This window comes from Lygodium microphyllum, chromosome 9 (genome assembly GCF_053477565.2).
Source record: "Lygodium microphyllum isolate KBCC chromosome 9, Lygodium_microphyllum_v1.1.10, whole genome shotgun sequence".
Taxonomy (NCBI): domain Eukaryota; kingdom Viridiplantae; phylum Streptophyta; class Polypodiopsida; order Schizaeales; family Lygodiaceae; genus Lygodium; species Lygodium microphyllum.
The window spans coordinates 19,110,250-19,254,428 of NC_141143.1; the positions used below are offsets into that span (position 1 = coordinate 19,110,250).

Here is a 144,179-nt window from a genome sequence, read left to right on the forward strand (position 1 = left end):
CAATCTCAAAAATTATGCACAAAAGGACAAAATAGCATGCACAATATTGGTAGTAATGCAAACGAAGGCCAAAATGAACCTGAATAAAAAATCAAACAATGTAGGCTCGCTTGTTGTATTTGTTGACCTATGAATGCTTATTAAATCATGTCCTAATCTAAGGAAATCAACCAAAGGGTGTCAAGGACTCGGCCAAAGAGGTGAAGCCCACTACAATACCAATTGCTAGATTGTAGGAATGCAAGTATATATCTTGGAGAAGAAGAAACTTAAGAGAGCACAACGCAAAGTGTATTGAGAGATATCAATCGAGAAGAGTTACAAGACTAAGTATGCCCTAAAAGTGAATAGGCATGTATCATGTCTGAGGGAAAAAACCCCTTATAAAGGGAAAAAAAGTGCCATGGTGGTCCTAAGTGTATTCACACACAATAGTACCAAAATAAAGTAGCATAATAAATGCTTTGGATTTCAAAGTAATCCTTAAGGGTGGCATCATCAATTATTAAGGGTGTCCTATTAAAGCTGGAGTCAATATGACACAATGTTTTTATTGGTTCCTTGAAAGATATATGCAAAAGATAGAGAAGAAATAGGGGCATGCATATGGATTGGCATGGAGGTTGATCCTACTAAAAGTGTGATGGTTTTTTGTATGATGATCCTTCCATCTCCAAGTGTAATTAGAATAATTTGGACATTTATTTAGAGAATGCTTGTGGTCATTTGGGGACAAGAAAGCGTGAAGTGCCATGTCATAGAACCATATTACTACAACTCAAGATGAAGAAGCATCATGTTTAGTCTCTAAGATCTAAGGCTATTAGGCTATGTTTCAAAATGTTATTGGGATTTTAAAGGAGATTAATATGAGCGGGAAATCTCTTGAAATGTTGTTAATTTAGATTGAAGCGGATGCATCTTGGGAATAAATCCCTTAAAGACAAGGCTAATTAGTTTTGCTTCTTGTTGTTTAAAAGGATAATGACTAGCCATGGGTTATTTTGATTAGGTTTGGATGTCCAAGTTGAAGGTTTTTTATGGAAGAGTTTTTAACTTGATCACATGTGAACATGGAGGAGCCAAATATAAGGATTCTAGATTCATATGGAGTGCAATGTCTTGTTAATTGTTTGCTTCTTCATTGGCTAATGTTAAGTGATATAGTGCTAGATAGAAAAGGGGAGATTCCTATTGTTGAAATGCATTTGGAAATTTACCCAAGCTTATGATCCTCATTTCTTCCCTATTGAGATCAAGTTTGAATTTTTTACAATATGAAATTTGATTTGCATGAAGGCCAAGACCCACTTATTTACTCCGTGTCTTCACCTTCTTTCTTTTAGATCATTTTGGCCTCTTGTCTATATACATTTTCTAGTTCTACTTGTTTTATTGAAAGGATTTAACACTTAACAAAGAAAGGTAGTGACCATTGGCTTGAGTAGAGGGTATTCCAAATAAAATGTTCTCTTGTAACCACACATTTTATGGAAGTTTCCACCAACCACAACCTTCTTGAGCCTAATGTTGTCATTTACTTTTGTAATAGCACAAAACAAATTGTTGGTCAAGCTAATGGCCTTTGTAGTAAGTGGGAGGGCTACCACTAATATGTCTCTCCTTCAAAGAGATGTGTGGTAAGTAGGAGGGTTCCCATTTCTTAGACTTTGGAAATGAATGATGGACAATATGAATCTTTGCTTTTAATAATTATAGAGAGCCATTTAAGATACAGTGGATCGAGACTCGAGTTTGGGGTGGGAGAGAGAATCTCTCCTTTTCTCTAATGAGTTGCAATATAGAGCAAAAGTAACATCTTAGTGATGTGATCCTTCGATCTAGTGTCTCTTTTTATTAAAAGTTGTCACCTATCAATAATCTTTTTAGTCACGAAGTGTCAATGCCATGTATTGATTGTAAGAAGCCGTTGCCTTTTTGGAGTAATTGATCACAAACATAGCACACGAGGCTTTATTTTTTCTCTCAAAAAAGAAAGGAAATAGTAGAATAGGTAAGAATATAGAAAATAGTTGAATAGGTAAGAAAATATGGTAAAACCTACAAAAAGAGGACCTAAAAACTTAGAAACATTTTCCATAACCAATCAAATACTAATATGTAAGTGCTTATACATCCTTAATGATTTCAATTAAATAGGTAGACTATTGTCTAATCTCTTTGGCATGACTTAAGTGTGGTAGAAAGGAGTTAGCCTACTCAATGCATTTAGAGTCTCTCCATGGAAAGAATGTATTTATAAGCATGATTTCTTATACAATGTGAAAATGCACAACCATTGTCTTTCTCTCCCATTGAAGGTGTTAATGACCTAGATTTTGTGAAATTCTTAAGATCTTTGATTGCTTTATTTGCAAATACATATGCCATATCTAGATGTGCTTTCGGATTCAATACAAGGTATTCTTGGGATTATAATGAGGAAAAGCCTCAACAACCATTTGAAACTTCATGGGGCTAGGATTCAATATTCTTCTTTGGGTAGGCAATTGATCTCAGGCTTTTTGATTCTCAACCCTTGTAGTTGTGATAATTACTTCATGTCCATGATTCAATATTCTTCTTTGGGCAGGTTATTGATCTCAGGTCGTTTGATTCCCAACCCTTTATTTGTAATATATATGTTTTTTTACGTTTTTATATGCCTTTCGATGGATGAGGGTAGTTTAGTTGTTTGGGCAAACACGAGCACATGAGCATTTGGGCAAACAAGAGCACATGAACAATTCTCATACCCACAATTCTCTTTGAACAATCGGGCAAACAAGAGCACACGAACAATTCTCATATCTACAATTCTTTTTTACTTTTGTTGGTTTTGGCATAATATTAAGGTAACCCATGTGAGGGTAGAACAATAAGGGCACACGAGCATGTGTGAGAACATTTCCTTTTGTATTTAGCATTCTTTCCTAAAAGCAGGCTCCTAATAACGGAATTCAACTTTTCTAAAAGTAAACCTCTTCGCTTAGGTTAATTGATAGTCCTTTAAAAAGAATCTTAACTCAAGTTAAATGGAGTAAATTTCTTGATGAAGATTTACCAAGCCATGAACCATTGCAATAGCATATATGCTCATTAACTAGATGTCTAAAAGTAAGCTTCTTAACTAAGGTTAAAAAATATATAAATTTTGACGAAGACTCACTAAGACATTGTACAATTGCAATAGCATATATGCTTGTTAATTAGAAGTCTAAAGTAAGCCTCTTAGCTCCAGTTAAATGGAGTAAAGTTTTGGATGAAGATTCACCAAGATATTGAACCATTATAATAGTATATATTCTCTAATGAACAATGCTAACAAACATCTATGTCATCTTTGAGGATCGATCAAATCTCTCCACACATTCATGGGGTTGCACAGTTTCCTCAAATACACAACCTAGTAGCTCCTTAATCACCTTGAGATTAGACGTGCTTGGCTTAAACCATTGGGCTTATCATAAGAAGAACTTGCAAAAGAAAGTAAGAGAGTTCATAAAGAAAGAATACAAAAACAATTGAAATACAAGGAATACCGAAGGTCCTTACGCTTGTGTCATGCTAGCCTTTTGTGGGAATCTTACAACTCGGGTGAACACGGTGTGACATGGTTTTTCTACCTATTAGCTACCTTTCCTTGAAAGTCTGGTAAAGATACGTGTGACACTACCCTTAGAATGCACAACCGACTAGGGGAAGGGGGAAGGAAGCGCTTGAAGGCTATGGCCATGAACTGGGAAAGAGTTTGCAACTGGGCTGAGTTTTCTTGGGTGGAAGGGCGAAAAAGTAAAAGAGAGAAAGAGGCAGTAGGTAGTCTCGAGGGAAGAGAGAAAACAGAGTAAAGAGAGAGTGCCAGGCTCCACCAGTTTACATGGGGTCGTGCTTGTGCGCATGTGTAGAGACAGAGAGAGAGGAGAGAGAGAGAGTGAGAGAGAGAGAGAGCGTGTGTCAGATGTCGCAGACGTATCGCAAGGCCCAGAACAATCCAATGCGGACGATGCTTCTTTTGATTCGCTCCTAATCAATCCTGCCTCTGCCCATTTCACCCTTTGCTCTTCCTCCTTCTCTGTTCCCATGATGATAATTGGTTGAAACAGTCGCGATTCCTATTCAATTTGTCACATATCGATTTCAATTTCACGGAGATTCTTCCCAAGACCGACCTGCTTTGGTAAGGATTCGCCACCACATTCTGCTTCGCTTCACGCTCCTAATTTCGCACAAGCTGCAGCAAATTCGATATGAGAGAGAGAGAGAGAGAGAGAGAGAGAGAGAGAGAGAGAGAGAGAGAGCTTCGTCTGTGAACATGAACCACGTAAGGGCCAGTTGAATTCGCTACATTTCTTGTCTCACAAGGAATTTCTATGCGAATCCTACGAATTCAACTGTATAAAATTTTCTCTTTGATCGATAGCGATTAAAATTCCTCCAATGCATGGTGGGGAAGTCCTGGTAGCGGCCTGAAAATCCGAATCTAGTAGGGCTACAGCTGAAAACAAATATCTTTCTCTGAAACATCTAGGGTTACAGCTAAAAGAGGTGCAGAACGCAGCAAGCTGGATTCTTTCTGCGACAAACTCGGCATGTCCGTATTTACAATGAGGACAGGAGCATGAACAAAAAATCTTCAAAGTAGGCTGCAGGCATCAACTTACAATAGGAGATATAGCTCACGAAGATGGTATGAATTTGCTCTACTGAAGGATTTCTTTAGGCATTGACGGCTACGACAGGCAGTGCTAGTGCTTATCTACAAGGAAACTGACATACGCACCATTGACTTATTTCTTCTCCCTGGCTCCATTTGTATTCCCTGAACTTGAGACTGCATTCAACTTTGTTGCTTACATCTTTTTCTTTTCCAGACATCATACATTCATATGGCTCTGTTATTTCAAGTGTCGTACAAATTAGCGGTTTTTGATCCATTCAACCTTACTTTTTGTCCTTTTTGCACCGCCCTCTTCCCAACCCGAATATTTGGCAGGACCTTATTGCAGGCTTTCTGTTGTTCAGGCAGACATAATAGATACAACTTTGCTGGAAGCAGGAGGTAGAGTTTTGTGATGGTGGTAAAACCCACAATGGAGGAGCAATAGCAGTCGGGTTTTTGCTCTTAGTTTCTACATGTGGACTTCGTAAGGAAACAGATGACGATGATTTGGCAATCAGTCTTCTGATGACATGAGCTCAAATTAATGCGCAGAATCTTCAGCCAAAGAGTTGGCTCCTAAAGAACAGTTTTTAGCACTGTGTCAAGGAGTAATATTTGCTAGCAAGCCAAATCCCAGTGGTGTATTCTGTCATTATCGGTTGGACAGTTCCTGTCATATATGGAAACGGTTGGCACTACTGTAGCAGCTAAACAGGGATTTATCCGAAAGCCTGCAGTGCCAGAAAAGGATCTATGTGAATCAGTCAGAAATGGAACACATGGTGATGTTGATGCTGCATTACTAGCATTGAAGCGTAATAATGGCAATATAGATGCCCGCAACAGCTTTGGGTCAACTGCTCTGCATATTGCAGTGTGGAGAAATCACATTCCTATAGTCAGGAGGCTGCTAGCAGCTGGTGCTGATGTTGACATCAGGGTACGTCAAATGTTTTACAAGTTTTCTAGTGTGTGTCTAACTTTTGATTGCAAAAAATTATGTAGATTCAGGACAGGAAAAGTGACAAGTCTGTAATTGGTTTTCAAGTGCTTGTGGGTGTACATTCATGTTTCAATGCGAAACTATCAAAGAGTGCTAATAACAACTATTGTATTTTGGTGTTTCAATCTTCTGTGGAAAGAGAAGAGGAGTAAGCTGAACAAAGTGGACAAGTATGTCTCTGTATGTTGTCTGTGTGTGCATGCATGCATTCATAGAAAGAGGGAGGTGGAGTGAGTACACATTCAATAGAAAGGAGGGTTATGTGTGTGTGCGTGTGTGGAAGAGCATACCGAACATTCTAGGGCATATGTATAGAAAGAATTAACCATGATGTAGATTTATGTTATATTAAAAATATAAATATATCCTCCACTCTCGGGCCTTGGAGTAAGTATGTCTTTATAAGTGGTTTGTGTCATATACTATATATGATATATATCTTCAAATTGCTAAATACATCCACCACACTAGTGAAGTACTCTAGAAGGTACATTGAAGGGGGGGAGGGAATGCTCTTATGGGACTAGATAGATTTCATCCAATAATATCTCTCATTAGACATTCTAACATAGAAAATAAGGTGTTTCAGTCAAATTAGCCTGGTGATTAAGGTGTTTGAGTCAAATAAGCTTGGTGGTTGGCTCCTATGGTGGGTGATAATGTCGTGAATCTTGCTATGATATCTCGTTCATAGTAGTCAAGGGTCCATGTGGATAGGGTTGCTTGTTGCACTAGATCAGTAGTGCTTGATGTGAAGATATGCTAGGGTTTCCACTAAGGAAACACAAAAAGTATGACCACGATTGAAACACAAAAGACTCAGATAGCGACATGCAAAACTCAAACCCTAAACGCAAAGTCAAAACTCAAACATAGAAACAAACACAAATAGAGAAAGAGAGAGAAGAAGAAATCTGAAGTGAATAAATGAATGTAAACGTGTACAAAATGCTTAAGGATAGAGGTGAAGAGTGCCGGAGAGTGACTTCCATCTGAGAGGAATATCGAGTGCTATAACTACAAGTTGGAGATATTTGGAGTGTGAGAAGCTGCAAAATGCTAATCACCAAGGCAAATGGAGACCCAAATGACAGCAGAGGAAGTGGAGGATGATGTAGGAGGTCACGTGAGCTGCAAAAATGCAGGTACATGCAGTTGGCAGGTGGAGATCAGCCTATTGCCAAGTTTGGAACTATAAACACAAGCTGATTTGGGTGTTGATGATGAGAAAAGTGTAGGTAGCAGCTGGCAGCTGAAAACACAGCAATATGAGGCCTCTAGGCAGCAAGGCAATAGCAGGGATGGAGACGCTAGGTGTTGGAGATGATGTGGTAGTAGTCGTGTGGGCTAGAAAGCCACTGAGTGAAAGGTTGATGGCTGAAATTGGCATGTGGGATTTGCATATAGGAGCGAGAAACTTGTGCACAAGGATGGGGCTGAATGGTGGGCAACCTATCTATTTATTGACATGGAAGGATCTTTCCAAATTAGGGTTTTGCTTGTGGCACACTAGAACTCTCTAGAATTGCTCCTTGTGTAATGGAACTTTTGGCAATTTATTGTTTTGGGGTGGTTTTAAAGAGCGAACGAGTACGCAAGGGATTCTTAACTCAACACTTGATCTAGTCACTCCTCTCGAGTGTGCTCTCATGTGAGTGTAGCTCGATGAGGCTTGTGCGATTGTACATTTGAAGAAGTGTGTAATAGCTTGGTGGATGGTACTCTTAATGCATTGTGCTATTGGCCTTCTCAATAGTGATTCCAAATGACTTACATTGGAGGAGGGAGCTTGAATATATGGGCTTAAAATAATGCCAAATATGCATCAAGTTAGCTAGCTAAATAAAATACCAATAATTAGGTTGGCTAGCATAAAACGTCCAAAATCTCATAAATGAGGCACTAGAAAAATGCCAAAAATACTCTACTGTGCCCAACCCATTGGAAGTGCATAGACTCACACATGAATCGAGATATATGCTAACAATGATATCATAACCCAAGCGTCTCTGTTTTGGTGCTATTTTTTTTGTTGTTGACTACTATTTCAGGTTTGATCCAACCTCCTCGACTGCTAGAACCTTATGTTTTGCTTAGTTGTTGTCTAGCTGGTCTAACGTTTGGGCACATAATCTTTTAGTTGGGTGGCAGCTCTCAACTGATGGGCGGCGTGTCTAACATATATTTCTAGTGCTACAACTTGCATTTTGATAGTTGCATCCTGCATTTAGATCAGCCCAGCCATCCTTCGCTCCCAGACAAAGGTGAGGGTATTTCTGTTAGCTTGCCATATTTTGTATGTTAGTTTGTCATCTCCTGGTTGTGAGTTCTTGTTAGAGTCTAGCAGGAGACTGAGAAGCTTTGTCAGTTTAGCACGATGTTGTTTTAGTGTGCGTTTCCTTTTTGAGTGGCAGTATGCTCAATTAGGGCATTTCCTATGCAATCGGCCCATTTCTTGGGCAGTCAGCCAGTTTGGGGCTGCCACTAGCAAGTTGGCGAGATCTAGAGGTTTTTGAGTGGCAGTATGCTCAATTAGGGCATTTCCTATGCAATCGGCCCATTTCTTGGGCAGTCGGCCAGTTTGGGGCTGCCACTAGCAAGTTGGCGAGATCTAGAGGTGGGGGGCTATATATATTGCAGCCCCCCTAGTCTCTGTCACTTACTTCTTCTTGCAGATTCAGCACACCCTGCTCTCTCTCCTCTCCGACATTGGTGCTGCCATCTTTTCCAGCCTGATCTGGTGCCCTCATTGATGCTCCGGGCTGCGTGTATGTAGGAACTCATCAGTCCACAGCTTTGTATTCATCTTTCATTTCAGTTAGTGCAGTATTTCTTCCTTCATTCTGTGCTTTCTGTGTGTGTGTGTGTGTGTGTGTGTTCCTTCTTTTGTTGCGCACTCTCACAATTTCCTCTAGGACTTCTCCTCGGGGTGCAAGGTCTTCCCACAATGAGGATGCGTGGGATATTTGCTACGCTTCCCCACAAAATTTGTATTGGAGTTAGACCTCTTCCCTTTCTTTTGCTTGGCTTGTCTTGTACCTGTAGATGAAGTTGCATAAGCACGGCCATGTGCACGGGCTCCGCTAGAATTTGTCTCACTACATGTGCATCTTGCTCAAGCACCAATGACACCAGCTCCTGCGAAGCGAGTGTTTCTTGGCTATGAGATGTGAGAAGCTTCGTGTAGAACACATCATGTGTTGGTGATGGAAGATGTGAGAGAAGTGTCCTAGCTAGGTTCTCCGAAGAAATGTCTATTACCAAGGGATGCAAACTCATCCCGAATCTCCTTCGTCTTGTGCATGTGATCCCTCATTGTAGGGGAATCTACAATAGACAGCTGTCATAGCATCAACTTGAGAGAGAATCGATACCTAGATGTTTGGATTCAATAGAGAGATGCCAATCACTTCCAAACCTTTGTAGCGGTGCGGCTATATGTTACATGCACGAGCACAGAATCTGCACAATTCAAAAAGAGAAAACTAAAAGAGTGGGCTCTCACATTGAACTCATCCCATAAAGCTTCCAAATCCAAGGTCACACCATCATGGGGATCCACAATAGGTTGGGGTAGAAGGATAGAAACAAAATCCCAAGGGTAATAGGTGTTGAGGAGGCACTTCATTCTGTAGGTAGTTTGTCCCATCTAGCTTCTTGGATGCACATAGAAAGGGTAGGATTGGCACTTGCTTAGGAGATGCCATCAATGCCAATTGGGGATTGGAAGCCCCAGAAGAATATAGAGGGAAGGAGTGATAGGATGGTGTTCAGTTTGAATGGTCCCAAACCACACAATCCCGCAAAGCATACATGTCAGACATAGATGTCCTTTAGAAAGTTCCTGCAAGAAAACAAAGAAGATGCTACCATTGGGATGAAAGACAACCAAGATGTGTCCCCAAAGTAATCGGGGTTTGTCGGGCCATTGTACAGAAGAAGACTGACATAGGCCAGGTAGATGGGGAGTATTTGATGCCTAAAGAAACACACAATGCCGGGCAGAGAGGTAGAGCAGTAACTGCAGATGAAAAAGGGTCTTCAACTTGTAAATGCAGCCAATCCGGGGGCTGGTAAAGGACTAAGAGTACCTGGAAGCGGAGTACCTGCAGCTGGTCTGAAAGAGAGACCACTTAGACTCGAATTGATGTGGCCCAGGTCAAAAAGAACCAGCCCAGAATGAAATGCAGCAGCAAAGAGAGAGTTTGTGTGCCTGAAAACAGGCTGGTCATGCTGCAAAATATGCTGCCTAGGCTCCTGAGGTGCTGCCAACTGAGAAACCAACTGTATTTCCTAAAACGCATATTTGCAGTTCAGAAAACAGCTGCCAGTTAAGAGCCGGACACTGTCTAGCACAGCACTGGAGAGGAATTCCCTTGATGAATTACAGGGTGCAGATGTAGGGGCAACACTAAACGCAGTAGACAGAGATCGGTTCTACACAAAACTCAGCCTGAGAGTGGAGTGTCCCTGTAAAACGCAGCCTATAATGGGCAGTAAACAGAACGCCCAGCCTGGCAGGATGCGCCCTGATGCACGCTGATGCAAAATTCAAAGTGTTGGTGGTGGTGTTCACTTGAACATCAGGTCGCCCAGCCTGTAGAGATGCTGCTCAGCTGTAAACTCAAATCTGCAGCTCCTAAACTGGTGAGCAAAATGGCTGTTTGCACGAACAAAGTGCTCCTCTTCAAAGATCTTCAGTTCCCACACGTGGCTTTGATACCATGTTAGGGTGTGCAATAGAAAGGAAAGTGAACATGAAGAGGAGTGGACAGAGAGAGAACGTAAGTGAGAGAAGGAATAATGTGACTGCAATGGCTGAAGGTACAAGGTTGCAAGAGTCAGCCCCAACTCGCAGCTCTACAACAAGGGGATAAGCGAATGAGGAGGGCTGGCTGATCACGAAGGATCAATGATGGATAATGAGAGTGGGAGCGTAGGCTGCCTATATATACGCAAACTGGGCCACAACTGGTAATAAAGTGGCCAAGCCCAAAATGTGGGTGCCTAGGATAGCCATAATTGTCCAAAAAGAAATGCACTAATGTGCCCTCCATTGAAAGTGCCTAAAGCACATAAAGTGATAGACAAATACAATGTTAGAGCTCCTAATATCCTCATATGACTTTGACTGAGGCTCACATGTAAGAGATGACTACACAAGACACACACGATTGCTAGCAATGAAGCTAGACATCGGGCTGGTGATGTTGATCATAGGCAATCGATTACAGGCTATTGCTTTCTTCTAGGTACATGTGTAATTCCTTGGAGCAACAAGAAGCAGCTTGTAGTTGCTCTTTCATCTATAGAGGCTAAGCATTGAGTGGCTTTTCCTACCACTTGTGAGAGCATTTGGCTTCGGAGGTCGTTGGGGCATAGTAGCCAAAAACATTAGATAGAAAATGTTAGAAATGTGTTTCATAAGTTTCTTTCGAGAGGGGGGTCTCCTCACTCGCACTCCGATTATCCTTTGTGTCATTTGTGACACTAGTTGCTACCATCCCGCTGGAACCTTCTGCTGGAATTGATGCATCATCACCCTTGTCCTAGATCTCGTTTGATGCTGAAGTTGTGCTCTTTTTGTTGCAAGCAAGGCCTACACCTCATTGTCCTCATGTGTAGGATGCACCAATTCTTGTAACCGAATTTTCACCTTGAAGAAGTTGGGGTCGATCTCATTTGGTCCCGTGCAATTTTGTCTCTTGCGGAGAAGCTTTAAATTTAAATTCACATAATTGAGTTACTGAGGAGATAAACAATTTCGTTTCTTTGTGTATATGGCTGCAAATAAACTCCAATATCTCTTACAAGCTCGTGATGGATAATCTTGTGAGAGAACCCTCAAGGCAATAGGCAGGAGGATTTCTGCTGTAAACCCTAAATTTTTGCAGAAATTAGGGTTTGACAACCACCTTGGGACCCATGCCTTTAGGAGAAGGCATTGTACACTGAAATCAGCACCTGAAATTCGTGGAATTGATAGGGATTTCAGATGCTAGGCCATCCATTGTGAATTGGGGCAACATTTGGCCAGTTGCTGGTTCCATTTGTGCAATTCCGGGGTGAAAATCAAGGGGCAATTGGCCCAAATTGCTTGCTGATTGTATGTACAACAATGAGCTTTTTGGAGCAGCAAAGGAGATTGTGGAATCTCAACTTGTACTCAATCCATTAGCAATTAAAGTTAAAGAAATACGGAAAGGGGCACTAGTTTTGGGGTCAACTGGGTGTCTATTGTCCAAGATTATTAAAGCAAATTATGCATTTTAATTTATGTTTATTTGTTGATTGCAATAATTAAGTGCTTAATCAGGGAATTACCACCTCTCCAAGAAGGAAGGTTGGTTTCATTGGGTAAGCTTGTACTGTTTTGTGATGTGTTGGGTTTACCATCCCTACTCTTGTCTTATGGGTCGTTACTTCATTGGCCGCCAACCCTAAAATTAACTTTTTACAAAAAAAAAAAAGTTCAATGTGGTTCCATCTTCCTTTGTAGGGCTTGGTAGGCCGTTGGGTAGCCGATGTGCACCCTTTCTCCAATGCCCTATCCTCTTTGGGGAGACTACTTGGACTCGCTTGGTAAGATAACCATCACCTTTATACTCTTGGTAGGCCATTGGGCAGCCGCCATGTACCCTTTGCTCGCTGCCATGGTTGCTTTGGGTTGGGACACCTTCGGGTAAACATCGCCAGCCTTCTCTTTTAGACTCAGTTTTGGGTCTAAGAAGGGGTGTTGAGCTAAAACATACTTTATAGCTGATTTGTATTTATAAACAGCCCCAAAACATGCTTATTTAATGAAAAACACAATTTTTGTGTGTAGTTCGAGAGAGTTTCAGTGATTGCCCAAAACCCTATTTTTTTGGGACAGCCTTCAATATCTATAAATAGATAGGTTGCCCACCATTCAACCTCATCCATTTGTGTAGATTTCTCACTCTACTGTGTGGATTCTAGCCATCAATCACCTACCATTTGCTGTCGAGCCATCATTGACCGCAGCCATAGAAACATGAAACGGGGAACGGGAACGGGGAACAGGGACGGGGACGGAGACTGGAAACGGGGACGTGGGAACGGGAACGGCATTTAAAAAATCAAAATTCATGAAAAAAAATTAATATTTCACTCATAATCCATGTGGACTCTGGAGTGTTAAAACTTAAAACCAAGGTATATAATCCACAAGGACAAATCATTTTAAGTTTTAACTTTAAGATATCATGTATTATTCTAAAACTACTAATTAGAAATTGAATTGCAACTTACAAGGCTCAAGAGGTAAGCCATTCAATTATAAATAATAAAATTCATAATACATATGCCAAAAATCATAAATGATAAAACAATGAATAATGAACTAAACTTAAAAGTCTAAGCTAAAAGAACATGCCTATGGTACCATTGCCAAAAAACTTAAAAGATTACAAATATGAAATTGAAGTCTAATCTTTGAAAGAACATGCTCATTGCCCCAAAAAAGACTGCAAATATAAAGTCTAATCTCTAGACTAAAGCAAAATGCGGCATGCCAAAATAGCCCAAAGGGCAACTGCAAGACTGCAAGACTCAAGTACAAATATAATATCGATATGGCACAACTGTCAACAACCCAAGTATCACAGTGTCATCAATGATCATAATATCATATATAATGTAAATGTGTCATGTATCATGAGACTCGTGATAAGTAAGCTAAATCAAAGATCATGATCATGATCTGAGGCTGCTCTAGCCACTCCTGAAGTGCCAGGCTCATCATCATGGGTACCATGAATTGCTGCATCTCCCTCAACATCAGCATGTGTCTCCTTTTCTTGCTGCATCTCCCACTCTGTGAATGGATCAGACTTTGTTGTCATACTGTTACATAACATCCTCAAATTAGCACTAATGAATACTAGATCGTTTGCCCTCTCCACACCAAGACGGTTCCTCTTCTTTGAAGCAATGTGAGCATAGGTACTCCACAATTGCTCCAAACAAGAGGAGCTAACTGACTGACTCAAAACACGGATGGCTAGTTGCTGCAACTCAGGATCATTCGAACCATAGTCCTCCCACCACAAAGCTGCCCCAATCTTACAGCGATCCTCTTGTGCATCCCCACAACCAAAAGAACCCCGAAAGGTCCTATAACATGAAAGCTGATCTCTGATCTTTCATCTAGTGCCATGATCAGGCACTAGACGAGACAATATAAGTCTCCATGCATCCATAACCTCACTGTCATTCTCCTGACCCTTGCCCTGGAACTCAGGATCCACAACAAATGCAGCTGCATGCATGGGTGAGCTATAGGAGTTCCACCTCGTCACAACTAAATGGTGTATTTCCTCATACGCCTCATACAAGAAAGAATAAGAAGAGAAAGAAGAAGAAGGAAGAGAAGGAAGAGGTTGGAGGTGGGAGGAGAAAGAAGAGAAAGAAGAAGAAGGAAGAGAGGGAAGAGAAGGAAGAAGGTGGCTGGGCCTAGGGGCAGGAGAACTGGGCCAGGCTGAGGCGGGAGTAGGAGAAATGGGCCAGGCGGGAGCAGGTGGGACGCAATAGAACAGGGCGCAGGCGGAAACTGGGCGCGGGCGAAAATTGGGCGTAGGTCATTTTGCCACGTGGCGTTCCCTGTCCTGTTTCAGACAGGGAACACTGCTGCGTTCCCTGTCTGAAATGGGACAGGGAACATTCCATTTTTTGGAAACGCAGTCCACGCCGGATACATGCCGGGGACGGCGATTCCGCGTGCCGGGGGGCCGTTCCGGCCGTTTCCTGTCACTATGATCGCAGCCCATCATTATTCAGCCCTAGGCGGCTTGTTTTCAGCCTTCGCCTTGTTGTTTGGACGTCTCCATCTACTACATCATCATAGTACATGATCAACATGCGTTTTTAGCATTAGGTGTCAAAATGACTAAGTGACGAGAGGGACAGTAGGGTTTGCAAAGGAAAACATAGTGTGTACGACAAACACTGAGAGAGAAAAGTGTTGAGCTAAAATATGCATTATTTGTTGATTAGCCTCGTAAACAGCCCCAAAACACACTAAAAATGCTCTTTTAGAGTAAAACCCTAAAACAGGGAGCGGTTCGAGAGAGTTCAGTGGAAACCCTAAAACAGGGAGCGGTTCGAGAGAGTTTAGTGGAAACCCTAATTTTTGGGGCACCCTTCCACATCTATAAATAGACAGGTTGCCCCCATTCAGCCATCATCCTTGTTTGCAAGTTACACCAGCCCACACACCCTCTGTTGTTGTTGGCGCCCAGTTTCCAGCCTGCAGCCCGCCTCCATCTACTGCTCAACCATTATCGATTACAACCACATTATCTTCAGCCTATCCATTGTTGTAGGCGACAGCTCTAGACTGTCCCAAACTGTTGTTCAGCCTGCTGTCCATCATCTCTAGGGTCAGCCAACATACGTTTTCAGCATTACAGGCCCTGACACTCTTAGACACTGTTTCAGCCTGCGGTTTATAGCAAACTGTGCACAGTTTCCAGCCTATGATCAATGGTACACTGTTGCATTTACTAGTTTCTAGCCTCTAGACTGCTACGTTTTGGTGACTAGCCTGCTGTCATTCACTGTTCAGCACTCCTACACTCCGACTAGTGGTCACAAACTTGGGATCCGTCTTCAGTCTGTGTCTGTGTCTGTCTCTTTGTGTCTCTGTCTTTGTGTTTTTGTCATGGTCATACACTCTGTGTGTCCTCAGTGCAAACCCTAGCAGTTTCCTTTACAAAAAGTAACACATAAGATGATGAAAGATGAATCATGTTGGTGAAATGAATCTGATACAAGGGTGCTGTAGCACAAAGAAAGTCCTGGAGTGCAAGAAGATTGCCGAAGAAGCCTTTGAGTTTGTAAATGCAGGATGAGGAGGTGTCTCCTAGGCAGGGAGACTACCGTCAAAGGGTGAGGAGTCTCTGAATTTGCAAATGCAAGGATGAAGAGTGGTACCTACGAGCAGGGAGATAGCCGATGAAGCCTCCGTCTGCAAATGCAAGCCTGATGAGGTGACGCCAGCTGCTATTGGAGTGATGTTAGAAGGGTGGGAAGAAGCTCGGAACCAAACGCAAGGTGCAACTGCCTTTGATGAAGGGGATGCCTGTTGGAGAGAGACGCAAGATAGTGAGGGACCTCCCTGGGATGCCTTTGATGAAGGGGATGACTGTTGGAGAGAGACGTGAGATAGTGAGGGACCTCCCTGGTAGCCAAACGCAAGAAGGCAGAGCCGCTAGAAGGGTGGAGGATGACCCTAGATAGGGTGGATATTGAGGCTAAGAGAGTGTGGACTCCAAACGCAAGGTGTAGGAACACAGAAGATGTTGTCGCCAACAATGGAGGATGGATGCTAGCTGAAGAGGAGCACATTGCCACCATAAATGTAGCCAATTGGGAATGAAGGCTGGCGTTGGGAGTGTGGAGATGATGGTAGGAGAGGAGAGAGAGAGATGATGGAAGAGAGAGTGCTCAGTGTCAGAAGATTGACAAAGAGAGAGGGGGAGTGCTGGACTAAAGGATCAGCCGTGATGAATGAATGAGTGAGTGGCCTATAAATAGGCATAGTCAGTCTAGGGTGGCGCCTCTTTTTGGGGTTGTAAACCCTAAACACAAAACGTAGAAATGCAAAAACGCAAACTGCGGGTGAAGGGTTTCTCAACCTTTTGGTGCTAGGCAACATGCTGTTGCCATCTCTCCCACCAAGTGATTGTTGCAGTGTTTGCCTTTTGTTGTCAAGCAGGCCATCTACATCAGCAAACACCTCTCCTATTGTTGCTTGATAGTTCTCTGTCTCAGGTGACCATTTTTCAGCCTTCTCTAGTGGTACATTGCCGTGTTTACCGGATTTCAGCTTTTGACTACTATGTTTTGGTGACCAGCTTGCTGCCCTTCATTCAGCACTCTCATCTTCGATTGGTGGTTACAACACTTAGGATCTGTCGTCTCCGGTGGATGTCATTCTCTGACACTACATTACTCTACCCTTGGACATTCAGTACACTCTTACATTCATTCACTTCATAGTTTCTTCTCTTTGTGTTTGTCTCTATGTTGAGTTTATTTGTTTTGCATTTTGCATTTAGGGTTTGAGTGTTGCCTGTCTCTGTTTGAGTCTTTGTGTGTCAGTCTTGGTCGTACATGTTGTGTTTCCTTAGTGCAAAACTATCGCATATCTTCACACATGGGTGTACACATGGTATCATCTGAAATAGCACCATGAAATTAAAAAATACTAGTGAAATTAGTAAATACCATTTATTGAATTTTATTATGGTGGAATATTTTAATCCTATCACTAGTTATTTAATAAAATAGAGATGCGCATGTCGGTTCAAAGATAGTACTCATGCCACATCTTGAATGCAAGGACATGTCCATAACACTTGTCCAAAATGCATATGGAGCTGTAAAAATGAGCATTTCAAGTTTCAAGTGTGGTAGGTCTCAAGGGGGAGCTAAGATCATATATATCAAGGAGGGATGTAGAAATGAGACTTTGAACTGCTGTATCAGCTCTAAGATAGGACGTTTGGTACTGGATTTCTTCATCTCACTCCTCCTCAGGGCCAATTCTCTTAGCAATGCTCTTCTCTTTTTAAAACTCAAGATTTCAACCCAAAGAAAATAAAATGGGCATGGAGTAGTGCCGAGACAGAGCAGCCATGATTTCTTCTCATCCCTTTGTTGGAGATTGAGGAATGGTTTTGCTGTCTAATTGCTTGTTGCAGCAAACTATAGTTTACAAGCCCAAGTCTTTGGGGACTTGCTTGAAATGGATTGTGGAAACTTAGTCTATACACGATCTACAAAACTATTGCCTATTAGGAAAGGGGTAGGGGACTTTGTATTCAAGCATGCTCTTGGTGCTTATGTTCTTGGAATGTTGAGTGTTATGTTTGATAGGTTTGGGACAGCGGGATTTGGACAAAGCTCAATAAAGTGCAGCATAAAGGCAAAAATCAAATGGGGTGATTGATTCTCAAAGACCCTTGGTTTACCTTTGATTGCATGCTACTATCAAAGTTCAAGTATGAGTTTACTGGTTTATACACATGGGCCATCTGTGTACAAGTCTCTTGTGCTCTTTCAAATTAATAAAGCCCAGCTAGCCTGTTTTTTTGTTCTTTTTTGTTGGTTTTTTGTTTTTTTTGCCCGGGGGGGGGGGGGGGGCACATTCCCAGTATCCGGGCCCTTGGTATGGTGTTGATAATGACTCCTTCTTGTGTATTTGTATTTTACCATTATAATATGATAGATTTCATGTTTACTCTAGTGGCACATTATTTAAAGTGCCTAGTTTGAACTGTTCTCAGAAATGACTGCTTGAATACCTCTCATTACTGAAGTGATTTTGTGAACAACTTGAACTTGTAACTAATTTTTATGTTGGTTTGTTGAGATGAAAGACTTACAAGGTTGTTTCAATCTATGTAATCGGATACCTTCTCAATATGCATGCCAAAGAGGGTGGCTGATAAGAGGGCAGCCTTGGTTCACTGCTGTAGTGCTCGGTATCATCTTTGAAGGACCTCCAAGTGCCTTGACCTTTGCCTATGAGTGATTTGTACAAAGGAAGAACTCCTCGCATCATTTCTCTTCGTACTTCCATGTCCTGCACCTGCCTCATCAATGTAGTCCTAGAACAATACCAAGATGGATCAAAAGTTATTTCAAGAAGATTTGGGAATTGGAACAAAATGCAATGAAAAGAAGAAATATTGGTGTCATAATAATCGACAAGACTATCAAGTCAAGACATGGTTCTAATAGCAATGAAGTATGCTCACATGGAAAAAATAGCAAAAATATGTTAAAAACACAATAAAATTTTAATAACAAGAAATTTTGTGCCAAAACAAGGGGTAGGAAAAAAGAAAAATATTTTTGTAATGAGCCACGAAGGAGTATCATGTCAAGACATAGTTTTGATGAGAATAGATGATAGTCAAATGAAAAAATAGCAAAAATACATAGGTTGGATTAATTCACCATAGGATCAAGGAGCTAAAGGGGACCAGGGTACAACCCCTATTTTTGTGCCTGACCTAGTACGACCTACCACATCGGCAGTCCGGATATTGTCCTCAACTCGGCTGCCATCTATCTATCTTGATTTTGTTCATGTGCAGTTGCTTGGCTGGTTAGGAAATTAGTGTCAGGGTTTTATGATTGTCAAGATGCGGCTGGATAGGAAATCAGTGTCAGGGTTTTATGATTGTCAAGATGCCAAGTTGCATTGGCTGAGCAGGAACAAGACACATAGTGAGACTAATGTGTTGTGGATTCTGCTCAATTTCATTGTTCTATATTGGGTTATATGTCAAAACTTACAGATTTTCTTGGAAAACTATGCTGTTACCTTCCAGGTTGTTTGCTTCATGCATGTTTGGGTTACAGTCTTTTTGCATCTTTCTAGGCAGAAAGAAGGCTGCAAGATCTAACTGGGTTCTGTTAAAAAATTCAGGATGGGGAGTCGGGATGGAGCAGTCTTCACAGGGCATTACATTTTGGTCACTTGGCCGTAGCAGGTGTATTAATTGAATCAGGTGCTAATATCTCCCTAGAGGATTCCAAGGGTCGAACTCCAATTGACCTCGTTTCTGGTCCAGTGAAGCAAGTCATATCTGTTTCAAGCAATGCAGGTAATATGTTGTTTTCCTTTTACAGTAACTGTAGGAAAGGCTGCATTGGGAGCGAGTTTTTGTAGTATTCTTGCATTTTTGGATGCCCTTTTATTGCACGGTGTAGCAACTAATAATAAAGATTGTTTGGATGTGCTTGTACATTTGCATGTGTTGGAGACCACTTGTGCATCCATATCTACCTAAATAGAAGTGTTTCACAAAGAATGTGCATGCACATGCTTATATGTGTGGGAGCATGGTTTACATGTTGTATGTGTGTGCATGGTGTGCATGCTCTCTTATCAAAAAATGTGCGCTGGCCTTCACACACACAACAACCCCCCCGACCGCCCCCCCACCAAACCCCACCCACCTTCTCTTCTTGAATTCTCATAGCCGTGTTTTTTGTAGCCTTTTGGATCCATGTGTCGTTTTCTACCTGTCTTTGAGTCTGCTTGGTTGGCCAGAGGGCCCTTTGTAAGTATTTGAATCCATTAACTCGAACGCGAGAGAGAGAGAGAGAGAGAGAGAGAGAGAGAGAGAGAGAGAGAGAGAGAGCATGCACGCGCACTATCAATCACATTCTGGTCTATGTATACTTCTCAAAATGCCTTTTCATCAGATTGAGTTCCCTTATCTGGTATGCCAGTGGCTCTGTTATAGTCTCTTCAGAAGCTTCAATGTTGAGACCTCCTGTAGAATCAGATACAACTGTTGTGCGATTGCCAATGACTGCAAGATGTCTCACCCTGGGGTGTCTATGTATGTTCCACAAGGAAAAAGCAGCATGCCTCTTGAGTTTCCCACATTAATATAAAGTATTACAAATATACGTATCTGTGTGCATGTACATGTGTGTGTGTGTGTGTGTGTTCACTCTGTATGTGTATGTGTGTGTGTGTTGCTGTGTGCATTTTGGTCATGGAGTCTGTTTCCCCTTGTCCATTGTGCACATACATGTTGGTTTACGCTATAGTGTTTCACACAAAGACAAAGCATGTATTGTAGGTTCTTGAGCCTAGTTAAATGTTTTAATGCTTGCAGAGAGACTGATCAGGGTAATATTGAATGTCTTTTGAAGTCTAATTAATGACCAGCTGAGTGGATGATGCTAGTGTGCCTCCCATCAGTAAATTTATAGTGCAGTCTTTCTCTGTAGTAGACAACCAAGCAACTACCAAAATTAAAAGAAATATGCATTTGTGGTGAGTGTTTTCCTTACTCATTGAAAGTATTTCATGTCAGGTGGAACAGAGGTATTCAGCTGGGGCAATGGTGCCAATTATCAGCTTGGTACTGGCACAGCTGGGATTCAGAAGTTGCCATGTAGGCTGGATAATCTTCAAGGACTTCATGTGACTGCAATTGCTGCTGCAAAATTTCATAGTGTTGCTGCTACTGCAGATGGGCAGCTTTATTCTTGGGGTTTTGGCAGAGGAGGGCGGTTGGGTCATGCTGATTTCCATATACACAGGTCTCACATGACACACACACACACACACACACACACACACACACACACACACATGCATGTGCACACAAAATGTTGCATGCACACCCATTTCCACTTATGAACAGTGGAATAGGATGATCAATTGACTTTAGATATTGCAAGTGTTACCGTTATAACATTTTTGAATTTGTAAATTGTTGTTATTAAAGTGAAACATTAGTTTCATTACTTAGCCCTCTGGGAGAAAATCTGAGACTTACATTTCTTTCGTGGCAATTATGTGGGTGCTTACATTCATGTCCCTAGGGGTAACAACTTTCAAATCCCTAGTAGAAATCGAGCACAGACACCTCTTGAATGAACAGTGTGGCTGCCACACTTGTGGACCCATTGGACATTGCAGAGCAGCTGTTGATTGGTGCAACCTGCAATACATGTGCAGTTCTGAACAGGTTCGAACAAGTTTGTGGGCCCTGGGACAAGTTAGAGCAGTTTGCCTCACTAGACCTAGAAAGGTGGACAGCGAGATGAATCATCTCTCTCCTGTTGTTGAGAAGCCTGCAGGTATTCAATCAGTGAAGGCTAGCTGGACAAGACGTGTTAGTTTAGGCTTTGAAATATAATGTTGTAGATATTGAAGTTCATGAGAACTGAGTGTCATCAAATGCGAATAACATTCATTTAGCATGGCATGCATGGGCAAGCATTGATATAGGGAAAATATGAATTCCTTGATTAGTGTAATGAAAAATAAATGTAACACTGTATTTCTATATTGGTTTTCCTTTTGATAAACATTTCTTTTTGATAAGGAAAAATGATCAATTGACTTTGTTAGAATTTGCAGTGTTACAAATGAATACTAGTGAACCGACAATTCATATATTTTGATGAGGAAATAATGGATTGGGATTGCCCAGTGTATGCAGAAGTTAGAACCTAGATAAATGTACATGTATGCCTTTATAGGCACAAATGGCCATAACTCTTGTATGAGCTCACTTAGAAAAGCAAAACGATTACCTTCAATAAGACATGATTGTAAACTTAAGGGACTAACTGCATTATTTCAAAAGATTACCTTCAATAAGACATGATTGTAAACTTAAGGGACTAACTGAATTTTTTCTATTTGTCGTTTGGTAGAAGCATCACATTCAGGTTGCACTATCTTTTTATTTTAGTTTCCTTTATGGGGGACAAACATTATTAGAGAGCTTGAATAAGAAAAAATGCATTTACGTGGTGGTTTTGATACCTAACATTTTATTTGATTTCACAGTCTTAGTTGATACCTAACATTTACATGGTGGCTTTGATACCTAACATTTTATTTGATTTCACAGTCTTACTTGATAAATCACATATGCGTATTCTAATTTGACCAACTTGTATATATGAAATCATGGCTGTAATAATAGAGTGGAGAATCATGTCTGCCTTTGAATTCTCCTCACCTCTAGGTGTGTGTGTTTGGGGGACATTCAAGAGTGCTTTTATTTCAATATTGCAAATTGAGGGGTTCAAAATTCTCCATGTATAGGGTCTTCATGATGCCGTGGCTCTATGGTGGGACATCTACCTATGAGCAGGTTTATTCTTTTAAGGAGTTTTAGAGAGAGAGACATATTGTGGGAAGAGAGATGATTCTTCAAATGCAAGAAAGAAGGCCACAAGTTTCACATGGCACTTGACAAAGGGGTTGGTCCAAGGAAGTGATTGTGACTTGGCAATGCACATAGCTTAAAGTCCTCAATTTGAGACCATTAACCATTGTGGCCTCATTTGCTTGAATTTAATGTGTCTTTATTGCTTGAATTTGCTCTATAAGACTGGATGGGCCATAGTGTTTATGATTTCTTTTGGGATGTGCAGCTAGAAAGCCTCTTGCAGGTCTATAGATCGTGTCATGGATCTTTAGAGGTTTTTCCTGCAATTGGGAGAGACAAACAATATATGATCGTGGTTGCTAGGGATTGTCAGCAATATGACCATGTATATGCATTGGGAATGAGATTGTTTAGTTTGTAGTGCATGTCTCTTGTTGGAGGGTATCTTTATAGAATTGAGACTTTAAGTTTTGGTAGTGCAAATGATTCTTTGGGTCATTATGGTAATGTATATCTTTAGGCAAGTTATTACTCTTTAGCATGCATCCAGCCATTTTCATAAGTGTGTTTTCACCCCACTCCATTTTGTTGTGGGGAGTAAGGAATGGTAGATTGGTGATGAATGCCATGAGATGCAAGATAATTTGAGAATTGCTTTGAGAGAGACTCAACCCCCCTATAAGTGCAAATGATCTGAATGCAAGGACCACAGTGGTTCTTCATCAAAGCAAAATTTTTGAAACATGAGAAAACTTGACTTGGATTTGCTACCACAAACTTAAGTGAATTTCAACTAGTCATCAATAAGTGTGAGAAAACAATAGAATCAACCAATAGACTTGGTTTGCATAGGACCGCAAACATCATTGCAAAGAAGATGGAATTTGGAGGAAGCACCAACATGTGCATCTTTAGGAAAAGATAGCCTATGCATCTTACCAAGATGACATCCTTCACATATGTGATTGTTGGGGATGTGGACATCGGGACCATATCATCAGATTGTAGCTTCAGCAATGAACAAAAATATATGTGTTCAAGCCTCTGATACCGTGAATGAGCAACTTGCCATTAATAAGCAACTTGGGACCATATCCTCAGATTGTAGCTTCAGCAATGAACAATAATTTATGTGCTCAAGCCTCTGATGCCATGAATGAGCAACTTGCAGTGAATCCTGAGCTGATAAGGTACCATTGATATAGTTTTCACCGATCTACTGATCATAAGAGTCAAGCTGATAGAGACCTTTAATCAAAATGCTGGTCAGGACGGTGGAAAAAGATACCCGATCATCATAAACTGCACACTGAGGGCCTTGAAAACAACTTACGAGCTGGAAGTTGCAATGGCTGAGATAGATGTAAGATAATGCCTAGCTCATAGAGTATATCTTGCAAAATCATAGGAGTGCCAACAAGAGTAACAACTTGCACAATACTGCCTTTGACTCCAAATTAGGCATTGTTGTCACGTATAACTTTGCCCCCCCTATGTACATAAGAAATAGAGAGGAATAATTTTCTGCATGAAGTAATGTGCTTAGAAGCACCATTATTGAAATAGAAAGTAGAATACTGCAAAATGCAGTTGTTTGGGGAGTCTTTGGGGCTGTGGAATGCAAAATGTGACAGCTGTGCTGCAAAACACAGATGTGGAGAATGGCGACCAGCAGCATGGCCTGAAATGATGATGACCAGCAGTGGGGCTTTATAATGATGATGACCATCAACAGCAGCTGATGGTGATCAACGGAAGCAGCAGTTGTTCCTATCTCTAACATGATGAGGGATCATGATGATGGCTGGCAGTAGGGTGCTGATATGGGCTGAATGCAGTGGCAATGGATGCGAATGGCAAAGGCTTTGTCAAGAAAAGTGATGACAATAGGCATGGATTCGTGATAAAGAACTGCCCTGCGCTCTTTCCTTTTTATAGAACTTTTTGTGCGAGTTTTCCTATAGAATCTTCTAGAGTCTTTGTCTTTGGTCTTGTCTTTGGATTTTAAGGTTTGCGTTTTGTGGGAGTGAGAAAATTAGGTCAAATTTTGATGGGCCCAATTGTAGCTTAACAAATTTTCCTGCTATCTGAAAATGAATTTTTTGAGAGCTGTTTATCTTTTCATGTGTGTTTTGTTTTGCTATGCCTTTCGTGCTATAGTGCTGAAGTATTTAATACTTTTGGACGTGCAGTGGGCAGTGGGCAGATGGCAGTGCTTTAGTGTTAAGTTTGTTATTTTTGGTGGATGTGCAGTGGGCAGATGGCAGTGATAACCCCTCGGCTTGTGGAATGTGGTTTGGTTGCTCGTCGAGTCAAAATGGTTGCAGTAGCCAAGCACCATACAGTTGTGGCTACAAATGGTGGAGAGGTGTTCACATGGGGTTCAAATAGAGGTAGATTTTCTCTCTTTTCATGTCCTAGTATCACAAGCATTTTGATTGACTCGTGTGAATGCCCATTTGTGTCGTCATCTCATTTGGCTTTGTCAAACTTATGTAGTCTACTTTCTAGGGATTTCTAGTCATTGATATGTTGTATCATAAAGGACGAGCTTTTCATGAAAAGTGTACTTAATTTTTATTTTGCGTTTGTCATGGAACTTCAATTTGTCCTGCAGTTAACATTGTTGAGCCTTTTTCTAACCCACACAATCCTTTATAAGCTGCTCTTATTTATTACAAAGGCCCATAGACACAGCAGTTTGAGGCTTGTAGAATTATCAGGCATGATTTTGTTTCAGTTCAATGAAATTTCAGAACAGATTTTTGCTACTTTTTTGTGGGGAGGAGAGTATATGGCAGGAAAAAAAAATTAGTGGGGAGGAGGGAAAGAAATTTTTTTCGTGTTTTGTACATCCAAAGTATGTTCCTAGGTGCATTTAAATTCTCCAAGACCTTGGTAGCCTATATTTTCTATGCATGTTAGCCATGTAACATTTATAATATTAAAAACCATTATTGTATGGTAGAGAATGTGGAAATTGAATATTCATTTATATTTTGTGTGGAATGTTGAGACGAACATATTCTGTTAGAAGGGTGTCAGATCCAGTTTGAAGAGCAACTGATGCTCAGATACAAGTTTTTCATGCTACAATTGTGCTCAGAATAGTGAACTTTAGAATATGAGCTGTATTGGAATTTTGAGAAGAAATCTTTTCTATGAACTACATGCTTTTTAGGTGTGAAAAATCCTATTGTTTGCAGTGGTAGTACAATGCAGAATTTTTTCTTCTGTTGTAGGTCTGATTTCAGTAACATAAGTTGTACTGTCATGTCTATTAGAGGCATGGATGAAGAACCAGCACATGGTGTTCTATGCTTCTGCCCTAGTTGTGGTCTTTTTGGGCCACATTTAGGATCTGAGAAGGGGTTTTGACACAGTCATTTCATCCTTGTGATCTCACATTTAGTGACTCAGGGAGCCTAAGGTCCTCTTTCCATGTTGTACAAGAGTAAGATTACAGAGAGACTAGGTCTCTGAATAATCTTGGTGATCATCAACCCTCACATAGATGGTCTCACCCATATCCTGCAAGAGATAAGTCCCATTAGGATATGCTTATTTAACCGCAAATGGTCCTTCCCATCATGAACCTAGTTTGGAAAGTGATATCCAAACTGCTGTCTTATCTGAGAACTATCGTTTCTATAACGATCCCTTTGTCCTTAATCTGCTCATTAAACCACATCTTTCTCCTTTCTGAAATCTGCTCATAGCGCTTTATTGTCTCTCTAGACAATTGCAACAAAGGTAAGCTTAGCATCTGTTAGTATCATACATGCTCACATGTGTGAACACCCCTTTTGTGGGGGGGGGGAGGTGTAAAATGTGTGAATACCTTTTACACATCCCAGCATTTTACAAGGGTCAAAAGTTTTGGGCAAACACTAGGCCTATATAATGAAGCCCTAACCATTGCACTTTCATCAACAACTATCACATCAATCTATTCAGCTTGTTGTGTACTTGCAAGAGTTCTCTCTCTCTCTCTCTCTCTCTCTCTCTCTCTACTGAACCCAACAGTGGTATCAGATCAGTAGAACTGATCTGTCCATGAGCCTTGAACCCAACAGTGGTATCAAATCAGTAGAACTGATCTGTCCATGAGCCTTGATGAAGCAGCCTGCGAGTGCATCTCATGAGCTGCCGTTCATAATACAGCAGCAACAGTAGCAGAAGTAGAGGAGGAGGAGGAGGAGGAGGAGGAGGAGGAGGAGGAGGAGCTGCCCCTCGAGACTTGGCTCCTAACAGCAGCCCCAACACGTCATCAGCATGTGCATCCTGTCATACTCTGCTGCGCACCACACCTGCAGCTGCCCAGCTCCATGTCTTCAGCTTGAACATTGTGGAGTCTGTTGCTTGCTCACTAGTCTCCCGTGTCATGTCATCTGGCTGTCAAATCTTCCACCAGGTCTGTTTACGCGGCTTGATCCGCCCCTGTGACCTGTGCCCATCCTGCCTGACTCATCACACAGCCATTGCAGCTGCCCTGCTACGTTGTGATGTCCTTTCCGTTGACCTCAGCCCTGCTGTACGTCATCAGCACTGAGTCGTGATTATTGACCTGCACAGGTCACATCACAACGCCCATCAGATTTGCATTGACATGTTTGGCACTAAAATAAGGTCTTTTAATTAAACCGTACTCGATTAAGATTAAGATTTCTTTTCTTTTTTAGGGGCAGTTCATATGAATTTGGGGCTTTGCAATTTGCTTGAAATTTCACAATAAAAATTTGGGCCTTTTCAAATTTGAGCCCAATTTCTTCATGAAAATTTGGGCCCTCTCCATGGCATCTACCATCAAGATGTCAAGATATGGTATCATAATTGGAAAATTCTCAAGCGTCGGGTTCTCCATTTGGAAGACAAAGATTCAACTCATACTTATGTGAGAAGGTGCATGGAGGATCATATCCACTAAGGAGCCGGAGCATGTTTGGGACAATCCACAACTTCACTAGAAATGGCTCAAGAAGAACAAGAGTGCACTCGCCATCATTAGGTTCGGTCTCTCTAACAACATTCTTGACCCCCCTAAGGAACTGCAAAATCCTCATGGTAGCTTTGCCAATGTACCATCTTGGGTTCACTCATGAACCGAGCCAAGAGACCTACAGGGAAGCATGAATTGACCCGAGTGCTAAGAAGCCAAATCAAGGACCCTATCAAGTGTTTGTAGCAAGTAGTATCCATTGCTGGAGAATCTTTATGGGTTGTAGCCTTCTAGTTTGGATCCATAGGAGTAGAAATGGCCTTACATCCCTCCATCTCAAACGTGGCCAAAAGTTCCTGCACATACCATTGTTGGGAGATGAAAATCCCCCTCGGAGTTTGCTAAATCTCATGGCCTAAAAAGAAATGAAGAATGCCCATGTTTGTCATCTTGAACACATCCTATAGTGCTACCTTAGTCTCCTTGACCTTCTGGGCATGGTCACCTATCAAGATAAGATCATCCATATAAAGCATAAACAACACGTATCCTCCTACTGAGTTGTGGACATAAAACTGGGGATCGGAAGAGGAATGTCGATATCCCAACTTTCCTTAGAGGAACAATCTATCTTCTCGTTCCAAGCATTTGGAGCCTATTTGAGGCCGTAAAGAGCCTTCTTCAACTTGTACACCTATCCATCTGATGAGGAAAAGCCAGGAGGATGATCAACATAGATCTCCTCCTTCAAATCACCATTGAGAAAGGCAAACTTCACATCAAGCTGATAAACTGGCCATTTCCTATGGTTAGGTAAGGCAAGAATGGCTCTAATGGTAGCCATTCGAGCTGTAGGTACAAAGGTGTCACAGAAATCCACCCTTGGCCACTGTACGAAGCCCTTTGTAATGAGTTGTACCTTGTGCTCATCCAAAGTTCTATCACTATGATATTTGGTCTTGAAGACCCATTTTACATCAATCACCTTCCTATGAATGGGTCGAGGCACAACATCCCAAGTGCCATTTTGCTCAAGCATCCAACTCCTGCTCGAGCCATAGCCTTTTTCCAATGTTGTGATTGCAAAGCCTCCTTCATGGAGGTGGGCTCCCTCTCCTGTATGGCATGAGTCATCAAACAATAGTTAGAACAAACAAGATCGGTAGCATGTGCCTTGTTCCTCCGAGACTACCGTGGTCCATCTTGTGGTTGCCACTCCTAAGGGACTCCCTTAATCCATGAACCACAGTGTGTGTCTCGTGCCCAAAGAGGAGGAGGCCAGATCCCTCCTCTACGTGCACCATTTGTTGAAGTCTTTGGTATAGCCATTGGCGGTGGTGCAGGCGGGGAAGCCGGTGGGAAAGTAGTATCCTCATCCGAAGATCAAGTATTTGCATGAGGTGCAGGCTCTGAAGGTACAGTCACTGGCGCCCAACTATCTCATGGATCTCCAAGCATGGGGTGCTTCTCATCCCTCTCTAAGGTTGGAACTTCCATGAATCAAATATCTCAACTCATGTGGATATGCCGTTTAATGGTATCACACAAATGATAATTGTAGGATTGCAAGTTGTAACCCACAAACACTTGTCATGGGAAGTTGCTTCAAATTTATCACGTTGTGTCTTTGGAATGTGGACATAGGCGTCAAACCCAAAAACCCTGAAATTAGAAACTTCAAGCTTAGACCCAAAATATGCCTCATAGGGTGTCATACCAACAACGGCCAAAGTGGGGGATCAATTTATGATGTGGATTTTAGTAGCCACAGCCTTAGTCCAAAGACATGGAGGTGTCTGTCTATGCTCCATCATGGTGGGAGCCATCGCAATCGCACTTTGGTTCTTTTGCTCTAACATGCCATTCTTTTGAGGCGTGTTTGTGTTTGCAAACTCTTGGGGGATATAACGATTTGCACAAAACCAGCAAGCTCATTAGAAACAAGTTCTCCACCCTTATCCGATCGTAATATCTTCAGTTTTTGGTGTGATTGGTGCTTCTCAAAGAGCAACCAATCCTTGAAGTGGGAGAACGCCTGGGAGTTCAATTGCAAAAGGTAAGCCCATGTAATCCTACTAAAATCATCCACAATTAGCATGAAATACAAGTTCTCTTTAAGGGACTTCGTCCTCATAGATCCACACAGATTTGTAGTTTGTAGATACAAGCTCCAAGGGTGTTGAAGATCGCCTCAAAGCCTTGCTGGGAATGGTATCACAATATTGTTTCCCATGAATGAAGGATACACATGGCTGCTGGCTCACCACAATGTCGGAGAGACCTCAAACAAACTGTCCCCTAGAAGCCTTCCGAAGGTAATCATAATGTAGGTGGCCAAATGGAGCATGCCAAAGCTTGGATTGTATGTGAGAGAGAAGAAGGGGAGAGGTCTAAGGTAGAAGGAGACTTGAGCTTGTAGACTCCATTTTTCTCGTATTCATAAGTAAGCACTTGTCTTGATCCACATTTAAGAACATGAAAAGAGTCCTTGTCAAACTCAACCAAGAGGCCGAGGGTACAAATCTTGTGTACCAAAAGCAAATAGTAACCTAAGCCCTTGGGATATAGAAGAGCTATCACTGATGAGAATCTGTCGATGCGAAGGTTGCAAATATGCAACACCTTTTGCAGGAGTAGTCATGTGTCGAGAGGCACCACTATCAACAATCCACTCACGAGGGTGTGGGCCCATCAACACAGCATCAAAAGCCCTAGGGGATTGATCCCTCAATCACCTCCAAGTGGAGGAAGGCAGTCGATGATGGAGCAGCCACCCCTCCTGAATCCTTTGAAGACTTCTTCTTCTTCTCCTTGTCGGGGCAATCCTTCTTCTAGTGACATGTCTTGCCACAGATGTGACAAGTCGAATACTTTTGTTTGCCCTTCTTTGATTTGTCCTCCTCCTTTTGGTCCTTTCCTTCTTCTGAGAGGATTAACCTATCAATGCCTCCGATTTGGAAGCATTCTATCGTTTTCATTGCTCCTCTTGGTCCAAAACCACAAGGACCAACTCTTCCCAACTAAGAATCTCTGTCCGCCCTAAAGCAATCAAGGCAGAGTAAAATAAATTGGATCAGGCGGTAATTGAGAAAGAAGAGTTATCACCATGTTGTTCGTGGTAATCACCTTCCATGTTAGTGGTGTAGTTAAGACCCATTGAAATGAGTTTTGTCATTGAATGAGTTTTTGGCAGATGAGGAGCTAGAATCATGAGGTGCCAATGGAGGTGACAAGTGTGATGTGGTGGTGGAGAATAAGGAGGGGGATAAAAAGGGTAGGTAGAAATAGTTTGCTGATGTCCAATGAGTACTGATTGTTGCGGAGACACTGGAGTAGAAGTGTTTCCATAAGATGTCGAAGGTGGAGCTGGAGACACTCAGACACAGTAGCTGTGTCTAAGAGTTGGCTAGGGCACAATAGAATGACCAAGTGGTCTACTAGGTAATGCCATAGAAGCAAACTGTGGTACCAAATGATCCACACTTGAAGAATGCCCTAGAGGGGGAAAACTCGAAAGTGTGTGTGTGGGAGGATGATCTCCCATCATGGATACACCACCTGAATAGGAGAGGAGTGCTAAAGGCTGTGCGTAATGGAGGACCCCTTGGTGTGGTGTGTGGTGGAAACATAGGTGCACTTAATGGAGACTGAAAGGAATATGCAGAGGAAGATGAGGAATGGATGGGTGGGAGTCCAAATGGATTTGTAATGGGTGAAGATGTGGGAAACATCATTGGTTCCTTTTGTCCATTAAATCAACAAAATGAGATATACTTGCTCTAGTATGACCACGAGAAACAAAATTATTTGAAGGAAAAGGACGAGAAGGGATACTTATAAGTTCTTGCTTCTTTTTGTTACCTTGTTTGGAGTTTTTGAAGAAATATCTATCTTCCTCATTTACTTCCAAACCAAAATATGTTGTTATTGTCCCTTATTCAAGGGGATCTCTCGAACCACGAGGAATTGAAGAATGAGATATCATAGAATCAGAAACAAGATTGTGCATACCTGACATTGGAGAAAAGAAGTAAGATGGAATTGATATGTAATTTATGCCAGTTTCCACTTGAGGATGGCTAGTCTAAAGTGGAGATTCCGTCGTACTTGCATGGTCAATAGTTCTATGCACTGAATCTAAAGGAGGAAACTCAAGCTGACCTTCAATCTGCTCTTGAGCCCTATGCATAAGGATGAGATCGTACTCGGCGGTTGAAATTGTTAGCCTACTCTATTTCATTCTTAGTCTGTCATCTCTTGGTTGTGAGCTCCTATTAGAGTCTGGCAGGAGACAGAGGAGCTCTGTCAGTTTATGTGTTGCTGATTTTTGTGTGCATTCCCTTCTCGGGTGGCAGTCAGCCTTTATTGGCTGCTTTTTGTGCCAGTCGGCCAGATTAGGGCCAGTCAGCCAGCTTTTGGGCCAGTCAGCGAGTTTTAGGGCTGGCGGCCAGTTTTAGGGCTGGGGGACTATTTATAGCAGCGCCCCCCCCGCCCCCATCAGTCCTTATTCTGTCCTTCAGATTCAGCGCACTCTCTCTCCTCTCCCACTCTGGCATCGGTTCTGCCCTTGTTCCCAGCCTGATCTGGTGCCCTCACTAACGCTCCGGGCTGCGTGCAGGGACTGATCAGTCCATTTCAGAGTATTCAGCATTTCAGTCAGTGCAGATCTTCTTCCTTCATTCTCTGCTTTCTCTCTGTCTCTCCTCCGTGTTCGTGTTTCTTCTTCCGTTGCGCACTCTCACATGGTATCATCGCCTAATTGAGAGCACGGAGGTCTTCATCGATTGGAGAGCCACCACACCACTCTTCTGCTGCTGCCGCCTCATCTCCAACAGCCAAGGCGGCCCTTCCAGAAAGTCAACATCCTTGCATTTGCTGTAGGCGCCCCCTCCACAAACTGCCATGTCATCAACCACCTCTTCCTGCTTGCGTTTTCAGTCAGGGCGGCCCCTCCTACAGCTGGGCGACACTCCTCCAGCCTGCGCCTTGCTGTTCTGACTGTCGTTCCATCTCCAGGCGGCTCTTTTCCTACTGGCGACCTATTCCCAGGCTGCGTTTTGGTGCTGGCGGTTTCTGTCTTGGTGATCTTCTTCATCAGACAACCTTGCGTTTTGCAGTTCCAGGTGTCACTAGGCCTCCCTAGCCTGCGTTTTGGTGATTGGTGACCATACTGCTGGTCATTCTTCGGCATCGGCAACGTTTTTCTTGGGTGTTTGGTGTTTTGCAGATTGGAAGATGTCTTACCAGTTTTCAGGCTTTGACGACTCAGAGGATGAGCTCCTCTCTCATCATTCCTCTGAGCGGAGACGGGATTATCAGCCGTTTCGACAACGGGAGAAGACTCCTTGCACTCGTCCCTCTTCAGTCCATGCATCTCAGAGGGTTCCCTCTACCGTGAAGGTTCCATCCATGAAGACTGCTTCAGATTTCCGGATGCCTTCCTTGATTCCCTCTATCCAGGTGCCTATTCTCCCTTCCTTTCCGAAGGAAGATAAGTTGGATGGTTCCAACTACTCCCTCTGGTCGTGCAAGGTGGAGTGCATCCTTGATACATTCGACCTATGGGAGCTTGTTTCTTCACCCATCGACCGTCCCCCCGTGGATCCGTCAGATGGAGCCTCTATGGACCGTGCTGCCTTGTGGGATAGGCTCAACTCTCGAGCCCGTTCCTTTCTGTTTATGAGTCTTCATGACTCGATTCTTGTACATGTTCATAGGTTAAAGACCGCGGCGGAAGTGTGGAAGAAGCTTGCATCTTTGTATTAGCATAAGACGTTTGCCCACAAGATTTCTTTGGAGAAGAAGTTGCGGATGCTTAGTCATGATGATTCTTCTTCTATGAAGGAGCACATCACGAAGATGGAGGACATGCGAGGCGAGCTAGCCTCTCTTGGTTGTGTGATATCATCTGAGGATATGGCGATGATTCTCTTGACTCAGTTGCCATCACCCCGATATGATGTCTTCTACACCAGCCTCATCACCTCGAGGACCCGCGAGAAACTCCTATGGGAGGAACTTTCCTTGCTTGTCTTGGAGCATGACCAGCGACTCAGAGAGGTGGGAGCCAGTGGCTCCACCAAGGCTTTTACTGCAGGTACAGTTGGCGGCAAGAAGAAAAAGCAACAGGAGGAGAAGGCCAAGGACAAGAAGGAGAAGGCCAAGAAGAATGCGAAGGAGAAGAAGCCCAAGTGTCCATAGTGTGGGAAGGGCACTCATCCCAAGGAGAAGTGTTGGCAGAAGTACCCCCATTTGAAGCCCAAGGAGAAGGACTCGAAGGCTGCCCCATCCACGATAGAGTCTGCGTTTGTGCATGTCTTTGTTGAGGAGGATATAGCCCTAGCTTCTACCACTGAGGAGAAGCCTTGGCTCGTGGATAGCGGAGCATCTTCTCATATGACCTTTAGACAGGATTGGCTTCAGGATCTTCGTTCCAGAGGGGGCATCGTCACCATTGGTGACAATTCTATAGTTCCTGTTCGAGGCGTGGGGACGCTACCTATGTTTTCTGACAGGAGGTTTTCTTCCGCCAAAGTTCTTTATGTACCCGATTTGGGCTTTAACCTATTGTGTGTGCATGGTCTTACTCAGCTAGGTACCCGAGTCATTTTCACATAGGATGCAGTCACAGTGGAGGATGCTTCTATAGGTGATGCTCTTTGGACAGGTCCACAACAAGGTGGGCTTTATAAGCTCACAGACTTGGCTGTGAGGGCTTCCCACGAGCTTGGGCTGCTTTGGCATGCTGGTTATGGTCATTTGAACCTTGATTCTATTTGTCAGGCTTCTCGGAGGAAGATGGTGGAGGGACTTCCAGATTTCCCTCCTCTTCACACTTTGTGCCCTAGCTGCTTGAGGGGCAAGCAGCATCGGTAGCCTCACCCACAGGTTGCTTCTAGCAGGGCTACTTCTCCGCTTGAGTTGGTTCACACCGACCTTTGTGGACCTATGGGCACGGCCTCCCTTGGGAAGGCCAAGTATTTGATGCTGATTGTGGACGACTTCAATCGTTATGTGTGGCCTTATTTCTTGGAGTACAACAGCGAGGCGTACTCCCGTTTCTGCGAGTGGAAGGTGTTTGTGGAGACACAAACAACTTCCAACGTTCGTGGTATACGAGCTGATCACGGTGGCGAGTTTACTTCTCACCCTTTCTCTCAGTTTTGCAGGGATCACGGGATTCGGATGGAGTATTCCCATCCGAACACACCATCTGAGAAAGGTGTGGTGGAGCGTGCGAATTGGACCATGGTGGAGATGGCCTGATCTATGTTGGGGAGCATAGGATTCTTCCTCATTTCCTTTGGGGTGAGGCAGTCCCTACAGCGGTGCATATTCGCAACCGCTCTCCGACTTCGGCATTACCGGACATGACTCCCTATGAGGCTTTCTTTGGGAGGAAGCCTTCCGTGTCCCACTTTCGCATCTTTGGCTGTGATGCTTTTGTCCATGTGGACAAGAAGAAGAGGAAGACGAAGCTCGACTCTACGTCGAGCCAGCTTATCTTCGTGGGCTATAGCATGACCACGAAGGGATATCGGCTCTACAACCCAACGACACGGAAGATTGAGGTGAGTAGGGATGTGACCTTTGATGAGGCTTCGGCCTCCGACGATCCGATTGATGGTTCTATTCCAGGGGTCCCCCCCCCCCCCCCCACCCAAAACCCCAAACCACCACCTTCTCTCCCTTCTCTTCCTTCCAGGATACCTCTTAGCACCCCTCCTTCATCGACTCCTCCCATTCCTCCTCCTACTTTGGCTTCCCCTCCCCCTTTGGCGGATGTAACTCCTTCTTCGAGTTCTTCCACCCCTTCAGTCTCCCCTCCGGAGTCTTCTAGGAATCCACCGCCATCTAATGGGGAGGCTTCTTCAGATGAGGAGGATCTACCTTCCCTTGGTGAGGGGGAGTCCCTCTCAGAGACAGGTGCTTTACAGGTTCCGGAGACTACTCGGTCTCCCTCGCAGCAGGAGGAGTCTCTTAGATTTCCTTTGTGGTATCGCCGGCTTATGCAGGATTCAGGTGTTACTCACTTTCCTGCTTCTTCTACAGGTCCACGCAGATCCACCCGCTTACAAGCCCAGCGGGATAGTTCACTCTGTGTGAACTATGCTCTTATGTCTCAGATTTTTCAAGATTCAGAGCCTTCCATAGTGGAGGAGGCTCTTGCATAGGATATTTGGAGATAGGCTATGCAGGTAGAGCTCGATTCCATTTGAGCGGAACCATACTTGGGAGCTTGCACCACGTCCCAAGACACGGAAGGTGATAGGTGTGAAATGGGTCTTTAAGACCAAGTATCTTGTAGATGGCTCCTTGGACAAGCACAAAGCTAGGCTTGTTGCCAAGGGTTTTGCACAGAGAGCAGGTTTGGACTACTTTGAGACTTTTGCTTCTACAGCTCGGATGTCTACCATTCGAGTTATTTTGGCTCTTGCAACTCACCACCGTTGGCCTGTTTATCAGATGGACATCAAGTAAGCCTTTCTGAATGGCGTCCTTGAGGAGGAGATCTATGTTTCACAGCCTCCTGGCTCTCTTGTGCAGGGGAAGGAGGATCATGTCTACAGGCTGCGGAAGGCCCTTTATGGCTTGAAGCAGGCTCCTCGTGCTTGGTACCAGCGGATTGACCGCTTCTTTCTACAGAGTGGTTTTCGGCGCTCCGATCATGACCCCAACCTCTACTTTAGGGTTGTGGGTTCTCTTTGTGTTTTGCTTATCTTGTATGTAGATGATCTTATTATTACAGGGAGTGACACTTAGCAGGTGGAGCATACTCGGGCTATTCTACGGCAGGAGTTTGACATGATGGATCTAGGGATCCTTCACTTCTTTCTTGGTTTGGAGATCTATCAGATGGCACAGGGCATTTTTATCTCGCAGCATAGGTACATCTCCGAGCTTCTTTCGGAGTTTGGTGTGGCCGAGAGTCGGCCTATTTCATGCCCCATGGACCCTGAGTCCAAGATTTTGGCAGATGGAGTCCCCCTTACAGATGCCACTCGCTACCGGTGCCTTGGTGGCTCTCTTATCTGGCTTATTTACACTAGGCCGGATATCTCTTTTGTGGTGGCTTTGTTGTCTTCTTTTATGAAGACTCCTACACAGGATCACTGGAGGGCAGCCTTGCGTGTTCTTCGGTATTTACAGGGGACTCGATCCTATGGGATCATGTATGGAGATGGGATTACTCTTTCTGGATGGAGTGATTCTGATTGGGCAGGTGATGTGGGTTCGAGATGATCCACTACAGGTTATGCTTTCACCCTTGGATCTAGTGCTGTCTCTTGGAGCAGCAAGAAGTAGCCTACTGTGGCACTTTCTTCTACAGAGGCCGAGTATTGGGCCTTATGTTCGACTGCTATGGAGGCAATTTGGCTCCATCGCTTGATGGCGGAGATTGGCTTTTCCCAGACAGGACCTACGGAGCTGTGTGTGGACAACCAGAGTGCCCTTGCTCTGGCCAAGAACCTGGTGTTTCATGCTCGCACGAAGCACATTGAGGTTCAGTATCACTATGTTCGAGAGCGGATCGTGGATTCGGAGCTGGCGGTGGCCTATTGTCCCACGGCGGACAATGCGGCTGATCTCTTCATGAAGCCTTTGCCTCAGGCTTCTTTGCTTCATCACAAGCGGTTGTTAGGTCTTCAGACCCTCCCAAGATCTGAGAGGGGGTGTTAGCCTGCTCTATTTCATTCTCAGTCTGTCATCTCCTGGTTGTGAGCTCCTATCAGAGTCTGGCAGGAGACAGAGGAGCTCTGCCAGTTTATGTGTTGCTGATTTTTGTGTGCATTCCCTTCTCGGGTGGCAGTCAGCCTTTATTGGCTGCTTTTTGTGCCAGTCGGCCAGATTAGGGCCAGTCGGCGAGTTTTAGGGCTGGCGGCCAGTTTTAGGGCTGGGGGACTATTTATAGCAGCCCCCCCCATCAGTCCTTATTCTGTCCTTCAGATTCAGTGCACTCTCTCTCCTCTCCCACTCCGGCATCGTTTCTGCCCTTGTTCCCAGCCTGATCTGGTGCCCTCACTGACGCTCCGGGCTGTGTGCAGGGACTGATCAGTCCATTTCAGAGTATTCAGCATCCATTTCAGTCAGTGCGGATCTTCTTCCTTCATTCTCTGCTTTCTCTCTGTCTCTCCTCCGTGTTCGTGTTTCTTCTTCCGTTGGGCACTCTCACAGAAATCTCCTATTGTTGATGGACTCATGGTAGTCCAAAGTTTCTCCACCCATGCTAGATCTAGCAGGGGCAAGCTGGGAGGTCTACTCTTGCTCTCTTCTTGACATACTTGGTACGGATTCTGGAGTGGTGTGTGGGTATTCAAAGTCATTTGAACCTTCTGTTGTTATTGCTTTTGCGTATGAGCTCTCTGATCATGTCCAAGGTTTCTCAAAGAGAACTTGGCTCTGATACCATGTGATGAGATGCTCTAAACACCAAAACATACTACTAATCGTATGACAAAGCACAAATTGATAATATAGAACACAACTAGAGTTAGGGTAATTCAGAGAATGAACACAGATAATAGTGAATATACAATGCTCATGCAACAAACACACTATGCAGAGAGTGAATATTGTATAACAACCTCTTGTATCTCAAGGATTAAGGTAGGGGTAATGTGCTGGAGAGTGAGTCGTACTTCGAATGGATCTTAAAACGCAGCAAGGCAGCCTCCGAGTATCGAATACCAACAAATGCAGCCAAGGAGGGCTAGATTTGATGCAGACAACAGTGCAGGAGAGAGAAAGACTAAAAACGCAAGTGAGGAGCAAGAAAGACTAAAAAGGCAGGTGAGGAGAGAGAAAACAGCAAAACACAGCCTATTTAGGCTGGGTGACAGCTACAAGAGACAGAAAACTACCAAATGTAGTCAACAAAGGCTGGCCAACAGTTTGCAGGAGAAGGTGGCAGCTGAGGAGAGAAAACTGTGAAGGCGGCAGCTCTAGATAGTAAGCGCAAGCTGGTTGATGATGTGGCAGGTTAGTAACAAGAAGGAAAACTAGCACGAGTAGTCAATAGGCTGAGATCAGCTCCGAACAGTGTGTGGTAGGCTGGAAACAGGCGCTAGACTGTTGTAGACAACAATGGCCAGCTTGGACCGTGATGTCTTCTACGTTTGGAGTGTGGATAGCAAGTTGAAAGACCTGAAATCTACAAAAACGAGATTAAGGGAGAGTGGTGGGCTGCATGCCTGTTTATAGAAAGTTTGGGGCACCCAAATTAGGGTTTTGCATATGGGACACTAACTCTCTAGGATTGTGTTTCTTTTTAAAATAAAAGGTTTTCTTCATTAATTAAGCATGTTTTGGGGGTCTTTAAGTCAAGCTAATGCGTTTTTAGCTCAACAGGGTGGGGGGACTTGCTAGTAATCATTCTGCATGTAGACGATATGCTACTTACTGGACCAAATGAGCATAAAATTGCAGATTTCAAAGACACTACTATTTGGGAATTCAATTCACCCAAAATCAGCATGGTATTATCATGTTGCAATCGCAGTATGTGGATAAGCTCTTGCATAGGTTTAATATACAAAGTTGCAAATCTCTGTGTACTCCTATGGAGCTAGTGCTAAAGCCGTCTATGCATGATGGTAAAGAGAGATGTTTGATGTTGCAATTTAGAACTAGGCTATTGGCTAGCCGTCTTATCTATCTTTGTGACACGTCTTGACATACAACATGCAATATCCTAGGTGACAAGGTTTATGCACAACCCACAGACAATGCATTAGCAAGCTGTTAAGCGGATCTTCAGATATTTGCAAGGTATGTAGTCATATGCATTATTAATTTCCGAGGGGGGAGACTTGCACCTACAAGCTTCCAATGATTTAGATTGGATTTAGACACTAGGCAGCCTACTAGTGGACATTGTTTCTTTTTGGGTTGCTAATGCATTGTAGCTAAGGAAGAAACAACCTACAGTGGCTACCTTTGACTTATGAGGCTAAGTATAGGGCAGCCTTCATAGCAACAATGGAATGTGTATGGCTGCATAGTTTGTTGTCTAATCTACAGATTTCATTGGAGGGTCCTACACCCATTCTTTCTAATAGTCAGAGTGCTATTGCGGCTGCATGAAATCCTATGTTTCATGTCCGCATGAAACGCATTGAGGTACATTACCATTATGTCAGAGAGAGATGCTATACAGGAGAGATCAGTTTGATGTATGTTTCTACATAGGAAAATGTTGCTGACATTTTCACCAAAGCACTACCTTGAGAGAAGTTTGAGGCTTTTCGAAAGTCCTTGATCTTGCTACCCTTTGGTGATTGATGTTCTTGTACTTCCATCACATTGGCATTGTAGGGGGGGTGTTAGAATTTGCCAATTCTATGGATAGTACCCAATGTTTTAGTTATTAGTTTGCAATGTGAACACAAGTAAAGTAACAAGTTGTGTGACTACATTTAGAGTTAGTACTAGAGTTAGTTGACTCCAGTTGAATTATGGGTTAGGTCTACCTTAGACCTAAGTTGTAGTTTCATTCCATTATCTTTCAGTCTAACAAGTACACTTTCTGTTTTCAGCTCTCACACATTGTCTACTGTTCATTCTCTCATTTCTCTCTCGTTCATCCTTAGGTGGCTGTTTTCAACATTCTCTTCTTGGGGATGCAAGTCAAATCTCAATTGTACTAGTATTGTAGAATACAACTTAAAGAAATGCCACAAGGGGCACCAGTTTTGGGGCCAATTGTGTGTTGGCTGTCTCTCATAATTGGCAAAGTGTCAATTTTATTTGTTTGTTAAATAATTGCTTGCTGTTATTGCTGGTTAATCAGGTAGATCATCACGCTCTCTGTAAAGACTTGCTTTAGTTTCACTTTTTGATGGATGATATTTCACTAGTTTTTCGGATTTCATTTTTTTGTTGTTTTGGCTATGTATGTGTCAATAGAGGGACAGCTTGGCTATACGTCTGTTGATACTCAGGCAACTCCTCGGCGGGTTACATCCTTGAAATCCAAAGTGGTGGCAGTTGCAGCTGCTAACAAACACACTGCTGTTCTAACTGATGTTGGAGAAGTTTTCACGTGGGGTTGTAATAGGGAAGGGCAGCTTGGCTATGGGACATCCAATTCTGCTTCAAATCCAATTCCCAGAGCAGTGGAGTACTTGAAGGGAAAGAACTTTTCAGCTGTATCAGCAGCGAAATACCATACAGTGGTTTTAGGCTCAGAGGGGGAGGTAAGCTATTTGAAAGTTAATGGAGCAACAGTTTAGTCTACACAAAATATACTTTTACTCAGTCTACTGTAGATTGTATTTGGATGGTCCATAGGTGGGTTTTCCATTTGTAAAGTGCTTATCAAAATTCTTATTCAAATGATGGATTGTTTAATGTTCCATAGGTCTTTACGTGGGGATACAAAATGGTAATGCCAAAGCGAGTACTGATTGCAAGGAACACAAGAAAGGGTGGTATGATGCCTTTAAAATTTCATCAAGCAGAGCGTCTTCATGTTGTTGCGATAGCAGCTGGCACCACTCATAGCACTGCCCTATCTGAGGATGGTCTTATTTTCTACTGGGTGTCCTTTGATCCACATCTTCGCTGTTATCAGGTTGGGTTGAGCCACAATATGGATATTTCTATTAGGTGCATCCATTCCCATGTTGTGTTTTGACATGTGCATGCACAGGGTGTGAAGCTTGTAATCATGCTGTGTATGTGCATCTGCTTTTCTTGTGTATCTGTATGTATGGAATCTTTATTTGTTCATGCACGTATGTGCTGAAGCGTGTGTTTACAGATTAATCCTATATGACTGTCAGTGACTGAAGAGATAGACCAGCTGCACTTCTTTCTTTTCCCCTTCTTCTTTATTGTAACCTATGAGTATCTTTCACATTGTTTGAACTTAAAAAACTGTGGTTAACAAAAAGCAACTGCATGTGTGTGTGTAGCAACTTAATCGTGTGTGGCATCTCCTTGAGGTTTCCTTTTGTATAGATTGTTATTTTTACAAGTTAGCCCTATAACTTGAGAGAGCTTGATTCATAGGAAGCTTGATAAACATCACCTTATTGCATTGAACTTGAGCTGAGTATATCATTACATATAGCTTTCTTTCTTCATAATGCTTATGGGATCACACACTCTTATTCTATGGGCTCCAAGTTTACATGCACACAAAAGATTGGTTATGAATTTGTGAGCCTTATACCTGGGCGTCTATTCTATAGAGCTCCAATACAAGGGTTATAGATAGATGGGATTAATTGATTTTTGCATAATGCTTTTTGGTGGTTCAGTTGAGTTAATGCAATTGGATTGCTGCTTTGATTTCATTCCTTTTTTGTCTGCCAGCTTCTTTGCAATATTCACACTTTATACCTGTGTTGATTTTGCTTCACTTTGAGAGTGCCTCTTATTGCCACAATTTGACATAGCTTTGCTTTGCATTACTGGAGAAACGTGCTGCATCTCTATCTGTGGTGGTAGTAGCAGCATCATCCTCCCTTCAATTCCTTTTGTTTAACAAGAGTGTATATGTAATGGTCTGGGGGTGGTGAGGTCATGGTGCTAAAGTGAAATCGATAGATAAATTTTGTTGCTTATTTGTTCCAAGGAGATATGCTGAAGCCTTATAATTGTGCCACTAGGGGATTACACACCCTTGCTATGTGTGCTTCAAGTGTACATGCACACAAAAGATTGGCTATGATTTTGTGACCCTTAATAAATACTTTGGTGTCTATTCAGTAGAGCTCCATCACAAGGCTCATATATACATTTAGATAAACAGTTTTTTGTGGTTCTGTTGAGCCAATGCAATTGAATGGCTGCTTTAATTTCATTCTTGTTCTTTTTTTGTTAGCTGCTTTGCTATATTCAGGCTTTGTACGTGTGTTTCATTTTGCTTCACTTTGAGACATCCCCTTATTGCCACGATCGTACACAGCTTTATATTGCATTACTGGAGAACATGCTGCATCTCTATTTGCGGTGGTAGTAGCAGCATTTACATCATATTATGTTATTTATATTGTTTATATTTTACTTCAGTGGAGTCTTTGACATCTAACTTCAAACCACAGAACTTAGAAGTCTATCTTTAGGTGCATCTCCTTATTCTTGGCCTTTGCTCCAAATATCTTGTTGAGTTATCCCCTCTTATGTCCTTATTGGTTGTGTGTTTACAACAGAAAATGATCTAAAGGTGCATCTCACCAGTCCCGCAGGGCCTTTTTTTAGTCCTCTCTCCTTCACCCAAAACATTAAGCGCACTTGAGATTAGTAAAATAGCTCGATATATTTATTGCCAAACGTGACAATGGTTAGGAGAAAGGGAAACAAAGAAAAGCCCTATGATGAACTTGGAAAAACACGTCCTTGTGACATATGTCGGCATTGACAACCTGAGGCCCCTCATACCATTGATCTTGTTAGGAGGAAGTAGGACATTGCATTTGTGAAGAGCAAGAAGAGGTAAGGAGAAAGGGGGCAACCTTGTCTAACTGATCACTCTTGGCAGAACTTTGCACCTTTCCTTGCCCTATAGTCACTTGGTTGTTAGCTTACCTGTAAAGTGCTGAGACCCCACTGATCCACTACTAGGGAAAGCCAAGCCAAGCCATGATGCCCTCCAAGAAATCCTAGGCCACCATGCCATAGGCCTTCTCAAAGTCCACAAGATGCACTACAACCTTTGTTGAGAAACCTTTCACCCTTCACCCGCAGTTTGCGTTTTTGCATTTTTGCGATTTGCATTTAGGGTTTGCAGCCCCAAAAAAGGGCGCCATCCTAGACTGAATGTGCCTATTTATAGGTCACTCTCTCACTCATTCTTTACGGTTGATTCATTCAGTCCATCATCTCTTCTCTCTAGCCTCTTCACTACCCTCACACCCCTTCGGGAGGACATTGTGGTTCGTGGTTCGTGGCTGTCTTCATCATCTTCCTTGTGCTACGGCACCCTTGTTCCCTTGTATCACATTCACTCCATGATTCAAAACAACATCATTCCATTCATCAGAGTTCCTTCTCTCTTCTCTTCTCTTCTCCATGTTTGCCGAGCGGCGAGTTCACTCCGTGTTCCTCCCTGCAAACCCTATTGTCTTGCTGGTATGTCATCTTTTGATAACCTTTGCTCACTATGTTGGGCTTGCTCTATAGCCTTGAAGAAGGTGAAAATGTTGACCAAGATGCTCCAAATCTTGGACAAAGCCTATCTGTCTATCATATATGATGTATGGAAGGATGTGGGTTAAAGTTTGCTACTAATCATCTTTGACAATGCCTTATAAGCCATTGACTATAAGGTAATTGAGTGCCATTGGGTGAGCTCTAGTTAATCTCTCCCATTTGGGAAGAGACACTAGACCAAGAGATAGACAATTTGATGTCCTCCTAAAGCTGAAAATCATGGCCAATCTTCTAGTTTCATTTACATTTTTATTTTTTGAAAGTTTAGAAAAATTTGATGATTTTAAATTTTTAATGGGAACCCCCCTTGACGTTGAGGATATTGCTTGCTTGCAATGGTGTTGCTAAGTATTGGACTCTTGGTGGGTCATTTTATGTTCGATGGAGAAGGTAAAGGATCCGATTGACTTTCATTGTGTCATCAGAGGCTTTGATTTAATGGCAGCAGGCTTAGATTTAAAAAGCCCCAAACTCGCCAAGGTGAATGTGCGAAAAATTTGGCTTGAAATAAAAAGTATGTATCTCATTTTTAAAATGCCCCTTACAAGCAAAGGTTTAACTTTAGGAGAATAAGGTTTAATGAAAAATTTAGCTGATGGTGTAGTGAGTGATTGATGATGTAGTGCTTTTTGGGCGCGTGGGCTGTCAACCAATGCTAACACGACAGAGGTGACTTGGGTATAATGAGGAGCCTGAGGGCGGATATTATGGAGGAAATCGGAGATAGCTTCGGTGGCACAATAGTAACGTATGATAGTGTGGCATGATATACAAAGTGAAGATGAGTTGTTGACTACAGGAGACGGAGACTTTTACATGTTGGAGAGCATGCAGCCACGTGGAGGTTGGAAGCACTTGTAGATGATGGGCTGCTCGTTTTCTCAATCTCTTTTTTCCCTGCTTCACCAAGTGAGCTAGGTTGAAGGTGATGTGTCTTGACTTCTGCAGCATCAAGGAGTGGGCCGGGAGGTGGCCTTTGGCTTTTGGCACTGGCTGTCATAGATGCGAAAATATTGGCACAAATCCCAAGGCTGGTGCTAGTGTGAACTCACCTTAAACTCACTGAAAAAGAAATGCACACAAATAGAATGGGTTGAAACAGTCAGAGCTCCTATATCTTTGTCACACTCTGACGGAGCTCACATACAAGAGATGATAAGATTGATGAAATATAGGATAAGAGACAATACTAAATGTGAGAGCTTTTGGAGACTCTTAACACTCCTTAGTGAGCCACTCTTGACATGCAATGGCCTGTATCAAATTTGGAAGGACTCATACAAGCCTCTTTAATTCAATAAATGTATAAGCAAATCTTGTAGTAGAGGACTTGAGTAGCTCAAGTGTGTTAGTGGCGCAAAATATGTTGGTGATTAAAGAGGCACTCACGGAGTTAATGTGATGCTAGGAAGCTCATCTTGAAGTATGCATCTCATAGCCACACAATTGCTTCTATTATTTGTTACCACTTGCACCACATTTTGGACCCCTATGCCCATGATGATCTCGTGTACACCAAATTAAAAGCTCCCATGATGATAAGACCTAAGGTAGACCCATTGATGGCCTTAATGAATATGATGTATTTACATGAAGACTCAAAATGAATATTCATATTCCTTTTATGAATGTCCAACTACCCATCACATAAAATCATGCATTCATATTTGACTTAAGCTCCCTTCAAGTGTTCCAATCAAGCCTCTACAGATGCCTTTTCCCTTTTTAGCTCTCATATGCACAATGTGTGAACTAAGGGATTTTCCCATTTGTGGCTAACTACCTTGATAGTCCTCTTCTAGTGTTGTGTGGAAGCCATGTTGAAAAGAATGGCATATTGAATAAATACCTGTATGAGCTCTCTAGTTGCATCTGATATAGCTTGCTTTATATGGATACTTGCGTTTTGCAATGAGCCCCTTTGTCCACTAGAAGATGGCAATGAAGTGCTTTTCACGCTAGGACCCAATACAAATGTGAATGCTATTTCTTTTTATGTCTCCATTTGACTAGCCTTTGCATAACTAGCTTAAGCTTTATTGGTTTCTTCTCTTCCCGACCATGACCAAAGGATTTTTCCTCATGTAGCCTAAGTCTCGGATGGTTCTAGGACCAAAGATGGAGGCTTGTCTTTACATCTGTCGATACATTTTTTTTGCAAGTAAAATGTGGCTGATTATATTACTCAAAAAAATTGATTACAATGGAGTGCTCATGCTCAATAGATTAGTTGGAGCTGATGAAAGTCACAAATACATCATGTATACAAGCCTCTCAAGGTGGTCTAGGGGGGATGGGGGTAAGAAGCCATGGAGGGGGGTAGGGGGGTGTATCGCCATTTGGGGTTGCCTACCTGCATCACGAAAAATAGGTCCTGGCCGTCCCAAGTGCGCATGAAATGACATCAAAGCTCCTAATGAGCCCTGGACTTGCCCTGCGCCTGATCCCATCTGCTGCGGAGGGAGTGGATGATGGAGGTGTAGAGCTCTGCTAAGGTCGTGTGTATTGAAAGTCTCTCTCCGCCGAAAGCCTCCTGACACTGCGCCTTCCAGATATGCCAACCAGTAAGACTTCCTATGATCTTCCATACCTCAGAGTGGTCTACTGTGAACTCTAGTACTTGTCAGATGGGTAGAGCCTCCAAACCGACCATTGTGCACGACCCTACCTCGATAATGAATATCGTCTTGCATCCCGGCCTTATACAGAAGGTGACGGCCCTGGCTGACTGCCTGCTAGTAGAAAGCTCCCTATGAGATACATCCAAGGTTGGGTGCTATACGGCGAAGGATGTGGCATGCTCCTCTTCACACAAGCTGTGCCCCCTTATACGACCAAAGGCAATGCTTTGGGTTTTCCAGAGGCTGCTGTGTGCAGTGCTTACAACCTCCCTCCTCTTGCATCTGGGCAAGCCAACTTCCCACCGCCAAGCCTCCATGTGCCACCAGCCATAAGAAATACGATACCCTCCTCGGCCTCCAACTATCCCATAGGGGGCGCCAGAAGGTTCGTTGGAAAGGCTCTATGATGTTGTGTTCCACCGAGTGCCTGCTACGTGACGGTGCCCAATTCATATCCTCTTGCATCAGTGCGTGTTGGCCAATCCTGGCAGTGTACTCGAGGAACCTTGGTAGCTTCTTGGCGACCGCAGTGGCCAGCCATTGCCACTCTCTCGGATCCCACTCCAGCTCATCAAGTGGCCTGCCCTCCCAGATCCAGAGGTGCTACTCCTTGAGCTCTTGCCAGAAGACAAAGGGGTCCAGCCGCCATGCCTTCCCTTGAAGGCCAATCACCCGGATTCTCCCCTGTGAAAGGATATCTATCCCCTCATCTTGTTGCCCTCTATCAAGAGCCAGACGCCACCCCTCTTGTACGGTAAAGGTCTCAGGTGGAGCGCTGCCCACTCTACCTGCCACCTGTAGGGGGATACTTGGCGGTGAAAACCTAGTGGCCCATACCTCCTCGGGCTCTGTCGGCTCTCGTATCGAGGGAGCAAGCCACTCTTGAGGTATTGCTGCGTCTATCTCCCTTCTCCTCAGCTCCACTCCTCTTTGGCAGCCTGATACTCGCTACAGTACCTCCTCGTTCACCATCTTGTACACCTCCCGCCATGTCTTGATGGTAGGAGCTAGGCGAGCCTCCCAACCAGCCGTGGATGTGGGGGCGCTCGCCAATCTGTGCCCCTTTCCGATCTTTGACCTGAGGGTTTCAGATCACCGGCTAATGGTCTATCTCCTCCTGGCAGCCTGGGGGGCTTTGGATTAGGGCCTTACGGAGGCCTTGCCACGCGCGGGGAGCAAGTTGCGTAGGAAAGGTGATCTAGGGGGGGGGGTGATTTGGGCCGATGTGAAGATCCATCTCAGGGACGTCCTCCACTCACTGCCAAGCCTTGGTCTACAATCCTAAAGACCCTTTTGCAATAGGACCTTCCAAGTCTGCCCTTGTGGTGTGAGGCTGCGGACAACTAGCTTGCCCAAGAGGGCCATGCTTTGATGCTTTGGGTCTATGATCCCAAGCCCTCCCTTTGACCGATGCCATGAGTCCCACCTAGAACCCTAGGTAACGGACGGTTTGCTCCTTTGCTCACCCATCTATATCCTAGGTGGATGCCCCACTTCATGCTAGAGTTCGGGTCTGTGATGAGGAAACCAACCGACTTTTGCCAGTTGATTTTTGCTTCCGCTGCAAAACAGAACATCTCAAGAGTCAGTCTCGGTCTCTCCAGCATCAACTCCTCGTCCTTTATGTAGAGTGTTGTATCATCTGCATACTCTGAGTCTAACAACTCAGTCTTCTCTCACGGGAAGTCGGAGGCCACTTAATCTGCTCACACGTGACCTGAGGAAGTGAGACATCGCCTCTGCAAAGAGTAGGAACATGTACGGGGCCAGGGGGCAGCCCTGTCGGACCAATCTCTCTAGCCAAAACTCCTCCCCTCGTCCACCACCTATGAGAACCCTGTTGGTGGCCGATCTGTAAAGTATGGAGACCCTACGAATCCAAGCCTGGGGGAAACTCAACCTCACTATAGTGCCCTCTAGGAAATTCGAGTCCACCCTGTCATAAGCTTTCTCGAAATCCAAGAGTAGTATGGCCAGTCTTTGCCCACTGTGCTGAGTCCACTCTGTTGCCTCAAAGAAGGTGAATACATTGTCTAGGATGCTCCTATCCTTGACAAAGCCTGTCTGTGTGTCATGGATGATGTTTGGAAGCACGGGGCATAGTCGCCTACCAATCATCTTTGCTAGTGCCTTATAGGCCATTGACAATAAGGTGATCAGTCTCCACTGGGAAAGCTGCAACCGGTCTCCCCCTTTGGGGAGAAGATTGATAAGGCCTGTCGAAAGACTCCCTGGCATCTGTTCTGAAGTGAAAATCTCTTGGAAAGCCATCAATAGGGGGTCCTTCACCACCTCCTGGTAGGTAGTGAAGAAGGCCTTAGAGAGGCCATCCTCTCTCGGGCATTTCTGCCCGTCCTGTGTATGGAAAGCCTCCTCTAGTTCCTTCTCTGTGAAGGAGGCTAGGAGGGAGCGTCCCATCTCCTCTGTGATGACGAGGAACGGGATGTGATCCCAAACCTACTGTCTACATCCCTGTCCTCTAGCTGAGGCTGTCTCCTATTGGAAAAGGTATTTGTAGTAGTCGGTGGCAATCTCTATCACCTCGTCTGGGCTAGAGCGAGTCCTCCCATATTGATCTCGAAGGCTACGTATCTGCTCTCCTGAGATGTGAGGCTGGTGCATCTGGAAAAACTCCTTGCACATCATGTCCCCCTTCCGCGCCTTGAAAGCTGCTGAGGTGCGGAAAGAGAACTCCGAGCGCCTGTCCTCTAGGCTAGCAATGGTTGCTTGTAGACACACCTCTTGTGCGTGGAGGGTGGGATCCCCTGGTGCTTCCTATAATAATCTCTGCGTGGTTGCAAGGTCCCGCCGGAGTGCTCTCTCCTCCTCCCAGCTATGGTGCTTGGCCTGTATGGCTGCCTCTTGGCAGATATTGCTTGACTTGGATAGGACCTCTGCAACCTCCTCTGCGATCCGGTCCCTCCTGCTCCACTTGCTGGTCCAAATCCGCTCAATCTGTCTCGTCATCCCCTCCCTCCTATAGATCGAGTCAGGGATCCGACAGGATCGTGTGTCTAGGGCAGATGTTGGGGGATCAAGTGTCAGGAGAATTGGGCAATGATCGGACAGCGTGGTGCCTGCCAACTGCCAAATCTGGCCTCCACGAGAGCATCCCCACTCTTCCACATAGACTGTCCAACCACTCCAGTAGGACTCCACTTAGCCACCTGTATCCCCAAGAGAAATCAAGCGACCTCTCCCTCCTGTGGAAGGCAAGATCTCTCCAGGCATCACGTGCTCCTACTGCCAGTAGGAAGACCTCCCATGCCTCCTGCTCCTCCCTAGCCATGCCCTGGTAGTTTCTGCTTCTGCCCTGTTGGTCCTCTAAAGCCTCCAGGTTGTTGAAGTCTCCTACAACGATCCAGGAGTCCACCTCTGGGAGTCCATCCGCGATCTCCACCTAGAATTTGCTGCGTGCCCTAACCTCAGTAGGGGCATAGACATTGAGGACTCCAAGGCATGAGTCATCAATGTCCAATCTGATCCATAGAACCCTCCTTGCCACTATCTCCCGTGGTCTCGTACACAGGCAGTGAGACTTGGGCCAACAGAGGTGCAAACGCCTCTGCTCCTGCTGTGGGCATGGATGGCGTGCTCCCAGTAAGTGTGCGAGCTGCCCGGGAGTACCTTCCCTACCCGCTGGGCCTGGGTGGGATTGAGCTTGTGCTCTTGTAGAAGTAAGATGTGGATCCGTTCGGCAAGGGCAGGCTGCAGCTCCTGCCGAACAATCATTTCCTAGGACCATGTGCCCCACTATAGTGGAGGCTATTCACATTCTAGGATGCAAGGTGTAAACTCATGGGGAGACCTGTGACTGACCGAACAATCGGTGTGCAAGCTGTTGATGAAGAAGAGGAGCTATGAGGTATGTGGATACGCTTCGCTGCCGGCTTGGATGGTAAACTCCATTTCCCCATGGTAGCCCTCGGTCGACCATGGGGGTGATGGATGTGCCTGGTGGTACCACTAGGGCATCTATCAACCAGGCTGAGAGGCGAGACTCCGTACATTGGTAGAAATGGGCCGCTTGTGCCAAGAGCAACTCTATCATATCTACCGGTGCTCTTGTTGGGTATTTGACTCACGCCTCACTTACGCCTACGCTCATATGGGAGTGTCGGTGATCAGTAGGACACTGGGGCACTTTTTACTCTCGGTAGGAGAGGTTTTTTCCCCCAAACTTATAGTCTTATTGTCTTATGTGCTTATGTTACACACTTATGGGCACTTAGTGTGTGTCGGGTGTGAACACCCCCTACAACCCTAAGGTTTAAGGGTTGTACTTTGTACTTTCTGGTTACACTCTTTCAGTCTATTCTCCTCTTGGGTGTCGTACTTCACTCTGTCTCTCACTCTCACATTGTCTACTGAATCTCAGCTGCACCTTGATCCTTCCATCTCACATTTGGTATTAGAGCAGTCTGCAGTCTGCAGACTAAAGCTCCCACTGTCTGCAGCCCCTGCCAATTCTCAGATTTGCTCCAGGTCTTCAGCTCCAGCCGATAGCGCAGCTCGTCTGCCTACTCCTGCTTGTCAGGCAAGACCTATAGCTCGTCTGCTCGCCAGCACCGCCTGTGGTATCCAAGCGCAGCCTGCCTGTGGCACGCCACTTGTCTCTGCGCCTGTCCGTCCGCCAGCGCGCAGGTTCAGATGTCGCCTCCAGTCGCCAGCGTGCAGCCAGCAAGCCTGCTCGTCTTCAGCCTCCAGTCGCCAGCGTGCAGCTAGCGTGCCTGCTCGTCTTTAGCCTCCCGCTCGTCAGTCACCAGCACGGTCAGTCGACAGCCTCCCGCTCGTCAGTCGCTAGCCTCCTGCTCGCCGTCAGACGCCACGACAGCAACCTGCGTCTTGTTCGCCCGCTCTGACAGCGACCTGCCACACTGCCCTGTCAGCCTGCAGTCCACGTCAAGTATTTTTTAACAAAATTTTTTATTTTTAGTCCAGAACAAAGTTCTGGAAGAGGAGGTTCACACGCGGCAGGCACAGCACAAGATACAGGTGTGCGATAAATTTGATGCAAATTTCTGGACTTGTTCATCAGAAATTTTGGGGCTTTTGTGTATTTTGAGGACAGTTGCATATGAACTGCTGTTACAGTCACAGAAAGACTGTTTTGACAGAGATTTTGGCAAAAATTTTGGGGATTTTAATATAACAGTGTTGCTGAGCACTGTTTGCACCTTAGGGGTGCATTAAAAGACAGTTTTTGACAGAGTACGCCCTTGCACATTAATTGCAGAAGTGTGTTTGCTGCAATTTATGGAAATTTGCAGATTTCCAGTCCTTACTGCTTTGACATTGCTCATTTGTCTTTGGATAATGGCAATGCAAGCATTGCCGTGGCTACCTAGTCACAATGCTTGCGCTGCCATGACTTTGGGAAATTTGTCTTTCGAGCCCAAAGTCATGGCAGTGCAAGCATTGCCCTGGCTACCTAGTCACAATGACTTGCTGTCTGAAGGAGTGTCCGCTTGCCTCAATCTCTAGGAACTGTGGGATATTCTTGACCTCTTTCATTGCCACTCGTATATTTGGGACTCTTGCAGTTGTCACTGCGTCTGCGAAAAAGGCAGGAAGGACAATGCCGAAGAGCCATCCAAAGTCTTCCATCAAGTAGCGATACTCTATTGCCAATCCGGGAAAGAAAAGGGTGACCAGGTGCCGAAGAAACTTGTTGTGGAGTGCAAATGCCTTCATTATGAAGCCACTTTACCAAGGGACCATGTATATGACTCCCTTCGTGGATGCATAGGGTGAACTGGCCAGTAACTCACGGGCTGTGTCTGCCGAGGTGAGTTGTACCATGAAGATCCCTTGGCTCATTAGAACCCCCTCCACGATCTGCGCTGTGCCGATGTGCAGTGTGGAGTGAAGCCAGTCCCAAAGCTGGGCCTTGGATGGGGAATGTCCTACTACCTGACCATAGATTATTGTTTCCTTTAGCTCCAGCTCTTTAACCCAGACGGCTAAGAGCTGCTCCTCAGAGAGGACCACGCGCAAGGTGTTTGACTGGGGGGCACTCGCTGAACGCGCTGGTGTTTGACTAGAGGTTTCCATTGCGTGTCCCTTCTGAAAAAACTACCAATCATGTTGCAGTGCTATCGGAGGGGGGGGAAGTTGTTGCAGATGGAGGGAGTAACTGGAGGGCGGGGAGGAGGTACCAATGGCGAGGAGGAGGAGTTGCTGTTTTTGACGGTGGGGGAGGTGTTGGATGCCACGGATGGCCGGCTTACTGCGTGGGGAGTGGTAGATCTGCCGGACGGAGCCATGACCGCAAGGCGGAGGCATTGCGTGGGGGGGGGGTGGGATCTGGTGCAGGGGGTAGCCTGGCAGGGGGGAGGGGACAGCAGGCCGGGGGTGGGTATGGCGGGGGCAGCGCGGGGGATGGCAGGGCAAGGGGGCTATGTAGGGGGGTGGGGGGCAGCGCCCCACGGGGAGGGGAGCTGGCAGAGCAGATGTGCCACGGGGGAGGGAGATGGCGGGGGATAGTGCTCCATAGGATGACGGGCAGGGGAGGGGGCGTGATGGCGATAGGCAGGTGAAAACGGGGATGGGCGTGAGGGAGAGGCGAGGGGTTGGCGCGATGGAGTAGTCGGGGTTGGGGGCAGCAATGCGACGTGACGGGTGGAGCTCTCTAAACAAACCACAATGTTTTTTTAATCTGTCGGCACATTTGCATAAGACTTGATATTGAAGGAGGAGGTGGAAAACAAAAGAAGAAAGAAGAAGAATAAGAAGGAAAAGGAAGGAGGAGGAGGAGGAGGGAGGAGGAAGCGGCGGTAATAGTGGCAAACATGGACATTTGAGTGTGTAAGAGATGTGAATATAGAAGCGAATAATAAAAAAAAGTCAAAAAATGTTTTGGGTAGGTCGTTCAACTACAAGTTGACTGTTCCAAGATAATGTTTCGTTAATCTTGTTTCAGCTTGGAACAACTAGTTTGTTAGATTAGTTGTAATTGTGTTTTAGGCTAATATGGTGAGGGAGGAGGAGGAAGAAAGAGAATCGAGAAGAGAGACTTCTCCCAAGGCCCCTCACAGATATACATGCTCTCGTATATACTTTGAAGCTTGGCCTATAGTCAAAGCAAGAAGGTGAGAAGATAGAAATAAGAGACCTCAAGATTGCATACATAAGAATGAGTTCTCTATTCAATTTTGTATGTTATATAGATAGGGTTTCTTTTGGGTGAGCACCATCAACCCTTTTGTCCCCCTTGTCCACTTACAATGACGTGTCTTTGGAGTTTGCATTTGTAGCTTGTGAAGGGAGAAGCCTTGAGTCGAAGCACGCAAGTGGAAGATGAGAGAGGGACAGGAAGAGAGAAAAGGAAATGAGAGAGGGAGAGGAAGAGGGAGAGGGAGGGAGAGGAAAGAGAGGGAAACATTCAACATAATAGGGGAAGAGACACTACAAGGATATGAGGCTATAGCGACAGGCGCTAGCAATGACAAATAGCGGCATCGCTATTTGCGACGCTAATAGCAACGCAAATAGCGACGGTACCCAGAGAGAAAGAGAGGGTGAGTGTGAGGGAGAGAGGAAATGAGAGGGGGAGAGAAAGAGAGAAAAGGAAATGAGAGAGGGAGAGGAGAGAGAAAAAGAGAGAAAAATCATTAAACCTAATAGGGAAAGAGAGAAAGAGAGGGTGAGGGTGAGAGAGGAAATGAGAGAGGGAGAGAAAGAGAGAAAAGGAAATAAGACCTTACAATAAGCTCATCTTAGGCTCATAGGGGTTAGGCCGATCCTCAACAAACCTAAGGGATATCTGGCTAGAGAACCCTAACACACTTGCGCCTCCTAGCATAATGTTCTTTCTACAAAGAGACCTCTCATACATGGAGCTTGTCCTAGCCTCCACGACGCAAGTATACAACGAAGGCAATCAGCCTATTAGTTTGAAAAACATCCAGTTTTCATAATGTAAATCGAAAAATAACTTTGGATATTCCATAAAAATCAAACTCTTCTTAAAAAGACAAATACAAAAAACTAAAATAGCATCATTAATATGATTTGCAAAAACTAAAACAGCATTACCACAAGATCTCTTAGGAAACTCATATTCAACTATAAATTCTTATTTAAAAATATAATATAAAATCACTTGCAAGGAAGGATACTCTTTTATCATTAACCCTCTTTCATCCTTAGAATAGTCAAGAGCTATGGTGGAAAGAGCAAGAGAGCAAGAGCAAGAGAGAGACATCGGTTGAAAAGGAAGAAGCACTCGATGATGAAGTGGGTGGGTTATTTGAAGAGTCTCCCATCTCGATAATTAGAAGCGACACTTTCACAGGATATTCACCAGGTGTCGCATGGGATTCGCACGGGGGTTCGTGAATGTCGCTCGCCACAAGGATGCTTTTGGAGATGGAAGCACAAAGTTCTAAGTTCAATTCCAAGTAAATCAAGAATTAAGATCAAGGCGAATCAAAAAGAAAGCTAATTGTTTAATGGTATAGTTGAAGTACGTGTATTAAGACTCATGGTCTAGGAAGGGATTGTAGAGATCTGGGAACTCCAAAAATCACAATGTGTGACCGGCCTTTCCTTATTCAAATGTCATTGTAAGAATAGAGATTGAAGTGATAGTGATGGGTTCCCACCACCTGCAATGTAGAGCTGTGCGAGCATTGTTGTAATGAATACATGGGCGATTGGGCATAAGTGCCTTCACCCCCAACCACCTTCTACTTAAAGGTGAATGTGTCCCTAGTGAGGAGAGAACAATGAAAAAAAAAGTGACAAAGTACAAATGTACATAAAGTACAACAGGATGAGGAAAGTTGTCATCTTATCTAATGCTCATCAGCTTTAGGCAAAACGCTCTGCTGAGAGACATTTAGTAAGCAGATTTTCAAGATTTTGATTAGTTGAGATCAAGCTCAATGGACTTGTCCTAAATGACCTCTCAGATAAAGTGGTGATGCAACTCAGTGTGCTTCATCTTTGTATGGAAGACCAGAGTCTTGGCCAACTGAATAGCGCTTATAGAATTTGAATGTAGTGTAGAGACTACATTAGTAATACCAAGGTTTGCAACCTGACGGCCTAACCAAAGAGCCTCCTTGCAAGCCTCAGCAGTTGGAACATATTCTGCTTCTGTAGTGGATATGGCTTTGTATTTCTGCACCCTGGACATCTAAGAAACAACACCTCTAGCAAAGTGAAGGCATAGCTAGAGGTACACTATTGTTTGCATGTCCTGCATAATCACAGTCAGTGTATACAATGACTCTTGTATCTTGGCCACCATAATAAATGCACATATTTGTAGTGCCCTTAAGGTACCTTATGATACCCTTCACAACATTCCAATGCCGCTTGCTAGGTGTAGCCATATAGCGTGCCACAACTCCCACTGTAAATGCTATACCAGGACAAGTGGCTATCATGGTATACATCAAATTGCCCATTGTGGATGCATAAGTAATCTTGGCCATCTTGGCCTTCTACTCATGAGATTGTGGACAATCGGTGTGATTAACCTTCACATGAGAAGGTAAAGGATAGCGAATAGGCTTAACATCGTACATATGAAATTGTTGAAGAATCTTTTTGGATGTACTTCTCCGATAAGTAAAGGAGCCGATCGATGCGCATCCCAAGAGTATGTGAGGCATGCCCCATGTCCTTCATCTCAAAGCTCTTCTTGAGCTGACCTTTCAAGGCACTAGCTCATCATGAGTACTCCTAACAATCAATATATCATCGACATAGAGTACCAAAATTATAAGGCTGCCATCATGGGCCTTCTTCATGTATAAACACGGATCCATATCATTGTAGATATAGCCTTGTGAATGTATGAAAGCACCAAACTTGTGGTACCATTCCTTACGTGCTTGCTTAAGGCCATAAAAGCTCTTTCTCAAGTTACACACTAGATGTTCTTTGTTTTTTTTTTCTGAAAGCCCTTGGACTATTGCATATAAATCTCATCATGCAAGTTCCCATGTAAGAAAGCTGTCTTGACATCCTTTTGATAGAGGTCTAGATGTAGCTGTATAACCAAAGCCAATGCCAACGGAACCAAATTTCACGTATGATTTTTTTGCAGTGAGTCATACTTTGACTACATGGCCCTTTCCTAAGTGTGACTATCACCTTTGCGTATGGCCTCATCATAGGTAAGAGGCTCACTAGCATGTGTCACCATAACATAATCCATAGAGGATGCAAATTGATCAGGTTGACGCTTGTCTCTAGTAGACTGTCCCAAAACGGGTTATGGGGCTTGTACATCTTGTCTAACATCAAGGTCCTGGGCCACTAGAGCATTAGCTGCAGCCTACTGCAAGTTGTCTAGTTGGTTGGACAGTGACAAGAGGCTCCTCTTGAAATATCTTTCTGCGTATCTCAATGACCTACTCAGGCTGCTTATGCATTCTCTCTTCATGAAAAATAACATTATGGCTGCAAATGACCTTGTGAGTCTACGAATCCCATAGGCGATAGCCCATCTCACTTGCATCCCCATAACCAAGAAAGATGCATTTCACAGACTTATGATCTAGCTTATTGTGGTTGTTCTTGGGAACATGGTAGAAAGCCTCACAATCAAAGATAGGCAAATGAGTATATGATGGAGGTTTTCCAAACCATACCTCCTCTACAACGTGAATCGTGATAGTCGGGAGTAGTGCGTGGGGATTGATTAATCAAATGTATGACACTAGTAATTGTCTCAACCCAAAAGTGTTGTGGTAAGCCTACCTGGCTGAGCATACTATGTACTCGCTCTTGAAATGTCCTATTCATGCGCTCAGCCATACCATTCTAGGGTGGGGTGTAGGGGTGGTAAACTAGCGCTTAATATCCCTCTCATCACAAAACTGCGAAAAAGCATTAGATGCGTACTCGCCCCCATTGTTAGATACGTACTCCTAGGCATTTCAGCCTATACCTAGACTAGTTCTCAACAAAAGTAAGCCAACATTGTAGTCAAGAATTCCGATTTTTGCTTTATGGGGTATGCCTAGACTTTATATTCAATGAAAGTATCGAAATACTTTGCAGCACTTAACGACTTATAGGGCATAGGTTCACAAACATTAGAGTGAACAACAGCCAAAGGCTCACCCATGCACGCAATGCTAGACTTCTTATGTGAACTACGGGTCTACTTGCCATAAAGACAATGATCACGAGAATCAAAATACTTATAGTCAAGGGTGTTAGAATTTGCCAATTCCATGGGCAATGCCCAATATTTTAGTCTTTAGTTAATTTTCAGTTCTTAGTGTGAACACAACGAAAGTTATAAGTTGTGTCACCATTAGAGTTAGAGTCAGTAACTCTTGTTGAGTCTATCTTAGACCTATCTACTTTTCATTCTCATTCTTTCAGTTCAGCAAGTACACTCTACTCTTTTGCTTTAGCATACTCTCATTGACTCTCTTTTCTCTCCTCCATACCTGGCTGTCATTTTCCAACATTTGGTATTAGAGCAAGTTCTATGCACGGATTCAGTTCAGCCACTATCAGCCGGTGCTGCGCCCTGCCTAAGGTCCTGTTGCTGTCAGCCAGATCTCTGCCCGAGGAAGAGAAGGATGAGCTGCTGTTGTTTTCAGCCTGCACGCAGCCCTACACGTAGTCCTACGCACAGTCCCGTATGCAGCCCCACGCAATCTAAGGAGCTGTTGTTTTGGAGGATGTGCTGCTGTTTTCAGCTCTGCCCCTTATTTTCTTATCTTTGTCCACCATATTCTCAGCCCTACCTGCGATTTTCTGCAAGCCCTAAAAAGTGCAGAAACCCTAATTTTCAGATTTGGGGTTTTTTTCAAAATTTCTGCAATTTCCCATCCATTTTGGCCATCTCTTTTCGAATCTCAGCTCGTGCTGCCCAAAATTTGGGGATCTTGTTAATTTTAGCCCCGGAGTTCAAATTGATAACCAATTCAAAGAAATTTCACAATTTCTTTGACATGCCCGCTAAAAATTTTAGGGGTTTTGCCCGATTTGCTGTCCCATGTGCTAATCTTCATTGGAAATACTGACATTGCACAATTTCATCATCATTTGTGTAAGAAATTTGGGGCTTTTTAACCTAGAGGCTCCGACATGCATCATGAGGCAGATGTGAGCTACTGTTTGTTGTTGGTCCGCATCCCATGGTGACATTATTGTAGAAATTCAAGTTGTAAGGTACAAATTTTTTCAAATTCTTTGAAATTTTAGGAAGAAAATTAGGGTTTTTGCTTGACACACATGTCAAAGAAGTAAGCAAGCGGTACAACAACATCTAATTGTTGTTATAGTCAGATTGAGCAGAAAAAATTAAGGAAATTGAGTAAATTTTGGTAAGAATCGGCATTAAATTGTAATTTGTACTTTTGAGGGTACACATTATAACACAGGTGTGGTACAACAATGCATTGCTGTTATTTCTTGGTTGAATGCTGATTTGGGTCAAATTGGGCACACTTTGGCATTTTGTGATAGGTTGGTATTTGTTGTATAATCCCGAGGGGTTTTTTGGTACTCTAAAGAGTACAATTCATACTTTAGCAGAGAAATATTTGGTTGCAGTTTTTTGCCCATTAGTGACAGCATTGCACATCAGGGGACTAATGATCAGAGTAACATCCTTGGTGTTCTCTTTTAGGAGGACAAACTTGATGGATCAAACGACCCGCCGTTGTGGAGTTTTATGGTCTGCAACCTTCTTGTAGCAAAGGACTTGTGGGACTATGTTACAAGTGATTTGCAGCGACTAGGAGGTCTTGCACCTTAAACACCTTAGCGTAACGCTAGAGAACATGTTGCTAGTACTATTGCCTCTTCTTCCCCTCCTACCAAGGATTAGAGGAGATGGGACTCAAAAGATGCACCTGCACTTTCTTTGATTGTTAGTGAAAAGATCGATCGTTCTACATATTCGGGGAGGGGAGGGGGAGGCAGGCCCTTACATTTGTGGAGCTACAAGGCCTCTTGTTGCAAGAGGAACAGACCTGGAAGAATGTTGCATTGCGTTTGAAAGATGTGGTTATGCTTTCCAAGTTCAAAGGCAAAGGAAAAGTCCAACAAAATGCAAAAAATTAGCAAAAGGGTGATGCTGGATAGCCATCAAATAAGGCTATCCAAGACAAAGAAAATTCTAAAAAGAAGGAGAAATGTCATTATTGCAAGAAGCTAGGTTAGTGTATTGATGAATGCCATAAGAGATTAGCCAAAGAGAAGAAAAACGACTCTGGTTTGGTTGTCCAAGAGACATCAACCAACAAATCTATTGATGGTGATGCTTAACCAACTTTGTGGAGGAGGACTATACTTTTTTGACTTGTAGCTATGATTCTTCAATGGTTGATTTAGCATTTAATGTTGCTGAAACATAACAAATATGGTATTTTGACAATGGAGCTTCAAAGCATATCACTTCTAGGAAGTGTTTGTTTTTCTCTTTGCATTCGGCCCCTGTTGGGGAGTATGTTACATGTGCAAATGGTAGCAGTTATGATGTTTGTGACATTGGGACGGTCACTATTACTGCCGCTGCAAATGGTTCTAACTTTATGCTTCTAGATGTCTTGTTTGTGCCTGGCATTACAAAGAACTTGTTGACAACATCTCTGCTTTTAACAAGCATGGCTTTTAGGTCATCTTTGAGGATGACAAATGCATTGTGAGAGATAGGCAGATGGATGCACTCAGGATATTTGGGACCATGTATTAGGGTTTGTTTTTGTTGGATACCTATGGTGCATAGTCTCATGATGCTCTAGTAGTCACTACTCTATCGCCCGCTATGCAGAATGCGCAGCTATGGCATGCCCGCTATGGACATATGAATTTTGGGAGTTTGATGACTCTTCAGAGGTGTGATATGGAAGACGCATTGCCTCTAGTGGAGACTCCACCTCGTTATACATGCAAGGGATGTATTTTGGGCAAGATACACAGATTTGCCTTAAAAAAGGATGGTGCAATGCATGCTGTTCAGAAATTTCAGCTTATTCACTCTGATATTTGTGGTCCCATGAGGACAAGTGCACTTGGAGGTCATCTTTACTTTGGTACATTTATTGATGACTTCTCTTGGTATACATGGGTGTATGGGCTGAAAGCAAAGTCTGATATGTTTATGCCTTTTAAACATCTTGTTGCAAAGCTTGAGGCTGAAATTGGCTTGAAAGTGTAGACACTTCGCACAGATAGAGAGGAGGAGTACTATCAAAAGTGGATGCAACAATGGAAGCATAAACATGTGTCGAAATAATTTGCTGAACAGAAGATAAAAGAGAAAGGAAAGAAGGAACACTAAAGAATACAATACAGATAAGAACTCAGATGTATGCTCCGGAAATGGAATCCATATATCCAACATGAGACAACCGCATACAATAGTGAGTCAGTGGATGTATGGGCATCGATACCGATTCCTCTCTCCAGTAGAAGATTCACACGTGTGATGGTGAGTGAGTGATTGAGGAGGAGCCTAAATAAATAGGATAAAATATGTCCTCAATATGATCAGGTCGACCAGCAATAAATGCTAAATATGACCAAAATAAAGATCATAAAAAATGCCTAAAATAATCTAAATAATGCCTAGACCTAAAGCATGCACAGACTCACATATGAGTTGACATATCTGGTAACAGCCCCTCTCAGATCATGGGTGATTTTATATAATACAATGGTACAATGATAATGAACGAGAAACCATACAATATAGAACCACTAAGTAAAACCATGGATACCTAAGTAGTGGGTGCGCAAGCCACCACTACCAAGGTTCCTCGAAGAAAATCGTGTTGCGATGTAAAGGTCCTTTATTCACCTCCGTGTATTTTACACGTGTATTGTTATGTTGTACATGTGAATGCACCCTTACGGGCCCTAAGTATAAATACATTTTATTCTTTGTGTACCAACACATTGTTGGTACACCCAAAATCTGTTCGTCACTCTTACTCTCACTCTCACTCTCACTCTCACTCACCTGTTCACTTCCTCTACTGCAAATCTTCACGCTTCCGCTACCCGCGCGCTCCAACAGCTGGTATCAGAGCTGAGGTTAAGGTGCTCGCCCTCCTCGAAGTCCGCGTGAGACATCACCAGCTCTTCTCTCGCGAGAAATCAGTAAGTCGTCACTCATACAGGTCAGGTCGTCACTGTTTCTAGGCACGTGTATGTGCTGGACAGTCAAGCGACAGTGTTGCAGGTCACGTTTTGTGCAAGCGACAGCCTGATAGGCAGGGACAGGTCATTTTTGACCTGGCAGGCAGGGACAGGTCGTTTTTTGATCAGGCGGCAGTCAAACAGGTCACGAGCAGCCTGGACAGGTCATTTTTGACCAGGCAGGTAGTCGAACAGGTCACGAGCAGCCAGGCGCAGGCTGCACAGGTCGCGAAACTGCAGCGACAGGCTGCGTGGCATCAGGTGCAGGTCAACGACTGCAGGCGACAGCTCACGCAGACTGCGTGGCATCTGACGGGCAGGCGACAGGCTGCGTGGCATCTGACGGGCAGTGCGACAGTCAACGGCTGGTGACGGGGTGATTCGACACATTTTTTTCTTCCAGAAAATTTTTAAATTTCTCTAAGGTTTACTGTAAGCAACCCTTTTGCCACTGACGGGAGTTCGCGCGCGCAAGCACAGTTCTCAGATTTGGTCAAATTTGAACCTGGAAATTTGGGGCTTTTCCCAGATTTGATGCTGTTTATGCTTGACAGTGACATTTGTGTCAGAAATTGCAGACATTGTGCGCATTGACCTCAATTAATTTGGGGATTTTTCAAAATTTGTTGGAATTTTGCTCATCCGAGTAAAATTTCTTGGCATTGGACCAAGGAAAACTGGGGCTTTTCATGTATTGATGCAATTTTGCTCAGCTGAGTCAGTTTGGCTGACATTTGCGCACATTTGGACCTGGAAATTTGGGATTTTGTGCAGAATTTGATAAATTTCTGCATTATTTGCATGTGCAGTGGCTGGTTTATGTCAAAACACTAGAGGATTATTGCTGGTTATGCAAGAACAGCAGTGTATTTGCTGATTTAGCTTGTGCTCTTGCAGTTCAGTGCTTTTACACTTGTACTTGTGAAAAATGGCTGCAACTTTTTCCAGTTCTGACATTAAAAGTTTGATGGAAATCAAGCGATTTGATGGTCAAGGCTTTGATCTTTGGAAAGATCGTATGCAGGGCATACTGTTCTTAAAGGATTGAGAGGATGCTTTGCAAATGGATAAACCCGCACAAATGTCTGAGGCGGATTGGGCCAAAGTCAATAAAAGGGCTGTGGCTTATATAAAGATGGGTGTCACTGATGACATTTTGACAGACATTAAGGGTTTAGACACTGGTCATGCAATATGGGAGAAGTTGAAGACTACCTATGAGGTCACCACACCTGTTAATCAGGTGCATTTAATGCGTAAGTTGGTGAATATGCAGCCGGATGAGTCCAAGCCTACAGCTGAGCACTTGAGTGCATTTACTGGCATTTTAAATCAGCTCAAGGATGCAAGTTTGGATTTTGATGATAAGTTGAGGGCGATCTTTTTGATCATGACATTGCCTGACTCTTGGGAGACTTTGGTTGTTTCTCTCAGCAATAATCCCAATCTCACATATGATGGTGTGAGGGGTTCCATCTTGAATGAAGAAATTAGACGTAAGTCTAGTGGAGAAGGCAGGAACTCAGCTTATAATGTTAGAGGCAGGGCTGAAAGGAAAAATGCAAATGCTGGATAGAGAAGCAGGAGCAAGGGCAAAGGAAAAGAAAAGAGTGATGTTACATGCTATCAGTGTGGTCGGAAGGGCTACAAGAAGCCTGATTGCAGGTATTACAAGAAGGAACAAGAGAGAAAGAAGAATGCAGGAGACAAAAAGAAGAAAGAGGAAAAGACAGATGCATCTGAGGCAGGTAAAGGCAAGGAAAAGGCCAATGTGGCCTCTAGCGTTGTCATAGAGGAGCTCTCAGATGCAGAGGCTGATGTATTATGTGCAGTGGATTATGATGCCCTTGTATGTCACATGCAAGATATGCAGATCACCAAGGCTGATGTGATTGATGCACTTTTGTCAGTTGATGATTGTGTCACTCAGACTTGGATTGTAGACTCTGGTGCCTCTTTCCATGTGACTCCATGCTTGGAGTGTTTTGCTACTTTTGATGCAGGCTGTTATGGCAAGGTTTACCTTGGAAATAATCATGCTTGCAGCATTGATGGGATTGGCACCATACACTTGTCTTTGGATAATGGGCAAGAACTTGTGTTGAAAGATGTCAGATATGTGCCTGACATCAAGAAGAGTTTACTATCTGTTGGACAGCTTGACTTGCATGGTTACACCACACTGTTTGGTGGTGGTTTATGGAAATTAAAAAGGGGTTCCATGCTGATTGCTAAAGAAACCAAGAAGGGCACTTTGTATTGTCTGCACTGTAAAGCCTTGAATGGCAAGTTTCTTGCAGTTGCTGAAATTGGCTGTCATTTGGAGTTATGGCATAAGAGATTAGGCCATATGAGCCAAAAAGGTCTTGATGTTCTTACCTCTTTGAAGAGGGTTGATGGAAAAGGATCTAAACTTGATTTTTGTAATGACTGTCAGTTTGGAAAGCAAATGAAAAATTCCTTTTACTCTGGTGTCTCCCGTAAGTAAGTCAAATGTATTGGACTTGGTGCATTCTGATGTATGTAGCATGCCTTTGAAATCGTTGGGTGGTGCTGCATACTTCGCCTCTTTTATTGATGATTGTTCCAGGAAGAATTGGGTTTATTTGTTGAAAAAGAAAAGTGAAGTGTTTGCTGTTTTTAAAACATTTCATGTATTCGTGACCACTCAGATAGGTAGAAAGTTGAAACGCTTGAGAACTGATAATGGGGGTGAGTTCATGTCTAATGAATTTAAGTCATTTTGTGACTTGCATGGGATCAAGAGGGAGCTTACAGTCCCTTACAGCCCTTCTTCAAATGGTGTGGCTGAAAGATACAATAGGACTCTATGTGAGAGAGTGCGGTGCATGCTGTCCACTGCTAATCTCCCTCATGAATTTTGGGGAGAGGCACTTAAAACCGCGGTTCACATTTGCAACCGCTCTCCAAACAGGTCCCTAAATAATGGCATTCCCGAGGAGGTTTGGTCTGGCAAACCGGCCTCATATGACCATTTACGAATATTTGGCTGTGATGCTTTTGTGCATGTTAGAAATGAGCTGAGGAATAAACTTGACCCGAAATCCACCAAAGGCATTTTCATGGGCTATGGTGATGAGGGTGAATTTGGCTATCGAGTGTGGCTACCTCAGTCCAAGAAAATTGTTCGCAGCCGTAATGTTGTGTTTAATGAGGCAAAGTTGCTGAAAGGTACTTTAGCCTCTGATGAAGACATAAAAAATGTCAAATTTCAGAATTTGCAGCCACCTATTACTTCAAATGATGAGCCTCATGGTGCTGTACCACAGGCTGAAACTGATGATCAGCCGGTTATCTTTGAGCCAGATGATGATGGACAGCAAATAGAAGCACAGGGAGGTTATGGACAGCAAGATAGACTTGCTGATTATGAAAATGCAGGTGCTGGAAATGAAAATGAAGGTGCTGTACAGCATGAACAGCATGCTGAAAATGGCTTACAGCAGCCAATAAATGCTGAAAATAACATGCCTCCAGATGTAGATCCGATTCCTGAGAATGTAGATCATTGGGTACGCAGGTCTACACGGCTAAGAAGGCAGCCATATAGGTATGACCCCTCTTTGCATTATGTGATGCTTACTGATGAGGGTGAGCCTCTGACATATAAAGAGGCTAAGTCATGCAAATTCAGCAATAAGTGGGAGCTAGCTATGCAGAAAGAGATTAAATCTGTGTATGCTAATGATACTTGGGATCTTGTGTCGTTGCCCAAAGGAAGAAAGCCTCTTCCAAACAAATGGGTTTACAAAGTAAAGACAGTTGATGGGAAACCCAAGTACAAGGCAAGATTGGTTGCCAAAGGTTATGCACAGAAGGAAGGGATTGACTTCCAGGAGGTCTTCTCACCTGTCGTGAAGATGACCACACTACGTGTGCTTTTTGCTCTCACTGCTGTATTGGATTTAGAGCTGTACCAAATGGATGTGAAAACAACTTTTCTGCATGGTGACATTGATGAGGAGATCTACATGAAACAGCCCGAGGGTTTTGTAGTTCCTGGAAAAGAGCAGTTGGTGTGTAAACTAAAACGCAGCTTATATGGGCTGAAACAAGCACCACGGCAGTGGTACAAAAAGTTTGACACTTTTATGCTCTCTCATGGGTTTACGCGCAGCCATGCAGATCATTGTTTGTATATGAAAAAGGATACCGATGGCAGCCCTATCATACTTGTTTTGTATGTGGATGATATGTTGTTAACTGGGAAGAGAAAGACTAGCTTGGATGCTCTCAAAGAGCAGAAATCAGCCTTTTCCATGAAAGATTTAGGGAATGCACAGCATATATTGGGCATAAGGATTCGTAGGGATAAAACGCAGAAATTGCTGTTCTTATCTCAAGAAAAGTACATTGAAAAGGTACTGGACAGATTTAACATGGCTGAAGCTAAGCCTCTTGGAGTACCCTTACCTCCATACCTTAAGCTTAGTAAAGCCAACAGCCCAAAAGATGACATGGAAGCCAATGCTATGAAGGGAGTCCCTTATGCATCAGCTTGTGGCTCTCTTATGTATGCTATGGTGGCTACTCGTCCAGACATTGCTCATGCAGTGGGAGTTGTTAGCAGGTTTATGTCAAATCTTGGCAAACCACATTGGGAGGCTGTCAAGAGTATTCTTAGATACCTGAAGGGTATACAAAGAAAGTGTATTTGCTATGGGCAGGGTGCACTTAATTTGCAGGGTTATTGTGATGCAGACATGGCAGGTGACTTAGACACTCGCATGTCCACTAGCGGGTATCTCTTTACAGTTGCTGGAGGGGCTGGCTCTTGGTGCTCCAGGTTGCAGAACATCGTAGCACCGAGTACTACTGAAGCTGAATACATATCAGCTACTATTGAAGCTTCTAAGGAAGCTATATGGTTGAGCAGACTCGCAGAGGATCTCGGCATGTCTATGAGTACTCCAGTGTTGGGATGTGATAGCCAGAGTGCTGTGTATCTGGCTAAAAATGCCATGTATCATTCACGCACAAAGCATATTGATGTGCGATATCACTTTATTAGACAAATTCTGGAGGATGGTCTAATCACATTGACCAAGATCAAAACACAGGACAACCCTGCAGATGTTCTCACTAAAAGTCTAGGCAAGGCTCAGCAAGAGCATTGCATACGACTAGTGGGAGTTGGTTAAAGGTTCACTCCGGACCTTTAAGTGGGAGGTTGTTGGGATGTAAAGGTCCTTTATGCACCTCCATGTATTTTACACGTGTATTGTTATGTTGTACATGTGAATGCACCCTTACGGGCCCTAAGTATAAATACATTTTATTCTTTGTGTACCAACACATTGTTGGTACACCCAAAATCTGTTCGTCACTCTTACTCTCACTCTCACTCTCACTCTCACTCACCTATTCACTTCCTCTGCTGCAAATCTTCACGCTTCCGCTACCCGCGCGCTCCAACAAATCGGATGTTGATGTCGATCGTACTAGCACTTGATAATTGGGAAGATCATAGCATATCTCTGTATTTGTCGCAATGTCTCTTAGTATTATATATGAACATCCTATCAGAAATGTCTCTAGAACATACGGGACCATGGATTCCCCGCCTTTGGCGAGACCGTCAAAGTGTCCCCTCATGTGAGCTGATGACTAGGAACTAATCTCGTTCCTTGTCAGTCAGCCCATCATGAACTTGGATGTCAATATTTGTTCTAGGATTTGAATCTGCTAAACTTCGATTGATGTGTCAGGGAAGTCTCTCTCTGGACCATGTGCATCTGTATAGATGTATAGATGAGATGTGGCTAACCTATCTGTCTACCCTCTCACACTCCCTCTTTGGCATTGGAGAGTTGTGAGGGATGCCACCATCACCACCACCAGTAAGAAGCAGAGGAAGGGGCCAATAAACCCTTGCCGTGAGTCAAAGAAGCTTATCTTGTCCACGCCTTGGTCCTCTCTTTGGCCCGAGGATTAGAGTCTAAGTATGAGACAGATGATGACTCGTTGGAGGAGTCTGCATCTCGCTTTGTCTTATTTTGCTTCTTGGAAGCCGCTAACTCTTCGTAGTCCTTTGAATGACCTTTCTTTCCACAGTGGTAAGACTAGGTCTTCAACATATTCTTTTTCAAATCCCTCTTTGAAGCTACAAAAGCCTCACTGGAACCTCCATAAAATGACGAAAGCCTCCCTTGTAACCTCAAAGACGTCTCATGCTCAAGTAGTATGGTCATATGTGTAAAAATGACCAGAGTGGATGATGTCTGCACCCTCAAATCATTTACCACTCCATCAAACACTGGAGGGAGTTTGGAGAGTACGAGTCCAATAAGATGAGCCTTTGTGCTAGTGGAGACTGCATTTGCTAAAGTTGGTCTTGGAGGTGGGTCACATGAAGTAGAAAAGACTGGACAGTATCTTTGGCCTCGAATGTAATTTGCTGGAGTTGTCCGTGAAGAGTGATTGCCTGGTGGTAGGTGCCACATATATAAGCTGCAACTTTGTCCATACTTCAGAAGATGTTATGTAGGAGGTAATGGCCGCAAAGTTCATATGCAACATTCACCAAAATTTGACCAAAACAAGAAGAAATATGCTGTAAAAAGTCAAAAAATCATCCAGAAATTGTTTGAAATTGTCATGAGGATATGTATTTTTGAAACCTCGCTTAATATGTGGATTAATTTTTGATCACATGGTTAAGCAAATGTTGCACATGTGAGGTGTAACTAGGGTTAGAGTAAATTTACGAACTCCAGATCCGGGAAAATCACAAGATGTTAAAGGCAAAAGTTGCTATAAGTTATGCCGCACAGGTACTTGGTGGTATCTGGTGCTAATTATTGGCCCAGGTCATTCATTTGGCTATAAGTGTTAGTTGATGACACTAAAGAAGTGGCATTTAATGGTACCTAATGCCAATCTGATGGTCAAAGATGGCGAAAGAGACACTCGGGAATGGAAGTTGTCTAGCCAATTTAATTATTGGCCAGTTAGATGATTTTTTCAGGGCATCGAAATAATTATTAGATCAATTTTCAGTATTTAACGACTGAAAATTAATATTTAATTATGGATAATGCTAGAAAAACCATTTGGGAAGGCTACCACTTGTCAAAAATGCCCATATAAGACTGAAAAACGTCTTTAGAGATTGGAGAAAGGTATTTTTAGTGTATTTAGCCTGCAAGAGAGAGGGAGGAGATGATGTTGGTTTGATTTGCAGCCATTGGAGGACCTTCTGAGGCAGCCAGGCAGGAGAAGACCAATCAACAGGAGGTGACAGCATTTACAGGCTGTTGACACGAGGCAGCAGTAGTAAATGATTGATTTTCTTCAGTTCTTTGCATCTACAAGCTGTTGAGACAAGACAACAACAATAAATGATAGATTTTCTTCAGTTCTTCCCGAAGAAAGTCTGAATTTTCTCTCTCCTCAGCATTCTCTCTCATCTCTCAACCTTTCTATAGTCTGTTCCAAAGATTGCAGCATTGAGATTACCAGAGGCTGAGAAATTTCAGATTTCTCTGCTGTAAACTCTAATCTGCACTAGAAACTAGGGTTTAGCAGCAGCCTCGGGAAGTGTATCGGAAATTGGAAGCTCCAAGACTTGGATTCAACAAGGCTGAAGTTGTTTTTAGCTTATTCAAGTGAAGGGACCAATAAATAATTGAATTTGGGGTATTTTCTATCTCTATCAAAGCTAGTAAAGGCCAATTGATTGCCCGAATCAAGGGGCAAATCAGATTGAAGACTTGCTGGTCATTTTGGATAGCAAGGGGAGTTGGAATACCGAAAGGGATTGGGAGAATCGCATTTTACATCAACTTCTTCTTCAATTAAGTTAAATAAATACCGAAAGGGGCGCTAGTTTTGGGGCCAATAGGGTGTCCAATGTCCAAGATTATGTTAGCAGTCATGTTTGTCATGCCTTGTCATCTCCTGCCTGTGAGCCTCAGTTTGAGTCAGACGAGGACATTAGGAGCTCTGACATGTTTGTCATGTGTTATGATGGGGGAGGCTAGTCACTCTCGACTGGTTGTCTTAGGATGTGTATTTCTTTTTGGCCTCTTTTAGTGGGCAGCCACTGGCTGCCCGGCCACTTTTTTGGTCATTGATGTGGGGTGCCCATTTTAGGGCATTTTTAGGGTTTATCCTTTTGCCTATTTATAGGCAGCCCCCCTCCCCACTTGATCACTTGTCTTCTTGCAGATTCCGACACTCCTTCTCCCCCCGTTGTGGTGCTGCCATCATCATCGGCCTGATTTGGTGCCCTCACTGACGTTGTGGGCTGCGTGCAGGGATTGATAAGTCTCCTTCCGCCTTCCCGTTTGTATTCAGCGTTCATTTCAGTCAGTGCAGATTTCTCTTCCTTATTTTCTGCTCTCTCTCTCTCTCTCTCTCCCTCCGTGTTCGTATTCCCTCTTCCGCAGCGCACTTTCACATGGTATTAGAGCCGAAGGAGAGTACGCGGAGCTGAGATTTACGCGGGAGAACACCCACAACTTTGCGTTTGTTGCTGGCGTCATCCCCAACAGCCAAGACGGCCCTTCCAGGAGGTCCCAAATCTTTGCGTTTGCTGCTGGTGCCTTCTCCAGTGGCTGCCACGTCATCAACAACCTCTTCCTGCTTGCGTTTTCAGCCAGGCGGCCTCCCCAACAGCTGGGCGACATCTTCCTTATTGGCGTTTTGCTCATCAGGCGGTGTCTACGGCTACTGGCCGCTGATCTTCAGCTGATGACTCCTTTGCAGCCTGCACTTTTGGTGTTTGGCCACTGCCACTTCGGAGTTTGCTCCATCCTCAGCTGCGTTTTCCCCTTCTGGTGATAGGCGACCTCATTTACTGGTGTTTGGTAGTCCGCTCGGTGGTTGGTGACCCTTCTGGTGGTCATTATTCGGCACCGGCAACCTTTCCTTGTTGTGTTTTGGTGTTTGCGAATATCGAAGATGTCTTCTCATCAGTTTACGGGCTTTGATGACTCAGATGACGAGCTTTTGTCTCGACACTCATCCGAACGGAGGCGTGATTTCTATCACGAGGACCGTGGTCCGGAGTCTATTCCTCTTTCCTGTCCCCCTTCTATTCATGTATCTCGGCGAGCCCCTTCCAGTGGGCCGAAGATGTAGCCTTTGGTACCCCCTGTACAGGTACCTGTACTTCCTCAGCTGCCCAAAGAGGACCGGTTGGATGGCTCCAACTTTTCTCTATAGTCCTGCAAGGTGGAGTGTATCTTGGACTCCTTCGATCTTTGGGAGCTTGTTTCTGTTCCTATTCCCTGGCCTAAGGTGGATCCCGCAGATGAAACATCTATGGATCGTGCAGCCTTATAGGATCGGCTCAATTCTAGAGCCAGATCTTTCCTCTTTCTGAGTTTGCAGGATTCTGTCCTTGTTCATGTTCACAGGTTGAAGACTGCAGCAGATGGGTGGAGAAAGCTCGCGTCTCTCTATCAACAGAAGACGTTTGCCCATCGGATATCTCTCGAAAAGAAGTTGCGGATGCTCGCTATTGATGATAGTCCTTCCATGAAGGACCACATCAACAGATTACAGGATATGAGGGATGAGCTTGCATCCCTCGGTCGGACGATATCTTCTGAAGACATGGCTATGATTCTCTTGACTCAACTGCCATCGCCTCGGTTTGATGTCTTCTACACTAGTCTTCTTACTTCGAGGACCCGTGCCAAGCTTCTATGGGAGGAGCTATCCCCGCTTGTCTTGGAGTATGACGAGCGACTTAGAGAGGTCAGTGCTAGTGGATCCCCGACTCCACTAGAGCCTTTGTTGCAGGTTTAGGAGGACAGAAGAAGAAGAAGAAGAAGAAGAAGTCAAAGGCTAAGACGAAGGACAGTTCTTCAGGCTCTGACTCAGATTCAGAGAGACCGAAGTGCCCACACTGTGGGAAAGGGACACATCCCGAGGAGAAATGGTGGAAGAAGTACCCTCACCTTCGTCCGGGAGCGAAGGGTGGATCTACATCGGAGCCTTCATCTACCTCTACACCAGCTGTTACCCATGAGTCAGTGTTCCTTCATATCCATGCTTTGGAGGAGGATCCTTCTTCCATGGCTACAGTGTCTTCTGCGCAGCCTTGGTTAGTGGACAGTGGTGCTTCGAGTCATATGACTCCCCGAGGTGATTTGTTACAGGATCTCCGTCCATCAGAGGGTTCAATCACTGTTGGTGACATTTTATTGGTGCCTATTAGTGGTGTTGGCACGTTGCCTTTGTTTACCGACCGACCTTCGAGCTCCTTTTCACAGGCCCTACATGTTCCAGATTAGGGCCTTCCCCTCCTCTTAGTTTATGGCCTTACGAGGCTTGGCACACGAGTGATCTTCACCGAGCATGCCGTTGTTATTGAGGATTCTTTTATAGGAGCCATCTTATCTACAGGTTGGCAGGAGAGCGGGCTTTACAGGCTCCATTCCCCTTCTTTGATGTAGGGTCCTCCGTGGCAGTCTATTGCTACATCCGTTCCCGCTTGTGCACCTTCTCTTCCACAGGTTCCTTCCCATCCCCCACCTTCTCCTCCGGTGGTTCCCTTGTACCCCCCATCCCTTTTAGCGGGGGACGATCTCGGTGATGCGGCTGTGGCTTCCCTGGCCCCTAGTGTTTTAGAGGGAGATTCCCAGGATCGTGAGGAGCTCCTTCAGCGGCAGTCTACATTGACGGACTTCATCGACATTGGCATTCCTCTTGCCACCCCAGGATCTATTTCTTCTTCGGCCTTCAGCCACATCCAGGATCTGAGAGGGGGTGTTAGCAGTCATGTTTGTCATGCCTTGTCATCTCCTGCCTGTGAGCCTCAGTCCGAGTCAGAGAGGACATTAGGAGCTCTGACATGTTTGTCATGTGTTATGATGGGGGAGGCTAGTCACTCTCGATTGGCTGTCTTAGGATGTGTATTTCTTTTTGGCCTCTTTTAGTGGGCAGCCACTGGCTGCCCGGCCACTTTTTTGGTCACTGATGTGGGGCGCCCATTTTAGGGCATTTTTAGGGTTTGTCCTTTTGCCTATTTATAGGCAGCCCCCCTCCCCACTTGATCACTTGTCTTCTTGCAGATTCCGACACTCCTTCCCCCGTGGTGGTGCTGCCATCATCATCAGCCTGATCTGGTGCCCTCACTGACGCTGTGGGCTGCGTGCAAGGACTGATCAGTCTCCTTCCGCCTTCCTGTTTGTATTCAGCATTCATTTCAGTCAGTGCAGATTTCTCTTCCTTAGTTTCTGCTTTCTCTCTCTCTCTCTCTCCCTCCGTGTTCGTATTCCCTCTTCCGCAGCACACTCTCACAGATTATATGGTAAAGTGTACTTTTTAGTTTTGTGAATTTGTAATTGCTGTAAATAGTGCTTAATCAGGTTATTTACCACCCTATCTGAGGAGGAAGGCTGGTTACAAAAACAACAAAAACGGCTTGATGATGCAGTCACCTAGCCAGAAGGAGATGTAGAAACACCAAAACAGAGGTTGAACATTGCTTCTAGCAGGAGAAAGCTGTTGCAGATGAGACTGGATTAGAAACACAGGCAGTAGAGGGGCTAATGTAGACTGTACGGATGTTGACGTCAGCAAACTCAGCATTAAATGTAGGAAAATAGGTTGCCTTGATTGAACAACAGTCACGTGATTAGCAATGATCAAAACAATCCTAAAATCAGCAAAGAAAACATAGCAGGAGCACAGATCCTAAAATTTGATACCATGTTAGAAGTGGATGCAGCAATGGAAGCATAAACATGTGCTAAAATAAACTGTTAAACATAGAAAGGGCTGCTGTAAATGCAACAAAAACAGTCTTGTGATGGCTATTACAAACTCTCCAGGAGACTAAAATGGATGCTTCTTTAGCTCAACACACTAGAAGGGTTGCTAGACATGCATCACATGATGTAAGGGGAGCCCATTTGGTTGATTTTATGGAAGTGGATGATGAGGAGCTTACTTCCATGGATGAAGCTCAACAAGATGTACATTTGATGGAGGCCATGCAGGATGAGTTAGACTCTATTGCAACTAGCTCTACTTGGGATCTTGTGGACTTGCCACTTGGCAAGAAAGCCATTGGCACAAAATGGATTTTTAAACTCAAACGCAACGCTGATGGTACCATTGACAAGTACAAAGCACGGTTGGTAGCAAAAGGCTATGCATAGAAGAAGGGCATAGATTGCGGAGAGACTTTTGCTGCTACATCCCCTATGAGTACGGTGAGATGTGTAATTGCTATGGTTGCAAATTATGGTTGGAAGGTACATCAGTTGGACATGAAGACAACATTCTTGAATGGGCATTTGCATGAGGATGTTTATGTGTCACAATCTCTAGGGTCTGTGGCGAAAGGGAAAGAGCACATGGTATGCAAGCTAAACAAAGCTCTTTATGGTCTTAAATAGGCTCCTCTTGGATGGTACTCTAAAATTGATGCATATTTGGCTAGCAAAGGGTTCAAAAAGAGTCCAATTGCTCCCACTCTATACATTAAGAATGAAGGGGGGGACTTGCTGATTATCATTCTTTATGTAGATAACATGCTGTTCATTGGACCTTCAGAAGCAAAAATTGCAGATTTCAAGGCTGAATTAAAATATTCTGAATTAAAATATGCATTTGCTATGTAAGATATGGGCTTAATCTACACTATTATTTGGGGATTGAGTTCACCCAAAATCAGCATGGTATCATCATGTCATAGTCACAATATGTGGATAAGTTGTTACATAGGTTTAAAATGTAAGATTGCAAACCTACGTGTATTCCTATGGAGGCATGCTTAAAGCTGTCTATGCATGATGTTGAAGAGATGTTTGATGTTGCAATTTATAGCCATGCTGTTGGCTGATGTTGCTGTTTATAGCCAGGCTATTGGCTGTCTTATTTATCTTTGCAACACATGCCCTGATATTCGTATGCGGTATCTTAGGTGAGCATGTGTATGCATAGCCCACGGACTATACATTGGCAAGCTGTTAAGCAGATCTGGACAGCGAGAACAGTGAAGTCAAAGATCTGCAGATTGCAATTCTGCAGATGAATCATTGAGTTTTGGTCATAGAAAATGCTTTTCTAAAAGGGATGTTGTTTTGGACATATTGGACAGTAAGAACAGTGAATTCAGGGATCTGCAGACTGCAATTCTGCACATGAATCGTTGAGTTATGGTTACAAAAAATGCTTTCCTAAAAGGGATGTTGATTTGGTCATGCTATACTGTCCTTATGCAGCTGGGATTTACTAAGAAAAGATGAAAACCAACTGTTCAGAGGTTATGTATTTCGGAACATTTCATTTTTGTAACTTTCCATCTTTTAATTGATAAAGAAATACCAAGAGGGGTGCCGGTCTTCGGGGCCAATCTGGTGTTGAGCGAGGGAGTGAGGTTTCTGTTTGTGTGTGAGAGAAAAGACTAGGTGTTTATTGAAGGAACTACCACTTTATGTGAGTCATAGACCGGCTTCATTGAGAGTCTCTCCCATGGTGGTCATTAGTGCTCCTACCGTTTTTGTCTCTAACTGTCAAAGTATATGAACTATGAGAAGCATCAAAATTCTGTGTGTTAACCTCTTCATTCAAGAGTGCACCCTCTATATCCTGCAATTTCAACCCATTAGTAGGCATATTGGCACACATAGCAGTACGGACTATGTTCCATGACTCGCACAATGTAACCAGCAAGAACAAGGGAGAAAGATTGTCTTTAATTCAATCCCCTATGAAGACAAGTGGTTGAAAATAAAACGAAACTCATTAAGTGGGCAGACATGGAAGTCCCCTCTTTCATAGGAAGGTCCATGAGTTGCATTAGCCAATACATTTGAGAGATAGGGCTATGCTTATCATAGACATTATGAATCTTATCCCATAACTGCTATGTGGTCTAGCCTTACAAAACAACATTATAGTAGGCATGCTTAGAGAGTGACAAAATGATTGTAGATTTAAACAACTCATCTAGTTCATCTGAATCCTTTACATCAAAGCATTTAGGCTTTGCATCCTTATGTCTCAATAGCTTAATATACAATTTCTAAACATTACGATTTTTTACTAAACACTTGCATTGAGCCCATGCATAGGATGAATGTTAAACATGCTTTGCAAAGGCATACAAACTATATGTGTATTACCTTCTAGATATTATGAAGAACACATTGACTCACGTGACATAACTTATTTTTTTAAAAATTTGTCCAATTCTGTTCTTTTCATTTATAAATTAGTAGTACAGGGTACGAATAGTGAGGTGAAGACTGGAAACAAATACCAGAAGGATGTTGATAGTGTGGGGCAGCTTTGGCTGAGATGTCCTTTATGAATGGCGTGCAAACAACTAAGTTCTAGTACTTGAAACTTGCAAAAACGAGATTAGATTGAGTGGGAGGGCAAGCTGTCTATTTATAGGAAGTTTGGGATCTCCCAAATGAGGGTTTACATGTGGGGTATAGAAATTCTCTCGAACCACTCCCGTTTACAAGAAATGGTTAAAGTTCATTAATTAACTTGAGTTTTGGGCTGTTTAATGAAAGCTAATGAGAATTTAGCTCAACAAAAATGACATGCTGTAGATGATGATATTAGCACAATGGGGCAAAACACAACTTGTGGGAGTTGCTAGGTTGAAGGGCAATAGTTGGAGATAACCATGACAACATGTTGAATTGAGATGATAGTAACTGGGGAAAAATGTAGCCTAAAGAAGTCACCAAGATGAAGGCGACAATTGTGGATGGCCAATGCAAGAGTTGGAGTTGATGATGACAACAAGCTTGAGTGAAACACAGACTGTAGGCGCCCGATGGATGGAGGGTGCCATTTGGGGGACACCATGGCAATAGCCGGAGGAGTGGAGCTGATATAGACAATGGATGGAATTGGGGTAGACTAGGATGAACTACAAAACAAGGAATGCAAGTGACCTCATTCTCTATGTATAGATGAGGAACCAACTAAAAATAGGGGAGTTTGCTTATGGGACATTGAAACACGCTGATTGCACTTTTGTTTTGGAGCTGTTTGATGAGCTAATGAAGGTTTAATGTGTCATGCACCTTTTTTAAGCTTAGCACAATGTACCGGTGGCTACTTTTATAAAGCTTATGAAGTGTGATTTACAACCCTATCTAGGTCACTTTGTGGTAGTCTTTCTTGATGATATCCTAACCTATAATGAAAATAAGGAAGAACATTTGAAGCATTTGCAAAGTGTTTTCCAATGGATAAGATCCTATTTCCTTTGTCAAATAATCAACGTGTAAAATCCTTGTAGAAGAGCATTTGCAAAGCGTATTCGTGTTCCAATTGTTAAGAGCCCATTTCCTTTTGCATATTATCTTGACAGATGGAATCAAGTTGGATCTAGAAAAGGTTAGGGGCAGTTATGGAGTGGCCGCCTCCAAGGAACCTATAAGAGCTGCAAATCTCCGTAGGTTTGTCATGGTTTTATTGTAGATTCATTCAAGTTTATGCCAAGATTGTTGTGCCTATAACTGATTAGCTTAAGGCTTAAAGAGAAACAGAAAGATATTAGATGAGCAATAGAAACGAAAGAAAGCTTTGGAAAGCTTCAGGTATGTATTGCTAGAGCTCCAATTTTAAATGTAGTCAGTCCCAACAAACCCTTTGTGGTTGAAACTTATGCAATGGATTTTGCAATAGGTGTAGTCTTGTTACAAGAGGGTTGACCGATAGCTTTTAAGAGTAAGAAACTTGACCATACACAAAAATTATTTGGTTTTGTGAGCTGAGCTGTACAAAATAGAACATGCTTTTAAGAAATGGCGGCGCTATTTTGTGTGGTGTGAAATTAATGATTGTGTTTGATTAGGAAAGCATCAAGTCCCTTACTAATTCGTAAGAGAGAGATGTTAGGTTGAAATACGTATTCCAAAATATTGAAGGCATTGAAATAGGGGATCCAGATGAAATGGCCAGCACTAGGAGTGTGTGTACATCAAGGTATGTTCAAGAGCGATTTGATTGGAAGGACTTTGCCATAGATGATGACTATTTACTTTATAAAGGCAGAGAGTGTGTTTCAAAATATCGAGGACTTCAGTGCGGATATTGCATATCGTGATAGTTTTAGTGTGGGACACTCTAGAGTTAAGAAGACTTATAGTCTTATTAAGAGCCAACTTTATTGGGCTGGAATTTACAAGGATGTCCTAGATTATGTAATCCTTTGTAATGAGTGCTAGGTCATTAAAGTGAAAAGACTGAACTGAAACGGTTAATCAAATCATGGAAGATATGCTCCATGCATATGGGATTAAAATGCAAACAAACGTGTAAAGACTATCAGGAAAGTTTTCCCACCTTATAGTTAGACATTCCGAGTTAAAAGTTTTGTTTTTGAGGACAACGATGGTTCTTAAGGGGGGAGAAAGTGCCATGCATATGAAATTTATCAATTAACTAATGAGACATTTATAGGGAAACATCTCGAGCCATGACTATCAACACATTTAAGGGACACATGCAACCAATGGGTAAGGCCATTTAAAATATGGGGTTCAGGCAATTAATGCATGTGGATAGGGACTAGAGTGGTTGTGTGGTAGGCATGCACACACTGTTCATACACTCTCTTCTCCTCTCTCAGGTTTAACTGCAAAAACCCTAATTTACAGATCAGACCAACAAGCTTTTTAATCTCATCTATGACTCACTGAAAGAGTTCTTTTCGGCTGGTGCTCTGTAGGTACTTCTGGGCTGGAGTAGCTCCATCTGTCATTGCACATGCACATGTGCAAGCGCACACGCATGTGTGGAGAGAGAGAGAGAGAGAGAGAGAGAGAGAGAGAGAGAGAGAGAGAGAGGTCCCTCTCTAGGTCTCAGGATTAACATAGAATCTCCATCCTGAAATGGTTCAAGACTGCTCTGCTAATGTGTGCAGGGATGAGTCTCCTGTCTCTCACAATGATGGCTCTGATCTGACTGTGGTATGGACCTCTCAGTCATCGTTGGCCAGATAGATGGGGTTGTTGTGCTCTGCAAAGCGCAATGGCCTGGTCTAATGTGACTCCACGGTGTGATGCAGACACAGTCTGGATAGATGGGTTTGGATCTGCTGAGCTAGTGGTACCCGTGGAATCTGATTTGTGAAAGAAGTCTGTGACTTCCCTTTGCCTTGGTCCCTCTAGATAGGCCGGCTTCCTATCTCGTATCAATATTGTGTGATGCCTTTGGAGCTCTGGGAGGAAAAGCCCTAAGCATCTCTGGTCCTTGTACTCCATGACCCGCTGAAGAGGACCAAAGCCTTCACCGAGAGAGAGAGAGAGAGAGAGAGAGTATGTGTTGAGCAGATTCATGGCATCATTTAAAATCGTACTTAAAAACTATAAAGGATGATGATGGCACTTCAATTGCAGAAATAAAGGGTTTTAGAAAAAGGCAGTAGGTTTAAAATTAGTAAGCTGGATGGATATGTGTTATATGTGTCCTGCACCTTCCCTTCAGTTCAATTGTTGATGCATTTGTGTTTTGCATTGTCACACAACTGTTTACAATCTTTTCCAGGCCTACATGAGTGTTTGCAGTGTCATATGCATTCATATTATTGACATTTTTCATCAGGACTAGAGCTAACATCATGCCCTTTCAGCTCTTATCTATGGCTGGGCATCAGGCTGTTGCTGTTGCAGCTGGCAAATATCGCACTGCAATAGTTACAGAGGTTGGAAATGTTTACGCATGGGATGGAGAGAAGGCAAAAGTAGACGTGGCACCTTCCCCATTTCGGATTCATGGAATAAAACGAGCTACTCATATTGCTGTTGGTGAGAACCATTCTTTGGCGGTTGCAGCTGTTTACATACCAAAATATCCCCCAGAAGCTGCTCTTGAGCCTTGCCCTTTACAGGAGAATCTCATGAGAGATCCAGGGGACTTTGAAGGGGATGTTGACTCTGAGGATCTGAATCTTGAAGCTTCTACACCAATCAACTGCCTGGAGTCTGCCAGGCAACCATGTGAAACACCTAGCCTAAAAGATCTTTGTCAAAAAGTTATGGCACATTATGTGGTTGAGCCAAAGAATGCTCTTCAACTCCTAGAAGTCGCTGATTGTCTTGGTGCCATGTCGCTCAGGAAGCATTGTGAGGTATCTTCTGCGGTCTGCATCAATCTTCATGGTTTTTATTTCTGCATATTATGGTCTTGCAATATTAAGACATGCTTGAGTAGCTGAGCTTTTTGAAGTATATTAACAAATACAGGCTTTTTCATCTATCAGGATTTGGTGCTACATAATCTGGACTACCTGCTTACTATTTCTCCCATGGCTTTTGCCCATGTGACACCCACTTTGTTGGCAGAAGTGGAAAAATCTTTGGATGCATCTTCATCTCAGCCATGGAGTAGCCGGCATCTTCCAACACCAACAGCAGTGTTTCCAGTAGTTGTTGACAGTGAGGAGGATGAATTTGAAATGGCCCAAGGGCCCCGAATGCGGCCTTTTTCACTGTCAACACTCAACCATTCAACTTCTGACGCAAACAATGTATCGGAAAGTATGTTCTGTCATGAAACAGAGGTGGATAAAGAAATGGTGAAACAGTTAAGAGCGCTGAGGAAAAAGCTTCAGCAGATTGAAGCCCTTGAGCTGAAACAGGCTAAAGGTCATATTCTAGATCACCAGCAAGAAGCAAAGCTTCGATCAAAGCTGGCCATTGTAGATGCACTTCTTGCTATTGACCCTGGAGCAGCAACCAAAATAGGTGTTATGGTAGTAAGCACTGAGCTCAGTTCAGATTTGCCAACAGAAAATTTTCAAGGAAAAGAAAATGTAAGTCGTCGAAGTTCAAGTGTAAGAAAAAAGAGTAACAAGTCCAACTTCGAGCAACCTTCAGGTGAAGAGCATGGAAAGAAATCCAAGAATGGGCGCTGCAAGAGAGGCAACTTAAAAAAAGAGCAAATCACCACTGCAGCTCAGGACAAGCAAACTGGTGCTGAGCTACTTTTTCAACCTCCTACAGTGGAGCAGGTAATACTAGTAGATATGCCGACTTCTAATCTGCAGATGTCGTTCATAATGCATCCCTGACAAATGGGCAAAATGTTCAACATACCCAAGTTGATGGAGATGTCTCCATGTAATGATGAATTTTTCTAATTCTTGGTGCTGACAGGAAGGACTAAGTTATACTGAAATAAATTGAATCAAAATAGAAATGCTTAAATGGTTCTGAATTGTGTGCTAGAATGCACAAAATGTTTTTAAATAGAGAACCTATAATTGTATTGAGTTTCCCAAGGAACCGCCGGTGTGCTGACTGTCTTAACTGTTCTTAAGTGAATGTTAGTGGATCTAAGAAGCCTGGACCAATGGACAAAGGGCATCCTATGAGATGATCAGCACTGTTTGCTGTGGCAAGGGTTTTTGTTACGTGCTATGTCATTCTGATCAGTTTGCTGTGGCCATTAATGATTAAACCTTGCCAAACCAAAAGATTGGTAGCTTCTGGTTTATTGAGCAACATGATAGGTTGATGAGTTGTCAAAACTCTAATTGCCTATGTTCTCATCAGAGAGAATGTATCTTGCCATTATCCTATAAGCGTGAATATGTAGAGTTCAAATCAATTCTTGGGATCAAACATCTGTTTGAATGCTATAGTGCTTTCAACCTGTAAACTCCAGAAAGTATTTTAGACTTCAAACAGAAGATTCAAATGGAAGTTGGCGAATAGTGTTGCCATGTACCTAGACTTCGAAGGCATGAACCTGATTTCTTTCTCAGCTTTTCTGATCTTTGTTGTACTGGTACGCTTGACATTAAAGGGTAGCGGGCATCTATGTCTAAAGTCATCTAACATGTCTGTTCTGCCTTGTACTAGTTGGGACTGAGATCTCTGTTGTTTGGGATGATTACTTGAAGGCATATAGAATTGGACTTGAGTTGCTCAGGAATCATAACTTATATGCTATGAAGAGAGAATGCGTACATCTCATAAATCCTAACTTCAAGCTCTAGTATAAGTTGGCTCAAAACATTGTTACAGCAAATGCCAAAGAATGTAGGCAGGGACTGTTTGAGTGATGTATAACTCAAAAGCAATTTATTTGTGTAGACCCAACCGAGCTATTAAAACAGTTCTTTGATTTGAACTACCAGATGTAGAAAAGAACCTGCAGTGCATCAAATTTTTGGTGTTTCAATAATGAGGATTGTTTGTGGTACTGCAGGTTCAAATTTGCGATAAAGAGAATAACAGTACAACACTTGACCACCAGGTATGTGACAGGGTGCCTCGAAACGGTGGTATGTGTAATCAGATATCAGGATTTTCTCCAGTATCTAAGAAATCTGATCAGTCGATACAGACAGGCAGGCAGGCTGCTGCAATATATGACACTGTAGGAAGCTCTTTCCCTGTGCAAAATACTGAGCAAGTGCAGAAAAAGAGGAACAAGAAAGGTGGACTGTCAATGTTTCTCAGCGGTGCCCTTGATGATGCTCCAAAGTTACGTGCACAAGTTCCCACAGTACCGAAGGTTGAAGGTCCTGCTTGGGGTGGAGTTAAAAGAAACAAAGGGCTAGCTTCACTTCGTGAAATCCAAAGCCAACAAACAGCAGAAGGTAGCAGTTTTCTCACTGAAGAACTATTGGATGGGCAGAGCTGTGTCAAATCTGTAAAAGCCAAACAGATATCTTCCAAACCCTCTGAGAGTGAGATACTTGAGACAGACTTTGATAATTCTGATCTCGGTGCATGTCGTATTCCTCTCTGCCAATTCATCAGGAGCTCAGTTCCTATAGCTGTTGCACCTGTTAAGGCACCAAAGGTTTCCTCTGGGTTGCATCCTGATGGGAGCCCAACTGCTTGGGCTGGGACCTCTCCTCTTACTTCAGCATCTTCGTTCAAAGAGATTCAGATGGAACAGGTGGGTCGACTGATTGTCAGTTTTACTTGAGGTTGTATTTGTCGGAGTTCATTGTGGGGCTCAACTGCTCAATTCAGACTTCAATTCTCTTTGCTCTACTTTGAGAAATCATCCCTCGCTTGTCTTTCATTCCATATGGGAGGGGGGTAAATATACTGAAGGTTTTGCATTGAACAAGTAATTTGTTCATAATCCAGCCGCATGCATGCTCACTTGACTGGTTTGCAACAGTTGGTCCATATGTGCTTACCTTTGTCTTTGGACAAGGTGGTGTTAGATAGGTCAACATACCTAACAAAAACCTTTTCTTTCAGCAGGTAAAATACAAATCCCAACAGAAGCACAGCACCATTCAGGGTAGTCCAAAACTCAATGTTCTGGGTTCATCAAGCACCACAGGATCTTCTACTTCCATTGAGCGAGTGGCTGAGTCAGAGGTTACAAGCCGTTGGTTCAAACCAGACATTCGCAGCCCCTCTTCAATCCGATGCATTCAAATTGAAGAAACAGCAATCAAAGAGTTGCAACAGATGTACAAGAATGCCAAAGTTGTAAGGACTGCTGACAAATGATCGCTACTAATGCCATCTCAGGTGGGTTCGAAATATATGTAATTTTTTAATGAAAGAAGGTATCTGGTCTTTGTATCATGTTCCCAGAAAGCAACCAAGGTTGCTCTGACCAGAGAACCTGTTGGGTACGGTATAAGTGTCCCTGTGGTTAGGCTACGTCATATTGGTTGGTTGCCCATTTTTTGGGGGGATGAATAAAGTTTATGTTCTTAGTTGGCTCAATAAGCTCAACTTCTGCTGAAGCCATCATGTAATAGTGGCAGTGCTATTTCTTGTTGTCTCTGGCTTCTATTGTACATACTTACTTCAACTTGTGGGTCATTCTAGAAAATGTCCTGGATCGAAATCTAAATGATATATAATGTGTACCTTTACCTGTCAACCTTCTATTGACAAGTTTTATCTTTGGTATGATTCATCAAGAGCCTGGATGTAGTTGGACAGCATGGAACCGGGAGTAATTGATCTTTTGCTATTCAGCTGCTCTAGTGACAAGAAAGGAGAGAGTTGTGTGTACAAGGAGTGTAATTTATTTACCATGTGGTTTTTCTTTTTTGGTGGGGGGTTTTTGTTTGTCATTTTAACCGAAGACACTATTGTGAAAAGGTAGCTCTAGTTTTCTAGTCCAATTAAGGGGTATTTTAGCTGCCCTTTGAGCAAACTTCTTTCATGTCTTTGACAACGCCTACTGCACTCCTACATGGTCTCAATAAAGCATGATCAGTCAAGCTTTACCAACAGGTGATATTTTTTTTGGGAAGGGTTAAACTGAGTAGTTGTTGACACTTGTGATCTGCAGTTGCATGTTGGTTGACACATGCTTATGGGTTCACAGTTTCTTCAACCTGTGTTATATTTAAGCTTGGTTGCCTTCTTAGTTCTTAGCCCTTACTCAATGGAACTCCCTAAAGTTTATAATCCCTTATACCATGTATACACCTATTATCTTGTTGCATTGCAGCCATAGGCCACTTCATATTAAGCTTGATTGCCTTCCTTAGTTTTGAGCTCTCAATGACATAGGAGGGTTGCTTTTGTACGTTCTAAGGTTACTTTTTGAGTCTTGCATTCACAACCGTGAAGAAGATTGTGAGAGAAATGTCCACAACCCTGCTTTTTGTATTTAAAAGTGCTCCAAGATAATAATGATCTACTTTTTCTTTGACAAGAGTGTACCACAATTTACCACAACCTACCTCTTGACTACTTGGATCATGATTAGACTCTCGCATTTTGCTTTTTGTATACTAAACTTAACACAACTACCTTGAGCTTGCCACGACTTGCCTTTTGAGTTTCTGCTCCAAACTTGGCTATTGGAGATTTGTTTTTTTGGCCTGCGATCATGATCATAACCTTCTAATGATTTTTTGATTATCTGTATGCTGAGGCAGAATTTCTTACAAGGCCTAAACTTGAGTCCATATTTTCTCTAATGCCTTATCTATTGGTTATTCTAGTAATCATATTCTTCAAAATATGTAACTATCTTTAGCCCTATAGGATGTGAATCAGCCTTCAAGAGATGCATCTCTTGATTAATCTCAAACAAATAGACGTTTGGAAGATTGGCATCAACACTAATTGCTTTTGGGCTATTTGTTGTCCTAAATAGATGATTAGCCCTACAATATTGTTTGTGCAATCAATGCTAAGTCAAATCCTTATAGAAGAGAAGTCATATATGCATATCATAGAATTGGGTTTGTTGACTAAATACAGAAAGGCTTGATGGTCTCCAAAGAAGGTGAATGGTGCTATGAGCAATTAGTACCAAATTTTTTAAGCTATGTATACCATTTTCAGTCCTTTTTTGTTTGCAGTAGCATAATTAATTTTGGCATTATTGAGTTTTTTGTTGACAAAGCGAATTGGAACATCCATATTGTGCTTATCACCAAGTTGGTACAATATAGGTCCAATTCCTACCTTGGATGCCTTGATATATACATGGAATGTATATGATCAATCTTGAATTTATACGATGGGTAGTTTTGTGTGAGGATTTTTAAAAACTTTATATATGCCTTGATAGCTTTTGGTTCAACCTTAGATAGTTAGGAGTTTGTACAAACATTATGCTACAAAAGCCCAATTCAAAATGAAGCATTTGTTATACCTAGAATGGCCTTAGGAGCACATATTTCTCTTTATCTTAGTTGATGGAGGTATATCCATGATAATCCAAATTTTGGTTCTGTTTATGGCAATGCGGTTCGTATATACCACATAGCTAAACTTAGTTCATAGTTAATCCAAAGTTGGCATTTTCAAAGACTCAGACAAAGTTGGTACTATCAATAATGAATTTAAAGGCTAACCTTAATTTCTTTGGGTGTTTTTCCTAACTTGAGTCAACACAAAGTTCAATAAATACTTTAAGATATTCATGTTTGTCGTTGCTCTTGCGAGCAAACCACCTAGACACACGGACTGCTTATTGCTTCAAGCATTTCAAGCCGAGAGCTATGGCTACCTCTCACACAGGTGTGCGCACCCTTCCACACATCAATGTAGTGAGCTTACCTTTGAATCCGATCGAGTATCTCCTCCCCCGAATTCTCCAATAGCTCAATGATTCAAGATGCGTTCTCAAGCTAGCTCCATCTCTAAGCTTCGAGCTTCGACCTCCATAGCCATGTGTGCAAGAAGGGGAAAGAAGATGAAGATGAAGAGAGATGGAGAGCTTCTCCACGGTTCCTCACTTATATTCATTTCTCTACTCTCTTTTCTTCTCCTTCCTATTATCATAGACCTCAATCTGCGCCTCTCATTCTTTACAACTTGCATAGGAGAAAGCCAAATGCTCTTTTACAAAATGAATTGCAATGCGTTTGGCGTTTCTTTTGCTAACATATTAAGGTGCGCTTATTATTGTGTGCTTTTTTTTACATTTGAAACTTTTTTTTGCACTCAGTGTCTTTAGATTTTTCCGAGTGTCCCTTTATTTTCCGTCTTCCTTTTTCCTTGGGACTATCTTTCATTTTTGATTTTTTGACTTTTTCATCTTGGTTTTCCAAGGGTGTAAGATTATTCCCCTCCTAGCTAGGTGCTTGTCTCATGGCACCTGATGGTATGAACTGAAATTGCAGAGGGTTGGTGAGGAACAGTTCTTGGGGTTGTTGGAAAGGTGGGTCATGTTGGGAATGCTTTGTGAAGTGAGGTTGGGAGATTGCTGATAGCAAAGATAGATGCTTGGTTGAAGGTCTTCGTAGGTGTTGGTTTGCCACACTGTCGTATAATGTTTCTAAAGAGAAAAAGAGTGCACTTCCTAGGGGGTTGTCTACCTTGCCGTGTAGTGCATTGTGCAAATGATGATGGAACTAGGAGATGGGTCAAGTCTAAGGTGTTGTTCCACATTTGAGGACTCAGTAAGTGTAAATGGAGGTGCTGTAAGTGACTTAGGGAGACAAGCCTATCAATTATGTCTTGCACTTGATGTACCCTAAGTTGTGATGTGGGGGAGGGATAGGGTGGTCCCTAGGTGCAGTGATTGTGATGCTCGTAGACTACAAATGGATTGATTTCATTGTTGTGTTTCTTTTTTTTCTACTTCTTTCTCTTTTTTTCTTTTTTTCCTTTTCTTTTCTTTTTCTTTCTTTTGCTCTTGCTTTTGCTTTTCCTTATCTTATCTTATCTTTTTTTTTGAATTATAAAGGGAGCACATTAAGTGACATCTCGTTCACAAGCAGGGGCGAAGCTGCATGGAGGCTTAAGAGCTTTGCTTATGACGGCCTTGCTCTGCGTATACTTCCTTTAAGTTAGCTCTTACATTGAGTGAGGTAGATGACAAAAACGAGTGGTTACACCCAGTGAATCTACTGTCACTCGCGTCTTCTAATAGATTCATGCAAAATGCTAGCAAGAGGGTGATTCTCATCATGAGGTGGACCATTGCGCAACTATCTATTCTGGCATTGATATCAAAAAAGGGGTATGGTAACCGCTCTTCCTCTGTGGTAGGTTTTTGTCTTAATAGTATTCGCAACAAACAAAGATAGTTACAAGTAGTAATGAATGCACGATCTGGGCATTAGGAGAAGTCTTTAAGGAAACCTGCTATTGGTGGATGCAGGACCCTTTCCGTGAAGATTAGGCTATCTTCAAGGGTCAAGGCATTCACGTCGTAGATCATAGGTAAGTCATACCTACTGTGCACCTCTCGGTTGAAGTAAACTCCGATTCTCCTTGGGTAGGGTATGAAGGTAGGATCATCCCTTTTATGCAGTAAGGTGCTATAGAAAGCCATCCAGGCATCTAAGTTAGAGTCCTAGCTGTTTTTGCGCCACTTAGGTTGAGCCTCATATCCTTTCACTCTCCGGGGTATGTCCACCACCTTGTCTTCCCACTAATATGCAGGCTTCTACTGCCACCTTGTGAGGTGTCTCATTCTTTCCTCTAGCCTTCTCCTACCCAGCCTCACTGAGAGATTTATGACATTCTTCACCACCCTTGGAGATAGTACCTTATCCAATGTATGAGGGAAGGTGAAGGAAAACAGGAAAGGGTGGCCGCAGTTTCCCATTGCTCCCATACTGCAAGTTTTTAGCCCTAGTTTAGAGGGTCACACTCCTTGCTTTGAGGGATGGCCATATGTGGAACTTGCAATGGCTTTTGGCTTGGAGCTTCTTACATGCTAGTTGCACCTGTTCTCTCCACCATCCTTTAAGGTGGTATGGCTTTCTCCCCTTGCTCTTTTGGTTGTGCTTGTGGCTACAGACGGGGGACTTGGTTCATGCACTTATTCTTTCTCTTGTTGGTCCTATTCAAAATCAGGCCCTTCGTCTTGGATCGTCTCCATTGGCTCTTGTGGAGGCGGTTGCGTTTGTTGCTCTGGCTCCCCAAACCCTAGCAAGACGAGTTCTTATGAGGTTAAGCGAGCTGAGATTAGATCGGCTCGTTGCTTTTCTACCCCCAAGCTGGTGCTGGGCTTGGGTGCCTTGGCATGGAGTTCGTGTTGCAATGCTCTTCTTGCCAGTTCTATTTTTTTAAACTTCCTCTAGTGTTTCTTCTTCTCTTGACTGTGTGATGTTTAACACTGTGCTTAAAAAAACTTGTTGTTGCTCCAACATTCCTGTCTCGACAGTCGTGGCTTGACATAAAGGATATTGGTTTGTTGATATACTCTTTGGGCATTAAGGTCATTGATACACCTCATGGTATTTGGTTGGTACAAAGACAATATTTCTTTGGAGATGTTGGAGAAGTATAGCATGACAGGATGTAAGCCAGTGGATACTCCTTTGGATCAGAACATTGAAATGATTGATGATGGACATTATGTGGAAGATGCCACTATGTTTAGAAAGATGGTTGGTAGGCTTATCTACTTAACCATTACAAGGCTAGATTTGACTTATGCTATTGGATTGATCAGTCAATTTATGCAAAGACAATGTAAATCACATTTGGATGCAGTGAGGAGAGTTCTAAGGTATGTGAAGAAAACAATTGGATATGGCTTATTCTATGATAAGGGAATAAAGCCTATCTTGTTTGGGTATACTCATTGAGACTGCGCAGGTAATATTATGGATACTGCTCTCTCTCATGAGGTGTTTAGTCTCTGAAAATGGGCCAACAGTAGAAGAGGCAGAATTGCATCAAGGGTTGAAGGTATCCCGTTCGGAGGTTATCTTGCCTCTTTTGCTGTTGGACTTGTGCTTGTGGCATGTCATCTTGTATTGGGCTCATCATTGCCAATTCCTGAGATCAGGAGGGTTGCTCCACTGATCTTCGAATAGCCAATGCTATATGTTCCTCCTCTTGTTGCCTCAGTCACTCTTTCTCTTCTTATTTGTTCCTGTGCTTCTCTTTAAGCCTTTTTGATTCTTGTTCCATCCTCTGTGGTTCTTTGTTTTCTTCAGAGGTGGACCAGGTTCTTCTGATGGGGATTTTAAAAGTGATCTTCCTTTTCCCACCCTGGCTTGACAGCTCTAAGCCTTCAAAGTTTCTTATTGCTTGCTGAGTGGGTCGATCAGCCTCCTTCTCATTAGCAGCTCTTTTTGATTCTTCCCCTGATCTTCTGCTGAGAGTGAAATAGGCGGGCTCGCTGGAGTAGGCGAGTGATGCTCCTCTTGGATCGGGGATGGTTTCGTGTTTTTCTCTATTACTTCTCTTTCTATCTCCCCCAGGGCCTCTTAGATTATGGCTGTTAGTACTCCTCCAAACCTTATGGTTAAAGCCTTGGAAGCAGGTTTTTTCCTTTCTGACTCCATTGTAGTAGCCAGAGACTCCCTCTGTTGCTGCTGCTGTTGGTGCTGTTACTAGTACCTTTGCTTATGCTTGGATTGTTTTTTGGATGTAGATATGTTCCAATTTACCTCGTCTAGTGCATTTGTTGCAAGGATCTCCAACAATGGCACTCCTATTCTATTCATGAGAGCATTGTGTCTTTGGCTTGAGAAGAGGGTATGGGCTATTTTTGCTTATAGTCGGATGGTGGGGTTAGGATTGTCAGCCAAGCTGATTCCATAGTTTTGTGTGGACTTTCTTTTTGTTCATCCCCAGCATCCCATTGATGTCCCTCTTCGGCCTCTTCTTCGACTTGTCTGCTAGTTCTAGGGCCTTCTCCACAATGTTTGGAGTGAGTGTGATGTCCACACTTCTAGTGGTATGTCCTTACCTGATGGTTATCATGTCACTATTCCTCTAGGCATCAAAGGTCCTTAGGAACTCTATGCATTTATTGTTGTTGATGTCCTGCCCCATCCTCTCCAGGTACTTGGCAAGATTACATCATTCTATTATCTACCCAATGGGCTCTTTAGATGTCACCAATCCTTCCAGATTGTGGTTGATGCGGTATTTTAGTTGGCTGAACATGTGTATCTTCATGGATAAGCCATATCTTCTGTGTTCCTCCTTCGAGAAGGGAAGCTTGTTGGCTTTATCCTGTTGACCTGCTATTTGGGTTCCTGTTTTCACACAACAACCCACAATTAGTTCTCTTTAAAGGACATCTCTTGCACATAAGGTAATGTGACTAGAAAGATTAGACTATAATGAAGAAGGGTATAAACCACAAAATGAGAACTCTCACATCAATCAATCCATACATTTTTACACATTCATTGTTTCCTTTAAAATTCAATTCCTATTCCGATTTTTCATCCATTTTTCACTTTTATCCCCTACCCCTTGGAAAGGATGAAAATCTTTCCTAGAATTGTGGAAATCAAGGTGTATGGGCATTCAGGGTGTCCATGGTGTGCCTTACTTTTTCAAGAGCCAGTCGTAAAACTTGGGGTTATACTCTAGGGTCACATAATACTCCATATCGTGTGGACAAATGCCCATTTGCGTGATATAAGTTAATACATTAGTCAAGATGTCATCAGAGTTGATTCGGCTTGTAATATTGAGTTCCTCCTCTATTAGGATCCTATCCAAGTATGGGTGAAGCATGATGTTGTCATCTAATGGCTGATTCCTTGTCATGGCTAACACTCTAAATGAAGTTGGGGCCACATATGTCTAGTCATTCTTGAAAGTCTGGATGGCATATCTTTGCTCTGCATTGGTTATTATTTGATAATCCTCTTGAGCCCATAAAATTCACAAAGTACACCACTTGCATAAGAAATTGGGGGACTTAGACTTGACTAATCGTTAGAGTTCAGTAAGTTCCTATGGTGGCATGGGAAATTTTCTCTTCTTGTAGGAGGTGATTAAGCGTTGGCGTAAGGCCTCTTCTCATGAAATTTCATTGCCAATCATTTCATCTGCAATTGTGGCAGCCTTGGTGAAAATGAATTCGTATTCCTTTCAAGAACATGGTAAAGAATGTACCTCGTTTGCTATGGGTTTGTCAAGTAGGCCTAGGTCTAAATGTGTGTAACTTCTAGCAAACAACCTGAAAGTTGAGTCTAGTCGTCGGATGCATGTGACTAAGTCATCCCCTGAGTCCATAGCCATGTTGGAAGCCACTTCAAGAATAGGTCGTCATTGCTACGATGGCCTAAGGGCCTACTATTGACTTGGGAACTAGACAAGTTGATGTGTGGTACTTCCACTTGGGATTCTCAGTGGGTGTGGTAATCTTGGCTTGAGTAATTTGAAGTTCAATTGAAGCTTTGTCGTTAGGTTTTGCAGTGGTGTTCACCTTAGAGTCATTAGGTAGGAGCTCATGCATGAGTGGTTGCTCATGGACTCTTGGTTAAGCTTTGGATCGATAGACTATTGGAACACGCATGGATTGAGATTCCTTTCTTTTGACTTTTCTCCTCCCCTATTTCAGTTGACGTTTTTGGGTCTTGGTTTTTGGGACATGAGATTGAGAATCAGACATGGCACTAGAGAGTTCGGGTAGCCACATCAAGGTGTTGCCTTCATAGTAGCCTTGGGCTTGCAATAGGGCTTTTGGAACCCAATGTTGCTTGGTCACATGTGAACTATACGAGTGCCAACTTTGTCGCTTAGGCCTAGAGTTTGAGGCATGGAACTATGAGTTCAACGTTATGGTCCATGTGCTGGAACCCATTCAAGCGTTTGGTCTGTGGCTTTGGGTATGGTTTTTAGAGGCCATTGGTACTTTGCAATGGGCGTATGTTGTGGTGTACTACTTCCCTCCTTAGGGTTGACACTAGGTTTAGCTACCGATGGCACTATAGGCCTTTGGGTGGCCCTGATGCCCTTTCTGAAAGCCATTACTATTCTAACATTACCAATAGCAAGGTGGATGTGCTACGACTCATAGTCAACATTACAATGATCTTGTTTTTTGAACACGTGCCCCAACAATGATTCCTTACCAATGCTTTGCTCATTAGCTAGCACATAAAAGATGATGTGTAGGCTCTTAGTCTTTATAGAAACCATTAGTTTGCATTTTTCTAAGAGTGGATAGGATGGCCTCCCAAATAGGCTAAGTTTTTCATTGGTTGGTTGCAATTGGGATTGACCCATGGCGGTCCAATGCTCATGCGTTAAGATATTTGAGTCGGCTCCCTCATCAATTAGTGCATCAAGGGTGTATGCCTTTTGGGTGGTTATGGTTATTTGCATGTAGGCTAGTGCTACTACTTCCTCATCCTTCTCCTTTAGTTCTGTGATGGTTGTAACTCTCACATTCGTCGGTGGATCTATCATTAGAGATTCATGAAGTGGATGTGACAGAGGGTAATACTTTTTGATGCGACTTCCATTGAAAAAGCCTATGCCCTCCCTCTCTAAGGTCTCGAGTTCCACATTGCCTGTTCTACTAATACTGCGAACCTTGAAAGGTCCCAACTCCCTGAATTTCTTTTTCTGCTTGTGTTCCCTGACAGAGTACATCAAGACTAGGTCTCCTTATACAAAGTCTTGTTGTTTGACGTGTTTGTCAAACTAGCTCTTGCATTGTGCCTTTTCATAGATTAGAGTATTGGTTGCAATGAGACGAGTCTCAAATAGGTATTCCAACTCCAGTAATCGATTTTTCTATGCTTCTTGGCCCTCACATCTCTCTTGGATTGCTATTCTCAAGCTTGGAAGAAAGAATTCTACTAATGGAATAGCTTTAGTTCCATAAGTCAATCTGAATGGAGTCTGTCCTCTTATTGCTGTTTTGTGGTCCATTCCATATGCTCACAAAGCTGCCATGAGCTTACTGTCCCAATCATTGTGTGAAGCAGAGACTATCTTTGTTAGGACAATCACCAAGATCTTGTTCGTGGACTCAGCTTGACGGTTGACTTGAGGATAATATGGTGAGGACTTTCTGTGGATTATTAAGAAGGTGGATAATAAGTGAGTGGTCACTTCATTGATGAAGTGTGTGCCTTGGTCCCTAACCAAATCTATGGGACAATTGAATCACGAGATTACTTGCTCCCAAAGGAACTTGGCCTAATCCTAGCATCATTTTTGTGAGTTGATCGAGCTTCTATCCACCTGGTGAGATAGTTTGTGGCAATAATGATGTACTTGGCTTGAGAGTACTGTGTTGCAGGGCCGATTGGACCAAAAAAGTCGATTTTCCATTGTTTGAATGGTGGGTGTGCGATCAGTGGGCTCAACTCCATTTTATCCTTAAGAATAGGAACTTTGGTCCATTGTCACTCATCATAGTGCTTCACAAACTTAGCTACATCGTGGAATAACATTAGTCACCACAATTAAGACTGGAGCACCTTGTGTGATGTGGTGTCTTCACTTAAATGTCCTCCAGCAATCCTACCATGTGCTTCTTTGAGTGCATCATACATTTCGTGTTTGCAAATACATCTCCTTAAGAGTCCATCTTGTCCTAACCAATACAATTGACCTATAATCAATTGATAGGGTTGGATTTTCAAGATCAGTCTCCTTAACCTAGCTTTTTATATGGGTCATTCCGACAATTTGTTCTCAAGGATGTGGACTATGTCATTTGCCCAATATGGTGTGAGGTCTGCTCTAAACAAATCCTATTTGCTAGACATTCTAAAAAGATGTGCATTTGGTAGGTCATCATTAATTCTCTTTCTAGTGGCTTCTCTTGTGGACATGCGGGACGTGATTTGTCATATAGTGTTGTTTTCCCTTGCGTACAACCATAAAGAAGTTAATTTCCAAAAGTAGAAGTAACCATTGAGCAATGCATCTTACTGTGAAGGGTTTATTCATAAGATAAAGCAACGCTTGATGATCCACAAAGAAGGTAAAGGGTGTCGCTAGAAAATAATGTCTAAACTTCTATGTGATGAACAACATGGCTAAACCTTCCCTCTCTATTGTGGAGTAGTTCATTTCCGTATCAGTGAGTTGTCTACTAGCAAAGCTCACCAGATAGTCTAGATTATATTCTCCAAGTCGGCACAACACTGCTCCCACGACAAACTTTAATGCATCAATGTGCACATGGAAGGTAATGGATCAATCTGGCGCTTTTAAGATAGGAGTTGAAATTAGAGCCTATTTAAGCCTTTCATAGACTTGTTGACATTCTTCGGTCCACTCGAATACTATTAATAGGTTATACAAAGGTCTAGCAATCAATGCTAGTTCAACACAATCTGTTGGTAGTATCTTGTGTGGCCTAAGAAACATTGAACTCCCTTGAAGTTGGTTGGAGGGGGAAGGTCTATAATTACCTTGACTTTCGAGGAGTTTATGGCTATCCCATTCCTCGACACAAAATGCCCTAAAGTACAATCGTGCTTCACCCAAAATTGGCACTTTAAGGGATTCAATGAGAGGCCTATTACTACCGACACCATTCAAAGACTATTCACAGCTTTTCTAAGTGCTCTTCCCACCAATTCGTGTGGATGCATAGACCATTGAAAAAAACTTCCAACCATTTTCTAAGCATGTCCTTGAAGATGGCACACATGAGGTACTGGAAGGTAATAGGGGCATTAGTTAACCCAAATGGCATGACTATGTAGGTAAACACCTTCCATTCGGTGGCGGACACCGTCTTGTGTCTATCATCTAGATGGACTTGCACTTGGTTATAGTCTAAGAAGCCATCTAGAAAACTGTAGGCTTGCTTTTATGCCACTCTCTCTAGCATGTGCTTAGTATATGGTAACAGGTAGCTGTCTCTGTTTGTAGATGCATTGACCTTCTTATAGTTTACACACACTTGAATCTTTCCATTCTTCTTCATGACAATAACTATGGGTGATACCCAGTATGTGTACTCTATCTCATAAATGAATCCTGCCTTCAATAGCTTATCAATCTTTTTCTTTACAGCGTATGCATGCTTATGATTCATTGCGTATGGTCATTTCTTGACTGGTACTACTTCGGGGGTCATGGGAATATTATGAGTCACGATACTCGAATCTATTCCCTTCAGCTCATCTAAGGACCATGCACACAGCTCATCTAAGGACCATGCACACACATTGGCAAGTTCTCCTCAGTTAGGTCATCTACTATGTACACGGGTTGAGGCTTGTCCTCTTCCCTCGCCAAGTTGATCTCCTTATGGGTTCACTTGCTTGTCCTTTCCATTTGGCTCCTACTAACACTACCATTCGATCACCCTTCTTGAACTTCGTAAAGCGCTTAGGTAGGTCTTGGGGTTTCTTCTGCCATTCAACTTTTGAAGACTTTGACTATTTCTTTCTCTTCTCCTTTAGCCTCCTACACCTTAGGTGGATTGGGAGGTTGCCCTTGGTGGTGCATTTGGTCCAAGGTGGTTTAGGGTCACTATCAGAGCTCACCTCTAAGGTGGAGTTCTAATCGCCATCCTTATTGGAAGAGGCTATCTTCCCTTGGTGGTCTGCAAGTTTGAAGCTGACTCCACTTCAAATAATGGTGGATGCAAGGCTAAACTAATCTCACTCACTCATAATCTACCACCTCTAGGCATTCTAGCCAAGCTTGATCACAATCTACCTTTGCAACTCCTTTGCTCACTCTAAACATGTTGACCTCTCGGGATTTACTGTTTGCTTTGATTTGCTCAATCACTCTTCCATCCGTGTCATATTCTATGGTCTCTACTTCTTCTTTGCTTTCCTTGCTGTGATGGAATATTAGTATTCATACTCATCATCAGAATCCTCATACTTGGACTCTATGAGCCGCTCGTAGGGTTTTTATTCTCAAGATTTGTCTCTCTTGTCATGAGAGTCCAGTTATATGACATGTTTAAGTCATGCATCTTAGTCCATTGCCACTCTTTGCTTTCCATAAGATACTCGAGGGGCTTTAAATTGGCAGCTGGGTTGCTAGCTAGCTCATTTGATAGGTACTCAAGGATTCTGTGGAGTTCCAATTTGTTAGTTTGGACATGATAGGTGATTGGAATTGGTTGGCTGATAGGACTCCTGGCCATCATGCACAAGGGCACTTTGGGTAGGTTAGGGGTTATGGCTTTGTTGGCCTTACTAGCCGAATCTATAGCTTGCCTATATTCATCCTTTGAGAATGGGAGATCAATGATTTTCCAACACGTGCATCCAGTCACGATCATCTTGAGGACAAGGAATGTACCTTGTTATAGGTCCATAATTGCTTTTATCCCTTGAGTCAACCTTTAGCATGGCGTAGAGATGGCATCTAGGTCCATTGATGCAGTTTTCCAAGTGTCCATCTCTACTTGGACTGGTTCTGATCTATTACCTAAGAGTATCAAGCTATTACCCCAGTCATCTATCACCCTGCATTCCTCATATAAGGCTTATCTAGTAGGATATCATAATCCACTCCCTTCATGACTATGAAGTTCATGGAGAATTGGATTCCCGCTATCTTTAGAGGCCAATCCTTTAGGACTTTACTGGTGGGTTTTCCCAAGCTTGCAGGATTGCATGGCTAACTACACTAACCCCTACTCCTATGTCTACTATCCCCTTTCGTATAGTATCTCCTAGGGCAATGATAGGTAAGATTGCATGCATCTCAGTGCCTTCCCAAAAGGCATTCACTTATGGGAAACTAGACATTGGATTTAGCATTAGGCTTGGTATGTGTATCATGACGTCGTGATTCAACAAGTCTTGTAGTTTATGTTTATTACTTTGTTTCTACCTATCACTTCAATTCTTGCCATAGTGTGGGGTTTTACTTAAGCAATTCTCCTAGTGACTATGTCATCGGAGTTGTTATTAGGGTGGCTAGAAAATTTCCATCCATCTTTCCCTCAGCTTCATGGGCTCCTTGCCAATGCTCTTGGGTTGTTTGCCAATTCATGGCATCCCCATTTTGCCTATACATATGTTCTTGTGGTAATGCTGCCTTTCCTACTCTCAAGTACGTGAAAGAGACTGGTGAACTCATGGTTTGTTAATCTCGTCCTCCTCAACAATAGCTTCAGCATCTTGCAAGTAAGCTTGCGCTTCTTTTATCCATTCCTTGACCTTATCCACATCCTTTAGTTGTTGGTTGGGGTCAAGGTACTCTCCGACTCTAGCACTTTCCTTCTCTCTCTACCTAGGAGCATATATTTTTGCTTGAGCATCCAATGACTTGTTTTCCCTTTGTTAATGTGGTCTCGCTCTCAATATTGAGTGTCATTTTTCACCTCGGTCCTCTTTTTCCTCCTTTGTTGACTCTTCTCCCCTATAGAGGATGCATCGATGTTACTAGGTCCAGGTAATGAGATACCAACTTGCTTTGTTTGAGCTCATGTCATGACATTTATGGGGATAGGTGTGGCATTGTTGTCAAGTGACTCGACAAAAAAGAGTTTGAGTGGCATAGATGGTACGATTGCCAAGCTAATGGAGGGTTTTCACCTAGGGCAATTGGTGAATAGATGTGTGACTCCCCATTCGAGACACCTCAAGTCTGCCTTCTCTCTATTTGCTTACTCCTTTTTAGGGCAATAAGATGAGATATACCCTGGATTGGCCAACAATGATGCCGCCAAGGATTCCCCACTTTGCTCAACATTGGTATCGTCTAGAAATATTTTCATGAGTAGCTTGCTCTCATTGTAAGGTCAGCCTCTAAGGCTCTCTCCCTATTAGCATTGCCTCCCATTCTGTTCCTGCTTAAGATGGCTAGGATAATGTGAATTTCATTGAGCTCTCTCTTCTCGCACAACCTCTAAGCCCTTTCAAAGCTCTTGGTTATAGCCTTGCAATGCATTGCAATGCTATCTTCCTAGTCTCCTCTCCTCCTTAAGGTCAGCTATGATATTGGCTACTAGTCTTCCATGATATGCTATACTTGTTTGCTCAGGTCATACTGTGTGACAAGTCGACAAATGTCATCTGGGTACTCTACCACGTTAAGGTCAAGGTCATTCTCATTCGAGTTGGTACCTACCATGGTGGTTGTCTCTTGACACACTAGTGTTTTATGAGGTTAACTAGGCTGACTAAAGATATATCCCTAATCTTGGCTAGTCTTTCCTCCCCTCAACTGTTTGATGGTTTTATCTTCTCTAGGTCTTTGTTTCTTGTGTCTTGGGTCACTTGTCTGATTTTGAAGGTTGCACTCCTACTAATGGGTTTGTTTTTAGCTTAATCCCCCTTAGTGTGTTCCTTGTTAACCCAACATTTACAAATGTACAACACTAGTAGTGCAACTCGATCTGAGTTGTGCGAAATCAGGCTTTCCAACTTTCACATGTGCTTAAATGTCTACAATGTAGAGCGTAATCTTTGATGAATTCAACTGTATCCAATCAATTTCATGCCATTGCAGCTTTTTTGAGTGGGTTTTGATTACTCCTAACAGTTGATTTTGGGTCCACGGGTTGTGATAGGTGGTCTCATCTAAGTGGGTCAACTTAGGTCTCTATCCAAGGCAGCGGTGATGATCAATCATTTTAGTCACTCTTGGACTGCTAGCTCAAGGTTTTTGAGTACAAACAACTCTATGGTCTCTTCTACTGGTCCAAATTCCACCTTGGCTACTAGATAGCTGGTAGTAGATCCTAATAGGTCTCAAAGTGGCAGAAAATAGTCAAATAAGATTCTAGATATGACATGTATGAGTCTTAAACTCGACCATCTGAGTCTTAGATTTGGCTATCCGAGTGGGATTCTAAAGGTAAGTAGCTATTCGAGTGGTGAAACTCGGACTCAAAATCAAACTCGGACGAAGGGTGCCCTTTTGAGTATTTAAGTGGCTATCCAAGGCCCTTCACCACTTGATTTGGAGCACAGAAGCACTCCAAATACCATATTAGAGAATTTGGGAATCTCCCAAGTCTCACTTTCAAATATAAGGGGTAAATATTTGGCTATGTGGCCAAATCTTAACCCATGCTTCAAAGTGAGACTTGGAAAGACAACCTATATAGTAATTAGGGTGGTATACTCCAGTTTCAACTAAGGGGACAAGATTTAATCATGTGGCAAAATATTAACTATATTGGAAATTCCCAAACTATATGAGAATTGCAAAATTCCCTAATATAGTGTTTCAAGCTTGAATCCGTTGTCCTGGCAACGAAACCAAAATGTTGTCGCTCTTGCAAGCAAACCACCACCAAGACCCATGGACCGCTTATTGCTTCAAGCATTTCAAGCCAAGAGCTATGGCTACCTCTCACATAGCCATGCATACTCTTCCAAACACCAATGTAGTGAGCTTACCTTTGAATCCAATCGAGTACCTCCTCCCCCATGAATCCTCTTATAGCTCCACAATTCAAGATGCGCCCTCAACCAAGCTCTATCTCCAAGCTCTGAGCTTCAATCTCCATAATCATGTGTGCAAGAAGGGAAAGAGAAGAATATGAAGATGAAGAGAGGAGAAGAAGAGCTTCTCCAAGGTCCCTCACTCTCTCACATATACTCTCTCTCTCTCACTTCCCTGTCTCCCTCTCTCATACACAAGAAGGAAGCAAGAGAGCAAGAAGAAAGAAGTGAACAAGTTTGGCCATACGCAAGAGTAAGCTTTTTCATTCATTTCTTGACTTTTATACATGCCTATTGCCTCCTTGGGTAGCCATTCCATTTTTTGTCCAGCCTTTGTCCATTCCTCTACTCTCTTTTCTTCTCCTACCTATTAGCATAGGCCTCAAACTGGGCCTCTCATTATTCACAACTTGCATAGAAGAGAGCCCGATACTCTTTTACAAAATGAATTGTAATGTGCCTAGCACTTTTCTTGCCAACATAGTAAGGTATACTTATTATTGTGTGCTTCCTTTTACATTTGACACTTTTTCCTGCACTCTTCGTGTCTTCAAAAATTTTTGAGTGTGCCTTTTTTCTTCATCTTCCTTTTGTCTTAGGACTGTATTCCATTTTTGATTTTTCATCTTTTCCATCTTGGTCTTCCGAGAGTGTAACAATGTAATATCCTTGAAAATTATGCATAGCAAGTGTCTTTTGGCATGAAGGATTTGGATGACTAGTTTCTTTGAGTTTTAATAGGAAAGAGTTACAGGGTTTTCTCTAATGGCTAGTAAGGTTTTTTCTTTGAATCACAAATACCTATCTCGAGTTTTTTGAATTAATATAGGTGTTGAGAGTGAAAAAAGACTGAAAATTTGACTGATTTTTGTTGTTTTTGAGGTCTGAATGATTGATTTTTGATGGATTTAGAGTGATGTATGGTTGTAAGGGAAGCATTTGAGAGTTTTTTGGATGATATTGATTATGTTTTAGAAGTTCATGATGATTATCAGTGGAGATATGAGGTTCTGTGATGTTCTGATTGGTTATGTATACCTTTTGTATAGCTTTTGTTTTATTTTGATTATCTTCTGTATGAAGCATGGATTGATGATTGATGAAGATTGAGATCTTTTGAAAGCTTATTGAATAGTTTTTGAGAGTTTGGAATGGTTTGAGTATGAGTTATGAGGTTTTGATGACCCTCTGTAGAGCCTCTGTCTTTGCTCTGTCTCTGTACTGTAACTGTACTATAGCTGTTCTGGTGCTGTACTGTGACAGTTCTGTAGACCTTCTATAGGTGTTCTGTAGAATGTATGTGTGACTTTGGAAAAGTTTTCTAACATTTGAAAAGGATTAATCTAAGTTCAAAAGAGCTAAAACAAGTGGAAGAAACAACTGCTCAAGACTGAAGAGAAGACTAAGTGATAGTGACAGTAGTGAGCTGTGAAAAGACACTGTAGTGGCTCTGGTGACTCTTCATATCAGACATACCTCTTGGGGGTGCATCCACAACCTAAGAAGGATTATTGAGGGTTATTATGAGAGAATTTTAGTGAAGATATGATGTACTATTGATAGAGAGAGAGAGAGAGAGAGAGAGTTAGAGATAGTCAAATCTATCAAAACAGTGTAACTGTATATGAGAGATTGAGAGAGAGAACTATGAAGACATTGAAGAAGAATAATATGTGATTTATTTCCATTCAAAGATGGTATATTCCTTTGTGTTCTTTGTTATATTGAAGAATTTTGTGAAGATGTTGAAGATTATGGTTGATTCTATCAAATCCGTGGGAGAAATCTACTATGATGTTGCGTGAAGAATTGCTGTTTTCTTTGTTTTGATGATCAAAAGAAAGAAATAAAAGCTTGTTGATGTTACAAGATAGATTTATTGCAAGAGAATTCCCTTTTCCTTAGTGTTCCTCTTGGGGCTTCATGTTTTTGGTGCGCAGCCGGGGAAGCTTTCCATCAACAAGCACCAGAAGAGGCTAAAAATGAAGGAAATGGCATTGCCACGAAGAGAAGAATTCAATGGATGTTTGTAAAGTTCCTTCTTCCACTGAAGAGTTGGAGTTTCTCATTATCAAATCCACTTTCCACAAGAATTTCATCCCACAATGGCGAAAACATATTACCATCATGATGCATGCTCTATGTGGTGGATTGTTTCCTCTTCCTGTTGAAGCATCAGAAACTTGCATCTTGGTGGCAAACTGTTTGGGAATAAACTGAAAAGAAGAAACATAGAGAATGACCATCCATGGAAGATTTGGCATTCATTGAGAAGTTTTCAGACATCATCAAGTGGGAGATTGTGAAGAAGCTTCAGGAGTCTTGGTCTGTAGAGGTTCACAAAAACAAGAAGGAAAAGAGTTGGAATTTGTTCGTAGATGCTCAATAGCAAGATACATGGGATGCTTGGTGCACTGATTGTTGAGATATCGAGCTCCACTCGTGATACGCCAGGGTGACCGTTGTGTATTTATGTCACCGACTTGTCAGTTGCAGATGCGGTTGGTACACCGCCCATGAATAATAGCTACATGATAGCTATCCTTATCTACTCTAGTTCGTGGCTCAGTTAGTATGCCACCTTAGTTAGTTGAGTTTGGTTTGAGACCCATATATAGGGTTCTTCTATTTCTTTGTACTAGAGTTCTTTTGGCTTACACAATTAAGAAGAGGAAAACTGTTTTCAGCCTCCACCCTTGTGTGTATTCCCCCATTGTGCAAGCAAGAAAGCTTCAAGTGAGACTCCTTCATTCTCTCCCACAATCTCGACATGGTATCAGAGCCTTATTCGTGGTAAGGAGCTCGAGAAAGCAAGCCAAGCTCGCGGTGTTCTGGTAAGAGGAGCAGTGTTGCTTTCATTTTCTATTTTGGGAGCAGATCTCTGTAGGTAGCACAGCCGAAAAGTGCAGGAGTGCATTGTCTCAGGTTGAGACGCCCTTCGCGGTGAAGCAAGAGGGCAGTATATGCTACGGGTGAGGGCTTTAGCCCATGGCGACCTTGTTTTTTTGATTTGAGGCCATTTCGGGGCCTGTTTTGGAGGCGGAAGTTTTCTGCACGCACTTAGAAAAATGCACAGTTTTATGCTGTGCAGCCACTGTTCTACAGGTCCGTGAAAAGTTACTGTAGAAATTGCATCGTATGCTTGTGCGCAGAGATATTGGGAGTTACAGAATCATCCCTGTTGCCTATTGATGCAAAATCGTCACTAGGAAGTGACTGTGTGGTCAAATACCACTTTCGTCAGTTTTGCAGATTTGCCTTTGTGAGGCTGAAGCTGTGTTCTTTGCAGTGACATAAATTTTTACAGTGTTCTGTAATGGCGTCTGATTCTCTCTCACAGATTGTCACTGAAAAGCTTGACAAGAACAACTTCCAAGCATGGAAGTTTAGAATGACAAATTTCCTTATGGGAAAAGGATATTGGGAAATTATTGCAGGAAATGAAGAAGAACCAGTTCTTCCTGATGTTCCCAATCAACAGCAAATGCAGGCATTTAAAGCATGGCATGAGAGAGCCAGAAAAGTTATGTACTGGCTATCTATCAGCATTTCAGACTCTATGATTGTGCATATTCAAGATGCAAGTACGCCAAAGGAGGCATGGGATACTTTGTCAAAAATGTATAGCACAAATACGCAAGCCAGGAAAATGCAGCTCAAGCAAGAGTTGCATAATGTGCAAAGAGACAATATGAGCATCAATGACTACCACATGAAGGTGAAGAAGATTGCAGATGCACTTGGTTTCATTGGGTCGCCAGTGGAAGATGATGATTTAGTTTCTATGACCTTGAATGGTCTAGAAAAGGATTATGCACAGTTCCGAACATCCATTTTCGTCCGTAAAAGATTTCCTGATTTTGAGGAGTTGATTGCTCTTCTAATTTCTGAGGAGCAGAGAAATGGTGGTGCATCTTCTTCAGGAGGAACTTCAAAAGAAGCTGTCTTCTACTCAAATGCTGGAAGAGGTAGAGGCACAGGTAGAGGAGGCCGATATGGAGGCCGTGGTAGAAATCAGAATATGCAGCAAACTCAAGAAAACCAGTCCTATGGAGGAGGACGTGGTAACTCTAGAGGCAGGGGGAGCCAAAGAGGTCGTGGTGTATGGCAAAGAGGCCAAAATGCAAACAGTAATGTTGAATGCTACTACTATGGTAAAATGGGTCATATGGCTAAAGACTGCTATAAAAAGCAGAATGACATCATGAATGGAAAACTGCAACAAGGGAATTATGCATCTTCTAGTAGACAGGGTGATGACAGAAATGAGCACTTATTTATGGTGTAGCATATGAACAATTCTGTGACAAGTGTAGAAGAAAGCAATGATGTATGGTATGTTGACTCAGGTGCATCAAACCATATGACAAGTCATGCAGAATGGATGGAGGATGCAAGAAAAATGAAAAAACCAGGATTTGTGGAGACTGGTGATGATACTGCACATCCTATTGTGCAGATTGGAAAAATTCCTTTGTCTATGCAGGATTGGAAAAAGAAATACCTGTCCGATGTATTTCATGTCCCGAATATCACCAAGAATCTAGTTTCTATTGGTCAAATGGTTGAGCAGGGCTTGCAGGTCAGATTTAATCCTCATGGATGCTTTGTTGAGGATATGAAAAATAAAGGCCGCTTGATAGCAAAAGGAAAGAAGAAGGGCAGAATGTTTACATTGGATGCAGACATGTCTGAATTGAGTGCAACAATGTTTGCACATGGGACCGGTGTAGTTGTAGATATTGATATCTGGCATAAACGCATTGGTCATGTTAATGTACAGTGACTTAAATCAATGCAGGTCCAAAATATTGTTGCAGGTTTACCTAAATTCAAGGTTGCAGAAATATATAAGGTATGTGAAGCCTGTCAGTTTGGAAAACAGGCAAGGAAACCATTTCCTAGACATGTTCAAGAGAGTGAGAAGCCATTGGAATTAATCCACTCTGATGTGTGGACTACTAAAGCTGCATCTCTTGGAGGCTGTCATTATTTTGTCACTTTTATTGATGACTATAGCAGAAAAGTTTGGGTGTATTTTATAAAAAAGAAAAGTGAAGTTTTTGGGTATTTCAAAACCCTTAAAGCTATGGTTGAAAAAGAAACAGGCCTACAAATAAAATACCTAAGGTCAGATGGAGGGGGAGAGTACCTCTCAAATGAGTTTGCAAGGTTCGTGCAGGAGCATGGCATAAAGCAGCAATATTCATGCAGTCATACCCCACAACAAAATGGAATTGCAGAAAGAAAAAACATGCATATTGGAGAGGTATCTCGTGCCATGCTCAATGAAAAAGACTTGCCAGATTTTTATTGGGATGAAGCAGTTGCTACAGCAGTCTACATAATGAACAGGACTCCCATTGCAGCAATACATGGAATGACTCCAGAGGAGAGGTATACTGGTAGGAAACCAGATATTTCTCATTGGAAAATTTTTGGTTGCATTGCCTATGTACATGTGCCAGATGAGTTGAGATCCAAGTTGGATCCAAAAGCTGAGAAGTGCATCTTTATTGGTTACTCTCAGCAAAAAGGGTATAGATGCTATAACCCTTCTACTCGTAAGTTTACAGTGAGCAGAGATGTTATTTTTGATGAGATGAGTAGCTGGTATAAACCAGTAAATGTGATTGATGATGTAGATGCACAAAATGGTAATGCTGCACAGAATTCACAGCAGCAGTCACAAAATATTAGTGGACTTGGAGCGTCCTCTAGCAGTGGTTCACATTCTTCACCATGGACAGGCATATTGAGATCATGAGAATCTTCTCAAAGTAATGTAGATAGTGGTATGCAGGTATCACGAAAAGGAAAAGAGAAGGTTGATCAGCCCATGTTTGATGTGAATGCAGGTCACTCTTATGTGGATGGTGAATCCAGTGGCTCAGAACAGAGCATTGATGATGAGTTGGGTATTCCTTCTATCGTTACACCTAGAGTAAGGAAGACCAGGGATGTTTTGAGAGCACCTGGGAGTGAACCTACTTTGCGCAGGTCTACGAGAGCTAGGTATCCTGTGGATAGACTGAAATATGATGGATTTACAGCCATTCACTATGCGTATATGGTCAAAGTGATACAGGAACCAAAACCCACTTCTTTTGAGCAAGCCATGGGAAAAGAAAAATGGGAGAAAGCCATGGATGAAGAAATGGATGCCTTGGAAGCAAATGCTACATGGGAATTGGTACCTTTGCCTAAATGTAAAAATGCAATTGGCTGTAAGTGGGTTTATAAGGTGAAGTACAATGCAGATGGCTCTGTGAACAGATACAAGGCAAGATTAGTAGTCAAGGGGTATGCACAAACATATGGCATTGACTATGAAGAAACATTCAGTACGGTTGCAAGGATGGCAACCATAAGAGCAGTCATTGCTATGGCTGCATCAAAGGGATGGTCTTTACATCAGATGGATGTAAAGAATGCCTTCTTGCATGGTGATTTACAAGAAGAGGTCTATATGGAGCAGCTACTAGGTTATGTGCATGCTATTCATCCTGAGTTTGTTTGCAGGTTGAAGAAAGCCTTGTATGGCTTGAAGCAAGCACCTAGAGCATGGTCTGACAAGATAGGACAGTATCTTGTCACTATTGGCTTTCGGATTTCCAAGGCAGATTTCTCACTTTATGTGAGAAAAACAGAGAAAGGTATTATGCTACTTGTCATTTGTGTTGATGATTTGATTATGACAGGTGACAGTGATGAAGACATCCTTCATGTGAAAATGCTATTGAAGCAGAAGTTTGAGATGAAGGATTTGGGAGAGCTGCGTTATTTCTTGGGCATTGAGGTGATTAGATCACCAAGTGGGATACAGCTCTTGCAGAGGCAGTATGGATTGGACATGCTATTCAAATATGGGATGACAGGCTGTAAGCCTATTTCAGTTCCTTTGGAGTAGAATGTGAAGCTGAGCACAGATGTAGGTGAGCTTCTAGAAGACCCTACTATGTACAGACGCATAGTAGGAAGTTTGATTTATATGACTATTACCAGGCCAGATTTGAGCTATGCTGTTGGATTGGTAAGTCAGTTTATGCAGGCTCCAAGGAAACCACATTTGGATGCGGCTAGACGCATACTCATGTATGTGAAGTCCACATTGCAATATGGACTATTTTATGAGACTGGGGTTCAGATACAGTTGCATGGATACACTGATGCTGATTGGGCTGGTAGTATTTCTGATAGATGATCTACCAGTGGATATGTGTTCTCTTTTGGGAGTGCTGTAGTCACTTGGAGCAGCAAGAAACAGCCTACAGTTGCCTTGTCGAGCACAGAGGCTGAGATAGGGGTGCAGCAATGGCTGCATGTGAGGTAGCTTGGTTGCATAAGCTACTTTATGATATGCATCAGTCTATAGATGGGCCAGTTGTCATTTATTGTGACAACATGAGTAGTATACACTTGGCAAATAACCCAGTCTATCATGCTAGAACAAAGCACATTGAGGTGCATTATCACTATGTGTGAGAGAGGGTTTTACTAGGTCTTATTGATCTAGTTTATGTCAGCACAGAGGATCAGGTAGCTGACATATTCACGAAGGCATTGGGCGTAGAGAAGCTGCGCAAGTTCGGAGACCTGCTTGGTGTGCAGGAATTGGGATTGAGCTCGAGGGGGAGTGTTGAGATATCGAGCTCCACTCGTGATACGCCAGGGTGACCGTTGTGTATTTATGTCACCGACTTGTCAGTTGTAGACGCGGTTGGTACACCGCCCATGAATAATAGCTACATGATAGCTATCCTTATCTACTCTAGTTCGTGGCTCAGTTAGTATGCCACCTTAGTTAGTTGAGTTTGGTTTGAGACCCATATATAGGGTTCTTCTATTTCTTTGTACTAGAATTCTTTTGGCTTACACAACTAAGAAGAGGAAAACTGTTTTCAGCCTCCACCCTTGTGTGTATTCCCCCATTGTGCAATCAAGAAAGCTTCAAGTGAGACTCCTTCCTTCTCTTTCACAATCTTGACACTGATAATCTTTTGTTTGTCCAATTAGCAACCCACTGAAAGTTGGTAGACAAAGTGTTTTTCACAACATACACTATTGAAACTCTCAGAAGCTGGCATTATTATAATGACGTAACAACAATCCTAAGAAGAATGTGTTTTGATACTTTCACAACAAAATATCTTCCCCTCTATAGTGGTTTGAAAGCTGAATTCAGAGATGTTGAGAAGAAGGAATTAGAGGAGATGTTGACCAGAGAATCCCTCAGAGACTGAAGCCCTCTTTGATACTATCCTGTTGAGTCCAGGACAACTGGTTGAAGCCAACCCCCTGATGAATGATGCAATAAAGAGACAAGCATTGGAACGAGTCCAGAGGTACGTGAGAAGAGAGAAGGCAAAAATCAAAGCTGAGAACGAGCTCGCAACAGAAGCCTCCTTTGACGCCCTAAAAGCACTGTTTACAGAAGTCCCCATGGCAACTCAAGGTCCCCTTCCTAGTCAGATTCGTCATGGAAATTTGATGACAGGCCAGCAAATGTAGTCCCATTGCCAGTTTTTAAGGGAGAGTACAATGAAGACCCTGATCTTCATATAGCAGAGTTCATGTTAGCATGTGTGGCTAACAATGCCAGAACCCCTGAGCATTGGTTAGCAATATTCTTTGCCACTTTCAAGGGCATGGCATTTCAGTGATATGAGAGACAAGCAGTAGGAACTTTTGGCACATGGGACGACTTGAAGTTGGCCTTCCTTACTAAATTCAGGCGAGAAGGTTTTGAAGAGAGAAATGCGAGAGGAGTTCATGAATTTAAGTCAGTCCTCTAGAGAAAGAGTAGAAGCTTATGTCTCGCGAATGGAATCCATCCTGAAGAGATGGACTAACCACCATTTGGACGAAGGTATCCAGGAAGGAGTGTTTCTTAGGGGCCTACAACCAGAAGTTCATAAGTTTGTGGAATTGAGAAGACCAGTCAATCTACAAGCTGTAGTGGAAGGTGCAAGATTGTATGACAAAGTTGAAGCAAGGCTGTCAATGACTCCAGGAAGAGGAGTCTTACCTCCTCCCATGCCTGGAATGGTATACCCACCAAATGTAGTCCCAGGGACAGTTCCCTACCACTATCCCCAGATGTAAACAGTGCCGCAGTATAGTGCACCTAATCCAGTGTGGTCACCACAGACGACAGTGCCTCAAATGATGGTTCAACCACAACAACAGTGGCCTCAAACAGTTCCTCCAATGGCAAAGCAACAACAGGGAATCCTACCAACTGGAATCAACAACCCCAAGTTTCAACAGGAGCTCTGAATCAGAGCCAGAACAGAGGACCTTCTGGATCTATCCAACCAGTGTATGCAGTAATTACAGAAGCTTCCCAAAACCTTACAACAAGCACTTCAGGTTGTGAAAATCTGAAGGACTATTTATCCAACTCAGTTGCAAGTATCAAGAAAGAGCTTCTGGATGTGATTACAGAACAGCTACAGACACTGAAGGTAAATACCGCAAATATATCCACTCTTGCGGGAGCTGGAAGAGATGTGATGCGCTCTAATACTTGGTGTGAAAAGTGCCATCAAGTGGGACATTTAGCCACTAAATGTACTCGAAAACCAACCATTCCTGGAGCCTTTTGTTCCTACTGTTTGCGGAAAAACCATACAGAGGATATTTGCTCTCTGAAAGAGATGCATGAATGAAGACAGAAGGATGAAAATGCAAGATTCAACTTGCTAGAATCCAAAATGACAACACAAGATATTGGATCAAAGCCTAGAGAGTTTGGTCCTAATTTTGATCCAAGGAGGTTTCCCTCTTAAAGCTATAGAGGACGACAGTCTAGCAGTGGTCAGAGATCAGAGGTGGAATGTTATAAGTGTGGAGAAAATGGACATATCTCCCCAAATTGTCTAAACCCTAGACGATTAGTGGATTATAAGCCCTTATGCAGTCAATGCAAAGGAGAAGGCCACACTGCAAAGGGCTATCCCAGTCCAGCTCCTGTAAAGGCCAATGCCACTGATTAGCCAACAGAAGGTACAAGAACCTGCTTCCAATTTGGTCGAGTTGGAAGTTGCTGCTGTTACGCGCACCAAGAAGAAGGAACCAGTGGTTCAGAATGGAAATGACTCTCCTGCCAAGACTGTGAAGTTCAACCTACCTACAGAGGGACAGAGCAGTACAGAACAGAACAGTGCAGTACAGAGCACTATAGTGCCATAGAGGGATACAGAGACAGTCCCAGAGACAGGGCCAAAGGCCCAGGAGATAGAAGATATAGAAGTACTTCCAGAAACAGAAGAAGTGCCGATGCAGCAATTGTTAGCAGAAAAAGGAAAGATGAAAATGGGTGTAGCCCCATTCTCGAGCCGGCTGGAGAAGCTTGTGGATCCTATTAAAGATTATGACTTGGTCAAGGACCTAGACACTTTTAAACCAAACTTAACATTCCAGCAATTGCTGATGCTATCTCGTAGCTGTCGAAAGAGATTCAAAAGCATCTTGACACGAAGACATAGATTAAGGATCGCTCCAACAGCGACCAAGACCAATAAGGCCCCGGAGCCTGTAAAGGAAGTAGATGTAGCTAATGCCTTCCTAGATCCTGGAACCCCAGAGATTAGTGTATGGATAGAAGGATGCTTCATTTCAGATGCATTGATTGATGGAGGCTCATCAGTAAACATAATGACGGATGTCACAATGAAGGACTTAGGGTTGCAAGGAATTCAATCTACACAGTGGCTTATCAGATTGGCAGACCAAAGTAGAGTCAAACCGTTGGGCATCCTCCCATATGTAAAAACAACCCTTGCAGGAAAAGACTATTGACCGACATATTTGGTGGTCAAACCAAATTCTTATGGGACTTCATACCCTCTGCTGTTGGGAAGACCTTGGATTTTTGAAGCAAGAGCCAGGATGGACTGGTTCAAAGGAACCCTAACCCTAAGAAGAGGACCCAACAAAGCGGTGTTAAAGCTGTATGGATCGCAAAAAGGCAATGGATCCACATCCATTGAAGTCATAACTGACTCCTCTAACGACGCAACAGATGGTACATCAGGAGATGAAGAAGCTGTTAAGAAAATCTTTCCTAAGAAAACAGAGGCACAGTCCCTAACAGTGGGCATTGTGAGCCAACTGCCAAGGGAAGTAAAATCCTTGTCCATGGGAGAATATCTCCTACCTCAATTAGAATTAACTTCTGAAATCACCTTTGACAGTGAAATAGAAGCATAGATGTACTGTTCTCCCTGTTACATGATAGTCGCAGAGACAGAGCAGAGACAGTACAGAGGCAGAGCAGATACAGAGCGGCTATAGAACAGAGACAGAGCGGATACAGAGACAGTTACAGAGACAATAACAGATATAGAGCCAGAGCTAGAGGCAAAAGTAGAGTCAGAAGTGGTGACAGAAGCAGAAGCCATGCAAAGGCAGAAGATCTGTTCTTCTCCTATACAGAGCCTCTACAAAAGTAGAGTCAGAGCCTCCAGAGGATGAGGATGAAACTGATGAGGAAGAAAATGAAGTAGGCTATGAAAGTGAGGATGAAGAATTCCCTCTGATAGAGGATGGTCTTGTTGATATCCCTACAGAGACCTCGGAGGTCAAATATCTCAGGGTACTGGATGGAATGACCATAGTTCCGTTTGGGTTGGTCAATGGACCACAAAGTATGCAGAATCTGTATAAGCAATGGATTAAAAGCATAAAAATTAAGTTCACTAGTGGCTCTTGTCGCCCTGACTGTTCAATCAAAAGAAAAGATGATGATGATATCCCCTGCCAACAAAAGCCCAAGTCCTCAAAGCCACGACCTCTAGCAGGTCCGTGCTATGTGACATTTCTGGACGCATCCTTCGAAGATGAATCCCTAAGTCTAGAAGAAATTACCGCTTACACTGAAACAAACAAAGCTCTGATACCCTTCCAGCAACCTAAAAAGATGAATGCGTCATCTGTTCAGAAGGAGGATACTGGTTCTAGTGGAACATCAAACAAGAATACTACTCTCTTGAAAGAGTCAGACCTCTATCCAGAAGCAATTTGTTGGACGTTTATTTGTGAAGTGGAAGGTGAAAGACAAGTAACATTCCTGGATGCTGAAGGAACTGAACGTCACCTAAAAGTGGGTCTCAATCTTCCAGAAGAAAAACTAGTGGTCCTGCGAGACCTACTTAAAGAGAACTTAGATGTGTTTGCTTGGTCTTACAAAGACCTAAAGGGGATTGATTCCACAGTATGTCAACATCACATTGATCTAGATCCCGATGCCAAACTTGTAAGGCAAAGACAAAGACAGATGAATCCTAATTACTCTGCTATGGTAAAGGCCGAATTATTGAAACTTTTTGAAGCAGAGTTCATCTATCCCATGGCTAACAGTGAATGGGTTTCGCCCATTGTGGTAGTGCCCAAGAAAAACGGGAAACTTTGAATATGTGTTGACTTTTGAAAGCTCAATTCGAAGATGAAGAAGGATAATTTCCCTATCCCTTTTATAGACCAACTGTTGGATACAGAGGGGCAGGCCATGAGCTGTATTCCCTCTTGGATGGATTCAGTGGATATAACCAAGTCCAAATCGCAGAAGAGGACCAATCCAAAACAACCTTCACCACAGAATGGGGGACCTATGCCTACAGAGTGATGCCATTCGGACTCTATAATGCTTCTGCCACCTTCCAACGAGTAATGATGGCTGCCTTCCAGAACCATCTACATGATTTCATTGAGGTATATCTTGATGACTTTTGTGTCTATAGCTTGATCCGTGAGCACTAGGGACACCTAGAGTCATGTTTTGACAGATGCCGAGAGTATAGGATTTCTCTCAACCTCGACAAATGTGTCTTTGGCGTCTCCTCAGGAGTTCTTTTGGGCCGTATTGTCTCTACACAAGGAATTGCAATAGACCCGGCAAAGATTGAAAAGATTTCCGCCTTAACAACAACAACAAACCTCAAGCAATTGAGAGGATTTCTTGGTCATGTGAGCTATTACAGAAGATTTATTGCACATTTTGCAACTAAAGCAGCCTCTCTACACAAGCTCCTAAGAAAAGAAGCTGACTTCCTTTGGATTGATGTGACTATCTAGAAGCCTTTAATACCCTAAAATAGTGCTTGATTCAAATACCTATTTTACAGCCTCCTGATTGGACGAAGGAGTTCCATGTGCACACAGATGCATCTGTAGAAGGGCTAGGTACTATCCTATGTCAAAAGGGCCCCTCGAAATTAGATCAATCGATATATTATGCAAGCTGAAAGGTTACTGATAGGGAATGAAACTATACAGTGACATAGCTTGAGTGCTTGGCAATGGTGTTTGTGCTGGAGAAGTTTCGACACTATCTATTGTCCACACATTTCAAGTTCTATGTGGATCATGAGGCCCTGTCATTCCTGATGAACAAAGCAGATATTAAAGGACGACTGATGAGATGGTTGCTCTTATTCCAGGAGTTTGACTTTGAAGTAGTCACTAAGCCTGGCCGTTCCCATGTCTTAGCCGATCATCTATCACAGATTCCTCAAATAGAAGAAGAGGAACATGATGATCCAGACCTTCCTGACGCTTCCTTGTTTCTAGTTGAAATAGTTACTCCCTGGTATGTAGACATAGCCAATCTCCTAGCAACTCAACAGTATCCTCCTGGCATCTCAAGTCGTGAGAGGAAGAAGCTTCTCTTAGAATCAGCCCCCTACACCTTGCTAGGAGGTGCATTGTACAAGAAAGGCAAAGATGAAGTGCTGCGAAGATGTGTCGCAGGAGATGAAATTGGCATAGTATTGAAAGCATGCCATGAAGAACCATGTGGTGGACACTTAGCAGGAGAAGCGACAGCCAGGAAGGCTCTGTTAGCAAGATACTGGTGGTTGACCCTCCACAAGGATGCATATGATTATTGTAAAATATGTGATGCTTGTCAGCGAATGGGGAAACCCACCAAAACAAGTGTCATGCCATTGCAACCCATTCTTCCTCTAAAGCCATTTGAGAAGTGGGGGATTGATTTCGTGGGTCCTATTGATCCACCTACCAGATGAAAGCAAAACAGATACATCTTAGTATGTACGGATTATGCCACAAAGTGGTGTGAAGCTAAAGCCCTAAAGCGGGATGATCGTAATAGTGTCGCACTATTCATGTATGAGAATATTATCACCTGTTTTGGCAGTCCCCTTGAGCTGGTAAGTGACAGAGGTACTCATTTCCTTAACAAAATCATGGAGAAATTGACAGAACTGTATAAGATCCGCCACCGCAAGTCCACTCCCTATTACCCCAGAGCCAATGGCCAAGTTGAAGTCACAAATCATATCCTTTGATCGATTTTGACAAGAACGATTGCCACACATCGTCGCGACTGGGACGATCGACTTACAGAGGCCCTCTGGGCGTACAGAACTTCTTATAAGGCAGCTACAAGATAGACCCCTTTCCAGCTAGTGTATGGTACAGAAGCAGTCTTCCCTGTTGAGCTAGAATTGCCCTCTTTGCGAGTGGCAGTTAAAGAATTCTTGGGAGATAGTGAGTCACTGCAACGTCGTCTCCTACACTTGGAATGCTTGGACGAGATACGGCGGATGGCCCTATAGTGCATGGAAACCACTCAAGCGCGACGCAAGGCCTATCATGACAGTTTCATCAAGCACAAGGAGTTCAAAGAAGGTGATCTTGTTCTCGCCTATGATTCGAGATTTGGCAAGTTTCCTGGCAAGCTCCAACAATAGTGGATGGGTCTATACAAGGTACTGGCCGTCAATCCTAACGGCTATGTTCAGGTGTGCAGACCGTTGATGCCTCTGATGATCCTTTCTTGATTAATACATATCGCCTAAAGAAGTACTTCTCTCCTTGGGGAACTTGATAATCACAGTCGACCTACCCTTTCCCTTTTGGGTGTCGCATTGTCCTTCTTGTTGTGCTTTTGATAGCCCTTATGATTCTCCTCATGAGGCGGTCTCGTTTTGCTACCCTTTCGCAAAAACATCTCAACCCGACATTGTTCTTTTCTCGTCTGATCCAACAACGGTGGCGAGGTTGGTCCTGATATATGGTATTTCTACCATTTCCTTTATTTAAAAAAAAAAGAAAAAAGAAAAAAGAAAAAAAAACAAAAGAAAAAAAAGAAGAAAAGAAAAAGCAAAAGAAAAAAAAGAAAAACAAACGAAACTGTTATGGGAGAAAATGAAGAAATTCCCTATCATAATACGCCTCGTTCCAAGAAAAGGTGGAAACACCCTTGGGCGAGAAGCTGACCATGGAAAAGGTGGTAACACCCTGCAGTTCAGAATAGTTGTCTCACCAGCAGAACCTCTTCAGCAAGCAATTTGAATCCACCTCACTTGGTGCACTGTCTCTACAATATCAGTCCGTCTGCCCTTCTTAACAGACGCCTCTTCTTACAAATCATTGACGTACACGATTTGTAGGCTGCCTCCCTGGGTATGCCTCCTCCTGAAGATCTTGATGACAACAATAGCCGACATGATTTTCATCACCAACCCCTGGAGTGATGTGAGCTTTCATCCTAACAGGATGGGGATGTGAGTATGTGTAATATCTCCGCACAATAAAAGTTAGTTGGTTAGTTCGAAAGTTAGTTAGTCAAAAAAATAAGTTAGTAAGATTACTAACTAAAGACTAACTAAGGTAAAAACTAACTAATATTAATTATTAATCATTTTTATTTAATTTAAAATATTTTTATTTAGAAAAATCGAGAGTCGTAAATTCGATATTTTTCTCGGATTGGCAAGGACCATAGCCACCCTTTACGTAAATTACAACGTGAACGAGATTTATGAGTCATATTAATCACTAAGTTCATGTGTATAGTTTGGAAGGTCCAAAAACATTAGATTTTGGGCAAAGCTAATATATTTTAGATATTTTAGATATTATCCTTTAAAAAAAGATATGGAGATTTTTAGAACTGGATGTCATTTAAAAGAAAAGACAAGTGATATTTTAGTTAGTTTGAAGATTTTATAAAAAAATAAATAAGAAAAAGTGACTGGTGAAATCAGGCGCGCTGCGATCGCAGTTTACAGGCAGTAGACAACACTTCGAACAGAGAAAAGAAGAAGGAGTGAACTGAGAGCTTTCTAACCAAGTGTCTTGGGGTTTTACCCCCCCTTTCGGAGCCAATGGAACCATCAGATTTATGATCTGAGCATCAGATCACTGATCTTTCCAAGATCCCCCTCCACAAAGAGCTCCACTCCTCAACCACAAGCCCTCTTCTCTAATTCACTATAAATATGAGGCATGGGAGAGGCATAAGAAGCATAAGGAGACCTCGAGAGGCTGCGAGAGAGAGGTAGAGAGAAGGATACCCCTCCAAGAGATTGTGAGTGAGAGCTTGAGAGAGAGAGAGAGAGAGAGAGAGAAGAGTCACCTCGAGAGGCTGCAAGAAAGAGAATTAGCTCAATTCCCTCTATCTCAATCCTTGACTTAACCATCTTCTCTTACAATCTCCCATCTTGAATCTATTCTACCTTCTTAATCTCTTGAGTCTACTTGTGGACGATGACCTCCAAGAGAAGAATGTCGCGTGTGGATGACAATCCTGCAACCAGCAACAAGGCTTCGAGCAAAGGCATCACTGTCAATCCAACTGCGGTTCCGATCGTAAGTAATGTATTTTCAAATTGATAGATACTTGCTTTGATTTTCGTATGAGATACGTTAGGCCCCATACTATTGCACGAGTATAGGTCAGGGGAATGGATAAATTTCATCTCACCTACTCGGAAGATGGAGTTTATGAAGTGCATATATTAAGGAAAGATAATCGCACCTAGTTACATATGACTTATTTGCTAGTAGAGCAATTACAAGGAAGAATCAGTTAAGCGTTATGAATAGCATAGTCATCCGAAAGAACGACATTAAAATATTGGGCATACAAGTGCTAGATTAAAGTATAGTCAAGGGTTACAAATAGCATAATTACTAAAAGAATACGACATTGAGAATCATGAATAGAAAGTACTAGTTTTAAAGTTTAGATACTTCAAAAGTACTTAGCCTAAGAATCCAAATATTAAGAAAAACTAGATTCTAGCTCAATGCACGGCCTATTGGAGTCTAATTACTTGAGATCATCTTGCACTTATCTTATTAAGTATTCACACGTTATGCCTATAACATGTTTGATATATGAGGATAATTTTCTAGTTGCCTCATGACTTGACTAAGAGCTAGTACAAGAAATTGATCATAAGGGTTAAAACTAGGATGTCTTGAGATCCGTTGGATAAGGATGACTTTTGCCAATCCAAATTCAGGGTTGGGTTATCGATCAAGGTAAGTGACCTATAGAACTTACATCATGAATAGTGTTTGAACCCTTAACATATGCCCTAGCTGAAGGAAGGAAGTATTAAGAATATGTTTGCATAGTATTGCTCTTAGATCCCAAGGGGGAGACCAAATATACGATGGAAATGTTATATCATCTATTCTTGCATTGGAAGGAAAGAATGCAATTGGTTTTGTTGATTGATCGAACAACATCTTAAATGCTTTTATATTCAACTGGTTGTTAGTTGTTGTTTGGATGATTATTCCAAGTGCTTGTAATTTATGGTAAATGCATGGCAAGGGTCTGTGATGACAAGTTGCCATGGGAATAAATGAATGTTTTCTTGGAAAATGATATTAGGCTGAATGCCTTGTTTGTGCTTGATTCTTAAAGGATTTAATTAAGGAAGGATATATTGTACGGGTGGATCACCTCTATGGTCGCACCGCATATTAACCCGAGAGGGCACTGATTGATTCATGGGCTGAAGGACGAGTGGTGAAAAGGCCAACCACGGGAATGATGTTTTGCTCCTAGACAGCTTGCGGGTTAGTTGGAGCTCTGGACACCCCTTGCTAGGTCTAGAATGGAGTTGAAGACCTCCGTGGCCCCCAACATCTGGGTATGTTGGGAGATCCTATTCTAGATAAAGGATTGAGTTTGTGGTGCTATGTGAATTGGACCAGTTACTTCTGCAGGGCAGAAGGGATACTTTTGTTGGACAAAAGCGAAACATAATTTCTCCTGTATGGGTAGGAGACAAAGATTAACTTGAAGATAAGTTAAGGAACTTGTTTGATCTTGTTTGTCAATAGATTGCTTTACTCTGTTTTCGTGTCTGTGCTATAATTTACGTGAACGAACCTTGTTTCCTAAAAGGCTTAATTAATGAAGCTGATTTTAAGTGTCAAACATAAATGTGGTAGGACCTAATTAGAAAACTAAAGCTATTAAGGGAAGCGGGTGGGCGGAACCCCCGACGGGTCCGTGGTCCCAGAGAACTGGGAGGCTTCTCACAAGTTTTTATCATCATTTGACCTTTAGGTATTGATAGGTTAGAACCCGATTCATGCCGTTTTAGGGGACCGGAATGGGACTATGCCCTATGGGCAGAGAGGTTGAGCAGCGCATCCCTCTAGTTTCCCATTCTCTTTGAACCAAGTGCGGCATGGGTCTGCTTCGGATTGGGTATCTCTGCGTAAAGTAGGATGTCCAATACCTGACGCTAGAATGCTAACATGAGACCTTGACAACTAGGAACCCAAATTTCAGGTCGATCCTAGTGGGTTTGATCGTGAACGTTCTGTTGCGAGGCGGATTCGGGAAACCCTAGGCGACAAAACTCGAAACATTCCCTGGGAGTGCTGGGCAGCGACGCTTAGATTCGTTTCTCGATAGACCGCTAAAAGAGTGCCTAGAAAGCCGATGGACGGGCACCTCACAGTATGGGCTGCCCTCTGTATCCATCAGAGAGTGAGACAGAGGGTGGGGTGAGTGACCAATCTTTCCATTTAAATCAAATGAGAGGTGAGAAGTGTGAATGGAGTGTTGCACACACGGGATGGGCCTCTCAATGCACAAAGCACGATTTGTTCCTGTGCAGTGCACCGTAAGGCTCCTTGGCCTTCCTTCTTGTACTGTATGTCGGCACAGGGCAGGGTGCACAATTGCACCATCAAATGTGCACAAGGCATACAACCTTTGCACAAGTGACCGTGAGGATTACATCAATGGGTTTCAGGACATGGCTGCCCTCTGTATCTTTCAACGGAGCGTGAGACAGAGGGTGGGCTAAGTGTGACTGGAGTTTCTTCAATCAATTACTGAGAGGTGAGGATTGAGGGACGTTACGACCTTTGGAGTCAGGTACGTTCCTGTTGGGGGTAAAGGCGCATCCGCCGTCCCGCCCTTTGTATTACTACACTGATAGTACCCGCCATTGTACACTGCAGGTGGCGGGCGCCCGTCACGTCACTTTATTCTTTATTCTTTTAGTGATAGTTTGAATAAAGGAAGGCCCGGTCACACATTGTGACTGTTGGAGTTCCCATTTCTTGTCTCTCTCTTTCTTGCTCTTGGTCTCCCGCCATAGCTCGCGTGCAAGCTTCGATCCTTCTCACCTTTCAACTGGTATCAGAGCTTGGCATTCTCTTGCTCGAGCTCGACTCGGTGCTTCCTGACCTTTGCATCGACCCGCTTCACGCATTGGGTCTCCATCCCGGCAGCCATAGCCGACCTCTCAAGCTCCCGACTCTCCCCAGCTTCTCGAGCTCCATCCCGACCTTCTTGAGCTTCATCAGGGCCTTGCCCTTGAGGTATTGCTTCAGCATTTGCAGGCATTTGAGTGTATTCTCAGTTTGAAACATGGCAGGAATAAAGGGCAGCCACTCTTCTTGAGCTCCATAGCTCATATCTTCCCTCCCCTTTGCATTGGGCGTTCAAGGCTTGGTATGTGCCTACCTTGGGCCATCATTGAGCCCCCCCACACTCAACATTCAGCCACGTTGATTAGCAGCCATTTTCCAGCAACTCACGCTGATTTCAGTGTACCTATTCAACCCTCCCCTCCTCACGTGTTGAAGCTGTAGCCACTTGATCTTCATCAAGCCCTTGTGTGTGGCCTATTGGGGCTTATTTTGGAGCCCCCCAACGATCATAACTCCACGTGATTGGCAGCAGCACTCCAAGCCTCAACACGCTGAATATGGTGCCCATTTTCAGACTTTGACCTCCACGTTTTACAGCTGAATGCTTTGTTGCTCATGGAGCACTCATCATTGGCCTATTTGGAGGGCATTTGAGCCATTTTTTGGATGTCATTTTGATGCTTTGGCTTGACATTGAGGTTGGGAGCTGATCATTCTCAGTTTTGAAACTGTCATTCACTGCATAACAGTGCTGGAAACAGGGCAGCACCCCTGACACTGACATTTGTTGCTGATGCCCGTATGCAGTCTACTTCCTACCCGGATGTATTGGGGATGTATGCATTTGGTTTGACCATGATTTTGGCTTGAATTCGGGGCTGAAATCTACTGTTTAGAACAGTAAATACATACTGGAATAACAGTGGGTTGAAGGTACTTTACATGCTTTGGCACTTACCTACCGATACCGGATGTATGCTTTGAGCTTTGGCATGATGTCTCTGACATTTGGGGATGACTTGGAGCATATGTATGAGATTATGGGATGCTTTTGAGCTTCGCATTAGCTCCGTCTTCACTGGCATTTGGACCGACTTGGCATGCTCCTGGACCGCCTATGCCTCATGTCTCTGCTTGACAGTTAGGCTTTTGCATTACATGCTTTGGTTCGTGACATATGCTATTTGGTTCGTGTATGCCATACCAAAATTTGGAGCTTGAATTTGGATGTATTTGAGCATTCCCGGCTTACTTGATCACTGATCTTGGTTGCTATTTGGATGTCATTGAGTTGACCGAGAGCTTATTTGGGCTTATGTATTGCTTCATGGTTAATACGACTGGTGCTTCATGTATGTCATGCTCTCTTGGATGCACTTGATGCATTGACAGGGTCACTTATCATTGGTGCTTTCTCTTGGGTTGTTTGAGCTTCTGAGTTCGCTTTGTACGCCTTTTGTGCCAGTGGGAGCATTTTACATGCTTACTTGACCTTTGACAGTTGCATGCTATTGGAGCACTTACATGTATTTGGAGCAGTTTATGTCTTGAGCAGCTACATACGCATTGAGACTTTGGGATCATACTCCGATCTTTATGGATATGCATTGATGTACTCTTGGTTCACAGGATGCTTATGAGCTGAGTCTCATATTTGGATCTTTCTCTTTGAGCAGACACCTATTTGTGTCAGTTTTTGGCAGTTACAGGAATACTTTCCCTAGAGTGTCTGGGGGTGTACCTTTCACTTGCAGATGTTATTTTGACATGCTTCGGTGTTGAGCTCATTTTATTTTCACTGCCATTGGCCTTGCTTATGTCCGTTTCATGCCGGCTTTGGACCTAGCATTGTTTGCTTGACATTGGATCCTATTTTGGGACAGTTTACTCTCTAGACTGCATACCTGCAATTTATTACAGCAAGCAGTTATTGGTGGACTGAGCAGTATTTTTTATGCTGAAATATCTTGATTTGGTGTACCGCACCTAGTACTAAGTGGGAAGCATCTTTTGCCACACTTTTCTCGCCATTTGGAGCTCATTTCAGTGGATTTTGGGCATTTTCTGCAGTAAAACAGCTAGCAGTTTTACATTGTCTGTGCATTTCCAGCCTGCATTATGGCGTCCTCTTCGACTGATAATGCCATATTTAACATCACAAAGTTGGATGGTACCAATTACTCTTATTGGAAGAGTCAAATTTGGCAGGTCTTGGTGCAGAAATCTCAGATTAAGCCACTTCGGTTGAGTGGGGAGCAGCCTGAAACTATGGACAATGATGACTGGCTTGAACTTGATGAGCTATGCAAGTCTACGATTGTATTGTCTCTCACTGAACATGTACATTATAATGTATTTGTGAAAGCATAGAGTGCATGGGATCTATGGAATAAGATAAAAAATCTTTATGATAAGAAAAGTCCGGCGAGTCAGATGTACTGGTTGAAGCAGCTTATGGATATGCGCATGAAGGATAATGCGACTATGTCTGCTCACTTGAGCCAGTTCCATGCTATACTGAAGAACCTGACTTTGCAGGATATCACCTTTGGAGAGGAAGTAACTCCTCTTTTCTTGCTTGGGACTCTGAATGAGTCATGGGATGTATTCCGCACTGCCCTATGTGCCTCTAGTGCTACTCTGAAACTGAATGATGTTGAGAGTGCTCTTCTGCAGGAAGAGGTTAATCGCAAAAACTTGGATGCCTCTTGTATTTCACATGCTTTGACAGTTAGAGGCAGGAATGATAGGAATGATCGTGGTAATAACCATGGCCGTGACTCGCAGAAGGGTCGATCTAAATCTCGTGGCAAGTCGCGTAGTAAGTCGCATGGGCGCAATGCAAATGTCACTTGTCATCATTGTGGGAAAAAGGGCCATATTAGACCACAGTGTCATGAGTTGCGCAATGAGAAGCGCAAGGATAAGGGGAAAGATAAAGTGTAGGAGAAGTCCTCTGATCGCAGCATAGTACCTGCGAAGTCCAGCGTCAAGATTGAGGAAATTAATGTCACGTAGACTGAGGAGTCCGATAGTGGTGATGAGTTTATACTTGCAGCTAGTTCTTCTGATGCTTCACACTTGACTGAGACATCTAGTATGTATGCACAGTGCTGGTTATTGGATTCAGGTGCATCCTTCCATGTGACGCCTTATCATGTGTGGTTTCACTCTTACCGTACTGTATCTGGATCAGTCAGACTTGGAGATGACAGGTCTCTTGATATTGTGGGCTGTGGAGATATTCAGTTGCAGTTTTCCACTGGCAGTTCCTTTTTGCTCAGGGATTTACGTCATGTACCTGCGCTTACTTGCAGTCTTATGTCTGCAGGATAGTTGGATGATGCAGGGTTTCATGTCTGTTTTGGGAATTCTGCCTGGAAGATTACCAAAGGCAGACTTGTGCTTGCTAGAGGCGCCAATGCTGGCAGCCTCTATCCTCTTGTTGTATCTGGGTCTTCTGTAGACCATGTTTTGGCAGTGGGCTTTATCCCACATGTATCACTTTGGCATGCTCGTTTAGGGCACATGTCTTTGAAGGGAATGAAAATGTTATCTGGTTTGCAGTATCTTCTGCCTTTGGACTATGCATGTTTTGACTCGTGTGATCATTGTCTTTATGGTAAGCAGAATAGGTCTATGCATAAGAAACCGCGTAGGCCACGCATGACTGAGCCCTTGGCATTGGTGCATTCCGATGTTTGTGGACCTATGCCTTGCATGTCTATGGGTGGCGTGAAGTACTTCGTTACCTTCATTGATGATTTTTCTAGGAAAGTGTGGGCTTATCCCATAAAGCAGAAGTCCGATGTCTTGGTAGCTTTTCAGAGATGGCTTGCTCTTGTTGAGAACCAGACTGGGTATAGGATGAAAGGCCTTAGGACAGATAATGGGAGAGAATATGTCTTGCATGCTTTTGAGCAGTTTTGTGATGACAGGGGTATTAAGCGTCAGTTGACCGCCTCTTACAACCCACCCCAGAATGGTTTGGCTGAGCGCATGAACATGACTATTCAGGAGCGTGTGCGCTCTATGCTTAGCCATGTAGGCCTATCCCAGAGTTTTTGGGATGAGGCAGTTAGTACGGCAGTGCATGTCATAAACCGATCGCCTTCCAGTGGATTGGATTTCCAGGTTGCAGAGGAAGTTTGGGCTGGTAAGCCACCCTCTTATGCGCATCTCCGTGTCTTTGGATGTGAGGCATTCTGCCATGTGCCTAAGGACAAGAGGAGTAAATTGGATCCAAAGAGCATTAAATGCATATTCCTTGGCTATGGTGAGTCAGGAGAGATGGGCTATCGCCTATGGGATCTGCAGGCACGAAAAATAGTACGCAGCCATGATGTCGTCTTCCATGAAGACAAGATGCACAGGCAGCCTGAGAAGGTGGTTGAGATCCGCAGAGTGATCTTTCAGGAGGAGCCTAGAGCTCCAGCACAGCCAGTAGTACAGCCTGCAGCACTTCCTCCATAGGGCCAGGGTGTTGGACAGGCAGTTAGACATGCGGCAGAGCCTGCGGTGAGACGGTCTGCTAGAGACAGACGTCCACCTGACAAATTTCAGCCCTCTATGCATTATGTTTTGGTTACAGATGCAGGAGAGCCTTTCACTTATGATGAGGCTATGCACAGGGGTGACAGTCACTCCTGGGAGAGGGCTATGCAGTCTGAGATAGACTCCCTGCATAAGAATGAGACTTGGGATTTGGTTGCCTTACCTAAGGGCAAGAAAGCTTTGCCATGCAAGTGGGTGTACAAGCTGAAAAGTACCCCTGGACACCCCAACCCGGCATACGAGGCTAGATTGGTAGCAAAGGGTTTTAAGCAAGAACATGGTGTGGACTTTGATGAGGTCTTCTCTCCTGTGGTTAAGATGACCACCCTGCACTTAGTCTTGGCTTTGGTTGCACAGCTTGACTTAGATCTATATCAGATGGATGTCAAGACGGCTTTTCTACATGGGGACTTGCATGATGAGATCTATATGGATCAGCCTAAGGGCTTTGCAGAACCTGGCAGGGAGCACCTAGTGTGCAAGTTGAAGAAGAGCTTGTATGGCTTGAAGTAGGCACCTAGGGAATGGTATCATAAGTTTGATGCCTTTATGCAGTCACAGGGCTATAGCAAGAGTGCTATGGATTCGTGTCTTTACAGAAGAAATCCCGTGATGGCAGTTTGCTTATCTTGGTACTCTATGTTGATGATATGCTGATAGCAGGGAAAGCTCATGATGAGCTAGATGCTCTTAAATCTTAGCTGAAGAAGAGCTTTGAGATGAAGGATTTGGGACAGGCCTCACATATACTTGGGATGCGCATTAAGCGCGATAGGCATCAGGGGCTTTTGTATCTCTCACATCGGGAGTACATTCATAAAGTCCTTGAGCGCTTCCGCATGCAGGACGTAAAGCCTATTGGCTGTCCATTACCTTCTTATGTGAAGGTATCACAGGCCGATTGTTCGCAGACAGATGAGCAGAGGGCCGAGATGGCCAAGATCCCTTATGCTTCAGTCGTGGGCAGTTTGATGTATGCCATGATAGCCACTCGTCCAGATATTGCGCATGCAATTGGTGTTGTGGCATGCTATATGGCTACACCTGGCAGCAGACATTGGGATGCCGTGAAGGGTATCATGAGGTACCTGAAGGGCACAACAGATATGTGTATTTTCTATGGCAGCTAGGATACAGGGGTCGTGGGGTACACTGACTCCGATTATGTAGGACATGCAGATAGTAGGAAGTCCACTTCTGGCTATGTATTCACCTATGCTGGAGGGGCTGTCTCTTGGATGTCCAGGGTTCAGAAGTGTACGGCTTTGTCTACCACTGAGGCCGAGTATGTTGCAGCCACTGAGGCTTGCAAGGAGGCCATATGGTTAGGCCGTCTAGTTGTTGACCTTGGGATTGATGCTACACCTACACTGCATTCGGATTCTATGAGTGCCATTCAGTTGGCTAAGAATCCGGTCTTCCATGCGAAGACGAAACACATTGAGGTGAGGTATCACTTTATACGTGGTGTCGTGGAGGACAGGCCTGTTGACCTTGTCAAGATCTCCACTGACGAGAATCTTGCAGATCTGCTCACGAAGAGCCTCACTACTGAGCGCTTTGCCTTCCTCAGGAGGTTGATGGGCGTTGGATGAGATGTCGCCTTTCCTCATCCCTTGTACTTATGTACATTTGTACTGTCTTTTTCTTTTCTCTCTCACTAGGACAGATTCGCCTTTAAGTGGGAGGTTGTTGGGGGTAAAGGCACCTCCGCCGTGCCACCTCGTGTATTACTACATTGACAGTACCCGCCACTGCACACTGCAGGTGGCGGGTGCCCGTCACGTCACTTTATTCTTTATTCTTTTAGTGACAATTTGAATAAAGGAAGGCCCAGTCACACATTGTGACTGTTGGAGTTCCCATTTCTTGTCTCTCTCTTTCTTGCTCTTGCTCTCCCGCCATAGCTCGCGTGCAAGCTTCGATCCTTCTCACCTTTCAGTTCCCATTTTCCTATGCACCCACGGGCTGGGTTTCTGCTATAAGCACATGACACATCATTATGTTCTACACACTACACTACAAGGCTCCCTGGCCTTTTTCCTTGCACCTATGCCAGACGGGTTGGACGCACTGATGCACCATCAATTGTGCACCCTGGCATACTCCCTCTGCACCATTCCTTTGTCGATTCCTAAACTGGGTGTGAGCTATGGGTTTTCATCCTGATTTCCTCGAGTGATATTAGTCATGGGGTGAGTGACTGTTTTTTCATTCCATTTGAGTGATCGTGAGTTGAGTGTAATATTCCTCATCATCGACGAATTTTCTGCAATTCCTTCAACTAGCTACCTCCTTGGGTGCTGCCGCTTGGTCCCTGCCATGAAGGCCAAAGAATATGTGCTGTGAAGATACCTTGGTACCTCCTGTAGCCGACAACGACAATGGACGTGCCATCGACAGTCAACCTTGATTCTCGACAACATGGACCAAGTTTTTCTAACCCTACACCTTCTATTGTCAGTGACGGTCATGTTTTAAGTGTGGGGACGTTAGCGGTTGGTCTGTTGTGTGGTACGAGGTCCCTGTTGCTCGGTCAACCCTATCCGTTAAGGTTTTAAGTGTGGGGACGCGTTCCTATTCGTCTACATTGCATAACCCTCTGCATTTTCCTTAACCTGATAATGAATCTATGTCTTCCCTGCTTTTATCCTGATGGGGTCCCTTCCCCACCCACCCGTCCATTTTCAACCCACCCTTGGGGCCGTTCCCTTGCAGTTTTCCTTCATTCCTTGATTTTGCTGTCCTTCCACGTGAATGCATCCTACGTCCATAGAAATTCCAATCCAAACTTATAGCCCTGTTCATCCCTTTGAACTGACCATTTTTCCTTTTTACCAACCCTTGTTCTGACAAACGGTTCTAAAGTTATTAATTTTTGAAGTATTTTGCGTAACTTGGTCGGTTTTCCATATGCACGCACCTTTATTGCTTTGGAACAGTGATCTGACGTGATAGCCCTGACCTACACCTTCCCCCTAACACTATTCCTTTTTACTCCCTATCATTCCGATGCACGGTTCATCTGTGATTAATTTTTATGGGTTTTCGGGGCCATTTTCGTGCGTCTTTTTCATATTTTTCCATGTGAACATGTCGTAATTTTCATCGAAATTCCCATTTGAGGTGACGGTCATGTTTCGTCAACTTTCCTCACATTTTTCCTTCTTTCTCCCCCCTATTTTTCCCGTTGGATTTTTAGTTATTACTTTTCCCATGTGTTTTCGGGTCCATTTTTCGTGTTTTTTGCATGTGAACCCCTCCTAATTCCCCGGAACTAAGTTTTCATGTGACAGCCTTGTGCAACCCCTTCCCTCGCACATTTTTCCTTTTTTCTACCCTCTGTTCCGGTGAATCGATTTTTTAAATTAATTTTCGACCTCATTTTCGTGTGCCATTTTTTCGTTTTTCTTATGTGAACGTGTCTTATCTCGGTCGAAACGGTGTTTTGACGTGATAGAGTTGTTGAACACGTTCTTTTGAACCTTTTTTCTTCTTTCTGCTCTGCATTCTGGCGAGCGGATTTTCCGATATTAATCCCCGTATGTGTTTTCGAGCTTGCTTTTTTGCATTTTTCCCATGTGAACGCCCTCATTTTCCTCGGGACACCCCGTCTTACTTTTCCATCATTTTTCCCTCCTCTCTTGACCCATTTTTCCTTTTTACGGATTTTTGTTTCGACGAATGGTTTATGAGTTATTAAATTTTCTTTGTTCGTTCGTGTTCTCGCGTGCCTCGCCTTGCGTGTGAACGCGTGCGTTTTCGTTTTTCCATATCTCGAGATGCCCCCGTCGCGTTCATGACTTGTGTGTTGACGTCGCCGCCCTGTCGGGTCCCACCACTGCAATTTTTTTTTTACCCCCACCCCGCGCATGCGCGCCGGTCGGGGGCGTGCCACCTTTCCCTCTCTTTTCTTTCTCCCTTAATTAATTCATTTATTAATTAAATTTATTATAAAAAACCCCAGGAGACTTCCCCGCGTCCCAACCAACCCCCCCTCTCTCTCTCCTTCTTCTTTTTCTTCTTTATTCTTTCTCTCTCCTACCCCTCTTTCTCTCTCCTCGACCCTCCCCCACCATCTCCCCCACCCTCTCACCTCCTCCCTCCACCCTTCCAACTTCCTCCACATGTGCCCTCCCCATTCCTTCTCCTCCTACGCCCCCCCCATTCCTCCTCCCTCTCGCCTCCACCGTTGGCGCCCGGCTGCAGCGTCCTTCCCTCTCGCCTCCACCGTTGGCACCCGGCTGCAGCGCCCTCCCTCTCGCCTTCCCCCGTTTGGTGCCCCTCTCCCTGCTCAGCAGTGCCCACCTCCTTCGACGCCCTCCCTCTCGCCACTGGCTGCGCGGCCGCTCTCCTCCTCTCGCCGCTCCTCCGCTCTGCGCTGCTGCCCTCGCCGCCTCCTCTCTTCCTCCTCCTCCTCCTCCTCCTCCTCCTCCTCCTCCTCCTCCTCTTCACTGTGCCTCCAGGTTAGTTAACTAACCACACATAGTTAATTAACCATATATCAGTTAACTAACCACAATTACCTTCACTAACCTTAATTCAGTTAACTAACTTTAATTCAATTAACCCTACTTAGGTTAGTTAACCCTACCCTAGTTAAACTAACCCTACTTAGGTTAGTTAACCCTACCCTAGTTAAACTAACCCTACTTAGGTTAGTTAACCCTACCCTAGTTAAACTAACCCTAGACTGGTTAACTAACCCTAGTTTAGTTACCTTAACCCTAGTCTAGTTAACCTAACCCTACTCTCCTTAACCTAACCTTAATCTAACTAACCCACCTTAGGTTAGTCCCCACCTTAATCTAACTAATCCTAGGTTAGTTAGTCTAACCTAGGTTAGTTAGAATCTTGACTTATCTCACTTACTCGACTTTGACTAACCCAGCCTAACCTAGTTCCCTTTGACTAACTTGACTTGACTTAGTCTGACTTACCTGATTTACCTATACTAACAGGACTTAGCTGACTTGATTTGATCCTACTTACCCAACTAACCTGATTTTCATGATTGAATTGATTTAATTAATTTATACGTTCATTTTCACTCAAAAAAATTGCTAAAAATTCTCTTAGATTTCTACAAATTTTTGGCAATTTGTTAGGTGGAAATTTCCACCCCCAAAATTATAAAAAAAATTAAATATTTACCAATTTTTTCAAAATTACTTAAAAATGCAAAAAATTCATTTCAAAATAGTAAAAAATAAAAATAAAATCCAAAAATTCTAGAAATTTCCATCCACCTCCCAACTTTTTTTCATTCATTTTTTACTTTAAAATATTTTCATACAATGCACTAATCTTAAAAAAAAAAACAAAACAAAAAAACAAAACAGATTAAACATACAAATCCAAATCTTTTTTTCTTAATCTAAATTGTGGATATTTCCTAAATGGCTGCAATTTTTATTTTTCCTTTATCCCATCTCCATATTTAATTGTTCTTCCTTTTGATTTAAACAAAAAAAAAACCAACAACCACATACAATTTATTAAAAAACCAATCTAGAAACACACTTATAACTCCAACCACCACACATAATACCCCTAAAATATCAAACACACAAAATATACAATTTAAAAATAAAAAAATATCAATAAATCATAATAAAAAAATAATAAAAATCAACAAATCCACTAAGGTGTTGTCTTTGTTATTCAATTAAGTGGTCTTTGATTTTGTTTGACCGGATTCATTGCTTTTGGGAGACTCTTCCGTGCGCCTTCAGGCCATTGCATACACACCCCTTCTAGGTATTTATTTTGTGCGTTTTATTTATTTTCATTACTCCCTTAATCACAAATTAATTGCTAAAATGAACTATTTATTCACCCACATTTTTCACGCGCGTTCGTGGTAAACACCCCATTTCATAATACTAAAAATGAACCAGCCATTCACTTTGTACGCGCTACGTGCGCTTCAGAGGTACTTTAATTTGTAATAAAAATGAACCATCCGTCCAAGAGCACGCACTGGCAAAAAAGCGCTCCACATCACTCTTAATTTTTCAATTAAGAAATTTGCATTTAAAAATCCAGTCTGGGCATCGTAGTCCAGCACCATTTCAACTTAATAATTTGTAATTAAAACTTTAAGAAGGAATCACCGTTTTCTTATTAAGGTTTATCACCTAATACAATGTCACCCATTGTTAATAATTTATTAAAATGAATCCTTCATTAAAGTAATTCTCTCTTACAACACTTTTTCTCACTTTTTAATAAACACGCTTCGTGGGATGGGCGCGTAACAGTCAATTAGTTGACACTGATGGTCAAGTTATGGTCCAGTCTTGATGTACATTTTTATGGTAGTCTGATTTGTCCATGTGTTACGATTACGGGTACAGTGTGTACTTTTTTTTTCTTTATTGCTTGATACGGGGATTTGGGTGCTTGCATGTTGTATCGCATGAAGCTTTCGGTCGCATATGTGTAGCGGTCATGTCGAAATTTTTCTAGGCTGTGTATTGTCTGGGGTGTTACTTGGGTTAGTTACGTCTATGCCTGTATGAGTGTCATTCTTTTTGGATTGATTCCTTTTTGATCGCCCTTTGGTTGTTTTGTAGGCATTCTTTGTGACTGTCTGTGTTGTGGTGTGTGTGTTTACCATCTGAATGGTCCTCATGCTCCTCCCCCTATCCAGTATGTCCCACTAGTCAGTAGGGATTACTCTTTCCTATTCACTTTTGAGCCTCTCACGAAGGCGGGACTCACGACTTTCGTGGCTACCTCCTTTCCCTTGATTCCAGAAGATCCATCCATGTGTGATGAGTTCCTGGCCTCATACAGCAAGAAGTCGAGACAGGTCCATGGTACTTCCATGACTTTGACACCTTGAGGATTAGGGAAGGCTGTGTCTCTTCCCTACAAAGGAGAACGCTTTGTTACAGCTCGCCAGCTCTTCTCTAACGATGAGATTTTGAAGTTGTTACAAAAATAGACCAAGGAAATTCTGGATGTTAAGAAGTATTTGAGAGTGTTTTGGATGATATTGATTATGTTTTAGAAGTTCATGATGATTCTCAGTGGAGATATGAGGTTCTGTGATGTTCTGATAGGTTCTGATTGGTTATGTATACCTTCTGTATAGCTTTTGTTTTGTTCTGATTATCTTCTATATGAAGCATTGATTGATGATTGATGAAGATTAAGATCTTTTGAAAGCTTATTGAATAGTTTTTGAGAGTTTGGAATGGTTTGAGTATGAGTTATGAGGTTTTGATAACGCTCTGTAGAGCCTCTATCTCTGTACTGTCTCTGCTCTGTCTCTGTACAGTAACTGTCCTGTAGCTGTTCTGGTGCTATACTGTGACTGTTCTGTAGACCTTCTGTAGGTGTTCTGTAGAATGTATGTGTGACTTTGGGAAAGTTTTCTAACCTTTGAAAATGATGAATCTAAGTTCAAAAGAGCTAAAATAAGTGGAAGAAACAGCTGCTGAAGACTGAAGAGAAGACTAAGTGATAGTGACAGTAGTGAGCTGTGAAAAGATACTGTAGTGGATCTGGTGACTCTTCATATCAGACATACCTCTTGGGGGGTGCATCCACGACCTAAGAAGGATTATTGAGGGTTATTATGAGAGCATTGTAGTGAGGATATGATGTACTATTGATGGAGAGAGAGAGAGAGTCTCAGAGATAGTCAAATCTATCAAAACAGTGTAATTGTATATGAGAGATTGAGAGAGAGAACTATGAATACATTGAAGAAGAATAATATGTGATTGATTTCCATTCAAAGATAGTGTATTCCTTTGTGTTCTTTGTTATATTGAAGAATTTTGTGAAGATGTTGAAGATTATGGTTGATTCTATCAAATCCGTGGGAGAAATCTACTACGATGTTACGTGAAGAATTGCTATTTTATTTGTTTTGATGATCAAAAGAATTAAATAAAAGCTTGTTGATGTTACAAGATAGATTTTCTTGCAAGAGAATTCCCTTTTCCATGGTGTTCCTCTTGGGGCTCCAATAGGACTATAGATGACACACAAACTTGGGCCTCTATCTTGGGCTCAAGGACATGCATATAATCACAAAGTCTGATTTGATAGGATATGGGTATAATCTAATGGTATATAAGATCTCATGGGAATCATGGATTTGGGACAAGGAATGAATGTGCTATTAGGATAACCTAAAATGATCACATTGGAATGAATATTGAGATAGAGGGACTTGGATCAATAAACTCAAATAATCATGCACATGAGGGCTAAATCATTAGGATTCCTACGTATATGAAGAGGTGCTGAGAATTTTAAGAAGGCCAATACTAAAAGCTATAAAGATTGAAGCATTAAGCTTACAATTCAATGAATGAAGATATTGACTTTCTAAGTTTATGGCTTCATTAAAGTAGATTGTCGCTATGATTGATTTTGATGATCGATAATGAATATCATGGATGGAAACTTTATAGGCCCACAGAACTTTTGTAAAGCATTTAGGTTTTACAGTTGGACATTAAGTTGTCTATATGCATAAGAGTAAATGTTAAAGATGAGGAAAGAGAAGGTTGGCCCATGAGAGAAGGAGGTGGTGCTACCAATGTTTTTGGTGGTCATTGGCTCCATTGAAGGGATTGTGGTGTCATAGAATACAAGCCAGCCTATTGTTGTATGAGCAAGGGAATCAATGATGTTGGAGGGAGTTCTACTTCCCCACATAGCTTGAAGTTGCAAAGAATTGTGATGTTGATGCTCTTAATGTGTAAATATTAGGTAGAGAACTTGGGGTTTCTAGATGAAGAATTCGAATATGATGATGCTATCATTTCAGATATAGAGAGATGCTTTATTTCCATCACTCCTAAAGAGATATATGTATCTAAGAGTTATCCCCCTAGGGATGTATGTTGTAACATGGATACACCCTTATACACTATGTACCACTAATCCTAGCCATAAAGTTTGTGATATAGGTAGCAATATTTGCTCTAAATAATGACTTTAAATGCATTTTACCTTGTTATTTGGCATTTATCTAAATTACGGTCAAATAGCCGAATGAAAGATCTTTCAATCAGAAAGCTTTTTGATCGAAAGACTTTTTGATTGAAAATCCTCAAGTGGAAAAATAGATTTTTAAATATTTTCGCTCACTTGAAAAGCTTTTGATTGAACTCTCTTCTCTTGGTACATTCTAGCATAGACTTTGGGATATTTATTGAGCACTTTCTTTTATGACTGTCATTTTTATAAGGAAATCTTAGTTATTATTTATATTTTTCTATACTTAGAGGTTTACCTTATGCATTAAAAAATATTTTTAAATCTTAGCTGTAAGTTTGTAATACTTTTGTTATGTTAGAGGTTTATGTCATACTTCCAAAGAAATGTTTAATTTAATCCCTCCTTTTGTATGTATTAGAGGCCTAATTCACAAAATAGAATTAGGATATTTGGATTAATCATTTGTGTTGTGTTGTATTGTCTTATAGGCTGTACTCACACTCATGACCCTAATAAAACACATTCTTGCATTTACTATTGCTAGTGTTTGAGGCTTGCATTTGTGCTTCAACAATACAATCTAAGCAATAAAATTCATTTTTGCACGCGTTAGAGGCTTGTCTCACACTCCAAAAATGAATTTAAACTTTTTGGTGCTCATTGTCTTAGAGGCTTGCACTCATTCTCAGAATACAAACAACATTTGCTAGCACTAAGGTCCTACACTAGCCCCTAATACCTTAACTTTGGACATTGTCTAGAAGTATTCTTGAATGTCTCCAAAAAGACACCTTGAAGCACACATGGGTAGCTTGATGACTATCATAATTAGACCAAGCACTCCAATGAGAAGCTTACCTCATAGTACATGTTGACTTTAGGGCTTCAAGTTCTTGTACTTGTGCTGTATTTGATCATAGGAATCTTATAACTTTTTATTTAAAATAAATGTCGAGTTAGCTGCAATGGAGCTTCTGTGTAGAGATATAGGTTGAGAGAGAGAAGAGATCGAGACACAAGATTTGTGGTGCTGAAGAGTGTTCCTAATTTTAGATAGATATATGTACATGTACAACCTGGCTATTACGGGTGGACACGGGCATTGCCCTTTATCCCAATAACCTCCCCCCTAAAGGCAATGTGTCCAAAGGTAGAGGAAAAGAATTAGCTAAGTCTAAGTATGTACAAAGTTGAAGAGACTATACCTATCCAATACCCATCATGTTGAGATTCAGACAATCACACCCACTGATAGCCTCTTTGTATGGAGCTTCAGGGCCAAGGATATGTAGGCTTACCTATCCCATATGCACAGTGGTGCCTACTGCAGTTTACTACTTTCTTATAAAGCATTGTACTTGCTTTCTTTTCTAAATACAATGGTAGTACTATTTTCTTTCCAGTAAAGTGTCAGTGTCATTGTCCACACACAAGATTTTGTTTATGAGTTCAAGTCTCAATCTTGAAACCTAATTCACTTGTGTGACAGTCAGTGTCTAAGTCTATGTCTACATGAGTCTTCTTCCCATCTTTGAACCACCATAGCCATGCTCTAGATCCATGTATTCTCACATGGTATTAGAGCTCAGCTGAGCATGGCTTAGCTCTCCTCTACTCTCTCTTAGCTCATCTTAACCTCAGGTCAGCTCAAGTCTAGCTCATGGTTCCATTTCTCAACTCTACCTTCACTTGAGCTTCCATGGTAGCCATAGCCAGAAGCACCCTGTCAACTTGAAGCTCCTGAATCTCTCTCCACAGGTCATATCTGAACCTGATCTCTTCTGGACATTTGTTCCTTGACTCCCAAGGCTTCTCTGTATCACTTAAGAGCTTGACATTGGCCACTCCATAGCTCAGCATTGCTCAAATTGTCAGTCTCACTGGCATAGCCTAAATCTGTGACCTACAGGACATACCCTTCTTGGAGTCATTGGATCTCTCAATACAAAGCATATTTGTTGATGATTCCTTCTAAAGACCTCTTCCTCTAATTAAGGCGCAGCAGCAGCCAACATCATAGCCGCTGGCATTAGCCACCTCTGCCCCCAGCATTATTAAAATTGTCAAAATCTATCCTAACTATGCTTGTTTTCGTTTCGTCATCCTACGCGCCTACTGCTCGACCAGATCTTGACGATGGTTATGGGGTAATGAAAGTCCATGAGTCAAGCTTTCTTTCCATAAAAAAATTTCAGGAAATGATCAAGTATAGCTCCTACAATCAGAAAAAAACCAGGCCCTTGTCTGAAACCCTAAACTGTCAGCCATAGCCATTTTCATCAAAGCTCAAAAATCTCATCATTTTCTCTCTCTTGCCACCTGGAGAAACCCACTGCTACTCTGATCTACTGTCCCAGCATCAAATCAAGGAGGGGAAGGATATGGAAAGATCGACAAAGGATCGAAGACCCAAACAGGAAGATTCAAGCTCAACATTAAGTCAGACATAGTGTGTTTTCACACTACCATTACTTGTGTCTCTTGACACATTGTAATCTACTCTTTCACTTGTAAAATCTGAGAATCTTGGAACTGATTTGCTGCTGCTCCAGCTTTCTAGCATGGGAAAAGACTTGCTGTCAGCTCGATTCAAGGGAGTTGGGTTTCACACCTAGCAAACCCGCATCAAGCTTATCTTGATGAAGAAGGGTCTCTTGGCCATCACAAATGGCAAAGAGAAGAAACCTCAGGATGCGGACCTTGCAGCTACTTGGCAAAAGAATGATGACAAAGCACATGCCATTATCAAACTAGAATTGGATGACAGCTATATCCACCATGTGGATAACTGTGAGACCTCACAGGATACATGGAAGAGACTTGACACCTTGTTTGGTGCACAGTCTAAATCGTCAAAGTATGGTCTCCTGATTGAGTTTTTCAGGCTTGAAATGAAGTCCAGCACATCACTTGCCACACATCTGGACTTCTAACCCAATTTGCAAGAATCAACATTAAAATGGAAGAAGATGTTTGCATCGGTGTTCTACTTAAGAGTCTGCCTCCTGAATATAATAATGTATCAACGACTTTAATCAACATGCCAAATCCTGAAATTTTTGATATCCAGGCATCACTGTTAGAAGAGGAAAAGAAGCTAAAAACTAAGGAAGAACCAAGTACCTTTAGAGATGAGCATGCATTATATGTTGGCAACATGTACAAAGGCAAGAAGGATCAGCTCTTCTGTGACTTCTGCAGAAGGACGAACACACCGAGAAGTTCTGCCACGCAAGAAAGAGGTCTCAAAAGGCCTATCTTGCAACTGTGAAAGAAGAAGAAGACCATGGACCAAAAGAAGAAGATGAAGATGAAGACCACTAGGATCAGAAGGACAAACCTCACCAGTCCTTCTACTCTCATTACTCTGATAAACTGTTCTAAAATCCTTGTATTTCCTAGCCCTAATGCTCTTGCCATAAGCTTTGAAAACTCCTCATGTAACTTGGCATTATAGTCCAATCTACACTTTGTGAGGTCCCTGTTACAGCCTCTAGATGTCCATAATGTTTTGGTGCCCACACTTAGCCTTTTCTGCGATAGCCTCTAGTGTCTACCATATTTGTGGTGTGCCCACACTTTGCAGGTGGTTCTCATTACAACCTCTACACACTTAGTGCCTTTCTGGTTGTGATTGAGGAGGGGTGTTGAGATTTAGACAATCACACCCACTGACAGCCTCTTTGTATGGAGCTTCAGGGCCAAGGATATGCAGGCTTACCTATCCCATATACACAGTGGTGCCTACTGCAGTTTACTACTTTCCTATAAAGCACTGTACTTGCTTCCTTTTCTAAATGCAATGATAGTACTCTTTTCTTTCTAGTAAAGTGTCAGTGTCATTGTCCACACACAAGATTGTGTTTATGAGTTGAAGTCTCAATCTTGAAACCTAATTCACTTGTGTGACAGTCAGTGTCTGAGTCTATGTCTACATGAGTCTTCTTCCCGTCTTTGAACCACCATAGCCATGCTCTAGATCCATGTATTCTCACACATCATTTTTTGGCAATGGGAAAACCTCTTTGCTGGAAGACCCTTCGTGAGAAGGTCTGTAGGGTTATCTCCACTTGTATGTGTTTTGTCTTTGCATGAAAGATAGGGTTCCGTGTTCACATGATAGTACTCTGACTATCATAGTGGAGGACAAGAACCTTAGTAATCTCAAGCTCAGCAACCAAACGTGATAGCCATAAGGCCTCTTTGCATGCCTCAATGTGGCAGTCACATACTCTACCTCCATAGTAGATAGTGCAACATACTTCTGCAGCCTGGATAACCAAGAGATATATCCCCCTGTGAAGTTAAATACATACCCTATAGTGGACTTCCTGTAGTCCGCATGTCCAACATAGTCTGCATGCGTAAAGCCAATGACACATGTCTTCTTCTTACCAAAGAAGATGCACAAATCCTTTGAATCCTTGAGGTATCTCATAATATCTTTCACTACTTCCCCATGCTTCTTACTAGGGTTTGCCATGTACCTACTAACCACTCCCATTGCAAAGGCAATGTCTGGATGTGTAGCAACCATAGCATACATCAAACTGCCAATGGATGAAGCATGCGAAATCTTGGCCATTTTAGCCTTCTCATCATCAGATGTAGGGCTATCCTCTGCACTAAGTTTCACATATGGAGGCAATGGAACTCTAATTGCTTTCCCCCCTCCATATTGAAATGTTGCAAAATCTTGGATACATACTCTTGCTGAGATAGATAGAGTAACCCCTTCGATCTATCTCTAAGTATCCCCATCCCAAGAATGTGATTAGCATCAGTAAGATCCTTCATGTCAAAGCTGCCATGAAGACTTTGCTTCAATGAATCTAAGGCATGAGTATCCATGCCAGCAATGAGCATGTCATCAACATACAGAACCAAGATAATCAGGCTACCATTTGCCACCTTCTTGGTGTACAAGCAATGATTAACTTGACTTCTCTGAAAGCCCTGAGACTTCATGAAAGTATCAAACTTATGATACCATTCCCTCGGTGCCTGTTTCAGCCCATGCAAACTCTATTTCAGTTTATAGATAATCTTCTCTTTGCCTTTAGCAACAAAACCTTTAGGTTGCTGCATATATATGTCCTCATGCAGATCACCATGTAATAATACAGTCTTTACATCCATTTGTATGAGCTCCATGTCTTTAGCTACTGCAACCAAGCCCAAAATGGTTCTCAAGGTAATCATCTTGACTATAGGAGAAAATATATCATCAAAGTCAATTTCATGTTCCTATTTGTACCCCTTTGCAACTAACCGTGGTTTGTACTTTGGTGAAGAATCAGAAGTGACCCTCTTGTAAACCCACTTGCATGGAAGAGTTTTCTGTCCTTTAGGTAGTTGCACCAAGTACCAAGTACCATTCTTATCAAGTGATTCCATTTCTGACAGCATGGCCTTGAACCACTTCTTGCTATTCGGTCTAGTCATTGCTTCCTTGAAGCATGATGATTCACCACAATTTGTTAACATGAGATAATTTGCAGCATATTGCGTACCAGGAATAAACCTATTTGGTTGCCTTGAAGGTTGGGTTGACCTATGCAGTGAAAGTTCTGCATTTGCTGGCTGTTGGGCCTGCAAATTTGCATTTACAAGTTGCTGCCCTGAAATACAGGCCTGTAATTCTACATGTACAAGTTGTTATCTAGAAATAAGAGCTTGCAATTTTGCATGTACATGTTGCTATGCTAAAATTCCAGCATGTTGTCCTGACAGTTCAAGTTGTCCTAATTGCATGTTTTCAGGCTGAAACTATGGTGTATCATGGGAAATACATTGCTGGTCATTTCCAACACCATTTCCTGCATTTTAAGGGTTATTTACAACAGGTATACGCCGTTGTCCATGGGCACAAATGGCTGTCTAATAGGTACATCCTCCTTGAAAACAACCCTCTTGACTTCCTCAGTCTTCTCAGGCTACTTATGCATGCAATCTTCATAGAAGATGACTTCATCCCAAAGTCTAGACCCCATTTTATCCTCGTCACTATATCCTAGGAATATGCATTTACAAGACTTTGGTTCCATTTTGCTGCATTCGCCTCACAGAGCCAAACACTCATAAATGAGCATAAGAAGGTGGCTTTCCCAACCACTCTTCCTAAGGGACAGTTTCACCAAAGGGGTGGCCAAACAAAGCAACATGATGGCTTGGATGCAATATTTAGTGAGCAAAGTGCAAGAAATTGTGCTTGCACCTAGCCAAGGAGCCCCCCTTACATGAACGAAAAGCCCATGCAACTGATGGCGAATTGTGCCAATGGCCAAACGTACCCTATTTGGAAGTGTCAACCACTTTAGTGCCTTCAGCCATCTGTAACACTGAAGAATATGATGAGTTGGTAAAAGAACTTTAAAGCTAACTCAACAAGATGACTAAGGATAAAAATGTCATGCTTGTAGAGCTAGAAGAAGAGAAGAATGCCTTTGCCACCTTTAGGGTAGAGAAAATAAGGGTAATGATCATCTTAAACAAGGAGAAAATTGCATTGATAGAGGCCTTAAAGGCAAGGAAAGGAGGAGAGAGCTTATATGATGAAGAAAGATTCATGCACTCTGCAACTCCATTTTGGGTTGGATTATGAGGGGCAGTGAGCTCCCTCTTTGTCCCCTTGCTATCACAAAATGCTTGAAAGGCTTTGGACACATACTCCCCACCATTGTCAGAGAAAAGACACTTAAGTGTCTTATTAGTCAGGTTCTCAACCAATGCCAATAATTTTTAAAACCTGTCAAGCACTTTGTTCTTGTTATGGATAGGGCAAACCCATAGCTTCCGAGTAGCATCATCGACAAATGTGAAAAAGTATTTCTTTCCTCCTATAGATAACCTTGGCATTTGACATACATCGGAATGTACTAACTCTAGAGGCAAGGATTTCAATGAAAGAGACTTTCTATGAGATGTCTGCGCATGCTTACCATAAACACAGTGATCATAGTGCTCAAAATCAGCATAACGAAGACAAGGCAAGTAACCCAAACGAGAAAGCCCTTTCATTCTTGTTTGACTCGTGTCCTAACCGACCATGCCACAATGAAACACTTGGCTGCTGAGTCACGGCAACAATATGGTCATGCACACTAGATATATGGAGAGGATACAAAGTATCACTCTTTGAGCCTCTGGTAATAACTCTAGATCTGTAACGTGCCTACCTATCAACTATCCATGTATGTTTTTAGTGGTCCATTGAGAGACAAATCTAAATGACACTACTCGACACTCCCATGGAATGTTATGGGGTTTGTCGCCTAGGGTTTCTCGAGTCCGCCTTGCAAGGGAATGTTCGCGGCCGAATCCATTGGGAATGACCTGAAATTTGGGTCCCTAATGGTCAAGGTCTCATGACATCATTCTAGCATCAGGTCCTGGATATCCTACTTTACGTAGAGATACCCAACCTAAAGCAGATCCATGCCGCACTTGGTTCCAAGAGAATGGGAAATGAGAGGGATGCATCGCTCAACCTCTCTACCCGTAGGGCATAGTTCCATTCCAGTCTCCTAAAATGACATGAATCGGGGTTCTAACCTAACAATTTCTAAGGGTCGATAAAACCTTGTGAGAAGCCTCCCAGTTTTCTGGGACCACCCTGCCATATGACAGAACCGTTGAGCATTCTACCCACCCGCTTCCCTCAATAGACGTTCTTTAGTTATCTAATTAGGTCATATCATATTTATATGTGACACTCAAAATCAACTTCCTTAATTAAGCCTTTTAGGGAACATGGTTCATTCGTGTAATTTATAGCACATACAACAGAGCAAGCAGTCATTTTGACAAAAAGTTCAAACAAGTTTCTTAACTTATCTTTAAGTTAATCTTTGTCACCTACTGCCCATACAGGGAAATTATATATCCCTTCTGCCTTGCAGAAGTAACTGGTCCAAATCACATGGCACCACAACTTCCATCTTTTATTTAGAATAGGATCTTCCAACGCCACATAGATTGGGGCCATGGAGGTCTTCAACTCCATTCTAGACTTAGCAAGGGGTGTCCAGAGCTCGACATGATATACAAGATACCTAGGAGTGAAAAATCATTCAAGTAGTTGCCCTTTTTCCCACTAGACCTGTAAATCAAGTAGTGCCCTTCTCAGGTTGATCTACGGTGCAATCTTGGAGGTGATCCACCTGTGTAAAATATTATTTCCTTAATTAAATCATTTAGGAATCAAACACAAATGAGGCAATCAGTCTAATATTATCTTCCAAGAAAACATTCCTTTATTCCCATGGCAATTTGTCATCATAGACCCCCACCATGAATTTACCATCAATCACCAGAATTTGGAATAATCATCCAAACAACAATCCAACAATCAGATGAATGTAAAAGAATTTAGGATGTTGTTAGATCAACCCAAAAAACCAATTACATTTTTCAAAACAATGAAAGAATAGACACAATAATATTTTCATCCGCCACTTAGGTGTAGATGCATTTATCATACATGGATGAGTGCAAATTTCTTTTTCATAGTTTTAACTCTTGCACTTGAATATGCATCCTACAATTATAAAGATGGAATTTATCCCTTTTGATGACCTATTCTCATGCGGCATAGTACGGGACCTAATGTGTCTCATGCGGGAATCAAAGCAAGCATCTAACAATTTGGAAATGTATTACTTATATCCAGTACCATAGTTGTATTGACAGTGATATCCTCGCTTGAAGCTTCGTTGTTGGTTGTGGGATTGCCATTCGCATGCGACATTCTTCACTTGGGGGCCATTTTCCACAAGTAGATTCAAGAGAAGGATGAATGAATTTGAGATGGGAGAGGGTAAGAGAATATGGCTTAGTCGAAGACCGGGATAGGGGGAATTGAGCTAACTCTCTCCCTCGTAGCCTCTTGGGGTAACTTCCCCCCCCCCCCCCCCCCCCTCTCTCTCTCTCAACCTCTCGAGGTCTCCTTATGCTTCCTTATGCCTTTCTAACTACTCCCCATGCCTCATATTTATAGCTAAATAAGAGAAGAAGGGTTGTGACTGAGAAGAAGAGCTCTTTGTGGAGGGGATCTTGGAAAAATCACTGATTTGATACTCAAATAATAAATCTGATGGTTCATTGGCTTTGAAAGGGGGGTAAAACCTCAAGAGACTTGATTAGAAATCTTTCAGATCACTCCTTTTTCTCCCTTTTCGAAGTGCTGTTTACTGCTTGTAAACTGTGATCGTGGCGTGCGTGATTTTACCAATCCTTCTTATTTTGTATTAAATCTCTAAAACTAGCTGAAAAAATCACATGTTTTTTTTACATGATATCCAGCTCTAGAAATTTTCATATCTTTTTAGGATATTTGCAATAATTAACATATAAAATATCTAAAATATGTTAGTTTTACCCAAAAATCTAATATTTTTGGACCATCCATACTATACACATTAACCCGAGTGATTAATATGGCTCATAACTCTTGTTTATGTTGTAACTTTTGTGAAGGGTGGCTACGGTCCTTGTCAATCCGAGAAAAATGTCAGATTATGACTCTCGTTTAAAAAAATATATTTATATATATATACATATATATAAATTAAATAAAAATATTAGTTATTAATATTAGTTAGTTTTTTACTTTAGTTAGTCTCTTTAGTTAGCAACCTTACTAACTTATTAATTGACTAACTAACTTTTGAACTAACCAACTAATTTTTAATCGCGTGGAAATATTACAAATCCTCTGCAGATTTTCCATTTCCCATTGCTAAAGGTGGTATGAAATCCATCATCATCTAGCTATCTAGTACTAATCAAGCTCTTCTTGAGCTGATGTATATGCCTTACATTCTAAAGAGTGAAGACAAATCCATGCTGAAACCATAGTTGCACACTGCCAATGCCTGCAATGTCACATGCATAATTATCCCCAAGATGGACAACACCATGTCGACCTCCTGTATAGTCTGTAAACCACTCATGCTGAGAGGTGACATGAAAAGAGGCTCCTGAGTCCAAAATCCAAGTGTGCATGCCATCATCCGTATTGGCTATCAAAGCATGCACACTGAAACATGAAGCGACAAATAGTACAACATTCCCACTGTCGCTCTCATGGCTAAGTACATTCATCTCTTCGATCTTTACACTGCTATTCTTAGCAAGCTGACTCTCTTTCTTCTCTTCCTTGCTGTTATCCGTCTTCTTGCCCTTCCCTTTCTCTTTCTTTCATTTATAGAAGTCACGTTTGAAGTGACCCTTCTTGCCATAATGATGGCATTCAACATCCTTATTATGTGATTTACTACGTTCCTTGCTATCAGATTTTCCTTTCTATTGTGATATGCTTGTAGTATGGAAGACTTACGGGATGCATTGTTATGCCGATTCATTTCTTCCATGAGTAGAGCACTCTCTAAATTAGAATACAAAAGCATAGCATTAGAATTTCTCATAGCAGTCCTGAAGGTATCCTAGCTCTTTGGGAGAGTGCAAAGCAAGAATGTAGCTTTGAACTCATCATCAATATTGAATTTCAAAGCGGTAAACTGACGGAAAATGGAGTTAAACTCACTAAGCTAAGTAGACATTGCAGTACCCTCTTTCATACCCAAATCCATGAGTTTCTTTAGCCAGTAGACTTTGCTTGCATCACTCTTTTGGGCATACAGTTCTTTTAGTCGCTTCCAAATGTCATAAGCAGAATCTAACCCTTCAATGTTAAACAACAAGGCATAAAAAATCGATAACTCAATGGTCAAGCGTGCAAGCTCATCCAGCTCATCCCAATCGTCCTGCTCTACATTAGCTGGTTTTATTCCCTTTACTTTAATGGTCTTTGCTTGCTTCTTCTGCAACAAGATATTATAGCACTACTTTTGCCAAACTACAAAGTTGTGTGCTCCTTCAAGCTTCTTGATATGCAGAAGATGATTGCCATTGCTACTAGCCATGATTCACAACCAAATAACTATATGATAGTAAATGATAGCTAATGCCAAGCAATGGAAGCTCCAAAATCCACTCAGTAGCATGTTAGGAATATCCCCAAGTATGTAGCAGTAATAACATACATCAATTCATTACCCAAAATGCCTCAAAAGCATTCAATGACAGTAAATATACTAATTTCCTGACAAAAAATAGAGTGCAGTTCTGAAATTCCTAACAATATAGGTGGTTGTCCTATAATTCAAGAGTGCAGTCCTGAAATTCTTGACAATACAGGTGACTGTCTTGCAATTTAGGAGTGCAATCTTGACATTCAGGAAAAATCTGTTCTAAAATTCAGAATTGAAATAACCTCTCAGACTAACTGAGATTCAGCTCTAAAGATCCTGCAAAGCAGCTTAAAACATCACCTTGATGTTCTTGCATAGAAACATATCAAGTTTCTTGACAGTGAGGTATGCTGTCCTGAATATGCAGGAAACTGTCCTGAATGTACAACAGTAGAGTTGTAGGTAAAGCTAATCCAAAAATGAGCTTTAATCACTACTCAAATGCATTCCAGAATCAAATCCAAGCATGTAACATCAACCATAAGCTTGAATACATGGTTTAGAATGCCCGAGACCAAGTCTAGAAGCAAAACATAATGCATACGCAGTCAAAATGTTATTTAGCCATGTTATTCTAGAAGCCAAATCTCTGTAAAAACCAAACAAAATGATGACTCTAATCACCCCAAAATAATCTGTAATCATGGACATAACATCTCCAAGTCATGTAGCACCAAATGGGCATTAGATAGTCATCACATAAGTGAATCATAAGCATTATTCACTCAAGAAATAGTTGCTACCCTATTTATTACATATTTGAATACTGTGTATTTCAGACTTGAAGCTGAATGTATATCAGCTCCAAGTGTAATGCTACACTTCAATACTCAATGCTAAGCATTAGATGCAAAGTTGGGAGCACAACCATGATGTCAAATGAAGAGGAGCAGCTAGAGTAGGACTTGAGCATGTTGAAAACCAAATCTGCATACCCATGCTGATGATGCCTTCATCCCTGAAGAGATTGGAATGCTGGTCCAAGCGTTGGAGATGATGGCGAGGGTCCCCAAGTGGCTAATGATGGCTGCCAACAAGCTCAAATGAAGAGGGAAGCTTCAAGCTTCAAGAAGAAGCTTCAAACCTTGCTGCCTACAGACTCTTCACAGTGAACTCTTCTTCAACTTCAAGCTCCTTCATGTTAAGAAATGCCAAGCTCTTGATTGCTCAAACCAAGCTCTGATACCACTTTTTTGGGTTAGCTACAATGGAGCTTCTGTGTAGAGATGCAGAGAGAAGAGATAGAGACAAGATTTGTGGTAGTGAAGAGTGTTCCTCAATAATGATTTTAGATAGGTATATGTACTACGTACAACCTGACCCTTACGAGTGGGCATGGGCACTGCCCTTTATCCGAACAATAAAATAATATTTTTTATTATTTTAAAATCTTATTCAATCAAAGTACTCAATACCCTCATGTAGGGGATTATTGTTTCTTTCTTTAGATCGAGGTTGCTAACTTAGATCGCAATGAGACACAAATAATTCTTGGAGAAGAGTAGGAAACCTATGATGCACTTTCCCCTGGGTGGACTAG

At 42.7% G+C, this 144,179-nt stretch overlaps 1 protein-coding gene across 3 annotated transcripts; it reads left to right on the forward strand.

Moving 5' to 3' along the window:
* The first annotated feature begins 3,769 nt into the window (after positions 1–3,769).
* LOC148030835 (ankyrin repeat family protein / regulator of chromosome condensation (RCC1) family protein) lies at positions 3,770–83,100 on the forward strand. Of its 3 annotated transcripts, none has more exons than XM_087684364.1 (11): positions 3,770–4,177; positions 4,994–5,600; positions 19,126–19,303; positions 20,531–20,759; positions 24,602–24,741; positions 40,194–40,483; positions 40,648–40,860; positions 78,774–79,271; positions 79,404–80,153; positions 81,356–82,054; positions 82,369–83,100. In XM_087684364.1, the coding sequence occupies exons 2-11, from the start codon at positions 5,340–5,342 to the stop codon at positions 82,624–82,626; spliced, it is 3,516 nt and encodes a 1,171-aa protein (XP_087540490.1). In that variant the 5' UTR covers positions 3,770–4,177; positions 4,994–5,339; the 3' UTR covers positions 82,627–83,100. The 3 variants fall into 3 exon arrangements, with proteins under 3 accessions (XP_087540490.1, XP_087540489.1, XP_087540491.1); XM_087684363.1 differs by having other exon boundaries at positions 5,023–5,600; XM_087684365.1 differs by having other exon boundaries at positions 5,023–5,600; positions 82,372–83,099.
* Positions 83,101–144,179: the final 61,079 nt, after the last annotated feature.

Excerpts from the sequence above, each read along its gene's own strand:
- LOC148030835 (XM_087684364.1), top strand. The coding sequence starts at position 5,340 with ATGGAAACGGTTGGCACTACTGTAGCAGCTAAACAGGGATTTATCCGA. Across the intron at positions 24,742-40,193 it reads CACATGGGGTTCAAATAGAG|AGGGACAGCTTGGCTATACG; the intron begins GTAGATTTTCTC and ends ATGTGTCAATAG. Across the intron at positions 40,861-78,773 it reads CACATCTTCGCTGTTATCAG|CTCTTATCTATGGCTGGGCA; the intron begins GTTGGGTTGAGC and ends ATGCCCTTTCAG.